The sequence below is a fragment of the Phalacrocorax carbo genome, chromosome 13 (assembly GCF_963921805.1).
Source record: "Phalacrocorax carbo chromosome 13, bPhaCar2.1, whole genome shotgun sequence".
NCBI lineage: Eukaryota > Metazoa > Chordata > Aves > Suliformes > Phalacrocoracidae > Phalacrocorax > Phalacrocorax carbo.
In genome coordinates this window covers 12027660-12170289 of record NC_087525.1, presented here as the reverse complement: position 1 = coordinate 12170289, position 142630 = coordinate 12027660, and the positions used below count along the sequence as shown (strand labels likewise).

The 142630-nt window shown below is 43.8% G+C and overlaps 4 protein-coding genes and 1 long non-coding RNA gene across 6 annotated transcripts; 3 read left to right on the top strand and 2 right to left on the bottom strand.

The window, feature by feature from the left end:
* Positions 1–21788: 21788 nt before the first annotated feature.
* GHITM (growth hormone inducible transmembrane protein) lies at positions 21789–32979 on the top strand. Its single transcript, XM_064464846.1, has 9 exons — positions 21789–21901; positions 23201–23360; positions 25016–25115; positions 26445–26556; positions 27505–27646; positions 28712–28820; positions 29949–30137; positions 30708–30879; positions 31744–32979. The coding sequence occupies exons 2-9, from the start codon at positions 23232–23234 to the stop codon at positions 31829–31831; spliced, it is 1041 nt and encodes a 346-aa protein (XP_064320916.1). The 5' UTR covers positions 21789–21901; positions 23201–23231; the 3' UTR covers positions 31832–32979.
* A 5702-nt stretch (positions 32980–38681) lies between these two features.
* Positions 38682–55623, top strand: LOC135315613 (uncharacterized). 2 transcript variants are annotated; one of them, XR_010375098.1, is made up of 6 exons: positions 38682–40427; positions 42711–42849; positions 43014–43168; positions 45705–46597; positions 50173–50241; positions 52536–55623. It is a non-coding gene; the product is annotated as an uncharacterized LOC135315613 (long non-coding RNA). The 2 variants fall into 2 exon arrangements; XR_010375097.1 differs by lacking the exon at positions 45705–46597.
* A 13105-nt stretch (positions 55624–68728) lies between these two features.
* CDHR1 (cadherin related family member 1) lies at positions 68729–117621 on the top strand. The gene is made up of 17 exons (XM_009512786.2): positions 68729–69214; positions 69983–70078; positions 78853–78998; positions 79853–79903; positions 81232–81321; positions 81825–81911; positions 83605–83721; positions 85396–85539; positions 88493–88571; positions 91443–91543; positions 93285–93488; positions 96416–96568; positions 101173–101337; positions 103499–103566; positions 106041–106269; positions 107186–107440; positions 114804–117621. Exons 1-17 carry the CDS (start codon positions 69154–69156, stop codon positions 115353–115355), a joined length of 2598 nt encoding a protein of 865 aa, XP_009511081.2. The 5' UTR covers positions 68729–69153; the 3' UTR covers positions 115356–117621.
* A 2653-nt stretch (positions 117622–120274) lies between these two features.
* LRIT2 (leucine rich repeat, Ig-like and transmembrane domains 2) lies at positions 120275–123665 on the bottom strand. Its single transcript, XM_009507802.2, has 3 exons — positions 123631–123665; positions 122461–123242; positions 120275–121086 (listed from the first exon to the last, which is right to left on the bottom strand). The coding sequence occupies exons 2-3, from the start codon at positions 123227–123229 to the stop codon at positions 120275–120277; spliced, it is 1581 nt and encodes a 526-aa protein (XP_009506097.2). The 5' UTR covers positions 123230–123242; positions 123631–123665.
* An 8252-nt stretch (positions 123666–131917) lies between these two features.
* Positions 131918–142344, bottom strand: LRIT1 (leucine rich repeat, Ig-like and transmembrane domains 1). Its single transcript, XM_009507800.2, has 4 exons — positions 142223–142344; positions 139209–139675; positions 135288–135593; positions 131918–132991 (listed from the first exon to the last, which is right to left on the bottom strand). The coding sequence occupies exons 1-4, from the start codon at positions 142342–142344 to the stop codon at positions 132006–132008; spliced, it is 1881 nt and encodes a 626-aa protein (XP_009506095.2). The 3' UTR covers positions 131918–132005.
* Between the last annotated feature and the right edge of the window lie 286 nt (positions 142345–142630).

The window sequence follows — 142630 nt, the reverse complement described above, 5'->3', positions numbered from 1 at the left end:
GCAAAAGAATTAGTCATCCGGGTGAGAAAGTTCATTTAAAAGCTCAGACCTTCATAGCAGAGTGTTCAGCTTCTCAGATGCACAAAATCCTGCTTGTCTTCTGTTATTAAACATCTTGGAATGTTATCAGCCAGAGTAGGATGACAGTCCTTGTGGTCTGGACACAAACCCAGACCTGACACCCAAAATTCCTCATGGAATTCAAACAGTTAACGGGGTTCCTTTTTGTATTTCTCTTTCCAGAGAGTTTCATTATCAGCCGAGATGAACGCAATCCTTGTGCAGTACTAGTCCCTGATTCTGAGAGGGCTTATGCATATGATTAGATTTCAGTGGAGCAGCTTGTGTATAAATTTTAGCAAGAATTTGTTACAGGACTGAAACTATTGTGAATAAGATGCATAGTACCCCTGGGATCTTTTGATGAAAGGTGTTGTTATCTGTATCACTCATATCAGATATGTTGCTTTTACGTGAATGCTGTAGTTGTAGTCAATTCATTTCTAATGTTTGGGGAAAAAAGATACAAACCCTGGATGGCCTGAAAAGAGGATCAACATATCACAGGCACTGCATGTAGATTCTTCCCTAGCACAGCTGGCTGTCAGGTATTTCAGGGAGTTAAAGGTCGTATGTTCTTTTGTGTGTCAAGCTACAGTTTGCACACAGATCAGATATCTTTTGATGTTTGTATTCACACACGCTACCTAAAAGCTCTCCTCACTGCCTGTTGCAGAATTAGCTGGCTAGCTGAAATCACACGGCCTGATTTTTCTTTTGTGCTGCCCACCACTGCGGGCTGTTATTAGACTCCAACAGAATTGTCCAAATGTTGATAAGCAGCGACCGTTCTGTGGCCAGAGCAAGAACACTGTGAAGCGGATAGGCTTGAGTAAGGTAGTCTAATTTAAAAAGCTTCTACTGCTTTCCTTGGGAGATAATGCAAAAATAACGACTTGTTTTCTGTCCACGCGGTAGAGGTGGAAGGGAGAGCTGTTTGCAGCTCTCTTCTCACCGCAACATTCCAACTCTTCAGCCTTTGAGAGCCCGAGTGCAGTCCTGGGATAACTCACTTGCCTCAGCCTGTGATCCATGTTATAGTCTGTGGGCTGAACATCCCAATCAGTTAGCTCATCAGGATGGGCTTAAGCTTCTTAACATTCCTTGAAAAGCGTCCCAGAGTTCTTTCCTTCGTGGTAGTTGTATTAGAAATGTGCCACTTCTTTGGACAAAGGCTGAAGTCCTCAGCCTGCTCAGGCCTGCATGTTTTGCAGTTGATTTCAGTTGAATCAGGATTTCACTCAAATTGGCCTACACACACGGTCTCTTTGCGCACCATTTTCCCTACACACTAACTGAAGCAGTCACCACCTGAATGGTGCAAGTCGCGTCTTCCTTCTGGAGCGCGTGTTGCATTTTGTACAGATTTGTCTGGTTTCCTCCTCATTTGTACTCAGACACCCCCCAGTTGCCTTCACACTCAGTAGTTCTATATAGGGCTAAAGAGAATCTGCATTTAGCATGAGTTAGGAAGAGCATTTCCAAGTGATGAAGAACTCAGCTAGAGACTGAGGGTTGGATGCATCTCTCAGAGCTAGTGGTCTACGCTCTCGCATAGTCAAGGGATAAAAGTAGCTATTTCTACAGCATAACCCATCTGTGCTTGTTCCACTTTTACCTTAGGAGGAGATAAAACTAGAAATGGTTATTTCTCTCCTTTGCTGAAGAGAGAGCCTAGCCAAATAGTTCAGATACAGATACTTGTTTTGTGGGCTTGTAATTCGGACAGACAAATCATGTGTGCTGCGCAGGAGTAAAGCCCCTTCTGTCAATAAGTGTCAGATTTGAAAATGCTCCTAAATTTTTCCCCTCTTGCATTCATGCTAGAATATCATGATGTCTCGATATTGAGCTGTAGCGGCAAGTACGATAAGTGCAGAAATCTCATAACCCTACAACCTTGAATAGTTTTATGGACAGAACATCTATGTAATCGTATTAAAAACAGTTACTACTCTACATGTGCATGACCTAGTCTTTCTTCGTTTACCCTCTAGTATAACTGTGTATACACAACTTGAAACAGTAAGCGCTAGGAACTTTATCTGTGGTTTTAGTACGGGATATGTCAGAGGCTGGTGCTATGAACTCGGTGTGCTTGTCATACATCTCAGTGAAAGCCAAGAAAATATCTTTTGGGTCCAAGTTTGGAAAAAAAAAGAAAATATATCTTTGTAGTGCAATGAGATCTATCTGTAGAAGTGTGTTGGGATAGCTTTGACTGTAACAATGAGATTTTAAAAAATACTCTGAAGTTAAAAAAAAAAACAAACTTCCTACCCCCACACGCTGTATTTTCAGGGTCAGAAGTGAACTCCGAGAGCGGCAGAAGTCTGCCTTTGTGCTGCACTGCAATTGGTACGTGTCCTCATTAAAAGGAAAAGTGATCCATCCAAAGTAGGATGTCAACTTAACAACTTCCCTCTTTCCCACATGCTCTTCTTTGAAGGAGGGTTTTTTTATTATTATTATCAAAGTCCCTCAGGATCATAGTTTATGAGAATCTTCATGCAAGTTTAAAATCTATTTGGGTCTTTTCTTGCTGCTGATACTTCCAGAAGGCAGGTTTCTTCAATTATTTAATCTCCACTTTCTACAAGTAATGCCTGGCTTTGCTTTTTCTTAAGCTGTTTGGTTTGCTTGCCCCACTAAAACCCTGGTATTGCAGGGTTTCTGGGTTTTTTGTTTGGTTGGTTTTGTTTTGTTTTGTGGGTTTTTTTGTGTGTGGGTTTTTTGTTTTAGCACAAGAAAAGGTTGAATCGCTTTAAATAACACAAGTATGCTGTATTTAAAAAAGAAAAAAAAAAGCTGGAAGCAAGAGCAACAATACTATCAGTACGAACAGCCTCTAAGCCTGAAGTTCTGGCAATGTTTTAAAGCCACGTGAGAGAATACATAGTTAAGATTACTTAAACACGGTACATTGGAAAATCAGTGGAGTCTTGCTGATTTATATCAATAGAGTTTTGCTCCTATGACTTTATTTTCAAGTTAAGACTTCAAATACATAAGTTATTTTAAAAAACATAAGAGGGTCTAGCCATAACCCTATTTTGGATGGCTCTGATTATACAGCTTGCACCTGAAGCTCTGTATTTTTAATATTGACTTTTAGCCTATTTTTCAATCAAGCTGCTGAAAACCTGCCTACCTTGACTTACACCGCAGAAGGGTTTGCACAGTAAGATCACTAGCACTTTGTGTTGTAACACGGTCCCTTCCCCCACCCCTAGCATCTAAAAGCATGCACAATTGGAAAAACTCAGGACAGCGATGCTCAACTGATTGGCTTTAGTCCCGAGCAGCAGTGTCTATGCAAGGAGGCCTTCGTGCCAATGAAAAATCATGTTAGATTTAAGCCTTTTGTTTCTCTGGATTCATAGTGTCTAGTGTAGATGTCTCCTTTAGGTGCTTTTACTTCCAGATACTGTTTTCTAGAAGCGTTCAATACGCAATGTTTGACAGAAGTGTAGGCTTCCAGTGCTTTCCCTGGAGCTCTAGCCAGTCTCCTTGCCACGAGCATACACCCAACAGCTGCGCCATGACCACTGTCGGTGCCTCTCCCAAATCATTTCAAGAAGGGCTTGGACTTTCCCCTCTCCCTGCGGTGCCAAAACCAGCCTGGTTCTCCTGGTTCCAGGAGGCTCTGACCCAGAGCCTTTCCCAGGCAACTGTCAGGCTTTCTTACAGACTCTTCAGTCAACAGAACTATTATATGTAAATGCTCTTGGCGGGAGCTGCCCGCAGCCAACGCGCAGCACTGTCTGGCCCCTGCTGCTCTGGGGTCACTCAGGCAAAGGACCGCAGCTTCTGTGCTGTAGGCAAGGTCTCCTTGTCGGTGTTCGTGGCAGCTGCAGGTACAGCACTCTCTATTCGTGGCAGAGGCTGCATTACGCTGCTTGTTATGAGGGCCTCTTTCAGCTCCTTTCTCTTTCAGGGTTCCCCGTACTGGCCCGACCTACCTGTTACATCCTAATAGCAGCTATTCCTCTCAGTGCTGCTCTTGTATTTCTCAGAGTCACAAAACTAAACTTCAACGTGTTGAGTTCAGGCGCAGTTAAGACCATCAGAAAGGTCACTTTGTAAACCAAACCCAAAAACGCATTGGTGTTAGCTTCGTTTCTAGCCTCATATACGGCCTGTTTGAGTCTGTCTGTCTGGAGGGGTAGCCCTGCGTGTATTTGGCAAACACTTGAGGGCTGCCCAGGGGTGAGCTTGTGGCCCCGTTCAGTTGCCCTGGGAGGACAAACTGACCCTCTAAAAGGGATGAGAAGGGGGAAGGCAGCCGCCTGCCTGGGACAAGGTGACTCTGCCCGAACATCCCCCAGCAGTCCGTGGCTAAATACCCCATGTTGCTGTAGAGGAAGGCTGCTTGTAGCAGCTTATGTTCTGGGCAGGGGATAAAACTATTTCACCTGCCAAAAGAGTCCTCCCAGGCGTGATCCTTGTGACCTCTTGAGAAGAGATGGTGTTCCCTACAGCTGCTGTTTTCATTTGGGTAGTTAAATTCCAAATGAAAGTAAACTACTGGAGAGGAGTAGAAAAGCTGGAGTTTGGCCAGGTAAATATTGGCGTGTAATAATTGCAAGTGAGCTCGTGTTTCCTTCTCTGGGAACGGTTCACAAATTTCATGTGCAGGCTTTGCCTTACCCACAGCTTAAATGCAGCTGCCTCAGGGGAAATATGGAGGTTATTTAACAGCGCCCAGCAATGACACAAAACAACTTAGGGCAGGAAGAGAAGAGCAGCACCATATTAAATTAAAACTGCACAAAGCAAAATTTAGGGAGACAGAATGTAATTACCCAACTTGGACTGTGGCCAAGGGACTGATGCTAACAACTTTATTATTAAAAAAGAAAAAAAAAAAGGGTGGGGGAATGCCAGAAGAGCCATCAAAACCACAAAAAGACGAGATCTTGCTTTCCAACTCTCTTCTGAAAGACAGCACCTCAAGCAGCACAGTGCCCATTAGCACTATGCCAGGGTATTGATTCAGTACCAAGACGGAAGAAGGCCACCTACTGAAGAATATGCATAATTAAAGCTAAAAAATGAGCCGCTTTCTTTGTGAAATACAGGGTTCTCATAGCAGTGTTTCCCCAGGAATACGCCATTGAAAAAAAAGTTTGCACTTCCCCTCCAAGGAATTTTGTAAAGGTCAACCACTAGAGCCAGTTGAATGAATTATTTAATGTCTTGACCATTTTACTATTAAATATTTCATTAGGTTTGTTTTCCCAATCAACTATTCCTGTTTATGCTGAAAGGAAGTATCGCTAAATCCACGTTTTTACTGTAGTAGACAGTGAGACAGAGGCAGCCATAGGAAGCAGATATAAGCAGATGTCCTTGACTTTTAGCAGCTTCTAATTCCTTTGGGCTCCTTCGGTAACTCCCACCCTCGAGTGAGTTTCTCAGTGTTACTCTAGAAGACTGTAACAGAAATCAGGATCCTTGTTGCTGCCCCAAAAAATTTAGTAGCCTCCTGCAGAATTACTCCATATTACCCCATGAGGTCCTGAGCATACAGCATCAAATACTTACAAGGTTCCTTGGGCATACGGGAATAGGGAAAGAGGGAAGGTGAGTCAAAGGCAGAGGTGCTCTGGCGGGAGCATGGGTTTTGCACCTCCTGTGCAAACTAGAGGCTCACAGACTGGAAATGACCCATACATTTTTTTCAGTTACGATTTTAGCCACAGACCAAATTCAGCCTGGATGTAGTCTTCTTCCCTTTACAGAATAAGTGTCTTCCTAAAGGAAAATCCTGAGGTTTCACCTCAGTCAGAAGTTCCATAGTTGATGCAGAAATCATCTGAGGCCTTAGGGCCTGAGTTGTGCACAAATTCTTTCCAGGTTAAAATTCAGTAAACCCGTATATGCTGATTACCAAATACGCTGTTGACCTTTGCCAGTCTATTGTGGTGTTTTGCTGAAAGGGTAGATCAAAGCTTTTAGGAAAACAGATTTTTTTTATAAAGCAGATGCAGAAGGTATAGATAGCTTAGGTAAAAGCTGCATGTTGGATTTTACTTAATGTTCAAAAATACGGGCACTATGTATCTCAATTTTTCAGGTGCTTATTTCTTACTAGGAGATCTCAACTTTCCTGGGTGCATGCTAAATGATTTGTAAGATCTAAATCGCAGAGCAGAGCTTGCCTTTTACAAATCAATACTAGTAAGCATTTGTAAAATTATGTAGTTACGTTAAGCCTTCATGGGCAGCAGCTTCTACTGCTTTTCTATATAACATGCCCTTCAGAGCCTGTGCGTTCACCAATGTGATTTTACAGTTATCTTGTAATAAGCTGGAACATTTTAGATTAATAAATTACATAGCAGCATTATTATGTGGAGGTTGTATTTGCTCCACAGTTCTGGCTTGAGACTTCCTCTCCATCAAAAACCCAATAAACATAACCCCCTTTATATTATCCAAAAAGCTCTTTCCCCTCCAAGTTGTGTAAGTGGTCTCTGACTAATTAAAACTTTTTTGCCAAATTTTAATGATTTCTGGCAAAGTGCTTTTTAAGAGATAGGACTCAAAAAATCATTTATGTTTTCATGCTCTTCCAATGTTTTTTTCTCCTCCTACCGTAATATAAAATGGAGTTCTAAAACCTTCTGTGGCACTGACGTAAAGAGGTTTATTTTGGAACAACTCTGAAAAAAGATGAGGCCTTCAAATGGCTCTGAGAACTCTGTGCTATCATTGGTGAAGGAAGGCTGGCGTTCCTGCCTGTTCTTTGAGGAATGCTAAGAAAGATTTAAATAATGGCTACAGGTGCGAATACACAGAAGACATTTTCCAGACTCCTGTTTCTGAGGGTGTACATCTGACGGGCTATGCTATTAAACACTCTCTTCCTAATCATTCCTCACCAGCAAGGGAAAACTTTTACCCTCAGTAGGGTTGTAGGGTAAAAAGTCATAGGATTCAGGACAGGATAATAAGGGTCTCTGTCTTCCCTGGGCCTTATCTTACATGCAGAAGTCTACAGTGAGTTAAAAGAACTTAAGCACATAACAAATACAGCCCACATCTACCTACAATGTCCGAGGAGAAAATTCTGCAGTTAAAAGCACTTCTTTGCATGCACAGATTTGCATGGGTCCTGCATAAGCAGACACCATTAAGAACTCTTCTTTGAACAACCAGTGCAAGGTTTCAATATTTATGATTTATCATGGATGAAAGGTTTTTCTCTCTGCAAGACAATGATTTCTCGACTTTTAGTAGCTCTCATTTTGATCAGTGTCTTTTCAGAGTCCTTACCTCTGGGGCCTCCATGAAAAGAAACATAAACTTTTAATCTATCTTGCTCTACTTATAGACATTCTTCCTTTGTTAATGAGTAGAAAATGCTAGAATGCCTTTCTATTAATCATACAGTAATTTCACTAATTCCAGTCGTCTTAGCGATCACACTACAACCCTCAAAAAAGATGTACTTTAAATTTCTTATTAGACAAACAGTATACTGCATATAGTCTTCATTAAGATCCCATATGCCACCAATTATGCAAGCGTCATTAAACAGTGAGTGAATACAGCTACATTTGTAACTCTCTTTGGCCGATATAGTGCAATTACAGCATGTGTATTAAAAGAAAAATAACGATCGGATGCTGTAGCATCACCATCAGTGCTGGAGACATGCATGTGCAAAGTGAGTCAAGATCCATTTTGCACATTGTCATCGCTCCGTTTGGAGCTTGGATGTGAAGGGAGGGGTTTTCTGACAGCTGAAGACAAAACGGAAGCATTGGTTCATAGCTCTGAGTTGCGATGAGTTATCTGGCTTGTCAACCACTGTGGGGACCCAACCCAGTCCTCCACGGTGCCTCTGCAATGGAGCTATTCTGCCATGACTGACGAGGATGCGATAAGCTCCACAGCGATTAGCCTTTTTCATCCTGCATTAGCACACGAAGGGTTGTTAGTCCCAAATGATCCTTGTCCTCATTTTAGTGCAAGGCTGTCGTACAGCAGGTTCCATCAAAGACATCCAGAGGGGACCGAGCTTTGAACCATCGCCAGATAATTTTTTTTTTAAATCAAGTTCTTTCACAAAAGAACTCAATGCAAAGATGCCACTTTTTATTGAAAAGGTACGTCATGGAAGAGAAGTGAGGGTACAGCCATTCTCATACTTATAAAGGATGGGGTTGTTTATAAAAATAACTTTAGCAATTTTGTGATTAATCTTAAAATAAAAATATTTTTTCCAATGTGTCTAATTAAGCCACAGAAATATATTGAAATTTTTAACTTTTAAGTTAGAGATCATCTAGCCTCAATGTCCTTTTTTCTTAGTATGTTTGGGTCTGAAATAGCTTTGAACGGAAGTTTAAAAACTAGGCTGAAGCACAAGAATGAAGGCAAGAAGGGTTTTCTGTTGACGATCTTTCAGAAGAGATCAGACAGATCACCCCGCAGCTTCTTGATGAAACATGCCAAAGTCTAACCCTTGGAGAACACCTTTCCATCAGAAAGGGTGATACAGTACTACCCCTTTACTATTTACTTATCACCACCCCAGCATTACCGAGGTTACTCCCTACCCCAAAAATAGCGCTAATTCAGCTATCGTCACTCCCATAAAGAGGACATTAGCTTTTATCTGAGGCTGGGATTTTGCTATCATCCATTTTCAGATACTGTGGTGATAAGAAAAAGAAAATAACGAGGCTAGACACTAGGTAGTATCCAGACCAGTATTTTACCTGACCTTTTTCACTCTGTTTTAAGAGTGATACAGCAAGAAGTGCTGACTTCGGCACAACCCGCTGTAATGGGGTGGAGAACCAGAGCCAGTAGCCTTCTCACAGAAGTTGCATCAGCTGTAGTAAGTATTCCAATATGCGCGACCAGAAGAAATCCCTCCTAGTCTACTTTCTGATGCTTTGTTTCTTTTTATAAGCAGCAAATATGTCAAGGGCTTCTGTCATCTTATTTTTCCAAAATGAATGATTCTAAAAAACCCATCCATTTACCGCTTACTCTTTAACTGGATGTTATTCCCAAGTGCTGTGTAATCATTAAGTGAGCTTTAATTTAACAAGTGTGCTGCTCTTAGCACATTCTTACTTACGCAGTAGTAAATTTACTATAACAGATTATAACTGTTCTCCATCATTTAGCAATAAGTGGGACTTCCCATAAATATCTTTAAAAATAAACCAAGGGGTTTTTATGGCACTTGCTCACCACTCATTCTCGTTTATGATCACAGGTGAAACAATATCCATTTCAAAGAAAAGAAGATTATTTTTCATGCTGAGATTCAAAATTCCAGTTCATTTGCTTTCTGGTTACTGGGAAGGAATCGGCACCACCTGAGTTGCGTCTCACCTGGCCACCTCTGGTAGATGAGCAAAGCTTTGATAAGGGGGATGGGAACACTTCAGTGGCCTAAATGAATTTGCTGGATCAGTGGAGGCATCGCTGCGTTTTCAAGGTGATTTCCTTCAGCGTCTCATAATTTCACGCATCTATATCACAAATTTTGCTCTGGTAGTAATCAGCAGCTGGTTTCTGAATGACTATGCTGCTAAGGGCCAAACACCAGAAATACAGTAACCAAGCCCAGGGCCTGATATTTAGAGGAGCTCTCACCTTTTCTACCCACAGCCTGCTGAGTTCTGATGTTACCCTGGGCCTCTATGCTTGTGTCTAAAGGGAAGAAGCTCCTTCTGTCCTTACATGACACTTCTCTGTCTGCTGTCTATATAGGTAGGGAATGATCATGATTAATTAGAATAGCTGCTAAAGTAATTTCTTAAGAACTATGATGATATTTAACTTGAATATTGTTTTCTCTAGGGCTTTATCCGGATCATTTAAGATTGTGCACTTCAAAGGAAAAAAAAAATGGATGTGGCACTTATATTTATGCTAGGCTGATGCTGTTGGTGTATCACACAGGCAACAGCTGAGGGATCTCAGCCATTGAACCTGGGTGCTAGCCTTATTAAAAAAAACAAAACGCTCTGTGGTGACATGTAATACCTCTGTCCATTTTGCCCTTAAAGTTGGAGAAATGCCATCCCAAGTTATGTTGAATCAGAGCTTTCTCATACAGGCACGTGACCCGTCATAATCAAGTTGATGCTTGTTTCACATTTAACAGCCTGAAACAAAGGCTTACAGAATGAAAAGTTGGGTTATAAAAGGCTTGGTCTGGCCTCGCCCTCTTACTGCCCACAGCGTATCACAGACCTCTTCATAGAGCCTATCCTTCCTCTGAAGTTTTCGATATTATTGGGTTTTGGGTTTTTTTTAAGGGCAAAAAAAACCCATGACATGAAAAATAACTGTTCTCCTGCCCTTGGCAAAAAGAACTTGTGCTTGCATTTTCATACAGTTTAATTTGTATTTGAAAACTGTTTAACCATGATGGCCCTTTGTCAGTTCTCTCACTTAGAAATGTCCTTCTGATTCCTTGGCATCTCCTTCTCTCCCAGTTCGTGGGGATTTTGGTCTCCAGCAGAAACCAGCAGAGAACAACTAGCTAAAAGAGGCCAGTGGAATTTGAGTTGCACTGGGATGTTTAATTATGCATGAAGTGTCTGCTCCTTTTTTTCCAATAAGTCCATATGTTCTTTTAAATATACAGGATGATGGCATTAGATAGGTAATAATCCTTGATTTCTCTCAGTAGCCTTAACTGAACTGTGAGATAGGATTGCTCCTCTGGAAGCAAATTGCCTATTTCAGCTTGGCAAAAGGAAACGCGTTCATCCAGTCAGGCAACAGCAGGAGCAGGGCAGAACAGGAATGTGACCAATATATTCAACACTACTGGTTTTTTTTAACATGTGGAAACTTCGCTTTTCCTTTATACACATCATCAAAACAATGTCTCTAATTTGGAATTTGCAAATTTTTTTGAGGGAGGGAATTTTGGAAGCGGCCCACTGTCACTAGCAAATACAATAAATATTGCTGTATTTAGAACCTGAATTTCTGAGTGATTTGTATGTACAGCAGTTCTACTGTGTCCACTCTTCTTCCTGAGGATTTATTTTTGTCAATCTATGTTATTTTGATTTTTGTTACTTCAATTCTTACGCTAGTCTGAAAACTTAGAGAAATATTTGTGGTGTATCTTATTTTGACGAAACGCTTTTCATTTGTAAACAGTACTCCTTAGGGGCTGTAGAGAAAGGCATACATGAGCAAGTCTAATACAAGTTATTTTATTCCTACATATCCATAACCTAACCCTCTTCTCGGTTCAGGTGATGTCCCTGTTTATCATCTTGCGCCCAAGATGACATGATGAGACTTTCGGTGTGGAGACCTCAAGGAAACGGGTATTGGTCAACAGAGGCTTGATCTGTGTGTATTATGTTTACACGGCTGTGCTTGAAGTTAAAAAAGGGTAAGTTCTTTAAGACACGTTATGGGTAAACTTCCCTCAGTAGTGATATTTGTTTTACAATATTTTGAGAACAGGTGTTTCCCTCTCGGTCTTTTCATTGATAGCCAGACATCCGGCAGTGCTGGAAGCAGACAGCCAAGAGTAATTACAGGTATCCTGGTGACAGCCTGTGTTATGACTCTGATTGTAAAAAGATTCGAGATTTTTATCAGATATGTAACATTAAAAGCATACAGGAAAAATTATGAAAGGAAAAATGGGAAGTAACCAAGTTGTTTAACACCTTAACTAAAAGGAGAAAAAAATAACTGCTTTAAAGAAGCCTAAAAAGCAGATCTGTTTGCTGTTTTTTCATCAAATATTAACGGGATCCTGAGGAGTTTTCATTATCCAGATGAAAATATTGGGCTTATTTATCAGAGTGCAGAGTCTTACATTGAAACAATAGCCTTGTGTGCAATCATCATGGCATGGTATACATCAGAGACGATGAAATTGGTGAACTGACTGAAGCCCTACACGTGGCAGTGATCCTGGACACCCTGGTAGCACATGCTCTACTCTTCACGCTGCGCTTCTGCAGCACTTCGTTGAGAACAGGGCCTTTGGCTGTAAACTCATTTTGCCAGGGTCTTTGGTTCCTTGTGTGCACTACGCGGCTATTGGTTTACAAATAAAGACATTTAAAATTTGTTTATGAACTGTTGTTATTATAACCGAGTTCTGCTATTAGCCAGGGCTAAGTGTTTTCTTATGTTCCACAACTCTGTTGCCCTTTGAGATTTTTAACTGTTGTTTTCTTGTACATTAATAATTTCCTTGTGTAATTGTTCCCATGAGAATGAGCTGAAAGAATTATGAATTAATTTGCATAGTTTAATGTACTAATAAACTTCCCAAGAAGAAAATTTCCCTCCATCCAGGTGGAAACCAATCACTTTAAATCAAAGCTTACTGAATTTCAAAGCGTGGTTTTTTTTTTTTTTCCAAGAAGTTGCAGAACAGCACCCTGCACGTTAAAAGTAATTAGAAAGCACAAACAGCAATTTTAGAATAAAAACCTGGGTCATTTTTTGCTACAGTACAGAGTTCACAGGCATTTAGGAAAATGAGTATTTGTTGTATTTAAACAGAACGAATAGCAATTTCTCAGAGGTTGAGAAGTCTTATCCTGTAAATGTGGATTTCAGCCTTTCATTGAAAAATATTTTTAAACCGTTTTAGCTTTTTCTTCTCATTGGATGTAAATAAATAATTCATGCTATAGACTCTAAAACATGGATCAAGAAGAAGAAATGTCCTTTTATGTAAAATTTATTCAAATAGAATCTTTAGTGAACAAAATGTTCTATCTTATGTATTCATTTATTACTGCACAATGTCAGGACCTTGCTCACCAAAGCACTCATCTTCGTTTATCCCTGAGCGCTTGAGTAACCAAAGCACTACTCCTGAGTAACTAAAGCAACAGTTCTGAGCATGTGCTTTAAGATAAATACATTAGAGTGCTGTTCCAAGTAGTATCACAGTTACTCACAAGCTTAAGCGAGTTACTGAACTGGGGATTTGACATCCAGGTTTATCTGCCTTCATGTCTTTTAACCTTGGTTAATTTCAGGAACAGAAATGAATGCTCTGGCCCTCATTTTCCAAATGAGATGTAATTACATAATTAATGGAAAATCTAAGACTTGATATCTTGAAAATATAATACTCGATATAAACTTCTGATTTTTGAAGTTTATTTTAGTAGTTGATAAAGTTTAGCATTAACATTTGGCAGGGCAAAAACATTTGTTTAAATGGCCACAGGCTGTCTAGGCCAGAATGAATCCTGCGGTATGTTTTGAAAGAAAATGCACTTTATTATCAAAATCCCTGTTTAATGCCTGAAAAATCTAAGTGGGCTGCTTGTTAAGAAATAAGAAAATAAAGGGAGGGATTGCAACTGCCTTTAACTACACGTTGATTACGTTTGCGGTGGGTATGGGAAGGGACCGATGAAGGTCAGGGAGAAAGCAAGGATAAAGCAGAGCAGGCTTGGGAGCAGACCAGGGAGTGTTAGAATTGTGACCAAGGTGAAGCCTGGGAGAAAGGCGTGGGAGCTTACAGTGACCAGGAGGAGACCCAGAGCGAGTAAGAGGAAATGGCTGTGCTAGGTCAAACGCGGGAGCGCTGCTAAGGCGGCTGTAGCAAAGGTAGCCGTGCCTCTTCCCTAAGGAAACAGATGATTAGAGACAGGAGCTCATCACGATTATTGGTATGGCCGTAGGGAATCCAACCTCCAAAATACGTTGAGTACAACCTGGGTGACACTTCCTCCCAGATAATACAAAACCAAAGTCATTTCTACAAAATAGGGCCTAAATATGAATGATCAAAAAAATGGATGCAGGAATTTCTCAGTAAACGATCTGGCCACCTAGGTTTTTTCCCCCCTTAGGGCTTTAAAGAGCAAAAGCTTCTTTGTCAACACAACTCAATATAACACCCATTTTCTTTAGCATGGCCAAGAAGGAAAACATTGTATCGACTGAAAAAAAACACCCAACAGAACGTGTTCCTCCCATAAAGCTACTCCATGACACGTGCTGACGCGGAAGTCACGGACACCGCACACGACCAATATGATCCAGCAAATGCCAGTTTATTACAGACACAGCACGGTTAATACAGCTCTGCAACCACCTTATCACACACAAGCCTCTACTGTTTATTATACACAAGCCTACTGTTAGTTGGTCAGCACGGCCTTGGGCTTTATCCCACGGATAGCTACTAGCAGCATCGGCAACTCCCGCCTTGTTTTGCTGCGCGGTAACGAGACGCTCCCGCCGGTGGTACGGGATGTGGCCCCTGTTGACAGAGTAGCGCCTGTGGCCGACCTTGGAATGCAACTTATCAGGAAGGCGTAATGCCATCCCACACGTTCCCACAGTAAGCTCGTACCATGCCGCTTTGTAAGCCTTGGGAAATACAAAACCACCGCTGTTATTAGTAGCTACATACATTGGTTTTAACTCGCAACATCCTTGAGGCCTCCTTGCTCCCAGGCAGATTAAGTCCGCGCAGCCCGAGCCTGGATTGTTCACTACGTGTCCTTTGCTTTCCAGATATCCCAGAGACATGCATGCTTCCAGAAATTCTACCTGAAAGACTTTTTCCTTAGTAAGCTTGAAGTTTGCAGGGTACTCACAGAGCAAACTTGTACGTGTGCTCCTAGCATTGTTCTTCACTAGAAGTACTGACCACAGGCCGACCACCTCCAGCAGTGGCAAAATACACGTTTAAAACAAAGCTGCTATTTTTGTTCTTCTGAGATGTATTGTTTTGTTTTCTAGGCTGTTCCAGCAGCTGCAAACAGATAAATTGTTTGTTTTCTATTCTTAAATGATTTTTTACACAAATGTATATATAAATTCATTTTTTAAATATCTACAGTAACTATAGAAGGCTCACTATTTTTGCTTGCTCAAAACACCATTTTTTATACACACAAAAATCCAGCCATCTCTTAAACCCAGAAGACGTTACTTTACACCAAAAGTGCCTGCCACAATGCGTTCATTTTATTTTAGCAAGACAGATAAAATGTGAAATTCCTCATAGCTGATGCTTGTTAGCGCACAGGGAATTTCCTCACAAACACACACAAACTTTTTCTCCAATTCCAGATGCAATATTACTATGTTGAAGTTACTTTTGCGTAACGTAAGTATACCTGCAAGTCCTCAAAATATACAAGCTGCAGTCCAAATTTCAGTAGGATTCTTTTCAAAACTAACGAGGTGTAAACTTTGTAACAGAAATGAGCGAAGGCACTAACCTCAGTGTCAGCGCAGTTCGGTACCGCTGTAATGAAGCAACTCTCTATCTGAAATGTTTAGAGATCTGGCTGAATAAACCAAGACCCCAAAAAATCTCATACCCGTAGAAAATAGTGACACTGCGTCACTTTTGGCACATCCCAGCCTGCTCTGGACGCTCAGATTCCTGCACGGAAGGAGCTCTAACCAAATACTTTTTTTCTTCCATGGTAAAGTAATATTCTGTTTAATGGCATGTTTTTCTTGCCAGGCTTCAAGAAAGACATCAGTACTGTCTCCCCAAATTTTCTCCACACTGTGCTGTTTTATGCTAATATAAAATAAGATCATGATGCTTAATGAACATGTATTTGTCACATAAACAGCAGGAACAGATTAAGTCCAAAAGTCCCCTGTAATCTGCTGGGAGAGATATCTGGACTGCTAGAGTCAGCACAGCCAGAAAACCTTCAAAATATTTTTCTTCAGCTCCAACTTGAAAAACTTCAACAGCAAAGTTTACCCTAAGGAGAAATTGTGCTAAAAACAGGTTGGTTTATTTTCTGCTGATGAACACAGCCATGTGAACAACTGACAGAGATGTCTCTTTCTGCAGGAGGATGCCAGAGCTGCAGAGTTAAAAGCTTAAGCTTCAAAATTGACACCGACCCTATTTATTAACACAATAAGGGGCTGCCTGTGGCTAAAGTGGTTTTCCAGGATTCCACTGGGCTAATCATGAGAGTTTTTCACTGTCCCATTTCAGGTGGCTGGTAAGGCAGAGCACACAGCTGAAAACCTCACGTGGTATCTCCTGGAAGATGACTGCACGGCTTGCGACCCTCACTTTCACAGCAAGACAACAAAATTCCTTAAGAAACCATTTATCTGTAAGTACAGACTGACTTCATTGTTTGAAAATATATGATGTTTCTCATACAAGGCTTGAGGCCGGGAGCTTGGGCTGGTCTCTTTGGGAGGCAGGCAGTCATATCAGCTTCCCCCGGCAGCCCGAGACCACCATCCCTTATGCCCTGGCAGCATGGGGTAATTTCACTCCTGGGGACCTCTGCGAGGCTGGGAAACCAGCAAAGGGCTGCTCCCTCACCTGGGACCAAACTGTACTCGATCCTGCCTCGAGAACAGTAAGATTTCCAGTAAATGCAAAACATGTTGTAGGCAAAAACATGGCCTTATCAAAATTAAAATGATAGGAAATTTTTATGTCGGTAGAGATTTTCCTGTATGTACCTTTGATTTCTGAAGAATCGTTCACCTGTTTTCAAAAAACAGTATCTTTGTGGTTTTTATTTTTTGGCATTTCTGTTTTTTTGGAAATACCACCTTTTTTTACATACACCCTGGTAAAAATTTTTACTGTTCTCCAATCACCCATAATTGGTGCATATCAGTCCTGAAGAACCAAAAGTGCTTCAGGTCCTTCAGGAATCATCACTAGGCTAATACTTCACAAAGTCATAGAATTGCTGAGGGTGGCAGGGACCTCTGGAGATCACCTAGGCCCACCCCCCTGCACAAGCAGATTGCTCAGGACTGTGTCCAGTCAGCTTTGGAAAATCTCCACAGATGGAGACTCCATAATGCTCCGAGCAACCTGTCCCACTGTTCAATCACCCCTATAGTAAAAAAGAATATAATAATTTTAAAAATTCTTATTTTTAAACAAAATGTCTTGTATTTCAGTTTGTGTCCATTGCCTCTTGTCCTGCCACTGGAAATCACCGACAAGAGTCTGGCTCCTTCTCCTTTACTCCCTGCCATCAGGTATGCATATACATTGACAACATCCCCATAGCCCTTTCTTCTCCAGATTTAACAGTCCCTGTAAAATGCTTGTAAAATGTCCACAAATGTCCACAAAATGCCCACTGAGTTCATTCAGTCCATGACTTTGGGCTCCATCTGTTCTGGTGGTCGCTCAGGGCAGGAGAGGTGGGGCGCTGCATGAGTTACTGGGCACCAAAGCCAGCTCAGGTCGGGTCACTGCTGCGCTTGCATGCTTCTCGTAAGGCTTGTCCTCCACTGTTCCGGGTGGTTCCTACTATAGTAATTCCCGTAACACACAACTCACATCCCAGGTTACAACAACTTAAAGGTAGAACCATTACAATCTCCATCCCTGACCCCTTTGGACCAGACCATCGGGTTAAATGTTGCATTGAACTCCTCCCCTTGCCCCTGCTCTGGCATGGGCTTATCCACAGCCACAGACGCTTTGGGGTGTCCTGTTCCCATGTGGACCCATCCCCAGGTCACACTCCCTTCGACTCGAGCTCACGCGCAGCAGCACAGAAACAGCAGCGATGCCCCGGCCATCTGCCAGCCCAGGCGCCTGCCCAGCGCTGTTATCAGAATGTTCCCAGGCCCCGCACAGTAAGGTGATAAGCGGTACGGCAGTGCAGCAAGCAGCGAAAGCAAAAAGCAGCCGCTAATAAGCACTAGTCTCTATATACAGTGGGGCAAGCCAGCCCCATGGCAAACACAGAAGCCTGCTGATTGATAGCTAAACAGATTTGATTGGATTTATACCTGGTTTTGCTGTTGTTACCTCAAACCCATTGAGCCCCACGTTGTGTGCCAAAAATTACTGTTGTGGTTTAGCCCCAGTCAGCAACTAAGCCCCACACAGCCGCTCACTCACTCCCCCCTGGTGGGATGCGGGAGAGAATCAGAAAAGTGAGAAAGCTCATGGGTTGAGATAAAGACTGTTTAACAGGTAAAGCAAAAGCTGTGTGCACATGCAAAGCAAAATGAGGAATTCATTCACTCCTTCCCATGGGCAGGCATCCCCAGGACAGCAGGGCTCCATCCTGCCGTAATGGTTACTTGGGAAGACAAATGCCCTCACTCTGAGCATCCCCCCCTTCCTCCTTCTTCCCCCAACTCTATATGCTGAGCATGACGCCATACATTGTGGGACATCCCTGGGGTCAGTTGGGGTCAGTTGTCCCGGCTGTGTCCCCTCCCAACCCCTTGTGCACCCGGCAGAGCGTGGGTTGCTGAAAAAGTCCTTGACTAGTGTAAGCCCTGCTGAGCAACAACTAAACCATCTCTGCATTATCAGTGTTTCCAGCACAAATCCAAAACACAGCCCGTACTAGCTACTGTGAAGAAAATTAACTCTATCCCAGCTGAAACCAGGACACTCTCTCAGCCTGTCCTCACGTCAAAGATGCTCCAGTCACTTGATCACCTCAGTGGCCCTTTGCTGCACTCTCTCCAGTATGCCCATATCTTTCTTGAACTGAGGAGCTCAGAACTGGACACAGCGCTCCAGGTGTGGCCTCCCCAGTGCCGAGCAGAGGGAAAGGATCACCTCCTTCAACTTCCTGGCATCACTCCACCTAATACAGCGCATGATACTGCTGGCCGCCTTTGCCACAAGGGCACATCGGAGGTTCACCTTCAACTTAGTGTCCACCAGGACCCCCAGCGTCTTTTCTGCCAAACTACTTTCCAGCTGGGCACCTCAGCCCATGCTGGTTGTTCCTCTCCAGGTGCAGGGCTTTGTGCTCCCTTTTGTTGAATTGCATGACGTTCCTGTGTGCCTAATTCTCCAGCCCGTCGACATCCCCCTGGATGGCTGCACAACCATCTGAAGGAACAGTGCATCGGAGTTAAAACGCAAATTTTTATGTGTGCATTTGGCTGCCGTCTCACTAATGAGCGTCACTGTCATGCTGTTATCCGCACTTTTGTCAGCGTGAGCTTGAACTACTGCAAAAGCACAGCCAGCTGCTTTGAAGCTCTGCAGTAATACCAGGTGGCACAGTGACTGCAGCTATTGCCTTCCTGTCTGAGAGAAACGGTCATGTTACAGTGGTGCCAGCAGATAGGATCCAGCCTATCTGGTTTTATGCTTATGCTGGTTTTATGCTGGTTTTAACACAAAAACTCTTAGATGGTTTGGGACTTGTTTACATAAGAGGCCACCATTTCCCACTCATGCACCAATTTCGCTAGCTAGAGCGTTCCCATGTGTTGACCACCTCATAGAAAAGGAGTACCTGCTAGCCGGCAAGTTTCTGTGAAAAAGCCTCGACAGCTGTATTTGCCGCAGTGTGTGCCCTGTGTGGATTGGGGTTGCTGCTGGCAAAACTATCTATTTAAGAAACAACTTGGGACAGAGCTGGATTGAGGATCTTATTTGAAAGTCCCAGGAGATTTTTTTACATGATTACATGCTGTAGTAAGAGAGATGTTTGATTCCTTGCATCAATTATGACTACTAATAACCAAATTATAAATTTAAATATTAATTATTGTAATGAACCCTTTAGTACCTAACAATTATAGAGTGTTACAAACTCCGAAATAAGCACCAGAAGTCTCTAAATAAACAATGTACTTGTGGCCTAAAACTGGCATTTTTTCTTCCGTTGCAGGAGACCTCGGGGCAATAGGCTTCAAAGTTCTGGATTTTCATTTACTCCAAAGGAAAGCAAACAAGCCTCAGAGTAAGTAAGAATCAGACCCTGAATCCCATTAGATTTGGCTCCCTCTGATAGAATTTCCCTCCTTCTGTCATGTGTTCTTCTGCTTCATTCTTCTCATTCAAATTCTTCTCAAAGATCCTACATGCTGGTGCGCTGTTAGACCTCTCCTACATCTGATCTTTCCTATTAGACTTTTCATTCTGCACACTAGCAGTTCACTCGATTTCCTTTCTTATAGTTTCAACAGGGAGGCTCCAAGATGTAGAAAAGCTAATCTTACAATCCTCAAAAGTGTATCTTTAACTCTCATTCTATTTCTGTACTTAACTCTACATTCAACACCTCTTTTTTTTGTTGTTGTATTTCTCTTTGATCCTGCTCAAGGCTCTCACAGTCTGTTTTACTTGGCTGTGAAGAACCATGCTCATATGTAGCGTTAAGGCTGGAAGAAACTACAGAGCTGTAGCTAGAGTGGGGCTGGAAAGGGGCTGCCAAAGCAAACAGAGGGCTGCCAAAAATGTTCTCTGGAGAATACTCTGTTTCTCAATAGTGCCTGGCTCATAGCTCAAACTAGGGTTAGGATTAGCAGAGAAAAAGAAAGCCTGAAATTTAGCTGGGACAGGGCTGGTAAAGGAGAAATAGGGCTGCCGAAAGAGTTGTTCTCCCAGTAATACTGAGTCTCTGGACTGAGCCCTGTCACGATCCTTTGGCTCAGCTTAGGCTTAGGGGTAGGGCTGGTGGAAAGGAAAGGATGGATTGCCAGTTGGAGTTGAGCTGCCAAAGGAAACAAAGGGCTGCAAAGAGAGTATCGTCCTGAGGAACTGACACTCTACAAAAGTGCTGCTGTGTCTTTCCTAGGGCTCAGTTTAGGGTTAAACCTGGAACAAAGCTCAGAGCTCCAGTTGGAGTGAGGCTTGAAAGAAGCTGCCAACAGAGAATTAGTTTAGCCAAAAGGGGAATGTTTAGCCCCTGGAAGGGCTGGAGTGCCCTTGCAAGGCTCTGCCCAGGGAAAGGCTAGGATTAGGGCTGGAAGCATCCATTTCTGTAATTTATGTACACAATACTGTATTGTGTGCGTATCTGGCACATGGGCCCCCCCTAAATCAGGTAGTATGTCTACATGGAAGAGAAGTGTAACTCCAAGGAGAAGTTAACAAATGGGGAGGTTTCCCTCCCAGTTCAGACTAGCTCTGCCGTAAAGGGGAGGAAATAGGAAGGTCTCGAATGTGCTGACACCCTCAGAGGGCAAGACTTAAAATTCACACGCAGCAAGCACCAAAGGTGACAAAAAGGCCACGGACGGCGACAGGAGCCTGGCACGCCCTTGGCCGCCACCGGCGGACCGCAGCAGCCCGCTGGGCTGCACTCGCTGCCAAGCCCCCCTCCGTGCCGTCCCGACCTCTGCGCCAGCGAAGGGAGCCGCTGACGAGAGGGAGCGGGGAAAGCGCAAGCGAACAAGGCGGCTCGTTGCGCTGCTCGGGGGTGCGGTTGACGCGGGAGGCCCTGGCTGGGGTGCTCCCTCACGGCTCGTGCCACCTGCCGGCAGGCGGGAGCAGCGGGCCTCCCAGGCCGGGAAGGGCGCGGGGCCCGCGGCCAGCCCGGCCGAGCCGCCTCCGGGCAGGCGGGGTGCCCTTCCCGGCCCCGGGGGCGGCCCCCGGGCCGGGCCTTTCTCCGTGTGTGCGCCGGGGGTTAACACCCCGTCTAGAAGGGGAGCTGGGACTTGGGGGCCGGTATCTGCGGAGGCCAGGGCGGCCTCGCCTCCCCCGCCCTGCCCTGCCGGCGGCACGCAGGGTGCGGGACCCCGCTCGAAATGGCGGCGGCAGGTGCCGGTCAGCGCCCTCTGCCCTGCGTGGAGGGCGGCGGCGGCGCGCGAGTGACGCTCTAGTGACATGCAGGCTTGCGTAAGGCAGAGCCCGCCCCGCGGCGGCTTCTAGAATGTTCCCTGCCCTTATCAAAAATGGCCGCCGCGCACGTCACAGAGGTGCAGGGAGTCGCTGCACCCGGCCTCCTCGAGCCAATGGCGTTTGCCCGCTCCGGAGTCACGTGGGGTGAGCGAGCCAGTCAGCGGGAGCGAGGGGCGCGGCCTGACGTCACTTCTGGTCCCGTGGCGTCGCTCGGGGTGTCGGGCCGCGCGCGGGGCAGGAGCGGGGCCGGTGGGGCCGGGCGGGCGAGGAGCGGCGGCGCAGGTGCGTGGGGACGGGCGGGGGGCGGGAGCGGGGCCCGGGTGTGGGGTGGGTCGGGTCGGGTCTCCGTCTCTCGAGCCGCAGTGACGTGGCAGTGCTCCCTTCCCGCTCTGTGTGTGCTGGGGTGGGGGTGGGGGCTTGCTTTGCTCTTTACCCTCTGCTGGCTGTCGTCCTTAATGTAATGCTTGAAGTTGTTTTGCTCCAAATACTGTTGAAAAAAAATAAATAAATAAACCCCCAGAGTTATCACGGCAAGTTCCTGCAAACTCTGTCATCCCGGCGGAGGAGGGGGTTCGGTGGCGGAAGCAGGATGTTTCCGAAAGCACTTCCCCTTACAATAGCAGGATGATCGTAACTGAGCTTCAAAGCAGTGCGACCTTTTCTAGCAGCAGGTTTATTTTCTCGCTTTCTCTTCGTGGGCAGTCCTCGCTGTCCCGTGCTGTGGGTGCTCGTTTCTCCTGCGCGTTTAAAGTTACTTTTATTTAAAATGCTTTTAATTTGTATTGGACGCTGCACATGTAAGCTGTGAACGGTTATTCGAAGAAACGTGCTGGTAGTTGGGGTGACTCGCAGTATCAGAGGCTGTATCGTAATCAAAGTACCTCTAACTGCAAGGACTCAGGGTTTTTTATGTGTTATTTATGCAGGTAAGATGGTGGGTTTAATGCTGCCTATAGAGTGCACAGGCTGGTGTTGGCTTATGGTGTCGATTTGCCCGTGATCAGCGTCGCTGCTCTGTGGTCAAAACTGCACAAGATGACCTGAACTTGTGTTCTGGGCTGTGACCTTGACCGAATGCTATGTCTATAAAGCTAATTAATTATTCAAAGTATGGCTTAAAACTTCTGTTAAACAACTTCTACCGTACATGCTACGCTATTTACTTATTTGGGTTCATACTTAACTGAAGTTTACATAAATTTGGAGCATCTTTTTGAACATCTATTTGGAGGGCAGAGGACTCATGCAGTGCTATGGCTCATGATGAGAGTCAGCTGCCAAAGTAACTCAAACATAAGGCCTATCAAGGGTCTTAACATAATTTATATGTATGAAAAGCGGTATGTTCTCCTGTTTTCAGGTAAATTGTGAGAGATAAGTCAGATAGAAATGGGAGACAAATAGAGGTAGAACAGAGTTATACTGCATATTTAAGAAGTTCTAGCTCTATTTACAGTACTCTAGTGGTAATGCTATTTCCGTTACTACTTAGGCTCCAATACGCTACGTCCTGTAACTGTACCTTGTTGTCCAAAAACCATCTAACAAAACACTAAAGCCTATTTTCTCCTGTACTTGCAGGACCACAGCATATTAAATTACCTAAGCAACCATGCTGGCTGCAAGGCTAGTATGTGTGAGGGCATTATCATGCCAGACTATCAGCCCCACCGTTACTCGGGCTTCCCCAGCTTTGAGGAACTCCAATATACAAGCATACAGGCTGTGGCAGCCTAACCAGGTACAGTCATTCTCTTTTTAATGGTTCTGACTGCTGATGTTTTAGAAAGTTGAGTGTTTTGCCAGAAGAATCACTTTGCAGTGGAGTACCTGTTTTGAACGATCACAAGCGTTGTGCTTGTTTGAGGTACCTGCTCTAATTTACTGAAGGAAGAGTGTTACTCAATCAAAAACAAGGTTTTAAAGTGCAATTAAAATAATATCTTCTGTTCTAGTGACTATTTTCCCATTGAAATTACTGGAAAAAGAACTTAAAGGAGGTGGGTAGTGTTGGACAAGCCTTACTGATTAAGGTGGGAGGAGCAGAAACTCTTGTCTGACCTCCTCCTAGTTCCTTGTTTCTGAGTAAGAGTCTTAAATATAATATTAAAGTTAAAACTTCCCTTTCAGAGACTTTAGTCTCAATATGCATTTAGAGGTGTAGCCCAGGTTAGAGCAATTTCTGAACTATTGCAGGACTATTGTGGGTCTTACCAGCAGTTTTAAAAACTGGACTGTCATTATCCTAAGACACTGTTTAAACTTGTTAGAAGATGTTTCACTTTTGCTTTCTGCCCAGGTAACTCACAACTGCTAGGTGGCACCGCTCTTTTGCCATCATCTTGGTGAAAGTGCTAGTGCCAAATTCTTCACCTTGTTTGTGACTTCCTCTTAAACACAGAAAACTGTTCTAAGCATCCAAAGTCTGTTGGTGTGCTGAGGTTTTTTTGTAGGGGTGTGTGTGTTTTCCTGTTGGTGGGAGGGTTTTTTTTTTTGATGCTGGTTTTATTTCTGTGGTGAGTGCTACATAATTACAGTGTCAGGTAGATTTCATTAGATGCAAATCACAACAAACCTGACGTGTTTTGGTAAAGTTCCTGAATTTGATTGTTCTGATAGCTCATAATAGCAATGTGTGTGGATTTCAGGTTTTAGTGTTAAAACAAACTGTCAGTTCTGAGTGAGCCCTTGATTGCTCAGGTACCTGTACAACTACTTAGACATTCCCAGAAAAAAATGGTAAGGAAATTAAAAAGTTGTTTCTGAACTTAAATAGGAGTTTATTTTCTATTGCTCTTGCAGCTTGCTAAGTCTTTGAGGAGCATGCTAGATCTATTTAGAGCTTGTCAGCCTTAAAAATCTTCAGTTTATAGGGCTTTATTCAAGGTTTGCTTTCTAAATCAAGGCTAGAGTTGAAAGCAAATAATTCATGCTGCTTCTCCAAATTTAGTGTCTGTACAGTGTAAGTATTGTGCAAGACTATTTCTTTATATAAAAGTGTTTACATAAAGTGTTTTTGTGTAGAAAGCAGAAGAGTTGTTTTTTAAATAAAGGTGTCAAGAGTATGTTTTTACATTTAAAAAAAAAAAAAAAAGCCGTATGGCCTTGTTTAATACAGTGGCCTGGAGTAGGAGAAATGCAAACTAAAAACTTCAGCTTCTGAAATTCACTGCTTTGGTTCTGTACTTCTAGAATGTGCGAATGTTATTCACAAAGCTTCCTAAACTTTAATGTTCACTTGTTTTCTATGAGCGCAGCCACTTCGTGTCTTTGGGAGGTAAGCACAGGTTAATAACAGACTATGTAGCAATTTTATTTGTAACAAGTAAATTGCTAAGAAACGTGTTCAGTTTTATTTCATTGAATCTTTTCTTATGTTACTTCTGAATCTAACAGTGCTATGCTACCAGAGTAAGAACAGGTGTGAGGCGTGGAAAAATTGGCCAGGAAATTAAAGAAGCCGCATTTGAGCCATCTGCAGAAACGGCACTGAAAGGTAGAGTAGCTCTGCTTTAGATACTGAAAATCTTTGAAGCTTAACTTAAACCTTCCTTGAAAAGAATCTGTTTCCTTCAAACTATTAAAGAGAGTGAGAATATTGTTTTATATGTAGCTTTCCTCAGTGATCTCCCTCAAACGACTGGAGACAATTTCTCCGCTTGTCTTTCCTGGTAAAGTTTAAAGCTGCAAATATGTCACAGTGTAGAGAGATTTTTTGATGTCTCTACTTTAAGCTGCTTTTGAGAACTATTAAGTCAAAAACAGTTGTCCCGTAACGGAGACATGTTTGCAGATATTAAAAAAACACAGCAACACTTGCTTTGCTACATCTCCTTTGTATATGGTTTAAAGGAAGGATTTTTCTACAGTGTGTACAGTTTGCAAAAAAAAAGAAAAGTTTCTGGTGCTACTGTTTTTGTAAGGCACTGGCTTACTGTGCTTGCTAGCAGATCTGGTGTGGATCGTAATTTCAGTAGATCACAAAGGGACTTCTTTAGATAGCAGTCCAGCAGAACAGACTTGTGAATGTCCTACGCTAGCATTGAATTGACAAATGAAGTATAGGTAGATTGGCTAGGTAGTGTCTTGGCAATAACGTATTAGGAAAAATTGTGGTCTTAAAGACAGTTATACAACTGAAGGTATTTGGTCTCAGCTGTTCTTGCCATTCTGTCAACTGTTACTTCAATTTTAACGGTGTTTTATGATCGATACTTGCATTTGCAGCGGTAGCCTAATATGTGGCACACACGCAGTACGTCTGAAAATCAGACAGTAGAAACCAATAGTACATCACGTGTTGTTATCCATGAGCTTTGGAAATCCCTTTTTAAACTGATTAGGATCTAATTGGTACTGAAGAGCTCTTGAAGGAGTGAGCATTAAAGGCAGATGAGTGAGAAAGCAGGCCCCAATGTCCGTTTTTTTTCCAGTTGGAGAAAAGCAAGTATAGCAAGTTGAGTAATGGAATGGCACACAAAATCAGCTGGCAGGTGAGCTCGTCTGTTGGAGAACCTGTTACCTGGTTTTGTGTTGGGATTCTTGTCGTTGTAACGAAGGTCAGTAAACCTGGCACGTTACTAGCTGCTCTCTTTATTTCTTACTCTGTTTTATGACACTACGTTGTGTTGGTAGGCTGCATCTAGAGTTTTTCATGCCTAGCTCACTGAGAACTGGTAACTCAGTGACTTGAAGTGGTGCTATAAGAAGGAAGCCTGACATGGGTCAGCTATTGTAGATAGAACAAAACTCATGTGAGGATGTCATTAACTAACCAAGAAAAAGCATTCATGAGAGCATGGATTTTTTTTTTTTCTTTATACAGCTGATCGCCTGGGGAAATTTGTTGTTGCTGGAGGGGCTGCAGTTGGCCTGGGGGCCCTCTGTTACTATGGAATGGGCATGTCCAGTGAGATCGGAGCTATTGAAAGAGCTGTGTAAGTAAGATGGTTTACTGTTTTCAGTAAAGAGTGTATTAAGTGAATCTCCCTCTTCTTTATATCTGTCTCTCCTTTAGCTGGTATCAGCCAGCGTACACGCAGCTTACATATTTTTTTTTTAAGCTCTGAACAGAAAGCTGACTGTGATGGCAAAACTGTATAGTTACTTGGACTTAAAAGATGGTTAGTGATAAGCGTGGGCTTGGGAGTAGTAAGTGCTGGAGTCATTATGCTTTGCTTATTCTGCATTTACATTTGGAAGTGGCCGTCCATGTTCATACCGAACACTTGCTAGTTGTATCAATGAGAAGCTTTTCATTGATATGGATATCTATAATTTTTTTCTACGCAAGCCTTGAAGTAATGGGTGAAAAGGGTAAAATGGGAAAATGTGCACTATGTTTAAGTTTGGTGTTAGCAGGGAAAGTTTCCTGTCCTTGGTGTGACCAAATCATACTGCAGAAACTTTCATTCATGCCTAGGTCTGTTGCTATGGTTAGAGCTCTTAAAATGACATTCGTGCCTTGTGGTGTCAGATAATCATGTGCACTGTGACTCAGCGATTTGTGAGCTGCTGAGCAGGCTGCCTAGTGCTCAGTACACACAGCGTGTGGGCACTTTTTCTTAAACTTGGTGCATATGCACCATTCTCTATTTTTCTATAGTTAAAAATTATTTGCTGTTCTGTTTCCTGTGTATGCTTCCTCCTTAGAATTGAACTATAATTGGCATTATTTGTAATTTGCAGTGTTTCTAGAGAGTTATGTTAGACCAGCAAGATTTAAAAGTCCAACCTACTGTTGTAGGGTAAACTCATGGCAAAAGTTGCTAGAGCACACCATTTATGAAACCTCCCTTATATCCATAGCTATGAATGTAATTAACAGCCTGTGTTTTTAATTGGGCTTCATTCATAGAACAGCTATGTATACGTTTATTTTTCAGTATTTGGCCGCAGTACGTGAAAGACAGAATTCAGTCTACTTACATGTACTTTGCGGGAAGCATTGGCTTGACGGCACTCTCGGCTGTAGCAGTAAGCAGGTCTCCGGCACTCATGAGCCTTATGACAAAAGGCTCCTGGCTGGTAAGCTTATGTTATAAAAATAAAAACATTTACTGAGAAAAGACCCAAATGTGACGGTTGATATAAAAAATTTGAAATGCAAGCGACTTGGTGAAAAGTGAGGCAAGACTAGTGTCCTTATCCATAAAGACTACTTAAGCATCCTAAGGATATTTTATGATTTAAGATTTGGTGATTCTAATTACGTGCTGACATGCACCTTCCCTACTTTGATAGTTTGTCAAAGGCAAGCTATGTGAGCAAAAACACGACTATGCTATCCTTACCAGCTATAGGCAAGTAAGCACCTGTTACAAGTAGCCATCTGAGGCTAATAACGCTGTTTCTACCGCTTTATAAAAATGGAAACTGAGGTCCCTGTGTGTTCTTTCTCCTCCCTGCGCTCTTCTGTATAGCTCTTTGAAAGCTGTCTCCTGTTTGCCGAGGCTGAAATGATGCTGGTAGGCAAATTATCCAGGCAAACTGCTTACAGAACGTGTCTGCTTGGTGCATTTTCCATGTGTTAAGTGGAGCAGAACGATAATAGTCCAATGCCAACACCTACATAATTTTACAGAGATTAAATTAATAATGTATCGTTGCTGATAAAGCAAAGTTCTATGTTTCTGACCAGTTTCCTAGCTGCTGCATGATTCCGCTCAGAATTAACCAGGAAGAGGAGGCAATGAGGTTTAAAAATCATTGGTAGCAAAACGGAGTATTGGCTTTAGGTGGAGAAACGTACAAGAAAAAAGTAAGGCTAATATTTCAGGTACCTGTAGGATTAGAGTAAGGTGCGGAACCATATGTTTTCCTTCGCTTACCTTAAACAACTAAGAGACTGGTGCCATCTTACCACTAAACTTCAATTCCTAGAAAGCTCAGTAAAAGTAAAATGGGAATTACTGCAAGCTAGGATCTGCAAAGGTTTGACTGTAACCTTACAGGAATAAAACTGACAAATGCTCCAGTTTTGAATTAGGTTGCTCTTTGTGGAATTACGCTGTTGTCTTTTAGACTACAAGGTCACAACAGAAACTGTATGTCCTAATGCTAACTTGAGCTCTGTAATGCTGCTTTTTACAGGCAATAGGTGCAACTTTTGCAGCAATGATTGGTGCTGGAATGTTGGTCAGGTCCATATCCTATGAAGACAGTCCAGGAGCTAAACATCTGGCTTGGATGATGCATTCAGGTATGCGATGTAGTGTTCTTTGTAGGGTGTCTGTGCTTTAGCGTGACCAGGTTCTTACTTTAACGAAACTTTGGCTTTAAGGTAAATTTTTGTATACTGCTGTAGGAGAGTTAAGATTTTTCAGAAACCAATGAGAACTCCTGAATGTCAGGAAGGTTTCTTAAGCATCCTTAACAGAGCTCTTAATATTTTTCAGGACTTCCTAAAAGTCATGCTCAAGTTAAGCGTGCGATATGTATGTGCCACATTGGATAGAGCTAATTGGCGTCATAGCTGCTTTGGTTTCGTGGCTGCTTTCTGGTACTACAGCTTTTGTAAGCACTATTGTTCTGTAAGCACTTACTGTTCTTCAGCTGTACGGTGTAGGAAAGTATTTGAAAACTTGATGAGAAAAAAGAGATTTTAGTAATAAACTGCAGCTTCTTAGATACAGGTTCCCATCGGGTACGTAAACTGTGAGTACAGATCAGTTTCTCACTAACGATGCCTACTTCAAATAACAACAGCTATTATTTTTCAGAACTGTTTTGCTAGAAATAATTTATGGTTCAGGGAAGACACGTGGATGTTAGGCACTGGAATCACATTTGCCTCTCGAGAACTAACTTTTCTACCAAGAAGTAACTGTGTTTACTTTAGTGACTCTTATTAATTTAAACAACCTAATGTGATACTAATGGACTAGCTAGAGGTTTCATACAAGACTCTAGCAAAAAAAATCTGACTTAGATTTCTGCTACAACAATTAGTTAAGGCAACTGTCCTGCTTCACATTGCTGAGTGCTCCTATGGCTATTATGTAGTTGATTAGTCTATGCGAAGTGTCTCTTACCAGCTCTGTTTTGAACAGATGAATATGTTGACTTTTGTTAGTCTTTCTTCCAAAGACCAGCTCCTTGAGGTACTCTCCAGAGATAGATGAAAGTAGGTCATAGAATCTAAGGTTGCCAATGTACTGTGCTCCCTTCTAAATAGCCGTACAATCAAGCGCACTGTTACTTTGTCATGTAAGTACATTAGTTTGAGCCATGTTATCTGACTGGGGAATAAAACAAATTTGTTTTGGCAGGTGGTGTTTTTACCAGAACTGTTCCAGATCTTACGGGTGCTTTGTTTTCTCTTGGCTAGGTGTCATGGGTGCAGTGGTGGCTCCTCTAGCCTTCTTGGGTGGTCCTTTGCTGATCAGAGCTGCCTGGTATACCGCTGGAATCGTCGGAGGGCTCTCAACTGTGGCCATGTGTGCTCCGAGTGAAAAATTTCTGAACATGGGAGGACCACTTGGAATAGGCTTGGGCTTTGTTCTTGCCTCTTCCATTGGTAAAATACTGTTTTAATACTGTTAGATACAGTGGATTATAAACTTCAGCTGCTAAGATGCAGCTCACATGTAATTGCAGACTGGTCTGTCCAGTTAAGGTTGGCCTTAAATAGCCCTTGCCAACCCTAGCACAGCAGAAAATACTCTGAAATTTGTTCTTGCAAACAAACATGAAGTTACAGTTCTGGCAACTGTATACCTGACAAATGGCCAATAGTGGTGGCTTATGTTTTTAGTTACTGCCAGTGACTAAGGAACGTAATGTTAGCTCTTGATTCACTACTTCTCCCTTAGGTGTTTTAGGCATCGTTGTAGTCCCAGGGACAGAAGTACTTTCACATGGAGAAACATACACACGATTCCCATGGGTGTTCAAAATTACTGAATTAGGTTGTATATATGACATCTACGGCTCGTGTGTTAAAGCTCTTGGTATCAAAAATACACCACAGATCGAGAGTTGAATACTCTCTGAAAAACAAGTGCTTGGGCAGCTGAAGTCTGACCCAGCTCAAAGTAGCGGGTACACATAGTAGCTTTCTTTAACACTAATGTATGTTCTTCTCCAGGATCCATGTTCTTGCCTCCTACTTCTGCTTTTGGTGCTGGCTTATATTCAGTAGCTGTTTATGGTGGATTGGTACTCTTCGGCATGTTCCTGCTCTACGATACGCAGCATGTTATCAAGCGTGCTGAAACTATTCCGTATTATGGAGTAACAAAATATGATCCGATCAATGCGTAAGTGTTCCGTGTTAGCACAGCTGATCCCAATGTCTGTGTAAGAACTTGCTTCAAGCTATACTGAAGTAGGCTTTTAGAACAGCCAGACCTTTTGTTTACTGTACAAAAGTGTATTGCTGTTAAATGTGAAGAATCAGAGTGTTTTAAAAATAAAATGCGAAAATAGCTAGTGGAGTTAAAACTGAAGCCATCTGCCTGAAATGAAACAGGATTGAATATGTGGCATCACGTGTTTCCAGCAGTACATTCTAAAAAGTATTTTTGTTTTCTGAAGTATCGCTGGGATAATTTATAGCTGCTTTCTGAAAATATCTGTTAACACTTTTTATCTGGACTGATGTTAACTCTTTCATAGTCACTTAATATCCACTAGTCTTTGTCTCTAAATAAATAAGGTTCAACAGTGTGATAGATAGGGAAAGGAGGATTGAGGACTCTCAGTAAAGAGCAAGTCTGACTAACAGACTTGTAAATGTTGTCCGTCGGACCTTAGGTGAATTGTTCACCTCCTTGATTCTGGTTTCTTGTACTTGAAATAGAATAATACTGACCTTCTTCAAAATGCTTGGAGATAAAGCGATAGAAGCACAGCATCAAATTAGAGGGCTACTGTATGAGAAGAGTGTACTGTATGAGAAGAGTGTGCTGTCTGTTACGACTCCTGTATATAGTTCCTCGTGGCAGAGATGGTAGAACAAAAATACATGTTTTTTTGACGTATCAAGAACTGACGATAATTGTAGTTGGGTTTTGTTACAGATGCTTCGTTGAAGGCTTTTAACGTTGAAGTATAAAGATGTGAAACACCAAATAATAATGATTTCTGTTCAACCGTGTTAACTTTGATTTCCTGTTTCCTAGGTGCATGGGTATCTACACAGACACACTGAACATCTTCATTCGGGTGGCCACCATGCTTGCGGGTGGTGGAGGTGGCAGGAGAAAGTAAACGGGGACTCCTCTTTGCAACTGTCTGACAGGCTACCTAGTGCACATACTAAATAAAAACTCATGGTTACAAGCAGTTCTGCTGCAAGTTTAAAGCATTTCAGCATATTGTTTCAGTGCAACGTAATTCAGACTTAATAGTTTTTCTTCAAACCCTTTCCATCTCTGTGTTTAAGATAGTGTGAACTGCTTCTGATTGCACATCGTTTTGGGAAAGTAAATTATTTTTAATATATGAGTAAAATAGTCTGTCTGCTTTTTAATGGGTTTGGCAGCAGTTCAACTCTTTTTTTTTTTTCTTTTTTTCAATGCTACTGCATAGTAAAGGAAGTAATTTCTAAACTGGTATCCCATATGCAGATAGGTAGGCAAGCTGCTTCATGAAATGCTGTTGAGATGCATCCGTTTTCAGTTAAGACTGCATAAATGGTATTTTAGTGATGCATTAAGAACTGAATAAATTGGATATGGCACTAAATGCAGTAAGGACTTCTGCCTGGGCAGAGGTTCCGGAAAGGTTTAAGCAGTTGTCAGAAATGCGTTGGATTTAACAGGTGAGGTGACCAAAAAGTATAAAGGAGACAAGGCGAGGAAACTATGTGGCATTTGTCCCACGTGAGCTTCAGTCTTTCTGGAGTACACATGAGAACTCCTTGCTTTAATGGATATAATAGCTAGGTTCTTTTGATACCTGATTTATCAAACTGCTGGATAGCAATAGAGGTGTTTCTTTCTTCCAGTGACTAAATGTCAGTATTGCAGATGAAGCCTCGTCCTTCAGAAGAGCTCCTAGTGCTCATCTCTTAAAAGCTTTTACAGTTGGCACGGAGAGAAGGAATTGAGGCTGGCCTGCTGTAAACCCAAGTATCATAAATTTATTATACTGTTGTATGCTTTAGTCTGTTCCTAACTCTTGTCCAAGTTGGTATGTTTACCTTGGTTGAAAAGAAGTAGTCCCTATCAGTGAAATTGATTTAACATTAAGAAATTTATCCTTCCCAAGGTCTATTGCTATATGTTGGAATAAAAGGTGAGTTCTTGGGCACAAGGAAGTTTTGAGCCGATGTCAACAACTCAGACTTTCGATTTCTGGTAAATGTGCTATGTTTATGTATTGACTTATGGAACAATAAAATTCTAGCCTCACAAGTTGACTGCTCTCACTTTCTGTGTGTTAAAAGAAATATTTTAGTACCCCTGCAGTAATAACTTGGTGAAGAGTACTATAAATATTTTTTGGCTATGATTTCCTTTGTAAGAGAGTACAGAGTGTTCCTCTGTAAAAAATCCTCAAAGAAGATACCCAGTTTCACTGGCTAGCATCTCTTTGGGGATGTTTCCCCGATGGAAGACACTGATCTACACTTGCTTGAAGTGGTTCCATTAGTGTAACCTGTTGGCGACTGACTACAGCCAGTGCTGCTTTTCTGTCTCTCGTATACTGCAGTGTTTTTAGTCCCTTCAATCGTAGGGAAGAAACAGTGGATTGTGAAGACCTTTGTTGCAACTCCTTTGTGCCCAAAGATTATACAGCACAATCTAGTTCCTGGCACTGTTACAGCTCAAGGAAAATCTAGTACTTGGATGGAAAAAATCTCTGGATCATGTCAAGTGTAAGTAGCCTGTTTAGAGCGTTTTATCTTTTTAAGCAATTTCATATGCTTACTCGCTTTTTACATACTGCTGCTGTAGCTGAACACAGCAGTGTGCTTGTCCTCAAATTCTGAAATCTGCAGGGAGCAGTCTTGCAACCAATCTCTAATATTTGTGCCTGTAAAAACTGAAAACTCGGGCAAAACTCTGATCGTGTAGATTCTGAGGACAGCATTTGAGGCTGACTATGAACCAAGAGAGGGATCCTGGGTGGTTTGAAACAGTAAGGTGTGGAACATAGTACCCTACTTGAGGGAGTTGTTTGCATGGAAAGTGAGACCAACAGGAAGGTCTTTTAAGAAAAAACAGGCCAAATAGTGCCTGGTTTGTGCTCAGTCTTCTCAAGAGCTGTGGCTCGATGCCTGTGGGTTGAGATGGTATCAATAGGAAAATACCCTGTTAGTGCTGTCTAGTGTGGGTCTCCAAAAAGGGAAAACCAAGATTTAAGAGTTGTTCCTTTACATTTGAAGTCTTAAGATCTATCGTAAGACAGCTCTAATTTGGGGAGGGATGAAAATCTAAAATGTGGTAGTTTGATAGGCACAAGAACAGGTGCCCATTTTTTCAGGGAGGGCACCTTGGCAGCGTGTGCTGGCGTGACATCGAGCTGCTCTTGGAATGCAAGCAGACAACTTGAAAACTTCCTAGAACTAAAAAACTGTTCAGATTTATCAATAGAACCTATTAGGGTGATGTTACTGTAAGCAATTTATTCTGTGGGTTTTTTTTGCCTCAGCTGAGACGTTTAATTGTAAAACTTCAGAGATTCTTTTAGGTAGGTATTAGGATCCATTAAGTATGTCTTGCTCAGCAGCTTTGAGAGCAAATACAGCTGAGGAAGAGATTTTTTTTATCTCCTAAACAACTAATAATTCCAGAATTAAATTAAATGCTTTATAGCCTAAATTTCATATCTGTAAAAGCTGATTAACGCTGTGGTTAGACCCTCTAATTCTTATTGTCCTGTTTCATATGCTTCTGTAAACTAGGAAGGGAAAATGGTTGTTACTCGAAGGGTATAAATTCATAGAAATCCAAACCTAGCTGAGGAGTAAAGCGTAATTTTTTCTTCTTGAATAAGGAGTGTTACTTATTTTGCTGACTTTATTTTGTCCTTTAGTTGGGGGGGGTGGTGGTGGTGGTGCCTTTGTTCATCATGTTATTGACGGTTATAAGAGGTTCTTTCCTCTTCTGATTCATTGTTGGGTCAGGTTGAAGAGCATTGTACGTAATTGTATTCCTGTATTGACTTTGAGTAAAGCCACATTACAGAATTTTGCTGGGTGTTTTTAAATAACTAAGTTTTAAGGGGAGGGAGAGAAATTGGTCACAAAAGCAAGCGAGATCAGATATTTTCATGGTTTCCGCTTTCAAGTAAATAATCTCATATTTACGGAAAACAAAGTGTTCATGTTTCTGAGTGAGTTTTAAGAAGTTTAGTATTGTTCAGCAAGAAGCAGCTTAAGCAGCCGCTTAATTGACAACAAATACAGGAGAAACACATATCTGTGTGTAAGTATATCGGGGAGGGGGGGGGAGGAATCGTAAGTTTTGTTAGCCAGAAACGGGACCGTATTACAATCATGACAAAATAGGGTAGAATGTAGGAGCACAGTTCGAAAGGGGAAATTTCTCAACTTGCCACAGGTTAATGGGGGTTGTGGTTAGTTCTCTTGAAGTCTTCAAGTCGGTTTTAGATCTCTTTCTGGGAGCAATGTTTTGGAATAGAAGTTACACAGGAGGTTGGGCTGGGCGGTTTGAGTTGTGGCCTTTTCTATGCTTGAGATGTAAAAGACTCTTCAGTTAGTAGTGGCACCTGAGAGTCTGTTTGATCAGTTAACTGGAGCAAGTCTGTCAAAAACACTCTACCCACTTGGACTATAGTTGCATCCATGAATTACAAGGGAAGAAAGGGGGGGTGAGGTGGAAAAGGTTTTCTGTTTTTTTTGTTTTACAGATAGTAAAACTGAGAATCTACAGTTTGGCTGCAGTGGATTCAGTCACATTGGTAGCTCATACCGATAAAGGCGGACAAAGATGTGTGCCATGTTTCCAGGTAGTCCAAGGCAGCAAGACTTGCTTCGAGAGCAACATGTTTGCCCTTTCGCATTGGAGCGTGTGTGTGGTGGTGGCATCTAACTGGGGAGTGGGGCAGACGTGGGTGCCCCACTGGGTGGGGAGTAGTACTTCCCCTGGCAGAGTCTGTAAGGACAACGGGGACAAAGAGCTCCACCAAAAAGAAGCCAGCAGTATTTCCAGGAGACAGGGAGATAAAAAAGCTAAGAGCTCCCTCCTTAGGTTCCACCTGTGGTTCAGCCAAGGTTCATGTAAACGCCACCTAAGATACAGTGGGGGAAGTGAGAAGGCAGAAAATGTTCTTAAGCAAAATGGAAATGGAAGACTAGAAGCAATGAGCTAGGGTCATTTTCAGATTTGCTCAGAAGAAGGAAAAGCCTTTAACAAATAAGGTTGAAGAATATACAAAATTGTAAGACAGGAGCGTGTCAGGAGAGTGGTTGGAGACAGGAGGTGGAATGAAAACAGATCACTATATAGCCTGCTAACCTGTGACTTCAGAGTCTGTCAGCTGGACGCCTGAGGCATTTGTACAATACTCTTCAAGGCATCATTTTTATGAAAGCAGCAGAAAAATGTCATATTACATCTTTGCAGTTGAAAAAAGGCTGTTGCTGTTTGCCAACGTGAGTTGGGGGCTGCGAAGGAAATCGAGTGCAGAGGTAAGTATTTCTGAATCATCCAGGGGAGTAAGGGAGGCATGCTTAGATTCACGTTACTAATACTTTATGTTCAAAAGCCACAAAGGATGTCTCTCAAAATCTTGAAAAAAGTAGTTTGTGTTCATATCATTAAATTAAGGCACGCTGCAGAGTGTCTTTTTGCACTTGCCAGAGAAACTAGATAAACCGTTAATGCTGTAGTCTTCATAGAGTCATTATTTCTGGAGGTGGTAGGCTAATATAAAATTCATTAATATTTTGTTACAAGCTCGTGCCATTCTAGGGAAGAATCTGCGTTTTGTATATGAGAATTTTTTCTAACCAGGTTGAAGCAGCTGCTTGTGGCATAAGGACAATAAAACAGTTGGAGCGAATGGTCTCGTTAAATTTAGAGAAAAATGAAACTAACTTTCGAGCTGTGAGAAGGCAGGGAGCATTAAGAACTTTCAGGATACAAAGTTAATTTAATTCGACCTAAACTAGTTATGGTGAGCCAACATAGTTCTCTGCGAATATGTGCTGGCCTCCATTTTCAAAGGGGAAGGGTGTATGGTGTAGAAACTTGCAGGCTGTAGTAGTGCTCGCTATGTTAGAGGCAGAAACGACAGCGTCCGGGATACAGTAACTAGCAAAGACCAGAATGAAGAGCAAGACTGAGATTATAATTTCTCCTAGGAGTTTATGGTGAGTTGGTAATCACTTAAGAGACTGTCCTGGAGCAGGGTTTAAAACACCTCTCACAGAGCCTTTTCGGCAAGAGTCCTGGCACTCCTCAGTTTGGGCCCTGCAAGTAAAGCCTCTGCAGAGCTGGGGGCCGACGTGCCCGTGAGCCTTGTGTGCGGTGTTTGTCGTCTCTAAGCTCTGTGTGTTCACTCTTCTGTCTCTTCACAGGTCACTCTTCTGCATAGCCTTGCTCTATTAAGGTACATACAGCCCTATTAAGGTAAATACAGCTTGTAGCTGTGTTTATTTTGCTTGGTTTTAACTTTCCTCCTGCAGGCAACATGGTGAACGTCACATAGCAGATGTGTCCCCTTCCACCCTGTTTTCTTACATGATTTCTGTTCTCTCCCTAGTCTCTCAAGGCCTTAGATGTGATAAGGGCCAGTTTATCTGGTAGCTGTAGGCTTCTAAACTCAGAGCGTACCGAAACGAGGCAAGGCTTCAATCCAAAAACATTTACATCGGATGCAGTGCTGTGTGTGCTATGTGTGAGGGAAACATTTTTCTTCTGGTGGTAGTCCGGTCCTCCAGTTCAAACAAGATGCGATGTAGGAAACTGTTTCTAACAGTTAATCTGCCAGAGCTCGCACCTCTGTGATGGGGTGATGAGAGGAGCTGTGTAGCCATCTCGTTATGGAAGCAGATCTGTTCCCACAGCGTGTCACTTCTTCCCCTATAGTAGGGAAAAACACAAGCACCTAACAGGGAGGATTATCTCTCTTGCCATTTACCATGGCTCTAAAAGATTTGTCCTTCTTTCCCCCCTCAGCTGCTGCCTGAGAAAGCACTTTTTTCTTTGCTTTTTCCTTCTTTCAGAAAGATGGTAGAAGAATAGAAGACGCTATCAGGTCTTCCATACAAAGCAGCTAGTCTGGTTGCCCAATGCTTAGTTCCAGAAAACTTAGTATGAGGAAATTATGTGGTACAATGAAAAATGTCTGGGCAGGCATCTCATTCCTCTTTTTCCCGAATAGATAAGGTGTTTAATTCAGCTGGCGAGCCTCCAAAGCAGAAAATAACGTGCAGCTGTCAGCCTCTAGGGCTTCTGGAAAGGTTTTGTGATTGATCTGCAAACTGATGTCTTAGAAATTTAGATAAACTCTGTCTGTACTGATCTGACAGGAGGTGTTTTCAGGGACAGCAGAAGGAGTTTGGCCACTGTGGCCTCTTCCTGGTTCTTCTGCACATTGTGGATATGCTGGTCATTTAACGCAACCAAAATCAGTTGGTAATATGATGTCCAGAACTTGAACTAAGGCGTTTAGAGACTAAATTTCTCTAATGGTATGAATTTCAACTTTTCTTCCTGCCAGCTCCTGCAGAGAGACTTTCATTCGAGGAGAAGGTTCCGTCATTTGATTTAGTGTCAGCTACTTGTGTCAGCCTGCGTGAGCTAAAGTCCCATGATCCAGTTCTCTGGGCACCATTTCAATGCAATGAACACAGTCTGTCCCCGAAAGCATTTCTTGTCACCTCAGTTGTATTTATGTGACTAGGAAGGAGTGGAAGAAAAACCACGTACTTCATCAACAGTGGTTTTACTTTTAGCTAGAGATCTGAGGAGCTAGAGCTCTGCTGAAGCTTTTATTGAGAGCCCAAGTTTTATCTGAGTCTGTCCTGCAAGAGACACAAATGACAGGAGAGTGAGCTTTTTGTATTTCAGTTCAGCTTGGTTTTCTTCTCGTTCCCTTGGAGCTCAAATATAATTCACAAACATATCTGGATAAACATATCTGATAAGTTACTCTTGCTCTTGCAAGTTCTTCAGAAATCCTGAAGGGATGTATTGCTTTGAAATGCAGTTGTTCTTGTTTGGTTTTGCAGCTAGGTTTGTGGTTGGTTTTGATTTTGTTTGGGGTTTTGGTTTGCTTTTTTTGGTGGGGGGTGTTGTGGGTTTTTTTTTTTTACTTGTGGCGTCATCTTTCTACAAAAAGATGGTGATGGATGAGGATGTATTGTACTGCTTAGGAGGAAAAAGTGACCTTCATCTCTGGACAGACCATCACTGCAATCAGGAATACAGTGAGTTGGTAGTGATGGTAGATGTGTACCTCCTGTGTCCAGTCTAGGCGAGATGGTGCAGTGATTTTTAGGCTTGCGCTCAGTAAATGAAGACCTATAACTCAAAAGCCATTACCTTGATACAAGTAAATTATCATGCCTCTGCTGTCTCACCATTGCAGTGGTGGCGAGTTAGTGTCTAAGAAGTCGTCCAGTACTTCTGTAGACACCTAGACCACTGTACAGTGCATGGAAATGTCTAACTAGTATTTTCCATGGAAGTTATATTTAATCTTGGATTTTTCAGTTAAACAGTCTTTTTTTTTTTTTTTTCCCCTGATAGTAATCAGAAGCTCTTTCCCACCCCCCACCCCCCCAGCAAATTCCTTTTTGGCCAACTCAGTTTCCAAGATGATGATGATGTCATGCTATGAGGTGATTAAAAAACAGATTTCCAGTAACTCTTTTTGGTGTTAGGACCATTAGTAAGAAGTGGGAATAAATAAATAATATATTACAAGATTGCTTATTCATACAAAATAAGAAAGCCCACTATCTTTCAGTTAAAGCTTAGGTCCTGTGTACAAGTTAGTAAAAAGAATTACCTTACAGTAGTGCTAAAGACTTGTTCAGAAGCTTAATGATGTCTGCAAGAGCAGACCAAATGGTGTCAAAACTGAGTGAAGGAATTAAAGACAACATGTCTTCCTGAACCCATTCCAGTTCATCATTGGCAAAGGAGCATTTGTTAGATCTAAAAGTCATCACTCTGAGACATGCCGGGTATGTGCGAATGAGACATTTGTGTTTCTAGAGTGTGTCAGTTCTGTGCTATGCTTGTGTTCAGAGGCTGTTCTTGCTAGGTAAAATGGGGGTGGCTGAATGCGGGGTTAGTGACTGATCTCAGCCTTGTGCCAGCAGGTTACTCGCCTGTGTCGCGGCTGGCCTTCCAGTGCCAGCTCACAGGTCTGGACAGCCATCCTCACTGGGGCTTGCCACGGAATGGTGTACTGCGCCTCCTGCCTTGTAAGAGCCTGTCTCCACATCATAGCCCACTACGATGACTAAAGGTCACGGAGACGGTTGAATGTTGAAATAAACATCCAGTTCTTAACTACTATGTGGGAGGGTTACTCAAATGCTTTTTTTTTTTCCTAAATGAGTCCATTTCAAAATTTGAAGTGAATTTATGGCAGCCATTTCTAAATTCTAAATTTGCTATAAACTGAAGCTGATTTATCAAAGGAAAAATAAGCTGCCTTACCAAATCCTCTTCAAATATTGCAGAGTTAAACAAAATTGTCCTGCTCTTTAATGTCAGCATAAATAGGGAGGAATCATCTTTGTCTTTTTGGAGTGCAATATAAGTTGTATAAAGGCACCAGGCATGTCAAGTGTTATTTTTTTTTCATAGGTGCACAATTATATTGGTTTCATGAAGGCCAGCCCACGTTAACCTCGCAGCTTCCAGCAGTGTTAGAGGTAGGGCAAGCTCAATGAAAATTGCAGAGCTAATTACTTTAAATGTTTTCCTAAGGTGAGATCTTAATTTCATCTTGTATTCTGCTGTGCAAACTGGAAAATATGTACATGAGTCAGGCCTGGGCTTCTCGCTTATACCAGCTGACTGTGAAGAACACTTTCTTAAGAAAATAAATGATTTATATGCTTGTTAAGAGTTGAAGTAAATTATTAAAAATTATGCAGTTACTTATTTAGATCATGATTTAGAATACAGTTGCTCGAAACATGGAAATCCTTACAAACATGCTCTGTAGTCAATATCTAGGATCGGATTTTAGTTTAATTGTGGGATAAACATATACTTTGTCTTTAATGTTCTTTGGCATACATAACAAAGTAAGGAATTCCTGTAAAAGGTGGGGAATTTTTATCCATATTCAGTTTACATGTCACTGAGTCATGTCTAGACCTGCAAAAAATCCCACCGAGTTTTATGGTCATAATTAGGTATGCCAGCCGACCTTCCTATATACATAAGTAACAACACAGAAGCACTGGCTGTAGTGCTGAAAAGAAAGGAAATGGAAAATTAGCAAGCATGAGAAATGAGCTGACCATGCTTTCAAGAACAGCAGTTACAGCACTAGGTGGGTGTGTCTGATAGCCAGCTGAATGCGTGCCCTTTGCGAAAGAACACGACGTAGCCAAGGGCATAAGGCAGAGCAAGAGCTCTGGTAAAGACCCCTCTGCTACCGCTATACTGTGACTTACGAAGGAGCAGCAGGGATAAATATTGGAAGGAAGGAAAATCAGCCCTTGTGGTATAAGCAGGTGTGTATCCTAGCCTAGGTAATGGATAACCAACGCCTCCATAGGATCTTAGTGACGGAGGGAGGAAGGAAGGATAGAGCTGGTGTCATCAAAGATTAACTCATCCTACTACAACAGCAAGGAATTCATGAATTCCAGGAAAATTGAAAGACTGTCAGCTGTATAGGCAAGAGCCTTGCAAAAAATCACAAATTAAAAACTCGCCTAATTCTCTAGTAGGTGAATCTGTGCATTAAGGTGATGAATACTGAAAGCAGAATATGCATGTACTGAGCTCTATGAATGTGAAAAGTGTTTGTACCTCCTTCGGGTGTGCAGAAAGTAGTAGTGCCTTGTAGGCAAAGGCTGTATTTTGTAAAAATTGATGCGACCATTATGGTTATATCAGCCAACTTTGAACTTTCCCTTAGGTAAATAACAAATGTGTACCAGTGTGATACAAGAATAAAAGTGGGTGTTGTGATATTTTTTAAATAATCACTTAAAATTGATTATTTGAAGCACTTTAAATTGATGTCTTCCATAGTGCATGGAGACATACTACAGTTTATTGTAGTCCCAGTCTGTGAGATGCTAATTTAATTATAGGGTCAACTTTTGCCATAGCTGTAGTGTTTCCTTAATATATTTATCATACTAAAAGTCCCCTTGTAAAGCAGGGGATTTTAACAAACACTTGAGTAGGCAGCACAGAAAAACAACAAATAAACCAAACCCCACATTCACTTGCGCCACTTTTGGCCTTCCAGCCATAATTAGGCATGTCACTGAAGTATGTGGATGTATTTGTTGGTGTATGCAGAACACAGGGCTTGCTTATACAAGAAAGGAAAGGAATGGAAAACTGCAGTCGTGAGGAGGGATGGGGAAGTAGTCTCCAAATGTATGGGTGTCAGGAAGGCTGTTGATGGGAATTGATGTGGCTACAGCAAGGGGAGTGCTGTGATGAACAGGCCAGGTAGCAAGGGCGTGCTGTGAAACCGAAACAGGGCTGCTGCTGCGGCCGGGGAGGGTGTGGGCTTCCCAGCAGCCGGCAGGAGCGGCATCGGCTCGGTGGGGAGACTGCTGATGGTGAGAGAAACTTTTCTGACTCTCGATGGAGAGCTCCCAATTCTCACAAGATTTCAAAAGCTAGCTTGTCTCAGCTTGGTGTATGCATCAGCAGGTTTCTAGCCACAACATATTATGTGAGATTATCCTGAATTTAGCCCATGTGATGAGTGGGAAGTTCTATGCTTTAAGTTTCTCTCCCATGAGGAATGATGGTAGAGTCTGAGCATGTGTATGATTTGATACTGATTCATAAAAAAATAACACTCAGGTTTTCATGCACTTGTATCTTATTGAGAAGTCAAAATATTTCTGCTGAAAAACAAACTCATGCCTTGGGGGGGGGGGGGAAGCTTAAGAGTGTGTGTGGGGAAATCAGTTAACACTTGCAATAAAAAAATATTCTTCACCTATATCCAGGTCATAATAAAGGAGGAAGGGCACTGGGGCAGAACTGGATGACAGAGAGAGAAAAAGGCATGGAAGTGGCAGAAGGGAAGAAAGGTATGAAAAGAGAACAGACTCAAGGACAGCAACCGAAGGTGACTACTAACACTAGGTGAGGAGTTATTTTAAAAGCGAACCTGAATGAGCGCAAGTACTGGCACAAACATGCTAAGTAGGGGACACAGGCAGTCAGCAACAGCAAAGGCTATAGGCAGATGATGTGAAATAAAGCTTAAGAATTAAAGAACGTAAGACTAAGGATAGTTTCTCTTATAGAAGGTGATGTGTCTTCAGCAGAACGGATGAGAGTATCTAGGCTGCAGATGCTGTACATGTTGGAGAAGAGGACATCCAGAAATTGGCTGTTTTGCCACGCTCTGCAGTAGCGATCACTGATCCTCTCTGACCTGAGCTCCAAAAACACTTTGCAGGTACCACCTTTCTATTCGCTCGACCAAAGCTGTGGAGATAGTGGCAGCCTCCCTTGGTAGCAAGCAGACTTGGAGGTTTGTGGGCAATGCTTCAGGCTCATCTGGCAAAGTCGCTTGTGCTCTTTTTGGCACAATAGCTTTTAAACAATTGATTGGTTTGGCTTCTGCAAACTCAGAATGAGAAGTACAAGAGCAGGCTGAAAGGCAGAAGCGTAAACCATTTAAAACCGTGCCCCTGGGCAAAGAGCAGAGCTTCCCACCACCTGCTCCGTTTCCCCTCTGTGGGGTAGTTGGGCGTGCAGCGATAAGTGTACAGGTTTGCCTCATTTCCCATCACAGTAGCTGGAAGGCTTGGATTGTAACTGAAGAGACCGAGTAGCAGCCTGCCTCTTCCAAGCAGAAAACAAACGGGGCATCCAAGTAGCACGTGTTTTCTTGCATTGAGTGAATGGTAAAGTTACAGTGCAGTTGTTTAGTTAAATAAGTCTTTGTGAACACTCCTGGGGCCAATATTCTGTGGTAAATATTTCAGAAGAAAAACATTTCTTTTTTGAGGCAGGTGTTGGCAGCAGCTGTAGTGCATTTAATGTTCCAGCACTTTTCCAATTTCATTAAACGAACATAGCTGGAAATGACAGTAGCCATCATGTGATGTGATCGTACCTGGCTACCTTCCTCTTCTGTATTCACTTTTTATTTCTTACTGTGCACTCCAGAAGAGAAAGGTGATGGTTTTATTCAATGCTAAAAATACATGAAAAAATCTTTGGGTACACAGTCTTAGTAGGTTTGAGTTAATGTGTGCCTTTAATAAGATTTTTTTCATTTTGAGTTGGCCTTTATGTTTAAGGAAGAAAGCCATTTTAAGAGGCAGAGCAGAGATACACCCCGTGATGTGATTTCTCTTTTTTATTTTTCTGTTATCAGCAAAGGTATCCTAATATCAGCAGAGTCATTCAGGGCGGGAGGGGGGAGAGATGGTAGTTCTTTAAGAGAAGCATGAGAAGACCTTGAGTGTAAGTTTGAGAAATAACCACCTTAAAACCAGTGAAATTAAAACTGTTTTGCAGAGTAAAAAGCTTTAAAACGGTCAGAATAAGTAACAAGATTTTTTTTGCATGAGAGCTTTAACCATTTATTTTTAGAAAGACTATGTCTTTTGATTACAAACCAGGGATTTTTTTTAATGGGTTACCATTAAAACATTCTGTTCACATGGTTGCTACCTATATACGGTTATGCTAAGTCACAAAATTGACTTATTAGTAAAGCAAGACCTTTCCTTTCTTTTTCCTCCAGGAAAGCAAAAGCAATACAGCTTTTGGAAAAAATCGTTCAATCATGTTCAGTGTACAATTTTTGTCTGTAAAAAGGCTGAATTAATTCAACTAGAAGCATGTGTAGAGATACATCTTAAAATGCATTATGGAGGAAATAACATGTTATTTTATTTCTTGCTTTCAGGCTCCACACGTGCATCCCTTGTTGCCCCATCTTTCCCAGGCATTTCAGTAAGACCTGGGATTCTTAACAAAAAAAAAAAAAAAAGCCAAAACAAAAACCAAACAATCCCTATAACCCCCACCAAAAACATAGTGGAGAATCTGGCTTGGAGTCAACTTGGTGAAAAAAGCCTCACTGACTTTAAGACGACAAAATGTTAGGACATTGTAATTTCCTAGGTTTTCAGAGGCTTAAATACGTAGAACGATTAAAGGCTCCAAGATTTAAAGTGCAGTGGGTTGAGTTCTGTGAAATTAGGCATATATTGGGTTTTACTTTCTTGATTATCAGAGGCATACTGAGAATCTCTAGTAATTGCTTATATCTGGACTCCCTTTGTTATGATGATTATTGTCCTGTGTTGTGCAATGTCATCATGTGTACGTGAGCTTGCCTGGAACTTTCGCAGGAAGTGTAATGGAGATAAAATGCTGTAGTCACTAAGTGAGATACGCACTTGCCCCAGCGCTAGCGCTTTTCAGACAGCCTGACTGAATGGTGCAGAAAAATGACTCTCCTACCGATCCTTTCATGCGCCTTATTGACATTTCAGATCTTCAGCAAACCTTAGAGAGTATGCTGTCTAGCCCATGCAATTTTCCAGCTCTGTTTTACATGCTCAATTTAGGCTGGTTGAAAAAAAATCACGTCTACTTGTTCTCTGCTCTCTGCAGATACCTGGTATATGCAGTGAGATTGTCACTGCTCAAAAACTCTCACTGGATATTTTGAAATAAAAGATGTGACAAAAATGACAGAAAACTGTCTTGTTTCTGTCCTTTTGAGTCACCAGTAAGGAGATAGTTGCAACGGCTATGTGCTGTGCTAGATCTTCAGCGTGACTTGCCCGCCTGTACCTTTCCTTCTTGTGTTTTGTAGTAGCTTTGCTGACAATGAATTACCATCTAGCCTGCTGCTCTTCTATTTAATTAATAAAATTTGACTTAATATGTGGAAGAATGCAAATAGTCTGTCAAGTAAGATGTCCTATCTAAAATCTCATTTTCTTCCCCATGCCCCCTCTCATCCTCAGCTTTGCTGCCAGGTAGGACGGGAGTTTGAATCATAGAAGCGTTAAGGTTGGAAAAGACCCTTAAGGTCATTGAGTCCAACTGCTAACCTATCACTGCCAAGCCCACCACTGAACCACATCCTCAAGCACCACGTCTACCCTTCTTTTAAATGCCTCCAGGGATGGAGACTCCACCACCTCCCTGGACAGCCTGTTCCAGTGTTTGACAACCCTTTCAGTGAAGAAGATTTTCCTAATATCCAACTAACCTTCCCCTGGCGCAGCTTGAGGCCATTTCCTCTCGTCCTATCGCTTGCTACTAGGGAGAAGAGACCGACCCCCTGCCTCGCTACAACCTCCTTTCAGGTAGTTGTAGAGAGCAATAAGGTCTCCCCTCAGCCTCCTCTTCTCCAGACTAAACAACCCCAGCTCCCTCAGCCGCTCCTCATAAGACTTGTTCTCTAGACCCTTCACCAAATTCGCTGCACTTCTCTGGACACGCTCCAGCACCTCGATGTCCTCCTTGTAGTGAGAGGCCCAAAACTGCACACAGTACTCGAGGTGGGGTGACCCAGCCTGTCCAGGTCCCTCTGTAGGGCCTTCCTGCCCTCCAGCAGATCGGCACTTCCACCCAGCTTGGTGCCATCTGCAAACTCACTGAGGGTGCGCTCAATCCCCTCATCCAGATCATCAGTGAAGCTACTGAACAGGACCGGCCCCAACACTGAGCCCTGGGGAACACCACTCGTGACCAGCCGCCAACTGGATGTGACTCCATTCACCACCACCCTCTGGGCTCGGCCATCCAGCCAGTTTTTAACCCAGCGCAGAGTGCACTCGTCCAAGCCGTGAGCAGCCAGCTTCTCCAGGAGAATGCTGTGGGAGACAGCGTCAAAGGCTTTACTGAAGTCCAGGTAGGCAATGTCCACAGCCTCCCCCCCATCCACTACACGGGTCACCTTATCATAGAAGGAGACCAGGTTAGTGAGGCAGGACCTCCCTTTCATAAACCCATGCTGGCTGAGCCCGATCCCCTGGTTGCCCTGCATGTGCTGCATAATGGTATTCAAGATGATCTGCTCCATGACCTTTCCCGGCACAAATGATTGAGGTGTGCCAGTTATGAGGCAGGGCTGTTCGTAAAGCACTTGGAAGATACTGCGATCTGTAGCAAGCAGTGTTAGTGATTTGATCCTAAAGCCTTGCCAATATCAGCCTTGGGAAGAAAAAGAAGGCTGTTGGGCATTAGCAATCTTCGCAATATTTGGATATTGCTAGGTAGGAATGGAGAAAGAAGCTTTTTGGGGTAAAACTGGTAGATACAGGGGTGACCCAGTTTGGAAGGCTGCTGATCTGGTGCAAGAAACAAGCCAAATCCAAAACCTGAAATATGAAACCTTTGAAGTTTGGGGCTGGAGGGGAGAGGGCAACGTATGTGTACAGAGTGAAGCCTCCTGTCCTGCTGCAATTCCAAGCCCGAGCAGCTTGCAGGTACCACTGCCAGCTTTTAGGGCTACATAGCTCGTAGCATATTCTGATATTTGAGACCCACATCTTACCAGAATAATCTGTAAGAATCTGATGCTTTCAAACCTCAACTTTTGCCTTATTTAAGAAACTCAGCTCTGCAGTTGATCCCTGCTTGAAGTACTTTTTTTTTTTTTAATGCATGCTCTCTGAACCTTGATACTCTGAATTTAATGGACTTCTTAATCTTGATTGTTAACTGGAATCTGTAACAGACTTAATTATCCAGATATAATAGATACTGAGAAGTTAATAATAAACTCAGTAATCTGCTGCTTAACCAGCTGTCTTGTTAATTATGTTAACAATACACTGGCAATTGCTTTGATACACTCTGGGTTTGGTTTACCTTTTCAGTTCCAGTCCACTGTCCACACAGCTTCATTTTGGCTGTGCTCTCTGCCTTTCCAAGCAAGCAAAGGAGCACACGAGGTCGCCTAAGAGGGTTGCAGTGAACCACAGGACAAACACTCTCCATCAGAGCATCCCTGTATACTCTAATACTCAAAAGCCAGGTGCTCCTTTTTAACTGGTAGGACACTCTAATGCAGCTGACTGCTGCCTGATTTTGAGTAAACTGCTTCTAGTAATAGGAAGGGCTGTCTCTTTTCATCCCTTGAAGTGCAATACAAAGGCCAAGTCTCCACCTATTCTGAACATGGCATTCCTTTCAGTCCACCTTATAAAAAGGTGAGGTTGTGCTGGAGGCAGACCAGAACGCTCCTTCAGCCTCCTTGAAGGTATCTCGTGACTGGTTGGAAGGATGAAGCTCCTGGCACTTTGTGGCTTTTTGTTTGTCTTTCTTTTGTGCCTCAATGCCTTTACTGCAGAAGGTACAGTATATTCTTCTAACATTACTGTCTCCTTTCTATTCCTATTCTTTCCTTTTGTGATACAAAATGCTTATACTCTGCTGATTTTAATTAAAGAAAACAAACAGCTTGATAACTGGAAAGAAGACAATGAATTTAGGAAAGGGCTTAGGCTGCAGAATGTGGTTGCGTATCAGTGCTTTGGTTTGTACAGTAGCGTTTCCTCTCTGTTACTGCCTGTTGCATGTAGTACAGCATGATTAATTTTTACTCTAATCTGTGTTCTGAAACCTGCTCCTCTGAAAAAAAATCCTGTTATATTTTTCCAGTAGCTAACTCCTCTGCCAATATAAAAATAATATATTTTCTGCATAGTGAGAAACGCATTAATGGAAAAAGTTTCTACCCTTCTGAAACAAGGGAATATGAAACAGTCAGGCCACCAGAACTAGAGTAAATGAGAAGTTCTTCATAGAAGAGTGAAACAAGGGAGAGTAGCTCTTCTGACCATCAATCAGTCTTGACTTCCCCACCACCACTGAAATTCCACACTTTAATTCTGTATTACCTTGTGGCACCCAGATGCCATTTTGCAATGTTCCAAAGTGTGCAAATTCACAGAGCAATTTAAATCTTAAAAAATACAGTGTTTTCCATCCGTCTATAGCCGCTTCTCTGGAGATGTCATTCTGGGTTTTCAGGGAGATTTAGTAGGATTTTTAAATTGAAAGCTGTAACTTCTAGAGTTACTTGCTCAGATTTGATGTTTGATACTGTAAATCTCGGGGACCCGCCATGATTGTTCCATGGTGCTTATTTTACACAGGATGTAAGAATGAATATGAGATAAGGAAAAACAAATAAGCTAAAAGTCCAAAGGTCAGGAGCAGAAGATTTGTCATGCTTCATATTTTCTAGAAACCTAATAAGAATCACTTTATGTGTAAATATGAGTGTGGAGAAACATGCGGAAGCCGTCTTTCAGAGTCAAGTCAGCTGCCCAGTTTTCTCATTTACTGGCATCTGTTCTGAGTGGTAGAGCTGTTTGCCGGAGCTGTGTTACCTGAAGACCCTCTGCTCCCTTTGCATTTTCTACTATTAATTCAGGCTTCCTGGGCCCCTTGAGGGAAACTTAAGGAACAGTGCAAAGGGAGTCGGAGAATTTCTAGATGTGTCTTCAGGAGCATTAGCAGAAGCCTGTCCAGGGAGGACAGGAGACAGCAATACCCAGTAAAACCCAAATGAATACACACAGGACCTTGTAATAATGTTCCGTTTTTGTTAATGTGCATCCTAGGGGTTTAGTGCTTCACTGGGTCAGGAGGTGGGGAGGAAGTGTGCAAAGGACACTGTTCCTCGTCTGCAAACACACCCATAGGAAAGTAGAAGTGCCTGGGTGTGTGAGATGAATGTACTTTTTATGTAAAACCTGTTACCTTAGTATGAAGTGATGGTGACAAGACACCTCAAACCTCTTGGATGCTGGAGCAGCCACCATCACTAGCTTTGGCTGTAGAGCTGTGCCACAGGGATTTCCAAAAACATCGAGCATATGTGAGATTTTGCTGATGAGAAATCACCTACCTCTGTCCTTTCTGCTCCAGAGTCAACCTTTCCTCTCCGTTTAATGTGTCCAGCGTATAAGGTGTCAAGTGTAATCAACAGCTCGCTTATTTAGGTCTAGTAGGGAGGGAACGATTAAATGGCTTTGCCTGTCCAGAGCAATTTATTTTATGCTCTTGTGCTTGTGGGCACAGAGATACTCTTTTTTCCTCTTGGTAATCTTTTATATTTTCATTAAGTGATGTAACTATAAAAAGAATGCAGAGTCTCTCTCTTAGGTTAAAACAGCTTGCTTGTATTGCCTGCCAACGTGTGACATTTCAAAGGGTAAAACTGCTTCACAATGTATCTGGCACATCTACTAGGAATGATGGAAAGGAACAAATTAATTCCTGTTCCATGCTAGGGACAAAGCTGTGCACAGATGTAAAAATCGGTCATGATGAACCTTTGTTTCACAGATCTCTCAGTTCAAGGATTTCAATGGCAAGTACGGTAATCAAAACAGATGTGGACTCTAACTCTTTTGGTGCATGTATACAGCTATTTGCATTATCTGTATCCACTGGTAATGTATTATTTTTCAGCCTTAGGTCAGAAGACTAAAAAACCCTGCTGCTCAAAACTACGTAAACTCAACAAAAAAGCACATAAAGGTAATAAGATTTACAGTTTCATTACATTAATTAGGTAATCACTATATATAAATCACAGCACTTAGATATTTTTCCATCTGCAAACTTAACAGAATTTTCCATGCAGGTGAGTATTATCTTCATTGTACCACTAAGAAATTGGTCTCAGAAGTTGTTCTTTTTCCAGTCAACTTATTGAGTGTTTGGATTGGGAAGAAATAAACACGTGAAAAAGTCTAGGATAAAAGGATTAGGTATGCACTTTAAAATAACAATTTAAATCTTAAAGTTTCTAAATTCATTAAAATGGCTAGCTTATAACTTTTATTGAACCTTAAAGGTACAGAATTTTAACTAAAATAGTCTCTTTCCTATTTATTTACTCTCTTCTAATCTTTTCATCATAAAATTACTAATTTGAAGTTCCCAGCAAATTCATTCAGCTGATAAAGTACCCTAAATGCTTTATTCCTTTTTGTATTTAGGTAACTTAGGTGGAAATCCTTGCGTTTCTCTGCAGTTTTCCTTTAGCTGGTGCCTTTCCTTCCTTTCCAGTCTCCCAGTGCTGAATCATGGGCTTTGTTTTATAAGCAGAGTGCCGCTGGTATCCGGGGCAGTGAACACATTGCAGATTTATGCCTGTGGGTCAGGGGTTTATAGCTGTTTGGGGCTCCTTTCTTATTTAATTGGCAGGTGTAGTAGCAACTGAGGACTTCAGCTATAAAAGATCCACAGCAACAATAGTGGGCTCCCAGCCCATCCAGAAGGATTGGAGAATGCAGTGCTGAATGCACGGAGGTGGCATTTGTCTCTCTTGGCCAGAGACAGATCATGTGTCCTACCTGGATAACCTTTCTACAGCGCTGAGATTTCACGCAATGAGCATAGCTATTACTTTTCAGTCCGAGATACCTTCTGGTAGCTGACAAAATAGCAGGCGTTTCCAGCTTTTTTTTCATGCAACAGGCATGAAATCTCTCTGATAAAAAGTGCTTCCAAAAAGAATGTTCCTTTTGATAAGCAGGCTGCTGTTTCCCATGAGTAAAATACAGTGATACTGGTCTCACAGGCAATGGAAAGTACTGTGCTGAGAGGGAGAAAGAAGTACAAAGGAAGCACTCCATTAAAACCTGTAAATTCACCACAAGGATCTCCTACAAAGGGATTCTGAAATGCCTTCCTCTGTTGCAGACCCTGTAATAGTTGGTGATCAGTGCTTGTCCCCTGTTAGAACCTTCCCTGGTCCTCTGGGTGCTCCAGCCTGCTTACGGTAACCCTCTCCTGTCCCCAGCTGCAGCCAAACCTTTTTTAGGTCAAGCGTTGGTGGTTATTTGCTTTCATACAGGGCGCACCTGGCTGCTGCACATGACTGCTTATCTCTGTTACAGATCTGCTTATATGGAAATGCTTGATATGAATCTGTTTCGACTCTTACTGCAGATGTAAAAGCTTAGGCCTAACACAGCAACTGCCCAAAGCTAAACACGGTGTTTTGTTTCAGATGCAGTTCTGGACTGGAATTGTACAACGTTGGCTTGGATTTGTATCACTTTTATGAGATTTTGGTGTGATTTGTGCATGTTGTTGTCTGTTCTAGGGGAAGGGTACTTGTTTTATACAGTCTGCAGGCAAAGCACACTGACTGACTTTCTCAGTGTTAATCTGCGCTGTTCTTTGTGCTGGGCATGCGCCTCGGGGAAGCTGCAAAGCTGCTCGGAGGCTGACTCAGTGTGGCTCAAGGAGAGGGATGATTTAACCATACTGGTTACTTCTTTTGAAGCAGAGCCACTAATTTCCTAGAACTTTGTTCTTCTATCAGAACCGATTACTGCCCCAGAAAGCAACTGTTTCAAGCCAAAGTCAGGCTGTGGCTTCTTTCCAGAAAAGATGGTGAATGTGATAATAATAGTAATAATATTTAGTTAGTAATATCACAGTAACAATAGTAAGGGGAGGATATTGTGTAATGTGTTGATTGTGGGACTTGAGCTCTTGAGAGAGAGAGAGCACTGCCCCTGTGTCTGTGAAGATGCCATCTGCCTGTGGAAACTTCCAGCCACAGCAATCATGCTTTCAGTGATTGTACATCCTCGGTACAGGGGAGCAAAAAGCTGCTGGGAATGGGTGCTCTACAGCCATCTAATGAAGAGGGAAAAAAAATTGCCATCACATTCCTTTTTATTTTCAGATCACTGATTATCTAAGCCTGCCCCTCCAAACATGCCTCAGCTTCAGATGTTGAAGTTTTGTGCCATTCTTCACACTCGCAATTAAATACCTCTCCATTTTCTCTCCTTTCCATCTTTGTTTTACAGGTACAAATTTCAACGCACCTCCAGCGATAAAAAGGAAATTCTGCAAGCCTTGTCCTCCACCAGTCGTGCCGATGGCTTCTGGACCTCTTCCGCAGTTAAAATGAGCAGGCTGAGAACAGGGTGAAAAGCATCTGCCTGCCAGCGCTTTATTTGGTTGAGGGCCCTCCTTTCACAGATAGGACATGAGTGTATATTACTTTTTGTTTGGGAAAGGCTTCAGTCAGTACTGTTTATTCATTCACTCAGGCTCCTTCATCTTGTTAATGTGAGCCTGGCAGCTAAGGTGTCCGGCAAACCTGTCTGGCTGCCACCAGGCTGTGTGTTACTTGCATATTCCTCTGCACCAAGTAGGGATTTTGTGCTCAAAAGGAAGAGGCGAGCTGGCTGAAGAGCTGGCTGCATCACTTTGGTTTGCATTTTTTGAATGCCTAAAAGGTGAGAAAGGGCTGATGTTATTGTTTCTAGTTATCGGTATATATGCATATTTAACCTTTTCTATGAATGATTTATTTTATATTGACCAAAGGATTTTGTGTGTAGCTAGCCATATGATGATTTTTCCTGCAGCCTTTGCTGTCAGTGCTTGAAATACACTTGGAAGTGAATTTCTAGCATGTGAGAGCGAGCTCATCATTTAAAAAGGGCTGAGAAACTAGTTAAGCAGGTTGTCAAAATAGTAGTAAAGTACTAGATTCAAGTACAGTGGTAAGCTTTTCAATATCTCCTCTAGGGGTTTAAATCTGGCTTTAAAAGTAAAGGGGCCTGTTCTCTAACTTCCTAGAAGAATATCATCAGGCGGTTATTAAACAGCATACTGAAAATGTGTTAAGGCTAATCAGATTAAATCTCTTCCTCCTGAAGCCAGAAGGCAGCTGTTCTTTTAAGGCACCCGAGTTATGCGATCACCTTAATAAATAAAACTTACTGGAGCCTGAAATAAACGCTAATAATAATACCAAAAGGCTGAATAACAGAGAAACTGAAGCACCCTCTGTTGACATCATTAGCAGCGATTGGGTCTTCACTCATGTATCTTCTGTCCTTTCCTAACTGTCCCCTGCATATGCTGGCATGAGTCCTTAAACCAGAATTACTTGGATGTTCATAAATTTGATTTTCCTGCTAGTGAATATGAGGAGTATAAAGCTTCTCTGCTGTTGGGCAAATCGCAGACTGCAAATAGTAATTTTCCCTCAGTACTCATAGAACTGCTGTTTCCCTTAACATAATTTTCCTACAACAGAAACGGTCTCGGTACCCTTCAGAATTTCAGGGAGTTGAATGGGGACAATCAGAGGCCTGTTGTAACCCACGCAGGCAAATGCAATTCCCAAGGGTCAAGTTTATGGGCACTCGCATGTGGCCGTGTTCTTTTATTGGCAATGTTTCTATTGTACGGAACAGTTGAACCTATTTCAGGGTCTTCTGTGTGCTTGGTATTACCTTGGTTTTTTTATTTGTTTTGAGATTAGATAGATCTGACTCTCAGCTTTATGTTTTTGAAGAGCTGACCACGCATAGCGTTTTTATATCAAGGATAAGGGAGCTGCCAGTCCTTTTCATAAGATCTGAGTCAGGAGGTTGGTGAAGGAGCTGTGTTTGATTGTTCTGCTGTTGATCACTGGGCAAACTTATTGTATTTCTGTTTTGTCTTTTGTAGCTCGCAGAAGGAATCTGTAGAATACAAATGACAAGTAAATGTAAAAAGGATTTTTGGTACTAAATGTGTTTGCAGCAGGGTTTTACTCTGTAAAATATGGCCACATATGTTTACAGCTCTGTGTAAAGCGTTGCTCACAGGTATGAAGATGCTGTTCTCTAATGTGAGCTTAAGCCCATTTCTTCTATATGCAAAAAATGCTGTATGCTTTTTCTCTTTGCCCCACACCCTCCAACCAGTAGGCTCCACGCTCTCCAATCCTCCTTCAGGCAAAATGTTCTCCCTGATAGCAAAAACATAAACCCCAAAGACCGTTACCACAATTAGAGAACTACTCTGGGTCTCTGGAGGGATGCAGAGACGTCATCCAGTGCACCTGAGTTCATTTTTATTCACTTAGGTTGAGGCCAGTCTGGGGAACTAAGGTTGAGGGCTATTCCAGTTAAAAATGTCACTTGTGTGAGGTCCTGGTCTTGACTGAACAAACTGAAGCAGGAATCCTCAAATTATTTCAGCATGGATTGTGACTGCTGCCCGAACATGCTTTTTTGCCTCGTCTAGAGGTATTGGGATGTTGTCATGTGTCAGCCTCTGAAGGTGATTCCTCAGCAGACTTTGACTCTTATGTACCAGGCTATTTTCCCCATGTGGTAGAAGAGAGCTACCATCTAATTATGGCTTCATTTACAGGCATCTGTTCTTCTTTTTGTTTTCCTTCTATTTCTGTGTATATTTGTTTGGCATTACCTGAGGAGAAACATATTTGTTCAGTGGCTTTTCAAAGTACACAAGCTGTATGCTTATATAAAGTAGTAAATTTAGCTTGTCCAAGCTGACAAAAGCATTTGTTTGTATCTTGTGTTTTTGTGTGCATTCTGCTGTCAGGCATGAAAATTGCACAGCCTTTAAGTTCCAATGAAGATGTGTCTGAAGTATCTCTGTGCCTGCCAGAACAGATGTTGGATCCTGGTCTGACCTTGTCAACTAAGTGAGCCGGGTGGCCCCTCACTTTGTTTAGAGCTTAATACCACCAGCTAATACTAAATCAGTCTGTCTTATTTGGCACTGTGATTGTGAATTGTGCAGGGGCACAAGAGAAGTTATCCCTGCTGACAGCAAGTATTGGGACAGAGGGAGGTCTTAGGACTTCTTCATTCAAAGTGGGTAGTAGAAGAAATAAAATTATGTATTCTCTACTTAAAATATGATCCCAAAAGGTGTAATGCGGCCTTTTGCTCTTGGCTTTGCAGCCCTCTAGGCTGTGTGGCCCACAACCGATGCAAGGGCCCAGGTGTAGCTGAAAAATTTAGGATTTCAGCTCTGGAGAAGTTCTGTTTATCCAAAGAATGGACTACAGCGGCAACTCCTTGTGATTGCATTAGCCAAGGAAAACTAAAATTCTGTGTGGACAATATCGTCTCAAACAATAAACTCAGGTAAAACATAAAAGTGGAGGGATAAATACTTCCTGCTGTAGATTTATATATTATTATAACGCTTGCTAAAACTGAGTGGAAGACTCGTGGCTTCAGTGTTCATTGGATGAAGTCTGGAGATCTGTTGCTTGATTCCACTGTGTCCAACATTGTTCCTAACTATCCTCTCATGAATAGCTTTAGCAAAGTATTGCCAGATGGTGAAGGCAGATTGGGTTCATATAAACTTTTTACTGAAGTTTGTTCTGAGAAGAATTTGTCCAAAGCTTAGCAATGACTTTCTCCTCTTGCACGTTGAAGGTGAGGGGAAAGTCCCCGTACACATCAGGCTTTTTTTTTTTTTTGCTTCAGATCAGTCGGTTCTTACTAGATGTCAGCATTTGTCGTCATCACAGCTAATTTCTCTGCAGGAGTCAAGTATTTTTTTTAATTGCTGGTGGGGAGCAAAGAAAGCTCCGTAGTCCCATTGAACGATGTGAGCTAGGGTGTTGACTCCAATTCATGTATGTCTATCATTCCCAGTAGTCCTTCAGTATTACAAGATTTACGGCAGCCATTGGATGACCTGCATTAATTTTGAACACATAACTGTCTCGTTGTGCTTTGTCTTTTGATCTTAGAGCAGGACTGTCCCCAAAAATACTTGTGTTTTCAAAGTCTCAGTGATGGGAGTCTCTGCTAGAAAAGTTCAGTGTCTGGATATGGATTTGTCCAAGTCGTCATTCAAACTTTGGGCCAATGTTTGTTTGCGTGTTTCAGATGCGCGGACTGTGAATATCTTCAGGTGGCCGGGGGGGCAACGATGACGATGATGATGACTTAGTTCCACATTTTCAGGCTGATGCTCCACAAGGGAGTGGCTAAGGCCAGAGGTTTGCTGTAAGATAAGCGCCTTACGGTCACAATGCCATCTGGTCAGCCCCTGAAAGCATTATCAGAGAAATCAGGTCATTGTGTGCCTATGAGAGATCCTAAAGTGAACATGACTTGTCTGTCTTCTGCAGCCTGACACCATCGCAAGAATCTCTGTAGTCACAAGAAGCTGTCATACCAAGCCCAGCTTCTGTCAGAGACTCACACTGCATCCAGGATGTCAGTTCAAGAGCTGGTTAGTCCCAGCTGGCAGTACAGCACAGGTGCTCACGGGTGATGATTTGAAGCTTATATAGGAGGCGTTCAAGCCCAAGCATTCAAAAGTTCAGTGCACACAGAAATGCCGGTTCAATGGATGGTTGTGATTAACTGCCCACTAGGCACTTGTACAATCTCTTAACTATATTAATGCCTACACGCATTTGTGATAAGTGTAGCACAGTCAAAGCACCTAAAGTACCCTGACTAATAGGATCTCCAAGTCCAAAAGCTAAACAGCAGCAGGGTTTCCCTCACCTAACAGGTAAGATGGCACTTAGAACTTAGTGAATAAGAGGGGGTTTCTGCTGGGTTGTGTGATGTTGTTTGGTCATCAGCACCGATCTCAAACTCGGGGTGGGGAAAAGATGCATTCCTGAGGCTGCGTTTGGTTAGTCTGTAGCCAATACAGCTTGCCTGGTCTCTGAAAATCAAATCTCTCTAGCATGCTTTTAAAATCAGCTCCCAAAACTGAAGTGCACTGGAAAACGCTGCCTTTGCTAAGTGGGTTCTCAAGACAAAACTTCTGGTTGCATGGTTGCACGGTCAGTGCCAGCTGTGTGGCACGTTCACTAAGCAATGCTAAAACCTGTTTGCATCCCAGAATTTTCCCTGAGAGATCAATATGCCTGGGAAGAAAGGTGTTTTCATACAAAAAAAAAGTGTGAAGACGTCCATCTGTTTACAAAGGTTATCAGAGAAACAGTGAGATGGTTGAAAATGAGATTCTGAATGAGATGGGATAATGCAGCAGTTGGCCACAAGTCCCTCTTTAAAACATTCTTTTCGACTCGCTGGCTTTCCAGTTGTTAACTTTTCATTACTTAGGAAACAATAAATGTTGGCAATTGTCACTGGGCTCTTACCTTGCAGTTGTTTGAATATACCAGGATTAAACTATTCAGCGTTATCCTTTGACTTAGTTAAATATATACTAATACTGCTGCTTTCTGCTGCAAAAATCTTCAGGTGAGTTGTTGATGAAAAGCGAGATTAAAAGAAAATCTGAGCTGAAGTTATGTCTAGGAAAGCGCTATGTGCATGGGTGACCTTAACCTTGTAAGCTCCACCTTCGATGATCTTTGAAAGGAACTCCCCTAGATTGCCACCAATTTAAGTCAAGACTGAACAGCTTTGAAAACAGACCCTTAAGTCTGAGAAGTGAAGTCAACCTGCTCTTCATAATTTTATTATAAAATGTGCTTTGCACCTTTTTCTATTCCTATTTGCACCTTTTTCTATTGAACAAAACACTCTCTCTACTTGCTTCCCCAACTTTCTTTCCATGCTTTCTTCTGCTCCTAGACATGATTTTAAAATTTTTGAGGCCAAGTTGTCTTCTTTGGCTGTTCTCACTGACCAGAAAAGTCATCTTTTGTCTCTTCACGTGATGGCCCCCCACCGTTCTTTGTCTATGAGGGATCTTATCTCAGAGAAATTTTTCTGCTGTCTGAGTTTCCTCAAGTTTTTCTCCTTGTGCCAAACTACTTTAATTTGACTCCATGAATGACTACTATAATTTGACTCTATGAGACTGACTGGAGCGCACATTGCCAAAAAGATGTGGTATAAAATGGTGCTGCATTCCATTTGTTGTTTCCAGGCGTTATTTTTTGTACCAAGGACAATTTCAGTTACAGGATTTGAGCATCTCTGTTTCAAGGCACCATATAATCATCTTAAAGTCACAGTGTGAGTAGGGATATTTGTCATTTAATTTGTATTTCAGCCTGCACTGCCATTACATTGGATCATGTAATCTCAGCAGATGTGGAAGTCTGTTCCCAGATATTTTATTAATTCCTTAAATTAACATCTGTCATTGAGATTCTTGCCATATAGTTCTATTGATTTATTTTATTGACAGGTTGTTGTAAAATAAAATAAGTACAGTACTTTGAGATAAAGTACTTGAAGGTGTGGGACGAGACAGTAAGGGCACAGTGCTCATAGGTAGAGCTAGCAGGCATGAAGAGCCAACATCTGGGCTCTAGCCAGATTAAACTACTTGTTTTGAAAACCAACATACACACAAGCCTATTGACTGTAGAAATCTCTCCAGGCAAAGGACATAGTTGCTGGAAAGTGTATGTGGAAATAGACGGACAGTCCCACGTGGATTTGAGGTAAGGTAAATTACCTCAAAGCTGAGTATTTAGGCCTCTTGTTATAGATAGAAAATTTGTTGAAATATACCTTCTTTTCTAGGTTAAGGACAAGCACTGCTTTGCTGTAAGGCTGCCTGGGTACCCAGATTTCCGCTTGTTACAGCAAGCAAAGACAACCGCTGCAGTATGCCCCGGCCAGTTGGATCTCCCAGGTCCTAACAAGGTAAGTACCTTGGCACTTAGTCTGGTTTGAGAGCTGCCGAGTTGTGGGATTCCCTTCTGAGGATGGTTAAGGCACACGCCTGCATTCCCGACAAGAGAGATCACATGAACACCCATGTGCAACCACGGTGCCACGTATTTACCTGAGTAAAATCCAGGGACTGCACCAGCCCCTGTGGCTGAAGTGCTGGTGTGGTCTAGCGCTGATCTCTCGTGAGGGGTTTAGTTCACCTGTAGACTTCGTGTTCGTGCCATTCTTCTACCGAACGGCTGAGTTTGGTTATACAAGGTAGTGAAAGGAGCATGTTTAATTTTCATACATCCCCTGGTTCAACTAGCCATATTGCTGCCTTGTAAGCAGGGCATGTGTACAGGGATGTTCCTGGCGTGCACGCCAGCCAGAAGATTTATGGGGAGAACACAAGCATTTCCTTGCTCTGCCTTGACAAGTCTTGCTATTTTTCTGAGCCACACCGAGTAAACTATAAAATCTTGATTCATTCGTTATTCACACACAAACTCTGAGTTACGTGTACAATTTTTACAGGCAAAACAATGAACAATACTATTTTTTCCATATGTAACTTGGACTGTCTCTCTGCTGCTAAATGGCATCCTTCACACAGATCTGCGTCATGCTCCATGGCATCACATCTGTCAGAGATCACGCAGCTGAAGTGAATGTAGGCTTTCTAAACATACCTGGATATTTTAGGGACTATTTGTTCTTTTTCTATCCCTGTGAAAACAAAATGAGTGATATGTAGCTTCCAAAGAAGCGAGGTTACTGAGTTGTAAATGAATTTTGTAGTGGCCTTTAAAAGCCTCTAAGCTAGTAAAATGGCTTAGCAGGAACTTTAATTACTTAGCAGCTGTGGCAAATGTTCTCCTTTCCCCAGTTACCTGCAGCACCGTTTTTGCAACCACTGTAAGACACTCTTTGGCAGACTACAACCAGCAGGGGCCGTATCTGAGATGAAGCACTTGGGGAGTTACTTCTTTTTCCCAGGAATTCCCCAATCCTTCTCTGCTGCTGCCCACAGTAACCGGCAATAACTCATGATAAATCATGCAGGCAAGTGCTCTGGGATTTTTGTTTTGCAGGCTAGCGTTTTTTTCTGAGGGGATGAAAGCACTGCCTCTTTCCCTATCTGGAAAAAAAAGCAAAACAAAAAAAACCCACCACAGTTTGTTGGGAAGCACTTTGACATCTATTTGAAAGTCACTGTGGAAATGCTAAAATTGCTAGATGTTTGGTGTCTGCTCTCCCTCTGTTTTCCTCCCGTTATCATTTCTTAGTTCCTTTGGACATCACGGCTGTGGTTCCCTCATGACAGTGTTGTATAAAAATGTAGCATGGCATTAAATGTATTGTGGTATGCAAAATAGCAGGGCTGTCTGACCACACAGAATGGCATTGTTCAGTTTTTAAGACCACTTTGGTCCTAAGGAGCCCTGGGTACTTATTCCTAGACCATTGCCTTGGAGTGTTTGCTCTGCTACCTGGGCAGTGCAGTGAGTCATTTCACACAGTTTGTGCTTAGCAGAAGTGCTATCAGAAGTCCAATGAACTGGGGCCCAGAGAAAACAAAAATGGGTTTTATTTAGGTATATGTGTGAAGTTTGGCATTTAAAATACTCCCCCAGCAAGAGAAGATTCTGGTCTGACTCAACCATGTCAGGCCATTTAAGGAGTTAGGGACGGGAAAATCTGACATGATTTTGTCCCTTGTGAAATGCTGACCGTACACACCTTCAAAACTTGGTCTCAGTCTGTGCATGATTAAACAATTGAGTGAGTAATTCCTCCTTCAAGGTCTGTCTTGTAACCTCACGACAACACTTTGCTAGCGGTTACTGGAACAAGACTTCTGAGTTCCTTCTAGCTTTTCATGGCAGTGGGAGTGAACACAGTTAGCCGTTCTTACTGCAGGTAGACTTCCAGTTTTGGTTCATTTTTTTTTTAAAAAGCTCTCACCCTCAGATTTGGTTATGATTATAAAGTGCATTTTCAGAGGTATGAGATTGTGTCTGTATATGATCGTGTACCTGTTCTCTTAGAAAGCCTTGCTGTCTAGTTGGAAAACATGAGAAGTTTCTTACTATATTTATTGCTTTGTATGTCAAGTGTGTATGGGGTACAAGAAAATAACCTGAAAGAAATTTAAAGCCTGACATGAGGCTGTTACATACATCTAGAGATGTGAGTACATATCCCGTGTTGAGCAGTGGGACTACTCCAAAACAGCTGGGAGCAGAAGAGCTATGATTATTCAGGGACGTATTTTCTTTCTGTTAATTTATTCAGGAATCCATCAGTGTCTGACAGTGTGATGTGATGTCTAGGGGAGGGAAGCTGTGTGACACCTCATGCGCCGCTGCCCTCCTGCCAGAGGTTTCTGCGTAACCGTGCTTGACCAGGTGCATCCAGGCTGTGGCAGCACTTCGTCAGAGGGGCGATGGGGGAGGTGCTCGCCAAGAGACAAAAGGTCATCCCGAAGGATGGCAGAGACTAGCTTTGCTCTGGATCAGATATGAGATCAGGCTGTGAGGTGGGAGGGTATGTGCAGAGGGAGGCATGTGTGATACGGATGGGAGACTGCAGAGCTGGAAGAAGGTTTGTGATCTTGATTCCTCTGGCTTTCCTGCTTATTCTGAATGAAGTCACCCCCTTCTCTCTTTCCTCTGCTGCTTCCATTGCAACAAAGAGCGTGCTCACTCCTCCCAAATGGCTGGAGCAGGAGGTTCTTCCGGAAAGAATCAATACAGAGGGATGGAATACAGCGTTTTTCTCCCTGGCATTCCCCCTGGAATTTTCAGTTTCTTTGTGGAATAATATTAACCACAATATTTATGTTAAAAATGAAAACATTTCAAATCAGAATAAAATTTTACTGCAAGATGAACATTTTTCAAAGGAAGAAGATGAAAATGTTTAAGGTCAAAACCTGATTTCTGTATTAGAAAAACTGCTGATGAATAGAAATTTTTACTGATCCTAATAATTAAGATATTTTGTCAAAGCCCAAGACAAAAGTTGCTAATCTTAATGTGTGAATCTTGGTTTATAAGCTCTTCAATTTATTTGTAGACACAAGGGAACAAAAGTAAATCACGTACAGTCTAAAAGTGTATGCAATTTTTTAAAATGACGAATAAGCCAGGAAAATGCCTTCCAACACTGAGAAGTAACCAAGTACCAGAAAACCTAGCCCTTGAAAGGAAATTAAGCCTTCTGGTTATACGGCGTTTGCCAAGATTTTCTGCGTCAAGGAGGAAGATAATGTGCTACATCTTGCCTGAAGAAACTGCAGTTTGTGTGCAAGCTTTAATTATTTGTTTGCCCAAACTTTGTCCCAAAATTTCGGAAGCAGCCAGACGTGTTGGGTGCTTCATTTCTTGTTATCCAATTTAGACACTCCAAGAAGGCTCAAGTTGACATAATGCTTGTGGTCAGATGCTTGTAGTCACCTCTCTAAATCTTGGTTTTCCTTTCCATGAATGAGGAATGTTTTTCTTCTTCTATTTGTGGGCAGTATCTTCCCGAATCAGTTGAGTTACCAGTTTTCTTCATGGTATGTGTTTTATCAGACAAGATATAAGGAAGAAATGTTTTACTATGAGGGTGATGAAGCCCTGGCCCAGGTTGCCCAGAGAGGTGGGAGATGCCCCATCCCTGGAAACATTGAGGGTCAGGTTGGACGGGGCTCTGAGCGACCTGATCTATTGAAGATGTCCCTGCTCACTGCAGGGGGGCTGGACTAGATGGGCTCTGAAGGTCCCTTCCAACCCAAACCATTCTGTGGGTCTATCCAGGGTTTTACCATTCTCCTCTATACTGCTGAGGCTTAGCCCAGCTGCTCAGTGGAGCTGCAATATAAAAAAGGGTGTGTAGACACCTGAGTTACAACTCGTGTTCTTTAAACTGTTCAAACCAAACAGTACAGTATTGCTTTCAGCTTTCTATTACTGACCTGAGAGACGTTTATAAATTTGACCAAGATCATTAATGATCACATCACTATCTTTTGATTATTTTAATGTTAATTTAATGATCCTGGGCTGATTACTTATAGGCTGTCTGTGCTAGAGATGAAAACTGAACTTAGACTCCCCGTGAGTTGGAACTGTAATGAGCTAATTTTCCTTTCAGATGTAAAAGTGTTAAACTCATTCAATTAATAACAAGAGCATAACACAGTGAGAGGGAGAAAGGGGTGTTTATTGGCTTGCATCTGATTCTTACAGGACTATGAAAAATTCCAAGTCATTTAAAAAAATTTGCATATCCCAAGCGATGGGAGTGGGCTGTGGAGAGATGCATGAACTCTTTTATATTTGTTCTGGCAACGGGGAGGATCAGAGCTTGGTGGTCATGGCCAGGGGCTCAAAGCATGCGTCTCTGATTAGATTTAACCGCCAAAAACACGGGACTGTTGCTCTTCTGCTGTTCCTACTGTGCAATCATATTGTGAGCCTGCTTCCCTCTTGTAGATGGTAATTCAAGACATAGAGATAGTGACGGATGGTGAAGACATCTGAGGGACTTCAGGCACTTCTCTCCTGCCATCAGGCTGGCTCAGTTTCCTGCAGATCCCTCAGCAGTTCCCACAGTATCTCTCAGCAGCCAGACAGAAGCTACGGTGCTGTGCTAGGAAAATGCAAAGGATGGCTTGCGTAGAATTCTTCACCACCAAAAGCAGTCGTCTGAAATGGTTAGCAAGAGCTGTTCCTGGATTTTTGCCATCATTTGTACTCTGTAGTAATGGAAGTTGGTGGAGAGTGATGATGTGGCCAAGTATAAATCATCTCTCAGTCCTTTGGGGGAGATTTTCAGGGGGAGGAATGATGTGGTTTAGACAGGGGAGAGTGGTTTGTTCCTGTTTTGTTTTGTTTGTGGTGTGAACTGCACATTTAACTCTCGACTCGCTGCTTCTACTGACTCAGCTCTGCGGAAACAAAAAGCACTATAACCCCCCAAGGTCCCAGCCAGAGAGCAAATGTCCAAGCAACTCGTGCATTTGTTACATTTACTCTACCTTAGCATGTCCTGCTGCTCTTAAGATATTTGGGGAACAGCTTGGGCAAATTCTTGCTTGCACCATGCTGTGGGACTTGCTGGCGAACTGACCCTTTGGTGTGCAAGGAGCAGCCCAGCAGTGGTTACAGCCATGTCAAATGCAGGGTTGTTAGGGTGCCTGTCTTACCTGCGGTGTATGTCGCAGGCCCACCCTGCTGCCCTTCCTTTGCTTTCAAAGCTAAATAAGAGCTTTCCTATCACATTCAAAGGTGTTAGAATAGGGAGAGTTTTGCAAAGGTTCTTGAAAATGGCTGTGGCTCCCCTTCGCTCCTCCGTGGCTATTGCATCGAGCAATTCTGTGTGAATTGCTCTATGCGGAACGCTTCCAGGTACGGATGGTAACTCCCACAGCCCCTCTTAGCGTGGGATTTAGAGAGGGGAGGCCAGAGTGTAATCTGGGCTCTTAACACACATGCTGAGGTTTATATAGCGTGCAATGCTTTTTATGTTGCATTTATTTACACACAAAAATGTTCACACAAAAAAAGCTGAACATTCCTCTCCCAGGTAACGCTTAATGTCGTATGCACCCAGAATTGGAGGGCGATCATAGGAAAAAGAGTAGCTTGGGCTGTTGTTATACGAATGTGAACTTGATTACTTATCAATATTGTCCAGAGCCTAGAGCAGAGGGGGTTTAACTCAGGTGGAAGCAGGCAAAATCTAAAGACTGTACATAGTTAGTATAAAGCAAAGCGGGACAGTGGAAGATAATTTAAGCTCTGTTATTTCTCTAGTTTTATTTTTCTCTCTATTTTTAAATTGCAAATGTGTGTAAGCATCTGAAAACTGATTGAAATGCAACTCATGAAAACCTTACATTTATATTCCAAGCAGGCATTCCCCAGGTAAGCAGCTCTAATGTGATTGCCCTGAGGAGGAAGGGCCACCCACCATGTAGAAAGAGAAATTTATCTCTGTGCCAGCTCAGTCTCTGCCCTCTCTGCTCAGCCTGCCAGCGCGGGTGGCAGTGAGCGCGGCCGGCTTGCTGGTGACCGAGCAGGGGCACTTGCTCGTTGCCGGCTGTGAACAGGCCTCCTCCCACCCCTCAACAGGGCAAACCCTGAGCTCGTATTGGTATTGCTGCGTAGCATGAGGGGCTGTGGTCCTGTGGCATTTTATGTGCTGTTTTAGTGTCAGCATCTGTTGCCAATTCTAGTCTGGCCTACATTTTAGGTTGAGCTTTGGGACTGGTCTCAAGAATAGCTGTCTTGGTGGGGCCCGCGATTCCCATACTCAGGGATGTGGCAACAGAAAAAGGGCAGCTCTCGGTTCTGGTGGAAGCCCATTTCTTGTCAGCCATACGTGGTTAAGGAAGACTGCTACTCTTAGCCTTAAATTGGGGTCTAGGGCTAAGAAAAGCAAACATGTTTGGGCCCAGGTTTTTCCAAGATTCTCGAAGGCTCAGAGAATAAGAGGGCAGGAGCTGGAAGGGGCTTGTGTGTGTTAGATTTGTGTCTGGCCCCTGTGCCCTGGAAAGTTCTGGTTTCGGTTTGGGGTATGGGTTTGTGCTGGGGGAAGAGAAGCCTCCATGGCTCAGGGCATCCCAGGGAGCTTCACAACACACAAACCAGCAGTTATAACCGTGCTTCACTGGTACCGGTACACCCAAGCTGTGGCCAGAAGGGGTGGTCTGCAAAAATATCCATTGCATTATTGTAGCATCCTTCAACATTTAAACTTTTATTTTATAAAAATTCAGGTTGAGTAACAAACTCTGGCAGATATTGCTAAGCAGTGACCCAAACCCAGAACTTTTGGAAATGGAAATATTGGATCTTTCTAGATTTGTTTTCATACCGAATAGTAAACAAGCAGAACACCCTGGGAAATGAATTGGTTCAGATCAGATGGGTATATTTCATTCTTGTTTTGTTTCTTGCTACTCAGTATGCTAAAAATATATTAAATAGAAAGTTTCTTCTACATAGAGAGAGGGATCCTTCCATTCCATAAAACTGTTGGGACAGAATATATTGCTCTCCTGAAACCCCCCTCCTGTCCCTTTTCTTCCTGAGGAGAAAAATTTGTCAAAATCAGCCTGGCTCCATGAGCTGTATTAGCTTTGATCAAAGCATGTTTTCCTGACAGAAAAAAATACTCTGTCAGAGTGTTGCTGTGTTAGGTATGTATCTGTGCATAGACACACATTAGCTAGGTTTTCAAACTCTAAGGGGATTAAGAGCTCAGACTTGTTGAAATTCAGGAGGAGTGAGACATTTTGCTTCCTTGGAGATGCAGGCCCCAGAGATTTAGATCCCCAGGGGATGCAACGATGGGAACAGACAGCTATTAACTTTGACAAGAGCTCTCCATCACTTTTTCTAGAAAAATACTCTGCAGAAACAAGTGTGGTGGTAGTTCTGGATTGTGGAGGCAGGTGAGGGCATTTAGGTGCTATTTATGTTTCCTTCTGGGTGCTATCCAGGTGTATTTCTATGATTTTTATCAGTGGTTTAATATTACTGTTGACAGTGGTGGCATGGTTAAATCTGTAACAGGGATTACATCTAAATCCATCTTCTATATGTGTATCCCCTCCCACACAATTTTCAGCTTTGGATCCCCGTATCGTGAATTTAAATGCACTAAAAATACATTTGTTTTTCTCAGTTGCCTGCTACAGGTTCCCCTGAGCTTTACAGGCCGCTGCTGAAGTCACACGTTGGTTCGACGTGGAGCCTTTGCAAATACTGCTCTACAAGAACAGTCATACGGAGTCACACCAAAGGTCTGGTCTTGTAGGAGGCGGTTAGAAAAAGATCAAGATGACAAAGAGCCTTCCCCTGGTTCAACTTTTGAGCTTCTGGCTCATGGTAATTTAGTGCCTTATTGAGCCAGGGTCTGCATCAATATCATCACATTTGCTAGTCACCAATTAACCTAATCTTTATTAATTTATCTAATCCATTTTGGAGCCTTTTTAGGCTTTTTCTCTCTGTACTGTTCTCTGGCAAGTTCCACAATGGATGATGAGGTTGTTAAAGTTGTGCAATATTGTGCACAAGAGTTTTACTTCTACGCTTCTGGGAGCCTTACAGTTCAGCTGTTCTGCAGGCAGGCAAAGGTGCCCTCCCAGCAGCACCGTAGGGCCAGGGAAAACTGGAGGTGCAGAAATGCCCTGTCCGCAGCACGGGAGCATCGCAGCGTTGCGTCTGCAGCAAGACTTCTCTCCTGCAGCCTCCTCCGGCATTCGTTCACCCCGCAGTTTCAGCAACTGGTGGATAAGGTACGCTACAAATATGTGGCAGGATCTAACTGCCAGCTCCTTCTGTAGGAAAAATATATAGAAACTGCCGAGCCTGTCCCTCCCCTGTGTGTTTGATGACAGCTCTCCCGGGAGTGCTGCCCACCTTTAGCTCTGCACCCTGCAGGCAGGTGCTGGGAAGGGAGACTGTAGGGTTATGTCTAGGGAACGCTTATCTCCTCTCTTCCAAAACCTTAGCAAATGATGTTAAAACACGTGGATGAATTAGGGAGCCAAAAGTCTCCACTGTTGCCCGGTCTGAAGCAGGTTCCTGGCTCTGCACTTGCTCTCTGTGTCTCAGGCCTGTTCTCGGGGAGCGGTGGTTGCCTGCCCGCAGCCCGGGACGCTGCAGGGCGTGCAGCATCTCGCAGAGCTACATGGGACCCCTGCACTCAGCGTGGCCGAGAGGTCCCCCTGTAGCAGGAATGGCCTGCAGCCTGAGAAGGCCCCAGGGGGTTGGCAGCGCCGTGGGGTCCTCCTGCAGCGAGCTCTGGGCCAGCAGCAGCTCTGCTGGAGCCCCGCGTGTGGGGAGAGGCTACCGGGGCGCTGGTGGCTGCACCCATCTCACCAGCACCCCGCTGCGTGCAGCCAGCGCCAGCGTCAAGGGTCTTTGCCAGGAAGAAAGCGTAGCTTCTGTGACATTTTAAAGCATTGCAATGGAGAACTCTTCACTGATTAATTTCTCTAGACATTGCTTTAACACAGGCTGTTAATTAAAAAACTGAAGACTCCATTCTATGATTAACATATCCTTAAAGGGCAAGTGCTTTGCCTCAGGTCAAATTTAAACAGCTAAGCCACTATGTAAACATCTTCTTGATTGGAAGCTAAGTATTACCACTGATGAACTTCCTTTTAAGCAGCAAAAAGCTTTGTCTGTGAACAACTTCCCAGAGTGGCTGATTTTTTTAACCCTGTAATTTATTGGATGCTATATATTTTAAATTGGCACAAGCACCTTTAATGTGCAGAAAACCAAAACAAGCAATGAAAAAAAGCTAGTTTTTTATTGTGCTGGTGGTTAAACACACTTTTTAGTACGCTGATTAAAAATTACCTGCTGAATGCTTTCAGGAATTCATGCAGTTTAAGGATTAAATGATCAGGCCAGCTCATGAAAAGAACAATTTGACTTCCACTTTAGGTATGCAATTTTGTGCATTTTTTGCTATCATAAATGTGATTGTTTCCTTTAAAGCAGTAACAATCACATTAGTATTTGCTGCGAATGTTAGATTTTCGTCCTTTGTAATTTCTCAAGGTTACCAAAGCTAAAATAAACAACTTTTAGCTCTCAAAAATAGAGGACTGGTAGAGAGAGGCTTAGAGAATTAAAGATAGACTTCAGAAAGAAAACAACTTTCTACTTCACCTTCTCTCTGACTTGTGTGTTGTACGGACAGCACAAATACAGTACTATCAGCAGAGCCTATGAGAGTTAGACTGATTCCTCCAAATCTTGTCTCAGAAATGAGTCCCACAGCTCCCTGCAAAGTAATTGGTCTAATTAGGTGGTAGGAAGAAGCTTCTTTAAATTCCTCAGAAATTAAGACGTGTCATCCGCTTAACATCTTAGCATCTGTTACTGCCTCTTGCACATTTCTCTACTACATCAGTCTGAAGGATACTTCCCTGGACCTTTCAGAGAGAGAAAAAAAAAAAAAAAAAGAAACAAAAAACCAAACAACCCCAAGCTCTTGAAACAGAGAAGAAATTGGCCCTTTCTTCAGTGGGATGAAGCATGTAAGGCATTTCACCCCCTCCTTATTTCTCAGTTTGGTGCACGTTTGCCTGGGTGAGTACGATAATCACTTTGTTAAGTAAAAATATAGGAAGATACAGCATAACCTTAAATCCTGTAGTAATCCTTACTGATGTGGTAATGTTGTCCTGAAGTATTTTCCTTGGCAACCAATCCTTGTGCAAATGTTACCCTCTGTGTTTATATATTTGGAGTTTTGTTGCAAATGGGCTATTTTGAATCTCTAACATTCCCGCAGTAGAATGACAACTAATCTGTTGTTTCTTGTTTTTTTTTAACTTTGTTTGCTGTTGTCTGGCAGCAAGTAAGTAACAATTTAATTATGGCTTAATTGCTCATGCAGTAGGCATAATTTTAAGAAAGAATGTGCTTAGAATACTGGGTAAGGTACCGAGGCAGTGGGACAGTTTCAGACTTGCTTGTGTGCAGTTGGGGAGAGGCGTACAGTCATTGCAACCTTTTCAGGTTAATTTTGCAATGAAGGTGTCTGGAACTGATTGAGAATTTTTTAGAGATATCTTGCTACCTGATTTGTTTCTGTTGTTGGTTTGTTTTGGTGGGTTTTTCCCCCCCGCCACATGCTCTATTTGCTGCTCTGTGAATACTGGCACAGTGGCATGTAGAAGTAATTTTATTGAAAATATCTGTACAGATACAGTTCTGAAAGTCCATTGCAGCAACTGGGTATGTTACGCACTCAGAGTATTCCCAAAACAGCTCATGTTTACCGAGAGTCAGGTAACAAAGCCAAATAACTGCCACTTACAAAATGCTTTTCTTTGGCTTCTGTTTTAATTGCAGTTCAGGCAAATTATGCTCCCTATTTCTTTGATAATGGAGCCAGAAGTACAAACGGGAACATGGCACTTCTCAGCCTTTCGGAGGACACACCTGTTGGTCAGTATTAAAATTAGTATGTTTAGATCGTGAAACTGGAGCTGCTTGCTTTTTTGATTAGCAACACATATTTTGTTGTAGGTTATTGTTATACACTGTGGTCTTACATGTTTTTCTCCCAAGCTTTTAATTGGCCTCAGTTTAAAATGCCATGTTTTAATTGTAGCTGTAATTTAAAAGACGAATTTTAGCTCCCCTTTACTTGGTCCACCAGTCTATTCACAGCATCACAGCACAGACCTTTGGGGTCAGAAATAAATTCATGGTGGTGAGGGACTTCCTACCAATTCTGTAAATGCTTAAGAGAAGACAGCCTAGTTGCTAGTAATTTTATCAACCTTGGTAAAAGCACGCTGTACACTGAAGAGGAAAGGAGGCATGATTTTCTTTAAACAGTTATCACATTTTTCATGTTTATGGTACAAATGGTAGAAAATGTTTCTACTTGGAGTGAAAATTGCTTTGTCTAAATAACTGATGTGGTTTTAAAAGGTTTAGTTTTGTTTTATTGAAAATTCAAAAATTGATAGGTTTTTCAGCTTTCAGCATTTTGAGGCAGGTCTATTTATGCTTCTTTTAACTGTAGTTTCATTAAGGAAAAAATAAATAAGAACAGAAAGGTGATTTATAATCAATATTTTCCATGGGGGAAGAATAATTTCCTAACATTTAAAAGATTTTCTGTTAAATATATTTCAGTGATGAACACCACCTTTTCTTCAAACAGTGCACTGAGGTTTTGTTTAGGATTCGCCCATTTGTCTGTAGCCTTTACAGGCTAAATCAGAAGAGTATTAAGCTATTGCATATTAAGTACCAGAGCACCCATTTATTAGCTGCCTCGTGCATAGAGGAGAGAGATGGCTGTATGGAGAGGTGCACCCAAAACCCCCCCTTGCAGGCTCGCAGGGCGCTTGGGCAGCTGGGGGAGGCGAGGGTGATGGAAGGATCCAGAGGGCACAGTCTCCTCTGGAAGACTGACGCTGCCACCTTTGCCTTCCTAAACATGACCGGAGTCGCTCACTGCTTTGGGAAGCAGCTGCCTGGGGTTTGCTCAGTCTTCATTTCTGGTCCAGTGGTGTCAAGGCCAGCCAAGGTCTACGGCAGGCATGCTAAGGGGTGGGGAGAGGGTGACTGGGAAGCCGTGACTTCTCCTTTGCCTGCTCAGCCAGAGAGGAGGAGGGGGAGAAGGCAGCGCGTAGCGTAGAAGTGACACATCTAGCTGATGAACTTAAAAAGAGCTTGCTTATGGTGCAGCAGGGATTTGCTCTAAGCTCGGTCAGGCTTAAGTGGAAACCTCAGCTGGAGGCCAACAGTAATGTACTGGCACTTGCAAATGCCAGAGGCAGTCAAGGAGCTGCGATTTTTGCTGTACTTCTGCCTGGATTCACATGGAAACCACGCTTGCTCAGCCTTGGCAATCTGGACAACTCTGCTGATTGCTGGAGGAAGATTATCCAGTGGAATCCCTTGTCTAATAGTGTAGATAAGGCTTGTAATGCCGGATAGGCACAAAATGGGACCCCGACTCTGTTTGGGGTGGTGTTTGCCAACTCCACCGCTCAAACTGCAGGCAGTACGACTTGCTCACTTGCCATCAGACTCCCATCCCCTGGGGTAGTGCCAGCTCGCAGACGTTTACAGAGCATCAGCCTCTCCCAGCCACCGCTGGGAGCCTCCAGCCACCTGCGTGGGATGGGGAGCTAAAGATGGCACAGAGCTGCAACACAGTCAAAAATGTCCTTGTATAAGGGCTGAAGCACAACATGGTCTCTCAGATGGCAGCACTCCCTGCAGCAGCAACGTACAGCAGTAATTTTCCGGTGCTGGGACCCAATGCACCTGATCTGGGGCTGCAGGCAGGCAAAAAAGGAGCGTGTGCATGCCTCAGCAGCAAAACAGCAGTGTGAGGGATCAGAGCCTGCATTAGCTTCTTGTGACTAGCCTGAGTAAGACTAGTGACAAATACGTGATGGGCTTTTGCATGTGCTTTCATAATATTAGCTACCAGATTAGGTATGTAGAGGTCCCTGGAGAGTTTATGCTTTGGTTGCAGCAGTGATAAAGCTCAAGCTGCTCTGTCTTCAGTGCTGCTGTGCCTCATGCCTGCTGGCTTCATCCAGAATGAGTTTACATGTGTGTGTTTACATTGGCTGGGTTATACTTCTAATTTGTTCTATAAATGTGCTTTAAAAGGCAAGAGAGAAGCAGCTTCTGGCTTAAAGCTCCAAAGGTGCCACCAAAAGCATTTTTCTGAGGTGAAATGTTAGGAGATGTTGAGTTTAGGCTTTTGCAAAGGGCCTAGAGAACCCCTTGGGAAAGGGAGATAACAGCTTACTTTCGAGAATTCCAGCTGTGGTAGCTTTGCCACACAGCTGCCAGTGCCTCTTTGGGCTAATTCCCAGAACCCCCTTGACTAAAAGCTGTAAGTACTGCAGGGTCCTCTCTTTTGAAAGCACTTTGGGATGTTCCCTTGGCTTCTTGGGGTTTGCTCAATGCCGACTGCTGCTACTACCTGCCGCCCACGTCAGCAGAACCTCTCCTTGGGGATGATTTGGCAGGGAGGCTCCCAGAGGACGGCACAAACGACACCAGCGCTTTGGTGCTTCGGAGCCAGGTGTGCATTCAGCTTTTGCACAGGGCAAGAGGACCAGTGTCAGTATCAGACCACGGTCAGAGCTTCATGCCACAGCTCAGTGAGGGCTCACACACTGCCTGTGCTAAATGGCTGCCAGGCAGGCCCTTTTCTGTGGCCCCAGTGAGAGGTCCTGCACCACAGAGGCGGCTATTACTCTTCATCCCTCTGCCCCAGTCTCCTCCAGAAGAAGGAATCTGGTCTCCTGTGTCCACATGCCGTCCCAAGCATCCGCACTGGAGCAGTCATCTTTCGGTTTGAGCAAGATGATCAGTGACAAAACAGGGGAATTAAAACTTCCGTATGTTTGATTCTTGATGGCTTCACTCAGGCTTAAGTTCTGCAAAAATGGGCAGGTTGCCATTAGGTCTTCCCTGTGCTTACATAAAATTTGGAGTCATAGGCAGGATGCTTTCCTTGGCAGCAGCCTGTGTCTGATCTGAGCAATGCCATGAAAAGCAGCTTTAATAAGCCTCCAGGAGTTTTACAGCCTTTGGCCCCACTGAGATTACAAGCAGTTGGCAAAATGGTGTGTGTCAGTTATATTCCCAGCCATCTGTAGGCAAGGGACACGCGATATTTTGGAGCACCGAAAGGAGGCGATGGATTCTCTATGTGACTGTAGAAGGAGAAAGTGAAGTGCTGCAGCTGCATGAACGCATCACATTCAAGAAAATCACGTTTCATGATCATATAGTCCTTACCTTGACCTTTTTTTCATTTGTGCAATTGTGCTTACTTACAGACAGTTGTGATCTACCAAGCTACATACATTGTGACATAAGTTATCATAAAAACAGCAAATGCTATTTCTGTGTGAGAGCTTGAAAGTGTCTGCAGATTCCCAGATCCCATTTATTGCTGCAGAGCATGAGACCCCTCGAGGTAAGAAGGACCAGACCAGCAGCCCCTTCCAGTGCCAGATGTAAGAAGAAGGGAAAAAGTTAGGAACTGAAATAGCAGTTGCAGTTTGTGTGGCTGTTTGGCAGGGCCAGTGGGTGATTAGCTCTTTGCAAAGAGTTGCCTGTGTACATACAAAATGTATGTGTGCTCCTTATCAAGGTCTTAAGGCATGTGTGGGATGCTATTTCAGGTTGTTTGTTTCATCTTACCTCATTAATCCCTATAAGCTCTCATAGTGGGAACAGAGTGGGACTGAGAACAGCTGCAGAGCAAGGGATTGAAGCATACTCAGAAAGCCTAAGTTCATTACTCACGCAAAGCCGAAGCATCACCAGTGCTCTCAAGATCTTTGCATGCCTCTCGTCCTTGCGTTTTTCCTTTCTGTTTTTCCCCATGCCCCCAGGAATGCATTCCCCCACCATTAAAAGCTAGTTTTCAGTGGCAGTTCTTTGATCAAAGCTACAGCTGACAGCTACTTACCTCTGGCCAACTGACCGCTTCAGGTCCCTCCATCCTTCAAGCTTCCCCTGTTGTTCCTGCATGCTCCGGGTCTCATTTCTGCCCATCATTCACAGCTGGCTGTGGAAAGCCCTCTTGTCCTCCCTGGTATCGATTGTTCCTTCTCTGTTTCTGTCACCCTGCTGCTCCCCAAACTGGTTGGGCTCCCTGCTGATGTGTTTCCTGGTCCATCCTTCAGTGCTCAGCGATCCCACCCTGGCACGCTGCCGTCTCTCTGTATGTTTCTGTATTTCACCCAGCGCAGACATAGTAGCTGAACACGCAAGGAATTTTTCTGTCCACAATTTATTTCCAGCCTCCTTGTCACAAAAAATATCTGAGTGAACAAATTAACTTGCTTCTCTTTTAAATTATAATTCCTTTCTGACTAGACAGGACACCGATACGGACAATTTAGCCCAAGCTGTGTCTTGGAATCTAGAAGACTCACCAAGACCTCATGTTCAGGCGACTCCAGAAAGGTTAAATTGTTTGATGGTGCAAAAAACATTCAACTTTTTGCATACACTAAAATCTCGCCCCTAGGAAAGCTAGGAGCTGCCAGAACAAAACTGTTAAGCACAGCCTGCCTTCTGCATCGCTGCAGCAGAGCTAACGCTGTGCAAAACAGAGCTGCCCTGCAAAGCAGAGCACTGCATGGAGATGCACTGAGGGCTCGCAGGTGTTACAGCCTTTGCTTTTGGCTTTATGCTCCTAACAGAAACTGCAGAGCCATCAGAAAATTGCCCTCAGATGGCTTCTCCTTGGAGCTGGTTGCTGTGGGTGCCACGGGGACGCATAGCTGCTGTCCGTGGGCTGGCATTTTGGGCCCCATGCTGAGTGCTTGCCACCAAACCCCCCCCCTCTCCCCGCCGCAGGGGCTTGCAGCTGCGGGGCCTGTTTCAGCTGCCGCTTCTGGCTTTTGGGCTGCCGATCCTGGCCGTGTCTCCGCTTTGCCAGCCAGCGTGGTGTGCTGAGGTGCTGCGAGGGAGCAGGGCTCGCCCAGGCAAAGTTAGGAAAGAGCAGTAGCTGGTAGTGAATGGGAAAGCCATTTTTGAGGTAGTTTTAGTGTATGGTCCGTGTCCTCCAGGAGCCTGAGCCCCCCTGTGTTGCAGTGTAAAACACCCATCTGCAGGCCTAGTTTTAACTGTCCGTCACCTTTCCTGGTGGGGAAACAGGCCTTTGGCTGAGACGGGTGGAGAGCAGCCGCGTAACCCTGGGCAAGATGGTATTTGCTGTGACATTGGGAACAGAGGTGTCCTGTCCTGGAAGCATGGCCATGGATGTCCCTCTCAGCATTTTGTTAACAGATGTCAGCTGTGGTGGCAAAGGACAACGGGAGGACTGAGCACGAGTCCAAAATGTGCTTGGCTTATTTAAGTTGGCAGGGAGGGGGTTTGATTGCTGAGTGTCGCGCAGCAGAGAGGGAGAGCGTGTCCTCAGTGAGAGGGCAAAACCAGCCCCAGAGCACCTGGGCAGAGGCCGGCCGTGAGTAAATTTAAGTCAGAAATGAAGTAAAATGGAGCAATGGCATCATGGGACAGCCATTCAACCTAAGCGTCAGGAGCAAAGAGCAAATGACTTTTAAAATGGAATGGGAAAATGGAGGGAAAGCCTGGTGCGGCTCCTGGGAAGCAGCTGTAGGAGGGAGCAGCGTGCATCTCCCCGGGACTTCCCCACCCCAGCCTGCTGCACCATCCCCTAGGTACTCGCAGCATCCCGCTCTTCCAGCCAGGGCCCTTACACGGCATTTGCCATATCCCTGGGTAAAGACTCTTCTATTCCCTTATCCTTCTGACAGGAGAGGCTGTTTACTTGGTATCACTGATAAGATTTTAGCTGTTTTTTTCATTTATTTCCTTTTCAGCAAGCGGAGGCAGCACACTGAGAGGAGATTTTTAATTGGCATCAACACTGTGCTGAGAAGTGTTCCCAGGGTGTTAATGATATGGAGAGTATTGTGCAGTGAAATTACAACTCAGGCAAAATTAGGAATTATAATGAGCTAGAAAAGAAATTTTGATCCACAATCCAATTTAAAAGGCACACAAGTGTCCTGTATTATGAAAAATGAAGAAATACCAGCTTTAGCTAGGAAGCAAACAGTCCGGTGTAATGATCAACGATGTCCTTCATTCCTTGCTCAGAAACCTCAGTAATCTCAGTCTGTGCCAATATCAGTATTTCTTCTCACATTTGGAAGCAAGAAAATTCCTGGTTTCTCTATAAGAAAATTCCTAGAAAACATAGGAGAGAAAATTGGGAGACTGGAAGGACAAGGCCAGGTTCAAATGTATTCACCTGAACTTTCACAGTCCATTCTTCCCTAGCACATGCCCTGCGATCCCTGAGGAGTGGTTCGCAGTTCGTGTTACCCCAGCGTTGGTAGTTCAGGGCAGCCCCGGTCACAGCACTAAGACTGTGTGCCTGGTTGTTGCCCGCAGGCTCTCAGAGACCCCAGACACAGGCTGTGGTGCCCATCCTGTTTCTCTACTGCGCAGGCATCCACACGTGCTAGCAACAGTGGTATATAAAGTGGAAGGGGCAGGAAAAGTGAAGAAGGGCAGAAAAGCAAATAAGTAAATCTTCTAATGACCAAAAAAGGCTGAAGAAAAGCACTGTATTGATGATGGTGTCAGTGAAGTGTTGACAATTGACACCTGAATTCTCCAGTTGGCCCCAGCTGTGATATTAAGACAAAGCTTTTGAAAAACAAGAATAAATGCAGTCAGTGTTGGTGCTGCGGAACCTTCACAGTCCTGAAATTTCTGTCTCTTATGTAGACAGCTCTATCAGGAGGCAGGTGTCCTTTCAGGATGCTTTTTTTATATCAGCCCCCGTTTATTCCTCTCCTTGCATTTCTTTGTGCTTACACAGTTCAGTTGGTACAATCAGAGAAGTGTCTCATCATATCACTCATTGTCTTTCCCTAATAATTTTTGGGGATTTCAGTTACAGATGTGTCGTTATTTTCTACTGCATTTTGTGGGAGAAGTCCAAGAAAAATGTGGAAAGCATTTTGTAGTTTTGTGAACCTATTTTGCAAATCTTGAGTATTTGTTGGCTGACTGAGCCAGCTTGTAACAGGGTCTGTTGTTTGTGCTCCTGTGGGCCCACCGGTTTCTGTATTTTTCTGTACAAAGTTGCCCAAATATTGCCCTGGTAATTATCATAAGAGAGTTTACTCATAAGTGAGCACAGATCCCACATGGTTTGGCATAATCTCTTGCTATGCAAAGAAGACAGCCATGTTTTCTAAGTATCACCACTGATGCTTGACCATTGTGCGTCCATTAAGCCACTGATCTGTTTGCTTCACATTTTGCATGACAAAGAATAAGCAAATGAGGAGTGAAAGGTTGCATTGCAAAACAGAGGAAACACTGGAGAAGGTGACCTGTCAGTGCTGTGGCAGAACCTCAACCAAAGCTCTAGAGTTAAACAGGAGCTTATGAATCTGGTCATTGAAAAACTCCACTGCTGCTGCAGAGAGGATATGAGAAAAAGATTATGACTTTTGAGTACAGAATTAAAAGGCTCTCAAAATCAGAGCCAGAGTAGTTTAAAACTGGAGTCTTCTGGGTTCCCTTTAACAGTGTTCTTCCTTAACTTCATGCTAACTTTCTTAGCAGGGATCCTTCCAGCCTCGCTTTTTGTCCCATGCACAAGCAAAACTCACTACTAATGTGGCTACAGTTATTCCAGTGCAGAGAACTCTGTTAGACTGTAAACCAGAGCTTCTGTTCCAAACCTCTGCAACTTGGGTATCTTAGCTAACATACTCAGGGCACGGCGGATTGGAAGGAAACATCAGTGTTTTATATTTCAGGCTTGGTTAACTGATACTTGTAAAGTGCTTGAAGTTATTTGGATGAAGATATTAATGCACAGTAGAATGACAGACATGTAAGTTTAAAAAAATAATACTAATAAACCCTCACCATGTTTTGAAAACGTGGGTGTTATAACTCCCCCAGGAAGTATCACTTCTGATAAACAAAGTCAGTTTAGTGGAAAAACTGGCACCAACTTCTCAAATGTTTAAAAATAAAAATAACAATCTCTCTTTCCCCAGCTTGTGAGAGAAATACATTGATGAGTTTAGAGAATTTATTCATTGGTATAAGCATGAGTGGGTGTGTTAAGTAGAGGATTTAATGAGAGGGAGCTAATGAGGGGGAGTGAAGTAGGAAAGAAGACTTCTGCATCTATTAGTTCTGTAAGTGGAAAAGTCTGCAAATGTCCTTGCACCTCCTGAGCTTCAGAGCCCGGGTCTAGTCCTGTGGGAGCTCTGCCTTCAGCTGCCAGATCCTCTGCCGACTAGTTTGCATTTTTGTTGTTCCCATAGAGCAGAGGACGTGAGGGCCTTCTGGTACTCCTGAGATTGTCACCCGGTCACGTAACAGCATCGCTTTTGACTCGCCTGGGCTGAGGGTTAGTCACGAGCTTGTCATCTATGTAAACACTATGATGTCAACAGTATTGATTAGGTGTGGTTCCACAGGAAAGGGCCTGAAGTGAGAGAAACCAGCACTGATAAACTTGGTTTAACCAGGAGGCTAAAAAGTGGCAATCAGAACTATTGAGCTGTCTACTTATCCATATTTCCCATTAAGCGGGTTTGATTCACAAAAGCTTTGCCTGCCGCTGGGGAGATAAGTTTCTAAGGAACACACCAGTGAAATGTTCACTGATTGAAGTAACCACAGGGAAATGCTGCTGAATGCTAATTTTTCAGGTACCCATGTGTACACTCTGAATGGAACCGATCCAGAAGGAGATCCCGTGATGTACGGCCTGGCCTATGAAGCTGGATCAAGACGCTACTTTTCTGTTGACAAGAACCTTGGAAATGTTACACTGATCAAGGAGCTTGACAGAGAGGTACAGTGAAGTGGCACCGCTCTGTGTGGTCGTGGAATTTCCTGCAGTTCAATTTGAGCTGTGGTTTTGAGAGACAATGCCAACTTATTTGCCCCCAAAACATGTGATGTACTTTGTTATTCCGAGACATTATACTTCACTTATCACATTCTTTTCCAGTTGACTTGAGCCACTGACGCTGCTATCAAATATTTCGGCAGCTGTCTGTCCATCTTTTGCCAAAAGAGAAGTTTAATCTTTATTCCTTTCTTTCCCCACCTGTACCCCAAGAAGAGCTATGAGGCAGTTACAGTCCTCTAATCCTCAGGCAGGGGACTCTCCTGTCATTAGGAGGAAATAAAGATTTGTGTAAGCAAAGTTCCAGGACACTTCTCTGTTTACATCATAGCCCTTTAGCCCACCTGTAACAATATGGGTTAAAGATGTTTCCAGCAATAGTGGCCTAAAGGCAGCCTTATTCTGGGAACACAGGCATTGAACCTATCATGTCTCCTTCACAGAGAAGGGTACACAGTGTTTAGTAAACCCTCAAAACACTGCACACTGAGACAGAAGAGTTTTGAACCAATCGTGCCTTTTTAGGGAGTGTTTCTTGAAAAATATGACCGGTTTTCACCAGCTCGTTACAGGACCCCAGGGATTCCCAGACCAACCATCTCTTGACAGTAGCCACAGCATGTCCAAGGAGTCCCACAGCTGGAGCCTCTGATGGGGCTCCCTAGCCCCTGCTGTGATCGCTTTGTGGTATTAGTTGTTACTTTCATCTACCTGCTGAGACACAATTAAATCTGCAGTCCCTTTTCCAATCAGGGCAAACACCATCTCCCTAACAAAGGAATTTTCTCCGTTTACAGAAGGAAGATGAGATTGAAGTTATTGTCAGTATTTCAGATGGCCTGAGTACAGTAAGTATTTAATTATGCTGTAGCTTGTCAAGCTGTCTGTCCCCACATACCTCCCTCTGTTGAATTACCTTACAGGCACTATCTCATTTTATCAGAAAACAAAATCTTATTAGAATCTTACCTCCTGCTTCAAGAGCCACTGAACTCCCAGTAACTCAAGTCTCACTCCAGCTCATTGCTCAGCTATTTGAGAATAATTACAACGTAGTGTGAGCTGAAAGACTGACCTAGTGGCCTGCAGAATTACAGCAGTTTCCTATGAAGTTTCGCTGTCAGCTCAGTAGGATTCATACTTAAGAAAGATCTAGAGGCTTTTTGGAGAAATGCATGATGTTATAGGAACTAGTGTTGGACACCCAAGAGCTGACTGTCCCTCCACCCCCACAATGCTTCTCTAGGATGACATTGAGAAGATTCGATTAGGCTAAGGCGGTGGGGGTTTCCTTGTCTGCTGCTGAATAAAGCTTTGATCACGTCTAATCATTAAGGACTTATCTGAGGCATTGCACAAGCATCCAATCCTAGTTCTACAAATTTCCTTGGCATTTTCAGTTTCCAGTGGATGCTGTCATGGCCAGGATATTAGCCTGCCAGCAAGGGGAGCTGGGCTTCATCACTAGAGGTGCCACAGAAGTACTACCCGCAAGACTCGATAACTCTAGAGCTCATCCTCAGACTAATTAATTGAGATTACTACAACAAATGTTTGGGAGGTGCCAGCATCCTATAGGGACAGCTGCCCTGGCGACCTCTGTAAATAGGAAATAATAGGATCACATCCACATGTCTACTTGCAAACAGCTGGGAAGTTTTGTTAGCCAAATATGTTTGCTTCTGTCTTTTTAGAAAGAGAACACGCATCTTGTTCAAGATGGATTCTTACATATTAGTAGCATGTATTTCTATATCCAAATTATGCCTGCTGTTGATCTATTATCGTGATACCAAATGAGGCATTAAGGAATGCTCTTGGCTGTCGGGTACCAGCTTTTACAGTCTTTTATGTGGTCTCATAAAATACATCATAATATCTTGAATGCCATAAAGAAGAAGAAAGACTTTTGAAAATCAGCCCTGGACTGTAATTTATAAAGTGCTCTGAGGCTCCTTATTTAGTTTGGAGATATCTGGGTGTTCTCCACAAAGCAAATTCTTCTGGATTTTGGGATTTTCTCTATTTTCTTTTATGTGGTCAGTTTTGGTAGTGCAAAGATATTCTACCACAACATAATTTTTCATTGCCTTTGACTATACCTTACTAGGCAAATGAACAGGTACGTGTTGAAAATCAGCTTGGGTCATAATATGTTCTTTGTATTCTACACCAGGTTTCTGAAAAAGTCAGGATCCTTGTAATGGATGCTAACGATGAGAGCCCAGAGTTCATCAACACACCTTACATAGTCCAAGTCCCAGAGGTGGGTGAAGTTCCTTTACATACTGGAAGTATATTTCAGTAGGATGTAAAGAGGACCTACTATGTTTTCAGTAGAATAACAAGATGTGCAGGACTAACTTGCATTCTTTTGTTTTAGTGTTGGGTAGATATTTAATATCCACTGCAAACTTAGAGAATGAGTCTGTAGGTATTCCAGGTGTGCTATTTGGTGGGTAAGGTCCAAGGTGTGAGTCACTGGGAGTTTTTAGTATTTACTTCAGTGGGAATAGGATGTGCTCTGTTCTAGCTGAGTTTCCCTGTCACTTTTATTCCAAAAAGATTTTCTTCTTCTTGTTCTTCTCCAGTTTCCTCCGCTTTTAATCTCCACCCTCTTTTCTTTCTGCTCCTTGGTTCTCTCAATGCCTTTATATTCTTTCTACCATCACTCTCTTTTCCTGCCTCCTTGCGTGCTCATTTTTCATTTCTTCTAACTCACACGGTTTTCCACTTCTGTGTGACTCTGGTAACTCTTTCTTGTCACAGAACACTCCCTCTGGCAGCAGTATCTTTAAGATTGAGGCGGTGGACAAAGACACGGGTTCTGGAGGAAGTATCACCTACTTCTTGCAGGTAAGGTGTACCTTCAAAAATCATCTCTCATTTACTGAGATCTCAGAAATCAGGTTAAAAAGAGATTTTGAGGGTTGAGATGGACCAATTTTGTACTGTGCACAAGAAAATAAACATTGCCACACTGGATATTGTCCGACTGCAAGCAGCCACAAGCAGTCCAGCAGGCAGGAGGAGCTGGAGTTGCCACTGTCACTCCTATGCTTGCCAGCAGGACTCCTCGGGGCAGGGCTCTTGTTGGCCCTTTCTTTGGAGTGACGGGGAGAGCAAGTCGTGACTTGTAATATTGTATGTATATGGGATTTTTAAAGCATGAAATAGCTTTCTTTAGAAAGCAAAATGCACTGGACACCCACATGTGGACCTCGGTGTAGCAGGCTGGTGCATAACTGAGACCTGGATCACAGTGTGAAATACGAGGTACTAAGTCTTCTCACTGACAAAGCCATGCCTGCTTGAGACCAGCCTTTCAGGTATTGTCCACTGGTGAAGAACAGAAAAGGCTCTGCATTTAAAGCTGCATTTCTGTATTACAGACCTTCTACATGGCAAAACAGCAACTTTTTGTGTCATATGCTTTAAATTCCTTCTTCCTATAAGCAGCTTCATCCAGATTAGCTGCAGTTCCCTTTATTCAAGAGGGAACAGAAAAAAAATCCAAAAACAGTTTGTTGCAATATTTGCTTTGGATACAAATATGGAAACAAGTTGGAAGATATTTACATAGCACTAAACTAATCCTGTTAAGAGCTTGGGCATACTGTGAAAGAACACCTTGAGTGTCTGGTTGAAATTTAGTTTTGATTTCACCAATTACGATCCACTTAAAATACAATATGTGCAGGATTCTATTTTGCACAGGGCTTTTTCCAGCAAGCTGATAGACTATGAAGCCAAGGAACAACAATTTCAAACTTCTATGTCTAGCTGATATATTTGTGTGGCAAAAAGGTTACTGATTATGTGTATTTGTTGAAAAAAAAAAAATGTTGCCATGTCTTTTGGCACAATCTTTGGGAATTCTCAAGTTGCACAAGAAAAAAAAACCCCTCTCTGAAAGTCTGATGTGGGCAGGTGGTGACTTCTACTGAACAGGCCAAGATTATCCAACAGTGACATTGTGTATGGATACCCAAATGGAAGTGTGTCTTAGATACCCCTGTTCCAGAAGAATGTAGGGAGACATTTTTCAAGCCTTTTGGGAAATTGGATGTCTTTTAGGTTTTATTTGTATATTGCAAAAATCACCAAAACACCACTCTGTTGGCAATAATCTATGCATGCAAACTTCCTGCTTTTTTTGTAAGCCAGTAAAACTTTGAAACTCTAAGGGATAAAGCCATTTTTTCTTCTTCCTTTCCCCCTCGTCTTTTTTTCTGTTAAGCCTCCCTACCTCTTTCTATGCAATGAACTGTGTTAACCAAAGTTTTAAGGTTTCACAATGAAATACTAAAAGATTTAAAAAATCCACATTGCAGGTAACTGATTTATTCTGAATAATGAGAGACTCGTGGTTGGTTCATGAATTGTTCATAAACACACAGAGGTGAAATCCATCAAATACATTATTCACTCAAACCGTATCATTATTCTAGTCTTTTCCCTTAGCAGATGAAATAAAAGATTAATCCCTACGGCAATCTTATTTCCATACCTATAATCTCTCGCTGTTTCTTCTTTTCTTTTCTTCTAGAACATCCATGCTAATAAGTTTACAATAGACCGTCACAGTGGTGTCCTGCGCATCAAAACAGGGGTCACCCTGGACTACGAGAAATCAAGAACACATTTTGTTGTCGTCATAGCCAAGGTATAAAGCTTTTATCTGAAACTAGGGGAGGTGGGGGGTTATATTTGAGTATGACTGGTTTGAATACAAGTGTGATTTAAAGGGTTGCTGGAACATGAAGTATAACATTGAGGCAGCAGAGTCACTCCCTCTGTAACCTCTGGAGGTGTGGGGTGCAACATGGAAAAGTGAGGGAGGAAAGGTGACCGGTGTCTGCTGCTGAACAGCATCTGGAAGCATTTGGGAATGGGTTTCCAACGGTTTGCTCGGGGCCCAGTGCCAGCGCAGTGAGCCCCGCTGCAAAAAGTCACCTGTGAGCTTTGAGAGTCACCTAGAAATGAAGGTTGGCGTATGCAGCCCCGGCTTCAAGAAGCATCAGCTTTTGGGCAAATGCACGTGCCAAGGGCTCCTTCGCACTGCCCAGGGCATGGCCCTACCGCAGCAAGGGCAAGGCAGGCGGTGTGGGTCGCACTCATTAGCCACAGTAAGACACAGGGCACAGCTGGACCCAGCGCAGCACAAGTGATGGTCTTTGTTTCTGGAAATATCTGCAGATGTTTCTTTCTTCCGCTTCTCTGCTGCCTTGTGGCAGGAGCTTATTCAAATCCTACAAATATTGCTGCACATCCCTTCTTGCAGCTGTCATTCGCAGCAGTGCTGCGCCTGTGGCATGGCTGAGGATTCATAACAGGCATTAAAAGTTTATGGATTCTGAAGTAAAGTCTCTCAGGATCCTGTGGGGACCTGTCACACAGACAGACTCACATGGGTGGAAAGAGGATGATTTTGCTGCTACTGATGGTGACTTTGAGTTTCTCATGTTTTATGAAAAACGTACGGATCTTTTTATGTATTTATTTAGCCAGGGTTCACTTGAGGGGAAGTAACAAAATTTGGTTTAAATGATGCCTTTGGGCAGTAAGGAGGAAAAGAAATGAGCATATCTATTCCAAAAAATAGAATTTTTAGAATTGGTAGAGCAGACTTGCTGAACAGTTCACACTGTTACACACCAGCACGACTGCTGACCTCCAGCCGGTGCTCTGAGACTGAGGGTGTTAAAAGCTTCTGAAATTACAAGTCATCTTTCTAATTGGCTCTGCTGTACCAGTAGCACAGAGCTGATTGTAGCCAAGTCCCCAGAGACTGTTTATATACTGTGGCTATCTAAGTTCTTGGCTGCACAGCTCCTCCATGCTTTCACTTTATCATGTAAGAGTCCCTAGGAGACTTTGATAATGCGCACTGTTTAATTTCCCCTACAAATGCTCTGTCTTGCTGCTGCACGTTGTCTTGTGTTTATGACAAGACCTTATGTGGGATGAAAAGCTGTAGACCTTAGTTGCTAACTTTTTGCATCAGTTTCTAGCATTCTTTTTTCCTGCAAAAAACTTGAATTCCCTGTCCCCTGTGTTGTTGATAAAAGATCATGTACGACTGCATATGTTGGCACAACCACTTTTAGTATAAGAAATTACTTCTGAGACACTGCAAGCTGTCCTGCCTAACCAGAGAGAGAGCAGGACAAATGGAAAAAAGAAGGGAATAGGGCAGCAGAGATTAATCTGTGTGTTGAGAGAGAGAGAAGGGATTCCTGGGACTCTGCTACTGAAGGCTCATGAGGTGTATGCAGTGCCATAACCTAATTTGCAGGCATGTCTCAGCAGAGGCATTTGATGATGACTTCTCCTCTAGGATGGTGGTGGGAAGCTCAGGGGAGACAACAAAGTGTTTTCAGCCACAACAACAGTTACGGTCAACGTGGAGGATGTTCAGGACACTCCTCCCATGTTCATTGGGACTCCCTACTATGGATACGTCTATGAGGATACACTTGCGGTAAGTGCTGGTTTTCACCTGTAGGAGAACAAGTGCAATCTTTCACATCTCAGTCAAGATGGCCCTATGGTTTCTAGCACAGGCTTTATTGGAAACTAGGACCTAAACTCTGATTTGACTCCTAGGTGAGATGAGCTGACCAAATCTCAGACTTGTTCTTATTTATATCCATCACAAATTTTCCACCCAAGGCTTCCCATTGCTGTCGTTAAAGTTAAAAAGAATTCTGCCTATTTATGTTGGTCTAATTCCAGACAGTGACTAAGAGCTCTTCCATAGCTGAGACCTGCAGAGGCATTGGGCTGAAGACATAAGCAGGTTGCCAGTTACCTCACCTGAATACATCATGCTAGAAGCCTTTGTGTGTTTGTGTGCTGTGTGGTCTCACGGTGCTTTTGTTTTCTAGCTGATCAGTCTGGTACGAGCAGCTGGTTATGCAAGGTATGGGGAGAATTCATACCCAAATGCTCTAGATTCTGTGTGCTGTTCCATGGGTACCACCTGGGGAGAAGCAATCCTGACATCCCCAAAATGCAGGATACACTCTGCTCAGTGATGGCTAGATAGGCCAGGCCTAAAACCCACAGGTTATCAAGCAAGCAGGGACATACTTAGAAGAACCACTTACAAATGGGGACACTGCATTTGTTGGCATGTGTCTGCTGCTGAAGATAACACTTCAAATCTGTCACGGAGACAGAATCCAAGGAGCACACTGAGCTTCTGGCTGTGCCATCACATCAGAAATGTCTAGAGGCAGATTTGCTTAAAAGGGAGTATACAGTTTAACAAATTAGTTTATTATGTCCGTCATGATGCTTTCAGCCACATATCACTCTTTAAGCTGCAAACTAATGAAATTTCTCTATATCTAAGCAGTGGCATGATACTGTATATGGATCAGCTCTCACCTTGATACATAAGATTTTAATTAAAATTTTCTTCATTCGTAGGATGAGAAATGAGTATCTACTCATGAAATTACCCACCATTAGACTATTGATCTCTTTGGCAGTGAGTTTACACACTGTCCATTGGATCTTTCCTTGAGTTTCAGGAAAGAGCATGTCTTTACTGCCTGTCCAGAGCTCCAATGTGCACTGCAGCCCTTGCATGACTGTATATTGCAGTTCAGTGCATAGGCTGTTGCATTTCAGCAGGGCAGAGGAGTAATGCCTGTGTACTTTGCAGATGTTTGGAATGAATATTATGTATATTGATTTATTCTGCATAGTTACATATAGATCTTGAAATAACTATCAGGTGCATGCAGGAGTTAGTGTTTACCATGGAAATGAGAGTCAATAAATGTTAATTACATCCAGCCTGGGCTCATAACTTACACCATTATGATATTATAATGACGGAAGCACAAATCAGTCCTTCCCAGTGTGGGTTTTGCTATTAGAATGATCTCCACAGAGAGACACGCATGAGCTGATTTTAGTATTGTTTACACGTTTGGTGTTAATTTTGTAAACTTGCTGCTTTTCTCCTTGGCGGAGTTGTCAGGATTTACAAAGTAGCCTGTCACCTTCAAAGGACTGCACTGCATTTTGTCCAGTAGGCAGATTTTATTGCAGCTTCCAGCACAAATGATAATAAATACAGTTCTGTGTTTCCAGTTGCTCTAACAGGACCTTACTCTTGTTTGAAAAATTCACTCAAGTGTTGTCATGAAAATGTTGCTTGTTGCCATTTGTTGTTAACTGACAGTTGCTTCCATGTTCGCTGTTTTTTGCAGCCCCGAACAGTAACACTTTAGTTCAGAGGCCTAAATTGCACAGCTCATTGCCACTTGGGTGAGCATTTTAATGCTGCCAGTCATCATCCCTCTGAGTTGATAGGAGTAGTCACACGAGCAAATGGTCTCTAGTACACAAGTACTGTACGTATGGCCTACGGCCACATTGCTTGCGCAGATGGAAAGACAGTGAAGGTTTAAGGACAGTTAAATCACCATAGTTTTCATCACAATTTTATGCCCTAAATGTTCTGTGGGCCAAGTTGCTTTGTTGATCCCCTTTTTGCTTTTGCTGCCTGTCTGAACCTACTTAGGGAGGACCAAAATGACCTCATGACTCCTTAGCAGCTGCCAGCGTCTCAGCACGCTGTGTGGCCACGGGGCACGCCGCGCCGCTGGGAGCCCCCACAGCAGCTACCAGAGGCCATCTTGGGAGTGGCCCAAACCGAACCTCGGGTCTCACATTGGTCACTACAACTCCTCTGTCCAAGGCTGTGCCTCAGGGAAGGTGTCCCTGAGCACAGCTTCCAATTGCTCCTGCGCCGGCCAGCCCCTGGGCTGAGGAACCCGTGGCCACCTGGGGCCTGCAGCCATTTCGCACCCATGCTGCTGGCACCGCCAGTGCTCCTGCTGGCCTTCTGGTGCTCACCCAAAGCTGAGTTGGAAAAAAGGACGAGAAGACGGGGTGCTGGGCAAGCTGGCACCGGTCTCTTGGCAGGGTCATGGCCTGCCCCGAGGCTGCAGCAAGCCCTGCACTCCTGGGGCAGCTGAGGCCCACGCACCAACGCAGGTTGCTCTGCCATCGGTGCAGGCATGGCATGGCGCTGGCGGCAGGCCGGCGAGTGGCAGGTCGCGCAGCGGCCCCACAGCGAGTGAGCAGCAGCGGGGGCGTCCCCACTTTGTACGGAGGTACAGGGCATGGGCTACAACGTACCTGGGAACAACTCTAACTTTTGATGTAGGAACAACACAGAGTTGGGCAAGGAGTAGCATCCAGCTCCTGCTCTGCAAAGCCAAGCACTAATTTTTTCTGGCTAGGAGTCAGTGGCCCTTGCTGTGTTCCCCATACAGTGCAAGCAAAAGTACCCACTCTTCCCCCCACACCTCACTGCAGAAAGACTTACAGAAGCTCAGTTTATTAATATGCAGTTGCAATTTCACTGCTCTTTGTTCTCGGCATGCAGACTGTGATTTCCCATTTCTCCCCAGGGCTCTGAGGTCCTTACTGTTGTTGCTCTTGATGGAGACCGAGGAAAGCCTAACAGTATTCATTACTGCATCGTGAACGGTGAGTAGACTTGTCTTGTATGAAATCTAAAGGGCAGTCAAAACTAGATCTGACATTAAATTAGAATGGGATATGCTAGAGTTTAATAAAGCTGAGACAAACTCTCATGAAATAATGTCAGGTACCTTGAATAATTCCAGGGCCCTGTCTACCAGCGAACAGCCAAGATACGATTCACTGAGTTTTAGTATCTGCTTCACAGAACTAAGCTTGGAGTTGTTAATGTTGCTGATTTGTTAGGCGTCAGTAGCCTGCTTGTCATTTCAGAAAGCGTAAAGGGGGATGCATTCGCTTCTACTGAGCATCTCTATCATTTAATCTGGGAAGCGAAAGAATGCATTGGGAGACCTACACATGGTATTTAGAGGGGTATTTTTATTAATATTGTGATTAAAGTGGCTAAATGGTCAAGCCTCTGGTTTCTTGGAAGAAATTATATTTACTGGTGAAGAGACTGGCTGTACACTGCATTGGAAGAAAGTAGATGTTATCAGAAGATTAATGCTTTTCATCAGCTATTCTGAGGGTGTCTGTCGCACGTCTTTTAATAGCATACATGTCAGACTTAGCTGAACTGATGATTCATTAGCTGGTGAAGTCAACGACTTAGCTCAACTAAACTCCAAGCTACAACTTCAGTTTTCTTTGGTTCTCTCTTCCTCCAACACAAGACTTCCATGCCAGCTACGCACCCCAATTCCCAAGTGTGAGAGATCCCAAAATTTCATAAGAGAAACCCGAGGTGTAGTTGCAGAGCTATGCAGTAAGTTCTTCATTGTGTTACGTGATCTAAACAGCAAGGTCTAGAGAGGACAGAGAGGGTTGCAACTGAGGTTTTGCCTTGATGCGGGATGGGACCCATGCTGAGGCTCCTTCTCCTTGATGCAAGGGAATAGATAGAAGAGGGTGAAAGGAAGGTAGAAACATTGAGGGGAAGAAAGGTTGCAGAAGAGAATAGATGGAAAATGAGAAAAGGTGAAAGGAAAGGTGGAGAATGAGGAATAAAAAAAACTAGTAAGTGGGATGGAAACATGCTAGACAAGGGAGAAATTGAGTAAGGAGAATAAGCAAAGGCAGAGGAACCAGGGAAAATGTCAAAGGCAAATAGGGTTAATAAGGAAAGTTATTAGCTTTCCAAAGAAAATAGAGGAGGACCAAAAAGGTAAGTGATTAGGAAAGAGTGGAAAATGAAGATGGAAGGGGATGACAGATAAGTAGCATTAAAATATGACTTAATGGAGAGCAGGCTTTCCTCATGCACACTAACACAGAATTTTGTTAGCATGAAATGGAAAAGAGGGGAAGGGAATATGCTTTTAGTGCATAGAAAGTTTAAGAAATAGAGAACAAAAGATTACAACAGGTTTCTGCCCCTGCACCTCAGACCCCGGCATTACTTGTGACAAACCATTATTCCGACACCTGCAGGCTGAGTTGTCACCGGGCAGGAAAATACTAACAGCAAATAGGAAATTATTTAGTCTTTGCGGAATGTTTTATCTGGGGAGTGCGGGATAATTTTAGAAAATACTTCTGTCCTCTGAACGTGCTGTATGAAGGAGCACACATAATGCTACATAACCAGAGTTACTGATTTCCCTGTGATAACTAGGCAATAACATGAAGTATGGTGGCTTGAAACTACTATTGACTTAAGCTTCTTCTCAGTCAGGAAGTACTCTCCAGGCCAATGTATCTTAATAATTGACCATTGTATGAGTTGGTATCTGTTCAGTGTCGTGTCCAGTGTACTTTAATGAAGTTGCAGTTATTGCCAGTATTAGCAAAACAGGACATTCAGTTTAAAAATCAGCACTGGAACTGAGTCAGAGAAAAAGAAAAATGTCTGGGTGTTCAGGTCATCATTCTTTATTTCTGAAGGCTTGATTTCCTTCGTAAGCATTTTCCTCTCTTTTTCTTTCAATGGTAGGTGCTGCCACAAAGCGTAGATTGTGGCCAATTCGTACGTGAGGTAGCATGCAGGGGTGCCCAGAGCCCCCTGAGCCGCCAGCTGGTCCCCTCCCCAGGCACCAGCCTGCTTTCGGCTGTTGACAGCGAGATGTGATGAGATGCCACTGCCTCTCTGCGAGCTGGCGTTTACTTCAGCACAAATTCACCAGGTCTCGAGGGATCGCAGCCCTGTAACTGATCTTCTGCTCAGATCAATAGAAGTTAGGTCAGGGGTGGCAAAGTCAGCCCGCAGCATTGTCCTGCCTGTGTCAGACTCTGCCTCAGTGAAAAAATCCTGGGGTTTACCCCAGGTCATCCAAAATCCCTTTTTGTTCAGGACAGCTTTGAAAGAGGTTGAGAGTTTTCTAATAACTGAATGTCTAAGGCAAGAAGATGCTTCTCCAGAGATGCTGTCTGCAGAAAGAGTGACTATGTTTCTTTCAGGCAGATTGTCAGACTTCTCACCTTAGCTGATAGTAGTGACAGAAATGTTCTTGTTTCTCAGAGATTTAATTATGCATTTGCTAATTAAAATAAGGAATGTCTATTTTTGTCTAAACCAGCCTATAAAGAAGACAGCATAATAGAAATGAATACCAAATTTGCATGCCTGGTTGCTGAGTCTTGAAGGGAACCTGACCAGGGTGGGAAGAAGAAAGTGAGGGCAGCTGCCCATAGGGGCAGAGCTCCACTGAGCTGTTCCTAGGGGAGGAAACCCCTTTTGGCCCTCATCTGTGTTTTCATCTCCCTGTGACCAGGCATAGAAACGCTTCATTTTTGAAAAGCAGCTTCAGACCTACTCATAGATATGGATACACATACGGACAAAGTTATGTTTAATGAAGTGTGTGGTTGATTGCTCATGCTTGTTTAGAAAAAGGAAGTGTGGTGTGTAACTAGAGCATCTTGGGTTTATTGCAGGAAGTGAAGGTTCATTCGAAATCAGCAACACAACTGGAGCCATTTCTGTTATAAAAAGCCCAAATCAGCTCAAGAAAGAAGTGTATGAACTAAAAGTTCAGGTATGTTCTGTGGCCACTGGAAGACTGTTGGTCTTAAATGTCATGAGTAGGCATGATTGTCTAAAATAGCTCAGTTTATAGCTGACTATCTGTTTTAGAAGCTACCTCCTATATTTGAGCAGAGTGCCGGATAGTATAAAAGAGAGCAAACTGCTTTTGTTCCTTGGGATATTTAGTGTCTCAGATTACTTCTTTCAAATGAAGTTACCTTGTCCTAATCTCATCTCAGAGTCTAGAGAATCAACATCCTTTACAATATGTAGGGAACTGTTCTCTGTGTTTTCAGATTTTATTGCTAAACTGGGAATTAATGTATTGTAACCTGTATGTGATGCGATAGGTAACCGTAAAATCTATGACTAGTAATAGGACTGGAGTAGATCATGCAATGTCATATCGCTATTCACTCCTGAGGCATTGATCAGCCACATACAAACACACGCTAAGACCTTTATAAACTAGTATCAGTGGGACAGGCTGCATTATTTTAAGCAGTTTCTAAAGACCAAGAATATAAAAATGTAGAGTTAAATTGTGAAGACTGTATCAATTTTCTTCAAGTAAATGCATGTTACAACCACAAGAGTTTGTTGTGGTAAGGACAACTTTGTCTAAAGGCAGCTTGGAGGCCTTCCACAGTGCCAGAACCAGTGTAGTATCCCCAAGGGCACTTCCTTGCTAGTGGGTTTAAGCAGCTTGCTGAACCTGGGAGAGTTCCCGTTGTCCCAGTTAAACTCGGGCACCATTTCTTAACCTAATCTCTCTGTTTACTGCAGTCTATTAGAGCTTCCCAGACACAGGATTAGGCAAGCCTTGCAAGCTTTTCGGATCTCCTAGTTCTATCTGTGGTGACCCAGAGCTTGTGCAGGCTGCAAAACCTGGCTGAGGAACCAAAAGGCTGTTGTACTACCAAGCGTAGAGAGTGACAGTTGCCTCAGTTACCAGGCTAGCATCTTCAGAGAAATTTAGCAGTCTAGTGCCTTTGGTTTTGAGCCCTTTGAGGAAAAAAAAGCATTTTAGAGATAATGGTTTTGTTACAAAAACACCAGCCGGAGGTTCTGCCCTGACAGAAGAAACGTCTTAGGTTCAATCCAGTGAATCAGGCTGCATGTTGGAATTGTGGAAACCCAGACAGATTTGATCTTTCAGTTCAGAAAATTGCCAACTAGGTTTGCTTGTCTGTCCAAACTCTATCCAGCTTAAATTAAGTTCATCTAGACAGCAAAGCAGAATTGTAAATCAGAGACTAAATCGCAAAAAAAAAAAGGTGTAATTTTTCAGATATTTTCATAAATACTGCAAGTACATTTTTTCTTGCAGAGTTTTCAAGGTTGCAGTCCTTGCATGCAATGTGAAAATCAACTACCTGTGGTACCACAGCAAATTTAAAGATTGTCTTCCTTTTCTATTCTGTCAACACTTTAGGCAAGCAATTACCCTGTCTCTATTAGATTATCTGTCTTTAGAGAACTGTTTTCACCTAGGGTGAGGTGCTAAGCTCACAAAATGAGGAGAATTTTTTCACTGGAGCTTTATTGGGACTGGCTTATTACCGTAATCTTTTAATCATCATGAACTTCAGTGTGAAATGGACTGAGATTTCTAGAGAAATATAGGGCTGTGAATCTTTTTACAAGACAATGTGTTAGGATGATTTGTACATGCAGACAAATACCTGAACATAGAACTGAGGAGAGAGAGTATACCCTCATCATTCTTCTCTCTCTCCTGCCTGCCACAGGCATCAGAATACAGTCAGGAAGGTGACATCTCAGTGTATGCTTTTGCCATGGTGACTATACGGGTGGTCGACCTCAACAACCATCCACCAACATTCTACGGAGAAAATGGTCCCCAGAACAGATTTGAACTGACCATGTACGAGCATCCCCCAGAGGGTGAAATCTTGAGGGGACTGAAGATTACAGTCAATGATTCAGATCAGGTAAGTGGAAACTATGTGGACTTTCTGTTTCCCTGCCCTATCTTCCCAGACTACAAAGAGCTGTCAGATGGGAAAATGTCTTTTTAGGAACTCAACTATTTCCCCTGAATTCCACAAAAGCCTTAGGGCAGGCAAGTAGTTGTAGGGTCCATTACCACAGAGAGTTTGGACCCAGAAGTATGCTTAGTCTGTCATATACTGTTACATCGATGAGAAGGGAGGTCCTAAAGCTGCGACCCAGTTCTTGTGGCGACTAAGGTTGACCAGTCCTTATGAGCTTCCCCTAACTACTGGTTACATTCAGTTATTGTCAGTGTAGTGTCTGAGAATGTACTCCCTTAGAGCTTCCATCACTTTAGTAACTTCAAGTGCAATTGCTGTCTGTATCTTCTCAGGCCCTGCTGGAAACAATACAGTCCGTACCCTTACTTAATAATTGATTTTATTACAATGTATTGCCCTTCTGGCACCAGAGTCTGCAGTGTGTGCTTTGATAAATCATTCCCCATGGAGTGATATTTTTAGGTAATCTTAAAAATTATGCCAGAGCCAAACTAACTCTAACTGGATAAAGGAAAAGGAAAGAAGACTCTATCCATCTCAGCCTGCTAACTGACCTGTGGTGCCCGTAGATACTATGGTGATGGTTGCTATAGGGATCCCTAAGCTAAATACTGTATGAATGGCATCCATCTGAGTTAGCCTGAGGTTAGGTAGTGACAAGAGAAAAGCTTAATGCATCCGAGAACTGTATTACTATTGGAAAGAGCGCTCTTATATAACTGTGCTCAGTATTGTGCTGTTTTGACTGTATCAAACCCACTAGCTTCTTCCCCCTCCCTCCTGCTGCTCTGCAGCAAGCAGATAAATGACTGCTTTCAAAGCAGTGCTACGTCTATCCTGCTATTGTCACAGGGGATGTTGCTGCAGAAGGAAAGAAACAAAACCCATCTCTTCTATTTAGAGACAAAATATATACGTATCATCTGTAGGCTGACAAAATATTCAGGCTGCAAGTTAGGCTATAAAATAAGCAGAAAATGTTGCTAAATACTGTATAGATGTCTCAAGAAACTTCCTAGCACAGTTTAAGACATCACTCTTGGGGGCTTGGGTTGCTTTTCTTTTAAGGCATAGAATGCAATGTTTTCCTTTCTGCACAAGAGGACTATCTAGAGAAGAAAATTAAACATATGTCTGTTTCAGTCACAGCCATTAGTGACTCCTCCTTTTTGGGGAGTGGATGGTACAGGTGAGGAGGAGGAAGCTGTGGGCAAAGTCTGTTTTAGGCCTACAGTTTGATGGAAATGCCATCTTTACTTGCAAGAACATTATGCAGAAGTTTCTCCCCCAGCTCTCTCCATCTGACAGACACCGCTTAGGGCTCAGTGCTGTTGTTCCTTCAGTCATTCCTGCGTCCCATGGCTGTCTGCTTGGAGACATGCAGCAGCATGGCTTGCTCCGAGCAGATCTGGGTTCAGTGGACGTCGCTGTCAGAAATCACTCAGCCGTTGGAGGGTGGCAGTTCTCTCCCCGCTCAGGCCACCATCCCTCCAGTCACGTACAGTCCCAAGCGCAGAGGACTTCGTATAGTCAAATGGTCCACTTTCCCCATCAGCACTTTTTTCTATAGTCCAGCAGCTCTGGCTTTGTGTGTTTGGCTTTACTACCCAGCAAAAGAGACCCTGTTGTCATCTCTGTAGCTGTGGGGGTCTGTGTGACCAAACAACCAGACCACTGACTTTGGATGCAAGATTGTGCTGGTTCCCTTGGGGAACTACAGCTGAAAACCTTTTTCCTCTTGACATGAGATAGGGTTGCAGCAAGAACTGCTCGTAGCAAGTCCTCCAGGGGCACTGCTGAAAGTAGACTTATCCTGTATGAAAGTTATTAGAAATTCTTCATCTCAAGATTCATGGTAGGGGGAGAACATGGCACCAGCTGGGCAGTGAATCTGGCTGGTTGTCACAGTGTAACTATGACATTGTTTGAGAAATTGATGAACTCAGAGAGTCGGTTGAATGGGCTCAGCTCATTTTCCTGCCTCCCTGGTAACGCAGAAATATGAGAATCCCCATTTCATCATTTCTCTTCCATGCTCTAGTTTGGTTTAAAAAAATTGGTCTGTCCATCTGGCCCTGGCTCACTCTTCCCAGCTCGCACACAGGAGGTGGTAACCTTCTAGATATTGCTGCTTCTCATGTCCTCTCTGGCGAGAAGTTTTGTCTGTATTATAGGATTTGGCTTCTCACTTCACCTGGACCTGTCAAATGTGTGTCATATTTCACCCTGCACAAGTGGAGCACCTCTCTCTGCCCAAGCACGTCAACTTCCAAAAGGTTTAATGGCTGTGACTCTGGTCTAGCTTAACCTAGTCAGTGCAAACAGTGGGGCGTGCCACCTCTCTTTGGAAACTGCATACCTTTGTGCCTCTGCATCATCATCTCGGGCTGTGAGCTCTTAGGAGACAGGCTGGGTTCTTGAGGGGCCCATTGTCCTGACTCGGGCAGTTCGGTTGTCTTTCCTTGTCAGGAACCAGGAGGAGGCAGGACCTGCCTGCTGATGTGCACGTGGTGTCATCTCTGTCACCTGCACTGGCTCACAGCGTGTGGTGCAAAGCCCAGGGCTGCTTGCCTCAAGAGTCCCTCTCTTAACCAGTCCTTCTGCAGGGTTTTTCCATTATGATTGAAAGAATAGCCAAGCTTGTCAATCTATTTTAAGAAAAGCTGTGTCCATCTTGTGACTAGGGCTGGAGGGATTATATAACTAAGCTTCTTAACAGTCTCTTGCCCAGGGGATGGAGAGCAGAGGGCTCTGAGCAGTAAGACTCATTCTAATTTTATACAGCGTGAAGAAACAGAGCCAATCTAGGCTGTAAGAAATTCATGGTTTGCTGAAAACGATGCTGTATCTGCTTTCATTCACAGGGAGCCAATGCTAAATTCAACCTCCGTCTTGTTGGACCTGGTGGCATCTTCCGAGTGGTTCCCCAAACTGTCCTGAATGAGGCTCAGGTTACAATAATAGTGGAAAATTCTGCTGCTATTGACTATGAAAAATTCAAGGTGTTAACCTTCAAGGTACTTCTGCTTTCTGGGTCCTCTCTGCCTGTGTATATATGATATGTGTATCATGGCTTATGTATCTGATGGGATTTAGCTTCCTAATCCATCTGGAGCTGTCTGGTGCATTGTTAGGGATGTTATATTCCATGTAAGGGAAACTCATTCCTGTCCCTGGTTCATCAGCTTCCAAAGGTTTAATGGATGCATCTGTGGATTAATTTAGTCCAGTCAGTGCAAAATGTTGAGTATTATCTCTCTGTGGAAACCACACATGTTGGTGGCTCTGAGTCACTCTAGACTGAACCCTAAGGGTGTTATTTCTGCACTTGCAATGACAAATTCACAGGATGAAATCCTAATTGCTCTGCAGCCAGAATTTACCTGCTTAGTCCTAAGTAATTTGGTTCGTGATCGTGCTTTTGAATGTTGGCAGGCTGGAGACCGCAGATGAATGAAAGATAATTTCCCCAAATGGCTCACTGCCTTTGTCAGAGTGTATCTATCTATATGGCCTTTTGCAGACAGCTCTGAGGCTAACTCACCCATGCGCCAAGCCAGCCATGCAAGAACCAGCCTTCCTCCAAAAGCTGGACCCTTGCATTATCACTTTCACTGATGGATTCATTGGCTCATCAACAAGATAATTAAGTAGCCTGGTTTTGTGTCAGCTGCCTCTGAACATGAGTATAGATGGTTCAGTTCTGACTGCAAAGAATGGTGTAGACAATCCCTGTAATCATTAAAAAAAATTGCCACAACTATCTAGCTGAGTATTAACATATGCTGGTTTTGGTTTTGTACAGAAAGTGGCATTTTTAGCGCAGTCCAGAAGCCAGCTTCCTGGATTTTGTTCTCACCCCACTACATGGTTTGCTTTGTGTCCTTAGCAAGTCATTTCACTGCAGTATGCTTCATGTCTTCTCTTGTGTTGTCCCTCAGTCATTTTGAGCTTCATAGGTTATAGATGCTACAAAAACATGAGGCATCATTACTGTATTAAAATAGAAGATTCTGAAAGGGCTATAAAATGATACCGAAACTAATTATAATAAGCACACGTTTATTCAGGTTAAACTACCAAAAGACCAGTAAAGAAGTTACACATGGCCTCCTCATGAATACTAATAGAAATCAAAGTAGTTAATGTGATTGCCATGAACACTGAAAGAATTAATTACCAGGACAAAGGATATATATTTTTTTTAGCTTAAGCAGTTATTCACTTTTTTTTTTGGATGAAATTATTTCTACTGGAGAAAGACTATAAGCTTTTGCTGAAAATGCAGAGCTGTTGTCTAGATTCCAAATGAAGAAGGTGCAGCTGGATGATATGGTAGTAATATATCGCAGCAAATAGTTTATAAAGACCTCATTGCTGTCTCCGTTTCCCTGAAAAGTTCAAATTGCTTCCTACCCAGTTTTAGTTGCCAATGTAGTCATTCTGGCTAGAGTTTTGGATTAAATATATTCTTATTTCTGTTTAACATGTATCCCACGGCAGCCTTGAGATGCTATTTTCAGGGGTTTTGTTCTGTAAACAATGATCCCTCTCCTCTGGTTTGTTACGGAACAGTGAAATGCCAGAGAGGAATTAAAGCTAATTTGAGTGGGAGGTGCACTGAAAAACTACCTGAAGCAAAGGCTACTAGAGAAAAATCTGTTTTCCACTTAGGGCCAGCTCTTAAATGCAGTTGGTAGTCAGGACCCCCTTCGTTTTCCACTGTTGAAGAGCTAGGGTGGGTTTCCCAAGGTATGGTAGCTGCGGTAATTCATACCCCTCCAGCCTGGCCTCTTCCTCTTGAGCCACAGGGGCCAGATGTTGCTGTCCCACCTTGTCACGGGCTGACATGCTTCGGGGGCCAAACCTCCTGCCTCCACCTCCTTCAGCTTAGGGTACATCCCACCTTGACAGGAATCTTGCACTCTGCAGACTCTTCTCCTGCAGAACGGGACCGGATGAGGCTGCAAATATCTTCAGTTGCCAAAATTAAACTCTATTTAAAAAATTTACCAGCCATTTATAAGATTATGTCTCAGTTTGCTCTTCCGGCACTTGTATTAATTGTTGATACGTAGTCCTGTCAAGCAATAGTTTTTATGCTATTTTTTCTCTCTCTCTGTGTAAAACAAACAATACAGCTCTGCGTAAGACGTTGCAGGCAAGTAAGCTGACAAAAATCCCTCCCTGAAGGAAGATGTTGTCAGCACGTTGACATAGCTGGACTGCGGCTCCTAAAAGGAGAGGAAATAAAAAATTAATGTAGAAAACAAAGTAAAAATTCTAAGCCCTCATAAGGGGTTCTAAGGTGGGCTGATTCCAGCAGCAAAGATTATTTCACTTGCGGATATGATAATTTAGCTATAACTCCATGTGCACGATAAGTAATAAGATTTTATGTCTGTGCTGCTTTAGGAGCTGAGATTTCTCAAGAGCAGGTTTTTGCTGATGTTTGTATGATTCTCCCTTCAAATATTTCTTTTGCTGTAACACCATCCGAGACTCCCAAAAGCAAAAGTTAGCAGAGAGACAGAGTGCCCAAACTCCCCTTTTAGAGCAGATCTGTCCTATAGTAATTACAAGCAATCCTTTGAGATTAATTTCTTCAGGCACCCTTTCACTGTTTATTTCCAACCATTATAAATGTTCTCACACCAGGAACAGCTCTGGATGATACTGAGATAGCCTTTTCCCTGTCTGCTTAAGCTGCTTCCTACCCTCCCCAAACCCTGTCTGCTCTAGGTGATACCAGCTTCTCCGAATCTAGCAGAGCTTGTGCCCCACAGCCAGTCAGCAGTGCCATTGCTGGTGTGCATCACGTGCCGCCTGCCCCACGGGGAGCTGCGGCATGGCAGGCGAGAGGCTGAGCACCTGGTGAGCGGCATGGGAAGGGTGAGCTCCCACAGCCCTCGTCTCAGCGGGGTGCTGCACCAACAGAGGAGACGCTGTGACAGCTCTGCTCCACCTTCCAAAGCTCAGAGCTCAAAGCTCACTTAGGCATTCACCCTTTTTGATGGAGCTCCTGGGACATATGTCTACTGGGAATTAAAACCCATGCAGCTAGGTTTTTCAGCTGAGCCTCTGATATCTCAGTTAAACACCTGCTCACTAGTCTATCAGTGGTGTGGCATCCTCAGGAGGTTTCTAGAGGCCTCCTGCTTTGTGTTAACTAGGTCTCTGCCCAAGCATGAAAACCAAATGGTTGGTCATTGGGTTAGTCTTTTGCGTTGAGCCTCTACAGAGCCCGAGACTGATGTCCTAGTGCTGATGCTGTGTGATGTAGCCACCTGTCAGGGACCAGATGCCTGGGCGGAGGCTGTGAAGGGCTCAGTGTCTCTCAGTTACTGTTGCTGAAAGTGCTGTTTCTTGCTCAGTCGCACACTACCTGAGTAATAGGCTTGCTGCTCTACCAGCTCAGGCTTTCTACTGACATTCCCCTAGTCTGCTGAGGAGCAAACAGAGACACAGTAGAAAGACTGCTCCTGTTTTGTGTTAGACTAACAATAAGAGAGAAAACATTCAGTGCAAAGTAGCTGGAGCCCTTGGAAAAGTGCTTATCTGGGGCTTTGGAGGTGACTCACCAAATACTTGCTCAGGTCTGTTCCCTAGTGGGAATCTGAGAGCTCCCTGCTGCCTACTGAAAATTGCCACATGCCAGATGCCTGGGTTATCCTCTTCCTTCTCTGTGGTGGCTGCTCTTCCCTGCAACAATTAGCTGTGCATTAAGGGGCAATGTGAGAAACCAGCTTGCTAAACTCAGCTGAGGGATGGGATAGGCATACACTGGTGTTAAGCTCTGCTGACAGCCAGCTAGAACACCCGTGCTGCTGGCTGCTCCCCCTCCCTCGTCCTGCTGTGTGTGGTTGCCTGCCCTTTCAACTGAGCAAAGTTATGAGAATGTGTTATGCCAGAGCTCTCTGTTCCTCCTCAAAGAGAGTGAGGCAATTCAAAATCCCAGTGGGTATATGACAAAGTCCTAATCAGCCTGAGGCAGCGAGGGGAGAGTCCCAAGAAGCCTGGTGGTAGGAGTTCTCACAAACTTTGTGAAATAGGATTCTGCTGTGCATGCCTGATCCCTGACCATCCTCCACTTGGAGTGGGAGTACTGCTGCTTCCAAACATCCCAGGGCACTGTTCTCTCTTCTCTTTTACCCTGTTTGGTGCAGTTTATTGCCCTGACTTCGTTCCTGATGAAGAATTTATGCTTCCTCTGCAAAGGATCGTGATTCAATTTAAGTGATTTATTCATGTAATACATAAATTCACGTAAATCATTCAGTGCCTATGTTTCTCTAAGTTCTAGGACCTGCCCAGGGATGGGTGTTTGCCTGCTTCTTTTATTGCTTTTCAGGCTGTGTTGGTTATGACCAATCACATCTGTCACATGAAGTCTAATATGTATACGCAGGTTTGAAGTCTCCTTTTCACAGCTGGATTGCTCATTGCAAGCATGCACAAACAAGCCTAGGCCGCACACTGACCTAGCTCATCATCTCCCTGGTTTTGAGCTGCTGGTTCAACCAGGCTGAGGTGCACCAATGTGCCATGGATAGTGAAAGGAAGCTCCTTTAAGAAACAATTATAGCTGCTTTGTAGTAATTTCTTGGCTTTCTCTTCTTAGCTTCTTGCAATAGAGGTGAACACACCGGAGAAATTCAGCTCTACATGTGACATAGTGATACGCTTGCTGGATACCAATGACAATGTCCCAAAATTCTCCTCTGACTACTACATTGCCAGGATCCCCGAGAACTCCCCGGGAGGCTCAAATGTAGTTGCTGTTACAGTAAGTTTCATTCATCTCTTAAGAAATGCTCTCTTCTCTAGTGGAGAGAGTTCTGTGGAGAGAGTTCAAGCACCTTAAAAATCATGGACAGAGGCAAGTAGCAAATCTTACTCACCATTCAGATTCTGGACTGAACTCCAGTTCCTTTCCAGAATCAACACACAAAAAAAAATACACTTCTGAAAAAATAAAATATAAGGCAAACATTTTTCAGAACAACAAATTGACTTTGTTTTTTCATTAATGACCATCTGCTTTTAGGACAAGTCACATTGTCTGTGGGTAGTAAGAAAACCCCAGTCAAATCTGTCCAGCAGGAAGATTCAGTTATGACTAAGTGGAATTGGATTTACTGGATTTGCTTAAGTACGAGTAAAAAGAAAACAAGATGGCTGCTTAGTAGGTATGAGTCTCCTCCTCCTGGGAGGAATCCGGCTGCTAAATGCATAATTAGACAGTTAATGAAGGCAAGAATACAACATTAAAACGCTTAGAGCTGGGAAAGAATGATCCCTATGTAAGTATCTTCTCACAGTGGGAAAAATATGCCTATAGATTTTCCAGTATCTCACATTTTCTTAGAAAGAAAGTCACGGTATTATGAGAGCCCTATGTGCTGGAGAACCATTTCCAGCCGTTGGTGTGAACTGTATCTCTTTAATGCAGCTGCTACGACTGGAAACAGATCTCGTGTCGCAAAGCCAAGAAAGCTCCTGGCCGTGTGGGGCTCGGCGGGTGATGCAAGTCACCTTGCAGAGGCCTCGCGGGTAAGGATGGTGGTGGCAGGTTGCCAGAGGTCTCTGGCACAGGCTGGCTGCAAGTAAGAAAGAAAATTAAATAATCAGAATAATAAAGTGGTGAAGGCAAATTTTAGGGATGGAAGAATGAAAGAAGTGGAACATAAACAATACAGAAATGGTTATTAGAGGAAACTAACAGGAGAGCTGTAGAAAACTTTCAAACATCACTATCTTTTCAGCAGAGGAATGAAAGATTCAAGGAGGCGGAGAGCAAAAAAAGAGGTTTTAAAAAAGTATGCAGAAGCAACAAAACCAGCCATTCTGAGCCAAGGTGCACAGGACAGCATAGCTGAGGGGTCCATGTAAAATTTACTGTCATGTGCTGTCAACTCAGTACTGGACCCAGACTCACAAATATACTTGAAAAGCAGAGATACTCACAAGTACTCAGAACGGCAATTCTGGCAGAAGTTCCAGGCGTGCAAACATTTTAGGAGAAGGTAAGCAGTCCTAAAGTAGACTGCAGTCAAAATTACGGGGTGAAAGTATCTGACGAGCTCATGTCAAAGAACTAAACCCACCTATCTGTGGGGCTGCAGGTGTGCTATGTTAACCATGCAGGAATCAAAGCCATTGTTCCAGTTTTCAAACATTTAAACAGGAAGATGAATGAACCAACCACTGCCGCCATGAATTTTGATGGCCAGATACAATTGTATAATATAACACCTCCTCAGAGCTATCAGAGAAGCAGGAGCTTATGGAAATAGCTGTTATCAGATCAATAGCTTTCCTAATCCTGAGCTAAGAAAGGAAGCCAACAAGAGCCCGGAACAAAGATATCATCTGGTGTAGTATCTGCATTACTAAAAGTCACACAGGCACAAGAGTGATTAAAATATAAACAAAGCTGAAATATTGTGTATAGATTGAAAAATTTGTTGTGCATTACTTTAAACTGAATCAATTAAACAAGCAGAGGCTTAAAAATACTCTATGTGAAGTAAATAATTTTGTCTAGGGAATATACATTAATATTTAACTGATAATTAGGAAGGCTTGTGAGTGGGCAGTTTGTTCATGTCATTGAGGTTAGCTTCATCTCTGCAAGGAAGGATGTGTTAAATGTCAATGGATGGAGCCATCTAGTGGCTTTCTCTCTGCTAGAGCCTCTGGGCACCAACTGGCCAGGAGACAGGCGGCATCTTAGCAGCCTCCCTGGGACAGCCCGTGACATTTCCTCGTGCTAGATTTTGCAGTTTTCTAGGTGCACATTTGTTTATCTGATTTCCCCCTAAAAATGTGATGGCAAAAAGAGGGGAAAGCGTTTGGGTTTTTACATGGCCTTTGTTCAAGGAAAACTGAAACATTTCTTTTTTGCAATTTAGTAAAGAATTACTCTCTTATTTTCTTTTCTTAAGGCTACGGATCCAGATTCAGGGCTTTGGGGAGAAGTCAAGTACTCTATTTATGGAACCGGAGCAGATCTGTAAGTTAAAAAAAAAAACAGAACCAAAACAACAACAAAAAAAAAACCCTACATAACCTCTAAGCAGAGTTTTGAGCTAATTAAAAAAAAAAACCAACAGACTCATTCTTGACCTGCTCATTTCCAAGGACATTTGTGCCATGTTCCTTGTGAGTTTTGTGAAAACAACAACAGAAAAACTGGTGTGATCATTGAACATCTGCTTCATGAACCCATGGAATTTTACCCAGAAGCCCCCAAAGAGACATAAGGCAGCTGAAGTACCAATACACAGGATCTGTTCAATCACCATTTGAAAAACGCTTGTAAGCAAAAGAGGAGGTTTCGGTCTAGTTGTTGTGAAATCTAATCTGGAGGAAAAAAAAATCCCATGCTCTTTCCCTTTCCCTTTCCATATAGCTGTACAAATAGTTCGGTTTCAACTCTTGTCAAAATAAATCAAAAGCAACAAGACTTTCAAGAATATAAACTTTAGCTTTGGAGGCCAGCTGCATTGGGTGTTCAAAGCATTTTACATATTTAAACCTCATAGCCCTGCATCAGGGAAGAAGAGAATCTGATGCTTACTTCATTTTGTAATAATGCCTAGCTCCTTCTGCCTGTCGCTGGGGACAGTGTGGGGGTAAAAACATCCTGAAACGCTGCTTCCATCCCAGCAGTTGCCCTGGCCCGTTGGCTGGGGCTCCCAGCCATGGCTGTCATCACTGGCCATCACAGATATTGCTTCTGGAACATGCAGCTCCTGCTGGACATGCTGGAGCTGCAGGGCAGGATACTGGAACTGAATGAGATTTTCAGGCACTCATCCCCAGAATCTGTTTGTCTCTGTACATTATCCACCTGGAGTTAAAGCCGAACACTTCTTGTTAAGGTCAAGGACATTTAGGAGGCATAATGAAAGTCCAAAATCCAAGATGTTAAGGGTGAGCCTGTTCTGTAGCCAGAAGGATATATGTAAGGGAACATTTCCAGGATGGGTTGTTCTGAGCTCTTCACTAAGCCCTTATGCTACCTGCTAACTGCATAGAGACAAGCAGGCAAAGGTCATGTTGTGCAGGCAGACCTCTTAGGTTTAAAATGTAGCAGCTGGTGCAGAGGAGCTTGTGAAGGTTGTTGACAAAGGATTTAGAGAAAACTGTGAGTGCAACTTCACTCTGATTGAGTTATGGGGATGTTCAGACTCACTGTTCTTATGCTGTTGAATGAGGAAATTAAGATGTGAAGACTTTTTTTTCCTTTTTAAGTATGATAATTTTTTTTTTGTCTTTTCCTTGTGCCAGAATGGCATGGCTTGATTGATGTCCTGGCTCTGGGACCTCCAGAACTGTGAAATGCACAGTTTGATGCCAGTAGGAGTGGGATACACTCCTGTAATCTCCTCCCCTCTCAGTGCTTCTATTCTCCTGCCAAAATGGGGTGATGAGAGTCCTCCCTGCATGGTTAGGCTGGGTTGGGCGCTAAGGAGGCACTCAGCACAGGCCCTGTCTCCCACCAAGAGTTTGCACGGTTCTTTCCACCTCTAGGTCTTGGCTTTCACCAGGACTTGTATTTGTATTTACCAGGGTAACGAAAACAATTGAAAATTCTGGATTTTTAAGTGCCCCTTTTATAATCGCTCTCAATTGCACTCACAGTTGGAATACAGAAGATATTTTGTTATCCTGTATATTAATTAAAGGGTATATGAAACCTTTCATTTGTTAAAAACCCTACTGCTTGGAGCCTACACTGGCAGCCCATTTTAAAAACCCTACTGCTTGGAGCCTACACTGGCAGCCCATTTTAAAAAGGCACTGGGTTGGTATCTTCTCTATAAATCCAAGCTTTTGGCTGACACTTTTGACAGTATCTCACTAATTACAAATGTGTAGAATTGAACTTGCTACAGATAAATCTGAACACCTACTCTGTCCCAGTGCCAGTCTATGGAAAAGTGATTATTTTTGAAGGAGATAATTTGCCCTGCACTTTGGGGGATTTGAGAGCAGCCATTTTTCTTACCCATTCTGAGAAGCGAAGAGCTTAAATACGATATGCAGCACACACCACTTAGCTGGTGTTATCAATCAATCTTAATTTATGCAGGACACGATCTAATACATTGTTCTTATAAACTGGAGAAAAATAGGTAGTTCCTTAATGTTTTAACGCAAAGAAATTACTCTGGGAGAAGGCCATCACACTGAGCAGTTATTGAGGACAAAAGCTTTAACAGAAAATGCAGCTAAAATGGCTAATGCACAATAGATAGAAAAACACCAGACACTTATAGTTCTCTGGTTTTCCAGCCTAAGGGAAGTAGCCAAAAGTAGGCCGAGTGAATGATTTGGGAACATCAGCAAGAAAGGAGTTAGGTGAAGAGTACCAATCTTTGGGCACAGCATTTCAGTGTTTAGAGCCCACCTTTGCCCCAGGCTGTAAACACACGTTAAGTGACCAGAAAACCCGAAAGTCTTTCCATGCTTCTTTTCCAGGTTCCTAATCCACCCATCAACAGGTATAATTTACACCCAGCCCTGGGCTGTGTTAGATGCTGAAGTGAACTCAAAGTATAATTTCTATGTGAAGGCAGAGGACACAGATGGGAAATACAGCTTGGCTGAAGTGTTTATCACTGTGCTAGATGTCAATGACCACTCTCCAGAGTTCAATGAAAACATCCAGGAAAAGACGATGATCATCGGGTCGCCAGTGAAGATAGAGGTGAGAGATGATGCAGTGTGTCACAAAGCAGAGTGCTTTAGAAAAGCCCCAGCTCTGCTGTTTGTTGCTCAGGGATCATGATGAATGCCTGAAAGTTGGCTTTTCCTGGGGCTTTATTTTGCACGTCCATTTGTATGTAACAAATGGATTAAAGTGTGGCATGATAATATTTACAGACTGCTGAGAAGAAGGAATAAATTCTATAGGCAAAAGATAAAGTTCTGTTACAGTATTTGAACCATCAGCTGGTGGAGGATCCTGGATTATACAGTGTTCATAAGAAACCCAAATAAGACGTGTGAATGAAAGTACAGGATTTTGAATACTTAACCTTCCTGCCACTCCTTTGTGCTCAACCACACAATTTCTTTCCCTTTGCTTTGCAGAACAGGCGGTTAAAAAAAAAAAGCAATAACAATTCACAGGCAAAGGAGCAGAACATCCTATGTTACACATACTTGAATGCATATAGTGAAGCTGATTACACAACACCTAATACTAGTAGAATAAATACCACAGCTTAAAAATGAAGGCAGCTATAGTTTATAGTGTGGAGCTAATCCCATTGTTCTTTATTCACTTCACATTTGTCCCCCATGCTGTGTGAGAAATTCCCCAGCAGTGGACCATTTGCATTCTACAGATAGGTTACGGTTCAGTTTTTCCTCTGATTTTATTTAATCTCAAATAGAAATCGCTTATACAAAAAGAACTCTAGTCCTGCTGTTTTTCACTAGAAAATGTAGCATAGCTGATACCAGAAAAGGGGAAATTGTTTCTAAGATGAAACAAAATCAGCTGAGTCATCTCACAGCAGGGACATTATCGGAAGCGAATGCTCAGAAACTTTTAGAATTTTGTCTTCAGGCAAAGATACAAACAATAACACCTTTGTTCTTTACACTTCCTCTACCAGGCTATAGATCAAGATGCAGAAGAACCCAACAACATCGTAGATTATTCCATCATGCAAGCAGATCCAGCCAACGTCTTTGATATAGACCAAAGCACTGGGGAAATAAAGCTGAAATCCTATATCCGTTCCCTGGACATCATCCACAACATCACAAAGAATAAAGACTGCATATGGTCAGTGGTGGTGCAGGCCAAAGACCGAGGCTCCCCATCCTTCAGTACCACGGCAGTTCTGAAGATTGACATCACAGAGGAGGTAAGCAAGTGTTTTAGAAAAATCCTTATGTCAGATGATGCTTGAGAGGCACCAAAGAGTAGTCACTTCTTGCTCCATTTCTGAGACTATTTTAAAGATGCTTCAGGAGTTGCAATCAACAGCCAAAAAAGTTGCCAGCCATTGCTTCTCCTTTCTTGCTAGCTCTGTTTTGTAGAGTGTTTCTAGAGCCTTGTGGTGAAGCTGGGTTCTACAGCCACAAATGTAAAAGACATTTTGATCAGAGAAATTGCAAAGGTACAAAGGTAGGAGCATAACGTGGTTGGGAGACGAGTTTCTTGCATCTGATTGTTAGATATAGATGCAAATCAAAGACCATTGACTCCTGAGAGTAAAGATAAATCCTGACTGCTACATTTCTGATTTTTTGTTTTCATTCAGGAGAAGAAAAGGGAGTGGAAAGTAGCTGGGGCCAGAGTAAAATATATCAGACCAGTTTTGCAAATCAACATAAGTGACGTAGGAAAAGTGAGACAACTTTATAGAAATGCTTGAAAGTACATAGAATTTTGGATGTGAGTTTAGTAATTGCAGTACTATTAGCAGATGAAACAAGAAAACTCTAGAACATAGCACACGTAGGTTGAGAGTTTCCTGTTAATCCAACTTTTACATCAACCAAAGAACAGGGAACGATTTATGGTGAGCAGCACATGCTTGCATGATTCTTATTTATTGTAACTGCCTTCCCATGCCTTTAAGTAGGCACCAGCAGGGAGGAAATGGGCTTTAAAGTAGATGAGAAACACATCATTAGCTTGACAGTCTCTGGACCACATACATACTGGGCAAAGATGCAAATCTCTTCCTACAGTCAGCAGCTGGCCTTCTCTTTGGACAAAACGCACTCACTGCTCTTTTATGTTACAATCTTTCTCCATTTTTGCCATCTCCTCTTATTCCACTTATGGTGGAAACAGTACGTTCTGGTGGGTTATAAACAACAATAAGAATTGCTACCTGCAGCCAACAGTGCAGGTGGCCGTCCTCCCTGCCTTGCTTCCAGGCTTCTCACAGGGCGCACATTTCAGGGGTGCCCGTCACCGGGTGGCCTCAGGCACCGTCCCCACGGCTGGCCCCCAGCATCTAGCCTCCGGCTTCCCCTCCCCTCCCGGATGAGCTGGTAACCTCCGTTAGCATGCAGGGCTAAGGGACAGGGCTGAGGGGTGTCGAGGGGAGGGAGGGTGCTCCACCCCTCCTCTTCTGGGGGAGAAGATGTCCCTGATCCAGCTGATGAAGGACATCTGGAAGGAAAACAAGAGCAGCTGATGCTTTAGGATGAATTGTTTCCTGGATTTCCTTCTAGTGCTTGAAGCAACTTCAGCACCTGATGAAAGAAGGTGTCCTGTACGAAGTCCCCTCTCTGCTTCCTTTTCTCCCCCTCCAGAGGTATAGATCTGGCACAAAGGGAGGGAGTGCCCCTCCTGATTAAACTAAAGGGAAAGCAGAGAGGACTGTGAAGACGTGGATTCTTCTCAGACACAGTTTTTCCCTTCCTCCCGTACTCTTCTCGACGCCAGGTCCCAACACAGAGCCCGAGATAGCAACAGCATCTTTCTTCTTCCCTTGAGTAGGTCCCTTCAGCAGGATCCGCACGACTCATCTGATGTCGCATCCTCCATAAGCTTTTGTACATTTCTCCATTACTTCTTCCATTGCTTGCAATGATTTGTCTTGTGGGGTTTTTTGGGGGTGGGTTTTTTCTTTACTCAAGAGCATCATATCTCCTTGCAAAAACCACTCTCAAATTTCAGCATGTATGTGAGCGAGATGCAGTGCCAGCGTACAAAACCCTTGGTCGCTCCCTATGTCCCAGAGACAGCACGGTCACTGCTAACACTTTGTGAAGAAAACAGTCTCTTGGTATAGGGACGTTGCATACACGCACACTCACACACATGCACGCACACTCAGAGGCTGTTACAAACGTACATTTGATCCCTCTGTGCTCCAGCTGTACAAAGTCTCTTTTAGTTAGCTGTTTGGTGGGCATTTATGTTTTACTGATTTTGGATAAGGAAGATACTTTTGAACGCATCCTCTAGAGGTTTCCTGCAGTGTTAATCACACCAAGTAATTAAACAGGCATATTTTCTGATTAACATTTACCATTGCAATTAGCACAAGGCTGTGCCCTTCGAGATAGATGCCTTGTGGCTAAGTTCAGCAGTATTGCACATCAAAAGGACCTTTAGCTCTTGGAATAATACAGTGATAAAAATTTCCAGAGGCCTTTTAATTTAACTGAGTCTGGTTTTATGGAAATTGGTATTGAGTGGTGTCTGTTAATCTCCTACCCTTTCTCAACAGAATAAGAAACATATGCTGAAAAAGCCATTCTTTTTTCACCCTTACGTCTCACTCAAAAATCTATTCCTGCTCCCTGAGATTTTCATGGAAACCCAATTCCCACTCCTGAGCCTGAAGATTGGCCTGGTGGGGGATCCCTCTTCCTCTTCATGACTCCGCTGAGGTTCTGCAATTATATGGGGACGTTTATTTATACCTCTTCATGGACTGAGGCTTAAGTCCACATTGAGACAGCATAATCTGTGGTTCTTAATAGCTTTGGCTACTCATTTAGACTTCTAAGTATAGCTGGTGAGTCTCAGTTTTAGATTCCCCTAACTGAAAGGTTCAACAAATGCCTTCTGTGAATTAATGTGGTTATCTCCTCTCTCACACTGCAGAACTGTGGTTGCTGATGGCAGTAAACACCCTTTGCCACATTTGCAGAGCAGTTAGCCTCTTCTTTCCACTGTTACATGCACCCTGAAAAAAAGTGTTCAGAGAGGGTTGGTTTGATTTGAGAAGTCTTGCCCCATACTTGTGTTTGTATTGCAAAGTGATCTAAGTGCAGTCTTCATATATGGTGATAGCACTGCTCTATGGGATAAGCACTGGAGGGGGTAGTTTGTGTTCTACCTCGGATCAGGAGTTACTTCTGAAGCAAAGCTCCTGATCATCCCCATGTACTGTGGGATGGCTCATGTCTCACACAGCTGCAAGCACACAAAGTGGACTTCTTTCAGACAAAAACATGTTTGGGGAGCACATCTAGGGTGTTGTGGCGCTGGCAGGCAGGCCGCCCCTGCATCCAGGCTGGAGCAATCTGAAGCAAAACCCCAGAAATGCTGAACACGTGGAAGTGAGCTCCTCAGAACCAGCTGGTTCGTTGTATAGATCCACTTGCTCAAGTCAACACAGCCTGAGTTGTCTATAATCTGCGATAGCTTGGGCTTAACAGCTTCACCTGCTTACTTAGACTTCTAAATATAGCTGGTGAGCCTTAGCTGGTCTTGTGGTTGAGCTGTTCAACCACACACTCCTGTTGGGTCCAACTTTTGGACATACCACCCATTTGTTCTGCTCACTGCAACCCATGTGCTATGAAAGGCTCGTGAGAAGCTGCCAGGAGGTGTCGATATCTGCACACTGCAATCTGTTGTGGCAGCAGAGAGAAAAACAAAGAAAAAAGTCACCATTTCAGTAGCAGAGGCATCCTATTTGGAAAACTCCAGTTTCTGAGGAGGAGGCCACTGTGGAGGAAGGATGGCAAGAATAAGCCCCATGTGCTGCAGAGGGGTGTTTTCTGCAGCCTGCCTTTCAGGTACGCAGCCTGAAAGCACCTGCACTGTAACTGCATGGTGCCGGGTCTTATGAAACCAGCTCCAAAGGCATGTGCCAATGTTAGAGCCTCTCAAAAGATGTCGAGTCCCAGTGACTGCTGGACACCTCAGCACCCTGCGGGACTTGGGCTGAGGAGCTTCTCTGCAGGGGACAGACAGTCACAAGGGTTCTGCAAAGGACCATCTATGCCCGTTAAATAAAAAAATAGGCGATGACATCTTTTAATCCAAACAGTTGCTTTAATCTTTTTCATTGTCCCAGATTGGACTTCTTCAAAGCTGATACAAACAGCTTAGCTACTTCCAAACTTCTGCCACGGTTCTGTAACCCTCTAATTGTTCCCAGCCATTCTCTGGGCCAGTGCTCATTATAACTGCAAAGTCAGCAAAAAACAAGTGGAGTGTTATCTTTTGTGAGCAGTGGTACTTTAACTCCTTTGATGGCTATTAAGAGAGTGTTTCTTCCAGGTTTTGGCCCAGAGAGATATGGCAGTGTTTCCCATACCAGCTTTCATTTCATTGTGTATCTAGGGGTTTTTTTTAGGTGTACAAGAAAAACCAGTTCTCTTCACATTGCAGCATGCCTCTTAGGGAAAAACAACAGCTAAATAAATTACAAGGTGACACTATTTGTTGACCCAGTTCTGAGGCACTGCTGGTAATCGATACAATGACTTGAAGCTGTTTTGAATGTGCAGGGTAGTGCTCAGAGCCAAAGTGCTTAAACATAGGTGTCCAAATGCTCCCAGGCTTTCACTGTCCGAGGGTGCTCAGACCTCCCTCAGACCTGGTCTGTGTGTTAACTGACGGGGCCACAGTGATGGCGCAGACAGGACTGCAAAGCGCTTTTGGGACAAATGCACTTACATAAGCCCCTCTGCAGGCTGGCCGTTCCAGGCTTGTTTTGCAATTTATTCCTCCTATTTGTCCTGTGAGTGTCATGGCCATGAAAAACAGAAATTCTCCCCCTGTATGCTTACAAAATGCTATATGTTATTATGCAAACATTACAGAAGAGTTGTTATGCAAGGCTGATTGTAGGCAAAGCTTTGTGTAGTACAGGCCCAGTAACTAGAATATAGGCCGAACCAGCTCACTATTAATGGTTTTAATTTTGGTATTAATCACCTTGTCGTAACTGGAAGCTCTGAACAGGTGCCAAATTTGATGAGACAAGGGGGAGATGAACAAAGCCAAATTCTCAAACTCCCCATACGATTTCCATCAGTTCTTACCCCTGCAACTGTTGTACGCTGGCAACATAGACATGTACTTCTGTCTAGTCCCATTTGTTCAAGGTTTTTAAATAGCTAGTCAAATAATTATTACTGAGATATAGGATCTTCTTAAGTATACGTCATCTTTCTCCTTGTGTTGGTCCTATACTATTTAGCCATCAGTGCCTCGCTACAAAATAGGTCTTGACAACACTCATAATAAATGGACTCATTTCAGGTCATGTACTACTAAGCAGGGTTTATCTGACACTTAATTCATCAGACTTTCACATGAAGTTAGGTAAGCCAGGGTAGAATTTCTGTCATCTGATGGGTTTTAAGTACACAAAATCCATGTAATGCAGAACAGCAAAGCTGATGTGAATCAGCTTTGAAGCCCACGACTTCCCCAAAGACGTGGGCTGCTCTGCTTTTGGTTTCTAGCTTAGGTTCATTCCTAATTAAATAATGGAAAAACACTTGGCACAGCAAAATGATGAAAATTGGTCACTACCCGTAAGGTAGCGTGGTCCATGAGTTTCAATAGCATTTCTTCGCCCATTTCTCTTTGGCAATAGGAAACATTCGGGGTAGAGGAAGAGTGGTCTTGGATAATGTGTTTGAGGTAGGTTGTGAAAATACAGAAATGGAGACAATGGGGTGCATATTAATGAATTTATATTCCCTAAGTTTAGGGATGTGATTTAAAAATAAATAGTGTTCCTGTGTAATAACTGACAAGAGGTACGCTGAAGCATGCTGTGGGGATACTTTTAGTCATCTCCCTCCACAGACTTGCGAAGGTAAAGAGGTGAGTGTCCTAGTTTCGAGTCATACAGGGAAATCCATCTGATCTCACTTTAAATGTCTAAAAGTCAGAGGTTCAAGTCCAAGCTAGTCACAAGGCTCTCCTCATACTCGCTGTCTTTGATACCTATTTTAGCATGTCGTGACTACTACTCTGGAGGTGTCCTTTTCTCCTTATTGACTAAAAGCTGGAAGCTTAGGCCACTGACTAATATGCAGATAACCTGTTACTAGACGTGATGATTCCCTCCTGGGGTTGAGGCCAGAGGAGTGGGGCACGGTGGGTAGCGCTGTCTCCCCACAGCCACGTGTAGCTTTATGACCAGCTCTTGGTAAACAAACCTGCTCATGAATGTGCCATTTCTGAATGGTCTCCTGGCCTTGCGCAACGCTACTGTCTGTCCAGATACCCTTGCAGGAGCTTGTATTCATTATGAACTTCTCTTGGAAATGCAGTCCAAGGGTGAACTACCATGCCATGAATAAGGGTGGTCTATGTGCCACACTGCTACCCTTTATTTCCTGATCAATCAGGTGTTATACATGCTTCCTAACTTCTTTTAGTGTTTTGGGGTTCAGTCAATGTCATTACAACTGTATCCTCTCCTGTGCCTAGCTCGACTCTTAGCTCCCTTTATTTTACATGCTCTATCCTGCACACATTTTATCCTAGTTCCCTAGTTGTATTTATAATAGATACTGGCCTCTTTCAAATATAACTATGTGAGGGTTGACCATTTCTCTTATTTTTGATATTTCCAGATCAAGTCCAGGGTAAAATCCTATATTTTAGGTCTCAAGAAGCGTCCGTGGACAATATTTGGAATTTGCATGAGTGGCGTCCTTTCCACCATTTCTGTAACAATGGTGATCTCCACCATCATGTACTGGAAAAGTGTGAAAAGATCCAGGCTCCACCCGCAGGGCAAAATCCGCAAAATTATACGGGGACCTCCGAGACGCACAGTGTGCTAAGCTGCAAAGTGAACTGGCCATTCATTTGTCCTTAATATGCCATATGTAGCTTATGTTATTGCTTATTTCTTTTACTTCTAAAAACAAAGCTCTTTAGCTCTACTCATGTCCCCTACCTCAAAGAGTTTTGTTATGTCTGTAAAAGAGTACTTGAAAACAGAATGCCTCACACACCTGCTAACTACTCATTTGTACGCTGTAATTTTATAAAGTGAAGTTTTCTCATAATCTTTTTAATGCCGTGCTCAGTAATAGTCCTATAAACTGCATCACCGTATCATCTGCAACTGTTTTTGAAAGATCATTTTCTACTCATAAACTTCTGTTTGGGTTGAACACTATTATTCCTAGGAAATTAACTCTGCAATGTAGTACAACAATACAGCTGCAGATCCTGGAACCAATTATTTTCTTGCTCAGCTCTTGCAAGTTAAATAAACACTATGGTGACACGCAGGAATCCGTCCTCATTTGGCGGTAATGCTCCTGTAAGCTTTTGTGTTCAGCAGTCGTCCAGCTCACAGTACTGTAATGCTTGCCCAGTCTCCTGCTCCACCTAAATTCTCCAAACCTGGACTGGCTCTTTGACTCTCATTTTTTTCAGAAACAACTTCCATTAGTCAGCCCTGCTTGTTACATATTTCGGACAAATGAAATTTCTGGGTCACTGTCTGTCCCATAGAGTAAGTCATGTGTTTTCTTTGTACTCTTTTACAGACTCTTCACAAAGGGCCTATGGCCGCCTTTTTGATGCAAACTAAAGATAACCCCATGAAAGCCTTAGGAGTGCTAGCTGGTGTCATGGGCATAATGGTGCTGATAACTATCATGATCTCTACTGCCATGTTCTGGCGCAATAAGAGGTCCAACAAAATCATGCCGGTAAGAAGGATCATAAAAAAGAGACAGATCCCGCAGTCCCGGGCAGTCAGGATGGAGTGGCTGAAGTTCAAGAGGCCCAGCAACGCTGCAGAGAAGTTTGTCGTTGAAGACGATGCCAAAAGCCTACACAACGAGAACAGCAACAACAACATCCAGGTTGCCCCCGTGCCGCCGGCCGCCCCCTTGCCCCCACCACTCCCTGACCTGGCTCCCAGAGGGGACACCCCGGGGTGGCGGGTGCCAACCGTGTCCGGCTCCCTCACTCCCAAGTATATAAACAAGCAGCTGAAGAAGAGAGGTCATGGCAGTGCCCACAATGCCCTCGTGTCGGAGCTCAAAATGAAGTTTGAGAAGAGGAATGCAGCTGTCGGTGAGCCCCACATCTAGGTGCTCTTGGCAGCCCCCAGAGACTGCAGGTTGTGGTTGTGCGTGGATATAATTTTTGTGCTGTGGTCTTCCCCATGTCTGTCAGCACCCTGTGAACTGAGAGCAGCTTCTCGCTGTGATAGCCACCCCTCACCTTCTGCAAGTGTTACGTGCTACGGTGTCACCCCACCCATAGCAACCGCTGCGGTCCGTGTCCAGTTGTGACTGCAGTTCCTTCGGCTCGTGTCCCAGTGCTGGTCCCTCCCTGCAGCTGTCTGACCAGGGTGCTGAGTACCCTCGTGCCAACCACAGTCTCCCCAAGTGAACGGGGATTCAGGTTGCCCCCATTTTGGAGGTCCCTACCCAGAGTCTTGGCTTTCAAACAAGGCGCTCTGCAGCCAAGGCACTGAAGGATACCACTTCTGACCTGGTCTGGCAGGTGGGTTTGAAGTGTCCAGAAACCCGTCACTTCAGATCCCAGGCCAGCTTTTGAAGACGTTGGCCTGGCTGTGGCACCAGCACTGAGTCCACGCGCGGGTCTTTTACAGCAGTGACAGTGCACGCTGCAAGAGGGCAGCTCGTAGCTAGTACCTGCTGTCCTCAGTGGCACCTGCTGTCCTCACGGCATGATGCTCTTCACAATAGCTGGCGGAGCGATGTGCTCATGGCCCGAGTACCTTCACTCCCAAAAGGTAAGCAGGCAGGCTTGGAGAAGTTCTTCATTTTCCTGCAGCTTATGCTGGGTTTTGCCAGAGTACATTGGCATGATGCTGCGCTTCGCTTTTGCCCCCGACTTCCCCGCTGATCAGGGGATGGGAGGGCCACCTCAGCCTTCCCTAGACCAGCTGGGGCAAGATTTGAGGGCCGAAGTCGCTCAATACTGCCTCTTTCTGACAAACCCCCACCACCACCACCAAACGAGGGGGAGGCCAGCCGGAGGCAGCGGGGAAGACAAGGTAAAACCAAGAGAAAAATGATAAGTAAAAAATACGGACAAGTGCTGGGAAGTCGCATATGTCGGTCAGGGAAGTGTCTAGAAAGATCATTTGGTTTTGTACACTTCCAGCAAAAGGTGTCAGGGAATGTATTTCATCACCTCTCCTGGCTTGCTCCAGGGACTGGTGAGTGCAAAAGGAGGTTTCCATAAAATATTCTGGTTTGTCCTATCAGTATTTCTGAGTGAATTATGTGACAGTTAACAGGCTGGGGGAGCAGCTGACACCTTTTTTCCTGTTACGTGACAGTAAAAAGGCACCGAAGGCAGAGCACTTTTTTCACTGGATCTACCCCACAGTTTCTCCCTCACGTTCATTTCTGAGGAGATGCTTTTCAGCTGGGCCTGGCTGTTTCCCGTCCCTTGGGGAGAAGGCAGCATGCGGTGGGCTGGCTGGGGAGCAGCACCCTGCACCCTCTGCCTGAGCCCTGGCCCCGCAGGGCAGCTGTGCTAGCATGGATCGGCACCATGACCACCAGGATGGGGAGCAAACCCTACAGGACACTGTGTTAATTCAAGGGGCTCATAAGACTCTTCTCCAGCTGTCATTTCAGCTGGACCATCAGACCTGGCCCCCAGGGGCTCTTATTCCCTCACCCCATTAGCTGGTGTAATTCCCTTTGTTTGCAGCAGGACTTCATCAGCTTAGGGGATAGCTTGGTTGAATGAGAAGTTACCCACTTAGGGGATAAATCTTGTGGTTTTTAACTTCTGTTCAATCCACCTACAATCCAGAGGGCTGACCATAGCTCATGTCACCTGCGGGCTGAGCCAGGAGCCGTAGCCAAGAGGTGCAGCAGGGTCGCGGCTGGGGGGCCGTGGCAGCAGCGCTGCTCCCAGAGTCCCTCCTGCCGCATCTTGTTTCCTCCATGGTTTTATTGCCCACCCCTCCTCCTAGGGCTGTGTAGTGTGAGGCCCAGGCTCCCGTTGTCCTTGTCCTTGTCCTCCAGCCACCAACCGGTGGGAGGGAGGGGACGTGCAGCCCTCGGCTCCTCGCCCGGTTCCCCGCACTAGCACGCACCTTCTGCTGGTTGTGTCTCCGCCAGGTTCTGCAATGCTTCCCGAGGTACCAAAAGCTTGTGATTTATGCCCCATACTACTGTTTTCCCAATGTTGTGTTAAGCCAGTATTCTCCAATGAGGAAAGCCTATAAAGACCATTCAGTTAAGTGAGATTTAACAGGAATTATAGGCTTATAGTCTTAGAGATTATATTTAAGAGGGAATAAAGATGTTTTATTACTATATTGTGAGAATTTTTTCCAGTTACTCTGTATTTCAACTTCAGGGTTTGGGGTGGTTTTTGTAATAAATAAAAAAAGAAAACTGCAAAAGATGCTTCTGCGCATGGTATGCTTCTGCTGGCAACGATGCCTTGTCATTGCTTGTTATGTGACCGCACGGGCACAGGCAGCCAGATGGCTTTCCAGGATGACCAAATGGCCCCTTTTATGGGCCACGAGTCAAGCAAGGGGTTGTATGGGTTTTGGACAACGCCAGCCTGGAAGGAGAGGAGGCGAGAAGCAGGATGCCATGGGGCGTGGGGGGACGGGCAGGGTCACAGCCGAGCCCCTGGCTGAGCACCCGTGGTGCTATGCAGCCGCTGCGGCGTGGCTCGCCTCTACGTGAGGGTGCAAGTTTGGTTTGATGCCAGCGCTCGCTGGGTACGTGATTTGTTATGAACTTTCTACACGTGGTGATGGGATGTTTGTCTTTCCCTGACTGATGCCTCGCTGTGATTCAGCAGCTCTCTCTACAGTCTCTACAGTTTGTTGTTGCTCCTCCATGTTGACAGGGGTGGAAGAAGGCCAGCTGTGACAGGCACCAGTTTGTTTTTCCCTCCCCCCTTGTAAATGGCCCTGTGCTGGTCCTCAACAAGCATCAGCTCATGCCTGACCCCATTTGCACCATCCCCCCCGGCACTTTCTCCAAGAGATGGTTGTCTCCTAGTTGACCAGCTGCTTCTGCCCCTTCCCACCACTCCAGACCCCTCGTCACAGGTGCTGCAACTGCCTGGGGCCTCCCCTGTCCCCGCAGCCAGACCCCGGAGCTCCTTGGCATTCACATTTCTTTGCAGTTTGTAACTGTAAAAGAATAGAAATGAAGCAGAGGACATCAGCGTATTCTGAAAACCCATAGTCTTTATTACTTGGATGCTAAAAGACAGACAAGACTAGGAAGTGCCTTGAAGTATAACACCAGGAGTCAGCATTGACCGAACAGGTCTCTGTTCAAAAGCTGTGCAGGAACTTACAGCAGGAGGCGGCGTTGGGGGAGGAAACATGAGGCCTGAGGAGACACAGCGTGGAAAACACAGCAAAAACCAAAATACAACTAGAAAGCAGAACTGCCACGTAGTGAAGCTCACATTAGGCTTTATCTCTGCTTACCGCTGAGGTTTCTACTCTAGGTTTTTTTCTTTTTGAGGCAGTCTGTAACAACACATATGACAAGGGCTGCAAGTCTATTGGCCACGTGCTTTGGCTGTGCTGGAAAGAACGAGGCCAAAAAAAGAAAAAATTAAGTCACATGTCCTCAGAGACCCAAGAAATGCAGCATGAGCTGCTCCACGAGCGGGGGCCAGTTGCTTTTACATGCACATTCAGGCTTTTTTTTTGCCTCTACAAAGGAAGCGAGCTTTGGTTTCACAGCAGCAGGGTGGGCAGGAGGCCTGTCTGCGTTTGGGGAAGGTGTCTGGCTCGCACCTTCGGCTTCCAAACCCCAGCTCCACCAACCCTCTCTGCACCCGGCCACGTGTCCCACCGGCCCGGTTCAGGTCAAGCACCCCCATCATTCCCTGCGTCACCCCGCAGCCACAGCACCGCCCTGGGAAGAAGGAGACAAGCAGCGGGGAGGGCGGCAGGGGAAACGGCAGTTGAATGTTTGCCTGCAAAAGACAAACTCTTCATTTTTCCCCAGCTCTTGTTCGTAACTTTAAAAAGACTATATTAACACACTTGTGTAGCAGCACGTGTTAGTGGTGTGTATCGGGGTGTTAGGGTTAGAGAGTACATGTGTGCGTGCACGCACGTGTGTGTTAGTGTGACACTAAAATGAGCCTCTAAGATATGTCTGGCCACAAGTGAAAGGCCCTCCCTTTCTCCCTAGTAAGAAAAAAAAAAAACAAAAACAAACAAACAAAAAAAACCAACCAAACAAACAAAAAAACCAAACCCAAAATAACTCAAAAACCCTGTGCTGCAGCTACTTTACGCTGGTGGTCAGTGAGTGCTTGCACTCTTCCTGTTTGTGGTACATCTGAGGCTGTGAACCTCTTAGGGCTGCATAAACCTTCAGGAGGAATGAGAAAAAAACAAAGCAAACCAAACAAGCAAAAAAAAACCCACCCCCAAAAAGAACACCCATCATCTCTGATCATAAAAAGAAGTTTTTCTCCACGTAAACCAAAACAAGCTATAAAATTGGCCCAATCCTCCCCCCCACTTCTTCTTGCTGCTTGTGACCACAGCCCTGCCTCAGCTCCCCGTTCTATTTCCATGCAGCAGAACACAGGAGATGCCAGCACCGAGCACAGGGCAGAGCTGCAAACAAGCCTCCCCATCCACCCCCCCCGCGGCTGGATAAACACGCCTGTGCAAGTGGGCAAGGGGAGACCTTTGGCCTTTTGCCACGTGCAGTGCTATTGGGGTTGGGGGGGTGTGGTTTTTTTTTTTGGTTAATGCTTGTTTTCGTGTGCGTTGCTCTGTGACAGTGCTGCGGAGGCAGCCCGGGGTTCAGGGGCACAGCCGCACATCCCGGGCACCCTCATCGCCAGGGCTCCCCAAGCCTGCTGTGAATCCCAGTCGTGCCCCCTGCCGTGCCCCGAGTCCGTCCAGCACAGAGCCTTCCTTGCATGGTCCTTCAGGAAAACCAGCACGTGCTGTGGCTCGAGGGCATCTGTAAAAGATGCCGCTGCAGCCGCGTTCGCGGGGCGGGCAGGGACCGGGCTAGTAGAGGTCGGCGCTGTTCCTGTGGGGCGGCCGGGTCTTGCCAGGCTCCTCGCGGGCCGGGGGCCGCCGGGAACCACGGCCACCCTCGGGGCGGCAGAGCCCGTCCTCGCTGCCGGCGGGCAGGCTGTCCAGCGTGCTCTCCTTGCTGCCGGCGGCCTGTGCCTGGCCCCCGCGGCGGCGGCGGGGGCAAGCGCCAGGGCAGCGGGCCAGGCAGCCGGGGCGCGCCTCGGTGGTGCAGGCGTACATGCCGGCGGGCACGGCCAGCACCATGGCGCAGACGATGACGATGATGTGGATGAGCTTCTCGCGCTGCTCCAGCTGGCTGACGTCGCTGCCCGTGACAAAGACGACGCACTGGCCCTTGCGGGGTGCCTGGTTGCGTATGGCCACACAGACTTCGTACTTCGTGGCCGGCAGCAGGTCAGTCACCGAGTAGGTGTTGACGCCGGGGCCGATGTAGATGGCATCCTTCTGGGCGGCGTCATAGCGGCCCACGAGGAGGGTGTACCAGGTATCCCCCGGCTCTGCTGCAGCCGCCGCCGCTGCAAACCACTCCAGCGTGATGCCATAGACCGTCTGCTTGGCGATGCGCACTTCTACGTGGGCACCCGGCTCTGCAGGGGCAATGGGAGCCCAGCCCGGGGGCGTGGTGGATGCCCACGGGACCCCCACGCGGAGGGTGATGGCCACTGAGGTGTTGCCCAAGAAGTTGGCGGCTGTGCAAGTGTAGTTACCAGCGTCCGCTGGCCATGCCGCTGGGATCAGCAGCTCTGAGCGAACTGTCTCCTCGCTGATGGGTTCGGTGGACACTGCGGGCAGAGGGGAGTTGTGTCAACAGGCAGGGAGCCCCTCCTGCCCGTGCAGGCGCCACCATGCCCTTGGGGCAGCCCCAAGACCATGCTGGGGTGGGATGGGGGCCAGGCAGGACCTGGCCTGCCCGGAGAAGGGTGAAAGGGGCCCTGGGAGTGTGCCGAACCCTACAGAGCTCATCAGTGAAGCATTAGCTGGGCCAAAAGGCAATAAACAACCAAGCGTGGAGACAGGGAGTGCGGCCAACCCCAGCCCAGCACCAGCAGCTGGGGAGAGCGGCTGAGGTGCAGCTGCATTTTGGACACACACTTCATCCTCGTTAGGCTTAAGGGTAGAAAAATGTCAGTCTCAAGAGGCTCAGGGCAAAAAAGAGGCATGTGGAGGCAGGCCGTGTTGGGCTGCAGTGAGATATGGTTTCAAGAAACATATGAAACACCCTGTCTTCTACCCGAAGACGAGCACATGGCTGTGGCCGGGAAAATCCTATACGTAATGAATTCAGCATATGCTTGTGGAAAGCTGCACAAGTGCTGCTACAACATGGCAATTAAAGCAAATATCAAACCAGGATTAAGGACTAATGCTGTTTTATTTAGCTAGCGGGCTTATTAGGAACACATCTAATGTGTGTGGGGCCTGTATCCATTATTAGCTTACCTGCTGGAAATAGCAACCTGTCCTACTGAAGGCTCTTAGTAAAAATAAAAGGAAGGGATGGCATGTAAGAGCTGAACTGAATGGGGAGGAAGAGGAAAAGGCCTCATATTGCAAGGACCTCAATAAAGAATTTAGGTAAGCAAGGCTTATGGAGAATGACAACCTCTGTTTTGGTTGTAGAACATGAATGGGCAGAGACAGGCAACAGGGCTGCAGGGTTTTGTGGTTTGTGTGGGTTTTTCTTGAGAAAGCATATGGGAAAAGTACAGGAACATACGTGTGTGTGTGTGCCTACAAATAGACATGTACATACAAATATAGAGAGTGTGTGCATATATATGTGTGGTATATAATATATAGTGTAAATATATATGCATGTCTCAATAACTACATATATTTATTACGTATGTTTGACTGATATATTATTAATAGTTCTTACATCAGGTGTCATGATGAAAAATCTACTACTAATAACCAACACACAAGGCCATGATCCTTTCAACTTTGACTGATACCCTGCACGAAGCAGCTCTTCTCATGCTAGTCAGATGTGCTTAGACATGTAGGATGATTAAGAGTATTTGGATTATTGCCCCCACAATAACTGTGATGCTTTAAAGAAGCTGAGAGCTGGTGTGGTGACTGTGTAAGCCCTACATAAGTAGAATAGCAGAACCTACATTTTTAATGCCAAAAGAAGAAAAAGCTTTGCTTACCATTAAATGCCCTTAAAAGTTTGAGTGCATAGGTCCACCAGACAGTTGGGGAAGGGCTGGCTTGCACAAAGCAGGTCAGGGTGATGTTCAGTCCCACTGGGACTGTCAGGTTGGTGTCAAGGGCTGAGGTCAGGGGCTTCATGCAGCTGTTGAGCTCCACTTCATGAAAATACTTCCCTGCCCTGAATTTCGGGCTTGAGCAACTTAAATAGGAATTCATCAGAATAATAGGTGGGCCGACCGACTTGATAAACTGGACAAATCCCCGCAGGCGACAGTCGCAAATCCAGGGATTGTCATGAAGGGCCAGGACGGCATTGGAAAGAGCTTCGATCTGCCCTTCTGCCCTCTGGCTTCTCTGGTAGACAGGCCAGCTGTAGAAGACATCCCTGGATATGATGGTAAGCTGATTTGAGGATAGGTCTAAATAGGTCAGGTTGGGCAGATAGCGGAGCGCGTGTTCTGGAAGGACATCCAGCCGGTTGTGCTTCAGATCCAGGATTTTCAGAGCCGGGGTGTCTTGAAATGCTGTCCATGGCACCGAACTTAATTTGTTCCCTTGCAAGCGCAGCTCCTTCAGAGCTGGCAGGTATTCCAGGCTCCTGATGTGCATCACCGTGATGTTGTTAAAATTGAGCCAGAGATACTCCAAGGCACTAACGTTCTCAAAAGACCCACGAGGCAATTCTGTTAGGTGAGAATTTTCTATTCTAATTTTCCGGATGTCCTGAGGGATGTTTGCAGGGATCTGCCTCAGCAGTGCAGACATGCAGAGCAAACTCCTAAGGAGGCAACCAGCAAAGTCTCCAGGTCACACATGACTTTCATGGCTAACAAACCAGTTCCCCATACAGGTCTACAAGCACTTGAATAATTGTAAGCTGTTGTAGCCGAGGCACGCATAAGCCATACATCCATCCTTCAGTTTGGTTTTACACCCATTTTTCCCACAAAGATTAAAATCAAGTCATAAAAATTGCTATCTAGGCAACTACATAGCTCCAGAAAAAAGCCAAATCTCATTTGCTGCTCAAGCTAGCACTTTTCAGGAATTAGAGGAGGAATACCATGTGGCCATCTGTTTGGTTTTGGTGCGCGCAACATCGGCAAATACAGAGAATCTCTGAGCTGCTTCGCTGGTGCTAGAACTAGGGTAACTAGAGTGCTTACCTTCCAAAGCTGTCTTGAGAACAAGAGCATCCTGTGACACAAGACAAAACAGCTGGGTTTATCCTGTGGAAGGCCAGAAGAAGAAGAAAAATATGACAAATAGGGTCCATGTTCTCCTTTAAGACGGCACTGTGCAGGGTTTGCACCAAACATGCCAACCACCTCCAAGAAGCAAATCCTATTAGCTGTAATCTTCCTTGACGCACAAATAAATCCTGCTGGGGACCCAACCCTAAAGAAGACTTGTAGTATGGTTCATAGCCCGTGTCGAAGCGCTAAAAATCACCCCTGGAACCACTCTTGGCACTTACTCTTTAGCTGCAGGGATTCTAACAGACATGTTTATTTGGTTGGTAATATCAAGACAGAGGCTTCCCATCTCTTCCCAAGTCCTTACAAGTAGTAAACCAGGCCTATTTACTTTTTTTTTTTTTTTTTTTTTAATTTCAAGGTGTTCAACCTCCTGTATTTTAATGGCATTTATCAGGGCAGAAAAACCACAGTAAGGGCCAGAGTTCACAGCTGTAATTGATCAGTGCATAGTGCTGTAGCACACAAGCCATCAGGCCCCAAAACCTGCCCACGGCTCCGGGCAGGGTGTGCTATTTCGCGTGGTGTGCATGAAACTTGTTCCCCAAACTTAGTTTTTCTGTCATGGAAGCAGAAGTATTACAGCATTATTTTTCCTCAGACTCAACTTCCCCCACCACCACTATCTCCAGTCTTACACGCTAGCAATGAAAACAGTAGCATAGCTGTAGCTGGTCTGTGGGCTTCTCTGAGAAAAGAGTATTTTGGAAGTTAATCTTTATTGTATAAATACGAAATTTAAGCACTATTTTCTGGCTTCCCTGTAAGATGTGCACCAATTGGCTTTCGGTCACCTTGAAAAACTCAGGCTAAATAATTCTGTGGGAAGGGTTTTGGAGTAACCAAATTTATTTATCTTTTCAAAAGCCAAAATAGCAGGTTTCAGTTATAATTTCCAAGCAGTGCTGCGTTCTCCTGGGGCCATCTAGTGTGTATGGGCTTCATTACAGCCCACAGAAGGCAGCATGCTGCTGGAAAAGGGCTTAACCTCAATGCCAGTATGTGTGAAGCTGGGTCACAAATCAAGATTAGCTTGAACCTACTTAACCTCTAACCTACGGGACCAGGATAGAAAAATATTTATAGTGTGACAGCTTAGATCTATACATGGCTGTCAGGGCATGTGCAATAGTGCAGCCTACAGAAGACGTAGGATTGATTCTGCAGCTTTTAAATTGACAAGTGCTTTGATTTCGAGGCAAACCAGCAAAGGGAACTGGTGGGGAAGCTGCTGGGGACTGTTGCCGTGCTTCGTGATTGCCTCCTGTGTACACGCAGCACCCCACAGGTAGCGGGCCTGCTGTTGCTCGCTATGCCCAGCATCTAACCACAATCATTTGGGATAGATATATATTTATTCTTTTTTTTAACTGACATGTTCCTTATTTGTTCGTGGTGCAGTGCTTGATATTTCACCAGCTGCCCTACGTTTTAACGTGTCAGTAGGCCATGACTGAAGGAGAAAGGCTGCTGGTCTGTAGCACAGCAGATGCAGCAGCTATAAAGCCCCCACCTGACCGTGGTGGCCGCTGGGGACATTGCTTGGTGAAGCTGTTGCAGTGAGAGTGCACCAGCACAGAGCCTGTGAGCCGAGGCAGACACTCCTTATGCACTTTCAGTGCAGCTCAAGCAGTAAAGGGGACACCCCCCCCCACCCCCACCCCCCCACCCCCCACCCCACCCCCTCCACCCCCCACCCCCCATCAGCGGGGCTGTCTGGCTAAACTGGGGGTGCTGCAGGAGCAACACCTGCAGCTGCGAGGGGCGGATGGGTCCGTCCCGGTGGTCCTGCAGATGCTGAAGCGGAGAGTCTCAGGGACCCCCATGCCCACCCTGCATCAGCATGGACTTCTGGGGAGACATACCCACCAGTGCCTTTGGCCCTCCTTTGCAGTCTGCCACGGAAAAAATGCCCTTATAAAGCAATATTGTTGTTGTTGTTTTACTATTATAAGGCCTGATATTATTGCTTGGCAATAACAGGAGTAAACAACATACCACACAAGCAGTTAGAAAAGAGCTGGGAGTCAGGAGCAAACCTGGGGTTGCCCATGTGTGAGCAGCAGGGTCTGGGAGAGAAAAGCTTTCAGCAGAGGCAGAAGAAAACCAACGGTCTGATGGCATTCAGCATTAGAGGCGCTGGGAGAAATGGCTGATGTCCACCCAGGCGACTGGCTTGTCCAGTCAGGTTGTCCAGGCGTTCATGAGGTGATGGCGATGTCCGTCAGTGGGAGGGAAATGCTCACGGTGTGCAAAGGTGCCACTGGGGAGGCTGCTGGGCTGGGACGGTTTGGCTGCCTCCGGCACCAGGCGGGCCCGCGGGAGCGATTCAAGGGCCAACTTTGTAGAAACCTCCTTTGCTCACAGGGAAGGCACCTCCCTTGCCACCGTCACATCCCGCCTCTGTGGCTCGCAGGAAGGGTCTTAAAGTACATAGCAGATAGGTCACGTCTTCAGAAAAATCTTTCATGAAAAGCAGAATTTATTAACAGGTTTATACAAAACAATTGGTGTGTGAGTCCCCACGTACCTCTTTGGGCACAGTATAGGTGCGTAATAATGTCCAATGTCCTGGGATGCAGCAAGTAAAATTTCACCCAGGCTTCTTTGTTAGAAATACATACATTAATTTAAATAAAGGAGTTGATTTATGGGGGGGAACTGCAGTTGTTTTCTTTCTCCTACGTGAGCTCTCGCCCCAGTCCCACCTATCTTCCACATGCCTGGAAAAATGGCCTTTTGAAGCGTGGTGTGGTACCATGGGCCAATGCTCTGGCTGTTTTCAGGCTGATATTCATTTGCTGCTTGAGAGGACATTTCTTTAAATATTCCCAAACCCCAGCTGTACTCAGAAGGTTCAGTATTAACCTGAGAAACTAGTGGTGAATCACTTATAAAAATTAGATCAATTAGTGGGTAGAGAGCGGCAAGGAAAGACAAGAAAGGAAAAAAAAGTAAAGGAAAAAAAAAAAAATCCCCTGAACTGTGGTAGCCACAGCCATTATGTTTATGTTCCTTACTGGAGTGGGATTTTGTTGCCTTTTTAATTCAGCCCAGTTTATGCCTGCCTGTAAATTTAATGGCCACTTTTGTGACAGCAGATGTCCACTCAGTTCAGCTGCTCTTTAATGTCATGTGGCATCCTGGCCAAAGCCAAAATGCAGAACAAGCTGTCTAAAACCCAAGCTGTCAAAATAAATCTCCATAGAGACATTGTCCGCTAAGCTATGGGAAGTGGAGTTTAAGAGGCTGCGCTGATTGCCAAAGCAAAGGCCAAAAGGACGCCCATTGCCTGCTCCCAGCAACGGCGAGGGAGTCAAACGCCATCCTGAACCGACGGGCACACACAGATCTGTAAGAAATCAAGTCCAGGCTGATGCTTTACAATTACTGTCCCTCTGCCAGGGCTATCAGCGTTAGAAACCCCTGCTGGGGGGGACATATGAGGTGAAGGCTGCAGTTGGGTATTTTGGATACGGTGCATGTAACATCAAATGGTTCAGGCTTGAAAAAGAGCTTTGAAACAGAGGAGGGTGCTGTGAAAAAAGGTAAATGAGACTTTTCCTTCACAAGCCTTCAACAGCAGCAGCTGTACAAACTTGCCAGTCTTTCCCCAATTTTTTAGGGTACCCGCACGCCCTGGCCATGTCCCCCAGGGCAGCGCAGCTCCAGCCCTGCCACAGCGAGTCCCACAGGGCGCTGGCAAAGGGGCACCACCACCCCCCTTTCACCCTCCGGAGGAACGGAGAGGCTTCGCCTCTTGCTCGGGGCAGGAGCAGAGTCTGTCTCCAATGCCAAAACCAGGAGCCAAGGGCCGACTCACTCCCGCGGGGTGCGACTACGGTCGCAGCAGCCCCCCATCGCCGCCAGAGCCCCCGGCCCTTGGGAAACATGGGCACTGCTCCAAGGCTCGCGGCCGCCTCGGAGACGCTCCCGGTCCTGCTCTCTGGGGTGCACACGCGTAGTTCGCGTCTGTTTGAACCTTCGACGGCAGTTGCTAATCTTTTAAATTTTGATTAACAGGAAAGTACGAAGGGAGGCAATTCTTTTGCAGTGTTTTAGCAAGAATTTGCATCTTCTGTCAGCTTCTTCAGGAGCTTTTTCACCTTTAGATTTTTATTTCAGCATTGGAATACTTTCAAAGTCATTCTTCAACGTCCATTCATTTTTTTTAAGATATCTTGAAAAATGTTTCAATGTCCTTCTTGACATTTTTGGGTTCTCCTTCATTTCTTTTCACAAATCTGTATATATGCACATGTACAATTTTTTTGTCCTATATTTTTTAATCATTTAAAGACATTTTAGGCTATTCACTCTGGGCACACAGAAATAAATGTGAAAGTGACCACATTTAACACAATTATAACCTTCCAAAGTGTTTAAATCACATTCTGTAAATAAGGTGTTTCTCAGCCTGAACGTTATTTTGCATTTGTGGAATTTTTTATACATATGTGGCATTAAAAATATTTGCAGGGACTTTATAATTCAGAGCCAGTATTAGCCTTTGTCTGGATCTACCTGCCAGGTGATCTGGACACTTCTTAAGATATTTGGGAAAGCATATTTCAAAGCTTCAACATGGTGGGTTTTTTTTCTCCATTTCTTCTTGCACTTCAGCTACTTGCAGTACTCCTTTTTAACCACCTTGGGCACATTATTTCATTTATGTTCAGCTCAGTTCCCTCACTTTGGCAGCTGCTTTTCTCCAGATCCTTTTAAGAAAAAGAAATAATAACAATTTTGCACTACAGTTCAGAGCTATTTAAATTCATATTTAAAACACAATTTTCTTCTTTTTTAAACCCTATCCTTAATTTTTCAATTTTACACTAATCTGATTTCCAAAATAAGTATAAAAAGATGCTGTGGAAGGAGGCATGTGTCTTTTTCATTTATCACATGAAGTACCCATCGAGGAGTGGCTCGTACTGCTCTCCAAAGCCCTCAGCCCAGGCAGTGGGTGCAAACCTCCTGCCTAATGCAGGTGGACAGTTACTGTATTCCTAAACGTTTCTGAGGTGGTCCAACACTCATCTGAGAAGAAATTTTGAACTGGTTTAATAGTAAAGTTAGAAAACATTGTACGCTGAGAGATTCTAAATATACGTTGCTTGGTGGTGCCAAAATATTTGAAATAGAACCCAAAAAGCAACAGGTTGGTCAAAACCTGCCACAAAGAGCCTGTGAACAGAGGAAATGTTTTCTAAGGAAAAAGAAAACCGAACAGAACAAAGTGTCAAAAAAAAAAAAACCAACAACCAAACCCACAAAAAACACTACTAATGCAGAAATTCCGGAAGATATCCAGGTGTTTGTTTTGGTTCTTACAGCACATGTCTGTCCAAGGACTGACTTTAACTGAGTAAGAAATTGTTTCCAGGGATGAATATTCTCCTTGACTGAACTCTGAGCTGTTCACGTGTCTTATGACCAGAGAGGGAAGCTTGCCTGAGCTAACCCTGCTGAAACCAGGTGCCTAATACCCCTTGGGTAAAAACAACAACAAAAGAAATCCAGAGAGGCATTTATCTGCCACTGTATGTGCCTCGTACTACTAAAAATCTGACCCAGAGCCTTGAAAGTCACATTCAGCAGAAAATTAATTTTCATTTCACCCACAGTTTAGCAAGTTTCTCTTCCAACCGACACCAGAGGACGCAGAGTTTATACAAGTTTCTGTCTGCTGCCAACCTTGTGTGAATCACCAGTGGAGTACAGAGAGGCTTGTTTTGGAGCAGCAGCAGCTGAGGTGCTAAACTGTGATGCCTCACCTATGAGACAGCGAGAATAGCCATAGGAAATAGAAAAGAAAAATCATGGTGGTTCTGCTTGGGATCGCTGTTTATTCGAAGTGCAAAAAATACCCAGTAGAGTCTGTAAAACTTAACACACCCACAGTCAATGTCACAGGAAGAGCTCTCCATCCTCCCCTCCCCACAAGCAAAGGGCAACAGCACTTTTCCATTCCCAGCTCACAGACCCTCGGAGCGGGCGAGAGCTGCTCCTCGCCAGGGCTGGATGCCACAAATTACCCAGCTCGTGCCTCCAGGCAACCGAAAGGAAATACCTCTTGTTCCCAGTCAGCTCCTGCAAACCTGACTTACAGCAAAGTCCTTGGGCAGTCGGTCCACGCCGTTCACCGCAGGAGAGCTTTAGGACGGCCTTGACTCTTCAGGGCTAGCTTATCCATCCAGGGCCACGTCAGGCTAGTTTCTGCACAGCCCAGCAATACCACTGCAGGTGTGGGCAAGAATGAGGCCCAAAAATATGGCAATCCTTGCAACTCAGCCCAAAAACTGCCACTGGAAGAATACTTTTGTTCTACCTTGGAAGGACTCTTTAAAAATCATCCTGGGAAATGCAGCTGTATAAATAAGTAATAGATCTATTACGTGCTACATATTTCAGCAGTTAATTTGTTATATTAAAATACATAATTTTGCAAAATGTTATTTGTAAACCTAAAGATCTATGCAGTCCAGTGACAGAAGTAGCATGCATTATTTTTACACAAGGATTGACAAATTCTTCCAATACAAAAGACTGTAGAATCTAGTAGACAAGAAAAGACGTCCTTTATCATTAATGCAAAGAATACAGGGAGTCCTATCAGAAACTACTGTGACATATTCCCTGTTGCTAGTGTTTATGTTGAGATCAAATGACTTGCTTTTTTCATCACGCCAAGTAATCTGACATAACTGAAACCCTTCTGTACAAGGAGGACTTGCAAAATCCATACAGGGCTCCATACCTGCTAGCGAATTTTGTTATCCCACACCGTACATACACATCCAGAACGTGAGCGGAGATCCTTAGGTCCTTCTAATAAAGTTAGAAATTCACATTTCAAAACAATTCAGCAAGCTTTATCAGTTATCGTTTCAACTTGGCTGGATCCCTCCTGCTCAACATTTGGCAGAACATATATAATTTTCTTCATGAAGAATATTTATTACAAAGAGAAAAACATTATATACAGTATTACTACAGGAGGTCCTGGAGTGGAAAATTATACTGCTGGGAAGTGCTTTGTGATAAGCACTCAGATCCAAACTCCAGTGGAGCTACAGGTCTTAAATAAGCAATTAGCTCACCCAGGCTATGAAAGTATATTTAGAATTAATACAGACAGTCTTCTTCAGGGTTCTCCAACTTGTAAAATGTTTGAAACCCCAAAGTCTGCACTGAGCCTCTGCCACCACTGATGCCGTGGTGGAAGTACGTGTGGCTGATGTGTGCCTGGCCACCACGTCACATACCCCTGCTCTGCACCGAGCAAGGTGTTTTCATGACCAAACCACAAGAGCCTGGCTGAGCCCTCCGGTCTTCACCACCAGTTTTGCCAGAAGAGATGGCTGCGGTGACAGGGCTGGTCTGGGAGATTTTTGCAGAATGACCTAATGTAGGTTTTCAGTCTGATTACAAAGCATTACAATGCCACACACAATTTGCAGAGTAGGATATAGTATGATTTTTAACTAGCACAGCTGATACAAAAACATATTCTACTAATTACAATACAGCTAGAAAATGCCAGCTAGGCCTGATACTGAAAGACCTGTGTGGTACTGTTGTTCAACAAAGTCTTAAGAATACTGGTTATGGCCAAAATGCAATCACAAAACGCTCTCTATTATGTATTCTTAGGAGTGGATTGGGTTTTGTCTCTTGATTTCTGTCTCCTTTGTACGTTTCTCTGAATTCAGAGCATAGAGCTGTTATTATGTTGGACATAATAGAAAGGGGTGCTGTACATCTGTATTTAGTAATACATTAAGCATCAACCTGCATGTTTCAGGCAAACATGGAGGATGTAAAAGGTGAGATTCTCAGTCTTCACCTTCATAGATATTGATACAAAAATTACTAAACACTCCCCTGTTTGTTGACCAAAAGAACATCAAAAGAGCTGAGAATAAAATACTTAGCATACCGCAGGGCAGGTACCAAACAACACCAAGCCGAGCACGCTCAGAAATGCTGCTTAATGTCCTCACACTCAGTGTGCATGCTCCATTTTACGAAAATAAAACTGGTCCAGGAGAACGAGGCCATTATCACAGAAGTTTTTGACTGGGTACAAACCAGCAAAACCCAAGTGGGATGTGAGTAATGTGTTTCTGTAAAGCTCAGGCACCGTCTGCCCTCTTGCATCCTCCTCCAGAACATATCGGAGGCAGAAGCATTGACAGGGTAGCCTGCAGCGCTGGAGCAGAGAGTCGTATCTACAGCCATGTGCTTTTCACCTAGCGAGCCGACAGTCAGCCTAGTTACTATCAGCAGAAGTATTCATTAGGTTGCCCCTCTACCTTTGGTACTGCTTCTGAGTCCACGCTGGATCGGGCAGAAAGCAGCCTGTTCGACTCATCAGGGGTATGTCTAGTCAAGTATTCTCCTTCCACGCCTTTCGCCTTGGCCGCAGGAGACAGGCTTTCAAAGGTGACGTAGGACTCCTGAATTTCCTTGGGTTTCCGCACAAAGCATTTTTTGCAGCGCCTTTTCAGTGCTCCGCAGCAGACCACCAGCGTCAGAGGAACAGCAATGACACAGGCCACGCTGATGACGACGACATTGATGAGCTTCTGGGTCCCTCCTGCACTGGCAACTTCGTCTGTGGAAAATATGATGCATTGCTCCTTCCTGGGGATCAGCCCTTTCACACAGACGCACACGATGTATTTGGTCTTTGGCAGCAGCCCATAAATGGTGACCTTGGTCTTCCCTGGCTCCACGTTGATCCGCCGCATGTCTCTCTCTCCAAAGATGGCATAGAGGACACTGAACACAGTCGTGTTCTTTGCCAGAGGCGCCTTCCAGGCCAGGGTGATACTCTGGTCGGTGTCTCCTATCACCCTGACGGACCTCACGATTCGCTCCGGCTCCTGCTGACTGGTAGGTGGGCTCACCAGCAGGTTTCTGGGCTTGCCATCTTGTGCCACATCTGGGAGGAGGAGGCTCTCTCCAGTGCCTGCTCCAGCCCCCAGCGTAGGCACGGTGGAGGTGGTGATAACATACCTTGCCACTAGCTTGTCATTGTAGGCGGCTGCTTCCATCCCGCTCGCCTTCCCGCTCCATGCGCCTTTGGTGTTAGAGTTGGGGTCATCCGTGCTTTCTGAGTCCGTGATGATGAGAGAGATGAACGCCTCTGTTGCCCCGAGAAAATTCTTTGCTTTACAGATGTACTCTCCAGAGTCAAGATAAGAGACTACAGGCAGGCCCAGAATAGACCAGCTCATCCCATCACTGGAAATCTCTTGGTGAACTGCAAGGAAGGAAAAATGTAAAAAAAGTAGGCAATAATCAATAGAATTAATAATACATTTTGTAAAATATTAAGAATCAGTCAGACAAATGTCTGCTTGATACAGTAGAATCATTTCTTTTTGACACCAGGAACATTACAAAATCAAAGTAAATCAAAGAAAAGGACACTAACACTAAAATTAGATTATGCTGGGATTTACACTGCTTCAGACCGAATCTATGTAAAGCGTTTGATGCTATTTCCTCCCAACTGACATGCATTTTGAAAACAAAACAGGAAAGGTTCTTCCGTTAAAAAATAAAAACAAACAAGCCTTAAAAGCTCGTATGTAGGTACACTTAAAAGAGTGGAAGGAGTAGGCGGCAACATGACCTAGTTGAACATTAGATGCAGTTCTCTGAGTCACAGAAAATGCAAACAGTGGACATTTTCTTCTAAAAAACATATATGGACTAGTCTAGATTACATGGAGAAAAATAGCTGAAAAATAATATCTTTTACTGCTAAATGAGCGCAGGTTTTTATATTGAGCCAAATACAGGGAAGTCCGATCACTTACCACTGAACAATATGTACCCAGCCGAGTGTTCATTTTCTCACATGGTTTACCAGGAGGCTAAAACTACCACTTTTTTCCTTTTTTCATTTGTGCAGAAAAAAAGAGCTGGGATCATGCAGAAGGGTAAAGCACCTTCTTCATTATTTAACTGGCTTCCTTAGGATGAGCATGTACCTACCTCTGCCATTTCTCATTGGAAGGTAAACCAGGGAGATGTCTGAAAGGCAACAGTAAGACAGGATGCAAACTTCCCCCAGGCCCTAGTGGGGGTCAGGATCCAGCCTTGGCAACCAGGGCACATGCCAACGGCAGTGAAACGCAACGGCAGCAGAAGTTACTTTTCCAGTTTAATTATTTACTGAATGGATGTATTAAAAACATGAAGCTACCTGTCTTGCTATGGTACTTCCCCATACATACAGACTGCGGGCTGTTTCTCACTCCTTTGTGTTCAGAACACCAACATTTCAAACAGTCATATTATAGCATTGGCACAGAAGCTGCCATTCCTGAGAAATAATGTATATTTTCAGCCAACTTTTTATTGAAAGGTGCTAAAATCTGATTTAATGGGGCACAAAATACATCATTCTCTGTTGTAGCTCAAAGTAAACTCAACATACGCTTTCAGGAAAGCACTCTCTGTTTTATTTTTTGTTATGTTTCTCTTTCGAATGTAGGAGGGATGTTCACAGCACAATGGGTAGACATTATCATTATGAGGAGCAGCTCTGCTACATCCTGCACATCATGCACGACAGAGCTTGTGCAGATCCCAAAAACAGGATATTTATTACAACTGGTTCTACTGCTGTGGAAGAAAAATACTCTCTCCCCTGTTTCTATGCGCTGAGGAAGCCAGTAACCCTTTGAAGATCAGACCCAATAATTAGTGATCTATCTGCTGAGCTTAGACCCTCTATGAAAGCCAAGGGTCCAGTCATTCCTGTGACTGGAAATGAAAACATGATCAGCCACAAAACCAGTGGTTGTTTAAGGCTTCCCCCACAAGAGGGGTGAGCACAGAAGAGAGACCTGGTCAGCATCAATCCTTCAGAAATGAACCATTTCTTGGAAGCGTTGTTACTGAAGTATTGTATCCTTCAGCAGTTTAGTGGACCTTTTCTCTTTTAATATATCAGTTATGTTGCATGTTTGCAGTCTTTTCTTTCTTTGCCACAGCAGATTTGAATCCCAGTTGAATTCACGTCAGACATCTCTCTGCCAGAGATGTTTACTAACTGATTAAAAGTAGCTCACCATTACTCTCCAAGACCCATAAAACAATTCAGTGGGAAGCCTTTTCAGTGACTGAATAACTAAATAACTGACCTAAAAACCCCTCTTGCTACAGCCGGACATATTTTTTCTCTTCAACTCCAACAGGTTTGCAGAAAACCCCTTGACATCTCACCACCACGACAATTGTTATGAAACAAAGCAAACCCAACTTTTTACACATGATCGTATACATTTATCTCATCATATTTACATCAACATGTAAGTAATTTCATAGTCTATAGAAAATCACAATGCTATAGTGAATTATACATGTTACTGTTGTAAATTATGGTGAATCTTCATTTCACACCCTTTTCTTTTTTGGGGTCTTCCATCAGTAGGAAGGATCTACTGTCATAGAAGCTTCTATTTGCTGTACCGTTCATATAAAATAAAGGTGCGGGTCTCCCTTTCTCAGCCCATGTGCACAAGAAAAGCTTAAACTAAACCCACCTGTGCCATTTAGTTGAGCACCGTCAGCTCTTCTCCAGCTGAGCTCAGGAATGGGCACCCCTGTTGTCCCACATCGCAGGAGAACGGTGCTGCCCAGGATGGTCTTTACTTTGGCTACGGACGTATGTACAACAGGGCTTTGACACTTCCTTAGCTCGACTTGGCTGAAGAAGACTCCTGCAAGGCTCCGGGGGGTGAAGCATTTCAGCCTGGGCTCAATGAATGCTATGTTGGGAGACTGGAAATTCAGAAAATGGACCATTTCATACAGACTGCAGTCACATACCCAAGGATTGTCTTGCAAGCCTGTCAAAATAAAACAGAGCACCAAGTCACTCCAACAGCACTTTTTGTTTCTGCCGCTTTTGTTCCTGATTTTCAGCAGGACAAACTGTGATAGGCTCCTAATCTACCCTGGTAAGGACTGCCTGTGCACATGCAGGGGTACTGGGGGGCGTGGGGTGGTGTCCCTACAGCCCCCCACTGCTGTGGGCTGAAGTTGATTGATCCCATAGTTGCCAGTCAGTAGAAGGGAAAAAAACATGGCTTGCTAAGGTATCTGGAGTTGAAACCATATTCTTTATGTTCAAAGCAAGTTTATTCATATAATGAAAACATCACTACTTATGCATGTAAAAAAGCAAAACAAGAAGTTATAAACATATTTGGTTCCAGGATGGAAAAAACCAAGTAGCCACAGGGGAGGGTTGGTTTGTTTTGTGATGTGTGTTTTTTGGTATGAAGAGACTATGGAGTCTCCTCCTTAGACAGGCTAGGAAATTATTCTCACTGGATATTATTAAAATATTAGTCAGATTATCAGGCCAACTCTCAGGCCTGCAATAGGTGTAGGTGATCGTACTTGACTGTAAGAGTTCTTTTCCAGCCCTGCTATTCTAAGGATTTTTTCATTATTTTAGTAATCAGTTGTTTTTCCTGGAATGCTAATTTACACTTGGTAAGGTGAAAGAACTGTTCTAAGGAGCAAATTGAAGAATATACGTGTTATGGTATATAAAAGAACACAAATAGACAATAACTATATTAAGAATATACACATATATTCTTGAATATATTGGCTATATCAAAGAATACACTCCTCTTTCCATCCAAGAATGTTTCTCTTTTTTCTACTATTTCAGTGTGTGCTTATTCAGCTCAAATTCTGAAAAAAAATGATACATTACTAAAAATAAGCCTGTGAAGATGGTACTGAAAAATCAAAATCAGAGCTAGAGCAATGCAGGAACAGAAGTGGTTGCATTCTGATTAAATCTGTGTCATCCTACTTACAAATATTCACATTCACCTGTCCTAGGGACAGTTTATGGTCGCTAATGACTTTAGCTAGCAGAATTGGCACTGGGGATATTTATACCATCTAACCCCGGGCCCATATTTGAAGCCTAAGGCGGGAGCATGGCGTCCCAGGCCTCCTGCCTGCCACAGGAGAGAGCTCTGCTCCCGCCAAGGGAGCCTCACCTCCTCTTTTCCACAGGCAGCCCAAGGACATGTTTTGGGGCTGGCAGCTGCCTGCAAGCACAGAGTACTAATACTCCCTCGATTCCCAGGAGGAGGAAACATCTGCCCACCCTACAGTGCCCACTCCTGCTGGCCCCTGGTGCGCTGCAGCAGTACTCATGCAAGCAGCAGCTTTCTGGCTAGAACCAAGTTCAGATGCAAGCACGGAGGGTGCACCACAAGGCTCCATGAGCATCAAGGAGCTGCTCGAATTTGCTAGAGTCAACAGAAACACGGGGTCAGTCAAAAGCCCCTGAAGCCCCAGATAAACTGTGTTAAAGATTCTGCTGAAAATACATCTCTTGCTGAGACCATTGCATGCCATCTTCCCTGGGCGTGGAAGGGGGTCTGCAAGTGGTAGGCCTTGGAAGGAGGGCACTTCTTATAAATTAATATGTTGAAGTTAAGGATGCTAAATAAAGAATGAAAGTTCAGCTTTGCTTTGTTGTTTTATGGCATTTTTGCTAGCAGCTTACTTCTGACTTCATGCACTAGAAAACAATTTATTCCAGATCCCCTGGCAAGTGCCCCAGCCCCAGTTGATGCCGCAGCACCCCCAAAGCCCCAGCGAGCCCTTTGCAGCCCTGCACGGCACAGTCCTGTGGGCTCACGTCACAGTCCTCATGTGCAAAATCTTGCAGCCTTGGTCCAGAGTATCGGCCAGCAAGCTACTGCTGGAAGTGCTTCCTGAAGTAGTCTCCAAGCAAGGGCTCTGAAGAGGAGTCACAATGATGCACTGTCGACAAAGGAAGGGACTGGGCTGACTCTTTATTATTCATGGATTGTCTTGTGCCTCCACGAGAAACACTCACGGGCAAAGTGTTACAGCAACGTGCAGCTATGGTCTCCCATTCTGCTCCTGCAAGGGACATGCATTCCATACATCTGGTCCCTATGGGTGTCAGCAGGATAGGACTTAAGAGCTGGACTGTCTATGCATTACCGTATTAATCTTAGCATTACACTCATTTGCCTACATTAATTTTTTAGGATCCTGGCACAAGCAACCTGTGAGCAGCTGGCTACGTAAACACTCAGGTTGGCCATGAGCATCAAGGCCTGATCTGTTCTTTACAAAATACTCTCCTAATCTATATTGAATGGCACATAACATTTTACAAGTAACTTGGCTCTAAAAAAAACCAAATACAGAAAAGAGTATGATCTAGGCAGTGCCTTGTCACGCCGCAAATGAAACGGGCAATCCCAACCAGGCAGCTTTGGCTTAGAGAACTTGATACTGCATCTGGCAAAATGAGAGGACAAAACACCTGCTCCTCTCCTGATGTTAATGAAACCTTAAAAACATCTGCTAAAGATACTAAAAGTTTGTAGGTGGCAATTTGATTCTTTTTAAAGTCTTGCGTCTCTTTGCAATGCAATCTGGTTTTAAAAATTTTACCTCCCCAAATTTACTGAGAGAACAAAGAGCAGTGGGTACTTCCCAGAGCAAGAGAAAAACTTGCAATGTCTCTGATGAGATTATCGGCAAATGCCTGAACTCACATCCGTGGCTGTAGAGGCAGCACCCGCAGAAGCACACACCCCACAGATCAAACACAGTCAGTGGAGCTGGGTCAGCTCATAGCAAGTGAAGACAGCAGATGGCAACAACTCTGAACCATCAGCCCGCCGTGGATTTGAACCAGTGCACGATGGTTAAAAGGCTGAGGCGTAATCCCCTGAACTAATAAATGTGCGGGAAACCTCATCTGGGGGTACTGCAACTGAGAGGATTCAAGGCAGTCATCTGTAATATGCCCTCTGACCCAAAAATGGACAATTGCCCCAAAGCCGTACTTCTGAGGAGCCCAGAATTTTCACATAAAAAGTGGATTCTTGTAACTTTATAGCTGCCCTTGAAGGCCGCGCTACCTTGGTGGCTTTGGAGAGACTAGGCTTTAATTCTTTGTGAACAGATGAACAGGGCTCTGGAAAGAGAGGAACTGGCAGTCCTGACCCAGATTTTATGCCCAGTGATAGATATATTCCTTTTTAATTCAGACATAATAAATATCCACCTTTTTATTTAATGCTGCTTAAAATGGATCAATTCCACAGCAACTGTTAATAGACAAGAACACATGAATGATGTGGAGCTCTAATCGTATTTGTATTTCTGTCAAAAATGGCAGTGTCAATAAATAAAAAGGGCTTGAGCAAGAGTCACCAGTTTTCTGTTACAGAGACTCAAGCAAGTCATAAAGCTGATGGTGTAATAAGCCAGGTGCGGGGAGCCTGAGGTGAGTTTGTTAATATGTAAATGAATTTGCACACTTTGTACGGGGTATTAAATTAGCTGTGTACTTGCTCTAGTAACCGCAGCGGGTGAAAACGCTGGCATAAGATGTGAAGCTCTTGACATCTGTGCCCCTGCAAAATGACAGGTACTTCTCTTACCTAGGATGATCTTGGAGTTATCGTTGGGGAAGTAAGGAACGGCTTGGAGGCTAGCCCAGGTGGCAATAAGAGCCTGAGGAAGAGTCATCAGCTTATTGCTAGATAGGTCCAGGTATGTGATATTCTTGACATAACGAGCAGCATCGGGAGGGATTGAGGTAAGTTCGTTGTTGTGTAAATCCAGAAGCCTTAGCTGTGGCATGTCAGCCAGGGTTTCCCAGGGGAATGATATTAAGTCATTCCCATCCAGCCTCAGCTCCTGCAAGCGACGGAAGCCCTTGAAGGTGATCCCGCTGAGGCTGGCCAGGGCATTATAGGGCATCCAGAGGTACTCCAGGTTGTGGAGCGCGTGGAAAGCCTCTCCTGGCACCCTGCGGATGGCTGTCTTTTCTATCCGAAGCTTGGATGTATCTACAGGGATGTTGACAGGGGGGAGGGTCATCTCTGGGTCATTACACAGCACCGTCCTGGTGGGGAAACAGAAACACAGATGCGACTTTATTTTATTTTGAAAAGGTTTTGAGGTTTTATTTTAATGCAAGTTTTTGATCTGCCTTCCTTTTTGTCACAAGCATTCTTCTTGTCATTTCTTACTTGCTGCTGATCTCTACATCATCACCATAAGTCCACCACCTTGCAGTAGTTCATATGTACCTTTTGACTGCAGAGACTGCAGTGTTGTGCCTTTCCTGGAGTGGTGTGACTCTGAGTCTGGCCCATATAGTGTTCCTGCTGGGTTTTTTTTATTCCTTTCAATGTTTTTTAGAGTATTTGTGATAGACAGCAGTGACAACATTCATGCACCACAGAGGGTTCTAGTGCATGTTAAAACAGAAGGATCCATAAATTGAACAACAAAAGACGTACAAAAAGAAGCCTTACTGATGTGTGGGATGGCAGGAAGTAATATAGATTAAATACGGCAGAGGATCTTTGGTTCGTGAAATGAGGATAAGCAAGTCAGCTAAAAACTCACTGGAAATACGCTACAGCAAGCTCTGCTTTACTACAAAATAGTCTGGAAGATGTATACAGATGGTAGCAGTCGCTGCACCGCAGGCACGTACGGTTATGAGAGTTGAAACTGCAGAAAATTAACTCTTTGGAAAATGCTACACTAAAAGCAAGGCAGATTTATGTGTCTTAATCGTTTTTCCCATTTCTAATCTCTAGAGGTCAAATAATGAAAACCCTATGCTGTATTTTTCCAGCCTTCATACAAAAAATTGTTACTTTGCCAAGATGTGGGGTTGTAGATCGCCATGAGGAACGGAGACAAAACAGGTCTCTCAGACTGCCTTTTAATTTACCTATCAGCACGGAGAGAAAGGCAAGTTCTTAACAAAATACAAAGCCACCTTGCAAAAGGTAACAGGTTAGATAGGCATGTCCCACTCCACGTGCTAAACAAGATACCACAAGAAATGTGACGTGATCAATCAAGTAACATTTTCTTATCGCACTGCCTGGCTGATAAACACAGTATTACAAAGCTGCCAAAATCAAATTGGTTTTGGCTGAAAGCAATTACTCCTCTACTATCAACAAAAACAAATAACATCACTGAACTGTTCATACAAGTTTCCTGGACGTAACATTATTTGAGCCTAAAGTTAAATCATTAACTTATAATCAAAGCGTAGTACATTACTCTCATCCAGCACTTTTATTGAGGCATTAAATCCTGCCCACCCTCAGCTGAAAGTTGAGATTTCGAGGAAGAGAAAAATCTATCAGGAAAGAAAATCCAGAAATCCTCTTTCAATAAAACATATTTTTGTGTGTGTGTAGGCATGACACAAAGTGTTTGATAACAGAGACTCTACGGCAGTAAAACAGCGTGCTTCTCGTACTGTCCGTAAACTATGTCGGTGAGCACTAAACATTTAATCTATGGGATAATTTCCTTCTACTAGTGACAGATATGAATCAGAATGCAGAAAAAAAAGGTGACATTATGGTCCTTAAGGGACTGATGGATATTTGTTTTATTATCTGTCTTACCAAAACACACTACAGCTTTTTCCAGTCAGTGAGACAGAATTCCGCTGGGAACAGGGACATTTATGGAGCAATAATTGGCTCTCCCACTATTGCACTCCCTTTTAACAATTGCAGACTGCTTGTGTCTCTGCCATGCTTCTTACTGGGATAGTTTATGATAATAGATCTATAGCACCATAAAAGAGATAAGAAAGTAGATCTATTTGATGAGGATCCAAAATATAGGGGACCGCCTCTCATTTCAGTACTGGGGTCTTGTCTAGAAAAAATGTCCTCCAGAAGATTTTGCAAATACTGTATCTCTGTTACAAAACCTCCTCTACTGTGAACGCCACCTTATGAAAACCAAGCCTGTATTTCATTAAGTCAGATCATTACTCTGTGATTACCCTTCAGAAAGACGTTTTTATTACAGTCCTCCAGAGAAATGTCTGTACGATGGTGTTGCATTCAAAAATGGATGCCCTTCTGGTCTTGTCTTTTTGAACTGAAAGTTTCCAGTCTGGGAATTTTCTTCTCTTCTTTTTTTTTGTTCAGTCTCATCTAGAGTCTATCACTTTGCCTAAAGTCTCCAGCTGAAGGATTCTTTAAGTAAATGGAATTGCAGTTTTTGGTACCACAACATAAACTAATTCTAGTTACACTTTAGAAACAAACCAGCAGAGCAGAATAAAGCCTTTTAAAACTAGCATTTTCAGCATAAAGGTAAAAAAAAATAAAATTTTGTTTAAATTTTATTCCCTTTTCACCATTGCAGCAGCGGTAATTATGTCACTTTTTTTCTCACAGAGGAGATGCCCAAATGCTTTCTCTGAAATCAGCTTACTGTGTTTTCAGAAGCTAATCCTCTGCAAATAAAGCTAGAGCACAAAGCGAATGGAAAAAATAATGGACACGAAGTCCGGATGCAATATTTTCTCCTCCGAGCATCCTTACAGAGAAGAAGAAATAAAATCCCCGACACCCAGAGAAAGAGCAGCAACCCCCCCTCAGGGAGGGTATCACCGTACCTGGCTTTCGTGCCCTCGCTGAGGCTGTGGAAGGCGCAGCTGCACTGCGACGGGCACGAGCCGCCCGCCCATGGCAGCCCTCCGAGCGTTAAGCAGCAGAGCAGGCTCACCGCGATCCACATGGCTACCTGCGCACGGGGAGGACACCTGGGCACTAGGCAACATGGAGGGTTTCGCCTATTGTTTTATCCATTGACTGGTCACATCTTGTTAACTCCCTTTCATTTTCAGCCACACTGTGATCTTCCAGCCCTCGCTGAGTCCATCAGATAAAAAAGGATAGGCAGGGATTAAGGATGGGGACTTGAGTTATTTTCATGAAGGTGCTTATTGCTTCCTGGAACCGTACTGACAGCATTTCTTCCCTCGGGGAGCCCCATCAAAACACCCTCCTCGGGCAATGTGTGG

Excerpts from the sequence above, each read along its gene's own strand:
- GHITM (XM_064464846.1), top strand. The coding sequence starts at position 23,232 with ATGCTGGCTGCAAGGCTAGTATGTGTGAGGGCATTATCATGCCAGACT. Across the intron at positions 26,557-27,504 it reads GGAGCTATTGAAAGAGCTGT|TATTTGGCCGCAGTACGTGA; the intron begins GTAAGTAAGATG and ends TTTATTTTTCAG. Across the intron at positions 30,138-30,707 it reads TGTTCTTGCCTCTTCCATTG|GATCCATGTTCTTGCCTCCT; the intron begins GTAAAATACTGT and ends GTTCTTCTCCAG.
- CDHR1 (XM_009512786.2), top strand. The coding sequence starts at position 69,154 with ATGAAGCATGTAAGGCATTTCACCCCCTCCTTATTTCTCAGTTTGGTG. Across the intron at positions 79,904-81,231 it reads TTTCAGATGGCCTGAGTACA|GTTTCTGAAAAAGTCAGGAT; the intron begins GTAAGTATTTAA and ends ATTCTACACCAG. Across the intron at positions 96,569-101,172 it reads TCAAGGTGTTAACCTTCAAG|CTTCTTGCAATAGAGGTGAA; the intron begins GTACTTCTGCTT and ends TTCTCTTCTTAG.
- LRIT2 (XM_009507802.2), bottom strand. The coding sequence starts at position 123,229 with ATGTCTGCACTGCTGAGGCAGATCCCTGCAAACATCCCTCAGGACATC. Across the intron at positions 121,087-122,460 it reads ACTTTTAAGGGCATTTAATG|TGTCCACCGAACCCATCAGC; the intron begins GTAAGCAAAGCT and ends CTCTGCCCGCAG.
- LRIT1 (XM_009507800.2), bottom strand. The coding sequence starts at position 142,344 with ATGTGGATCGCGGTGAGCCTGCTCTGCTGCTTAACGCTCGGAGGGCTG. Across the intron at positions 139,676-142,222 it reads AGCGAGGGCACGAAAGCCAG|GACGGTGCTGTGTAATGACC; the intron begins GTACGGTGATAC and ends TTTCCCCACCAG. Across the intron at positions 132,992-135,287 it reads TGCTCAACTAAATGGCACAG|TTCACCAAGAGATTTCCAGT; the intron begins GTGGGTTTAGTT and ends CCTTCCTTGCAG.